General features: G+C 41.9%; 3 protein-coding genes across 6 annotated transcripts; 2 read left to right on the top strand and 1 right to left on the bottom strand.

Annotated features, from left to right (window-relative positions):
• The first annotated feature begins 31,950 nt into the window (after positions 1–31,950).
• On the top strand, positions 31,951–95,030 carry LOC147619524 (GABA transporter 1-like). Of its 4 annotated transcripts, none has more exons than XM_086773197.1 (8): positions 31,960–32,225; positions 32,370–32,462; positions 32,560–32,790; positions 46,917–47,014; positions 92,917–93,103; positions 93,941–94,071; positions 94,218–94,409; positions 94,546–95,030. In XM_086773197.1, the coding sequence occupies exons 1-8, from the start codon at positions 32,063–32,065 to the stop codon at positions 94,930–94,932; spliced, it is 1,482 nt and encodes a 493-aa protein (XP_086629323.1). In that variant the 5' UTR covers positions 31,960–32,062; the 3' UTR covers positions 94,933–95,030. The 4 variants fall into 4 exon arrangements, with proteins under 4 accessions (XP_086629326.1, XP_086629323.1, XP_086629322.1 ...); XM_086773196.1 differs by having other exon boundaries at positions 31,962–32,225; positions 94,218–94,439; XM_086773200.1 differs by lacking the exon at positions 92,917–93,103 and having other exon boundaries at positions 31,951–32,225; positions 46,955–47,014; positions 94,218–94,439.
• Positions 61,104–64,093, top strand: LOC147619525 (uncharacterized). Its single transcript, XM_086773195.1, has 4 exons — positions 61,104–62,704; positions 62,802–63,144; positions 63,236–63,397; positions 63,532–64,093. The coding sequence occupies exons 1-4, from the start codon at positions 61,242–61,244 to the stop codon at positions 63,946–63,948; spliced, it is 2,385 nt and encodes a 794-aa protein (XP_086629321.1). The 5' UTR covers positions 61,104–61,241; the 3' UTR covers positions 63,949–64,093.
• Positions 95,031–113,055: 18,025 nt separating the features above from the next.
• On the bottom strand, positions 113,056–120,085 carry LOC147619523 (GABA transporter 1-like). The gene is made up of 7 exons (XM_086773201.1): positions 119,812–120,085; positions 119,285–119,515; positions 116,021–116,118; positions 115,520–115,706; positions 114,527–114,657; positions 113,931–114,152; positions 113,056–113,817 (listed from the first exon to the last, which is right to left on the bottom strand). The coding sequence occupies exons 1-7, from the start codon at positions 119,876–119,878 to the stop codon at positions 113,431–113,433; spliced, it is 1,323 nt and encodes a 440-aa protein (XP_086629327.1). The 5' UTR covers positions 119,879–120,085; the 3' UTR covers positions 113,056–113,430.
• Positions 120,086–144,179: the final 24,094 nt, after the last annotated feature.

Genomic DNA, 144,179 nt, shown 5'->3' with positions numbered 1-144,179 from the left:
CACCCCCTAAATCAGTTCATGAAGTTCGTGGGTTTTTGGGAATCACGAGATGGTATAGGATTTTTATCAAAGATTATGCCTTGGTAGGCTGCACCTTTGACGGATCTTCTTAGAAGGATTGCAAAATAGTGTGGCTGCCAATCCATCAAAACAGTTTCGATCAGCTCAAGGTCATTATTACTTCTGCTCCAATCCTGAAACTTTCTGATTTTGCCAAGGAATTAGAAGTCGTTTCTACTGATGCTAGTAGCCTAGCACTTGGTGGTGTCTTAGGCCAAGAAGGAAGACCAGTCGCTTATACTTCCCGCAAGCTGAAGCAATATGAAGTAAATTATGCCACCCATGATTTGGAGCTCTTAGCAGTTGTTCATTGCCTCAAATTATGGAGACATTATCTCTTGGGGGGCAAATTCTAGCTTGTAATTGACCACAAAAGTCTAAAGTGGATCTTCACCCAGACATTATCTCTTGGGGGCAAATTTCAGCTTATAACTAACCACAAAAGTCTAAAGTGGATCTTCACCCAGCCTAACCTCAACATGCGGCAAAGGAGATGGATTGAAATTCTACAAGAATATGACTTCGACATCAAATTCTACCCTGGGAAAGATAATGTGGTAGCAGATGCACTTAGCCCGCAAATCTTTCTTGAGTGCAATTTCAATGCCAAATAATCCCATACTAGTCAAAGTGGAAGAAGTCTCATCTCATGATCCAGATTATTAGAGGATGATAAAGTTAGTAGAAGAAGGGGGAAATTCAGAGAAAGAGAAGAATCTAATCAAGGGATACTTCACTCATGAAGGAAGCCTCTACTTCAATCATAGGCTATGTATCCCTAAGGATCCTACTTTAAAGAAACTAATCCTCCATGAAGCTCATGATAGTCCTGCTGCTGCAGGACACCCACGCTATGCAAAAACATTAAATGCCGTAAGAAGGAGATTTCATTGGGCAGGCTTGAAAAATGATGTCCTTCGATACTTGAAGTAATGTCTCTCATGCCAAAGGATCAAAGCTGAAAGGGTCAAGATGCTTGGAAAACTTCAACCCTTGGATATTCCCCAAATGAAGTGGGGAGTGCATTAGTATGGATTTTGTCACAAGTCTCCCCACTGTTCAAGGAGGATATGACTCCATTCTGGTAGTAGTGGACTTACTTACCAAAGTAGCTCACCTTATACCAGCAAAGACGACCTTCAAAGCTTCTGATGTTGCTCGAATATTCATCAAGGAAGTCCTCAAACTTCATGGTCTCCCAAAAAGGATAGTAAGTGATCGGGATTTTGACTTCACTTCAAAGTTCTGGCAGTCCTTATTTCAAGTCATGAGAACTCAACTTTGCTTTAGCACAGCTTATCATCCAGAGACCGATGGCCATACTGAGAGAGTTAATCAAGTAATTGAAGACATTCTCTGAGCATATTGTGGACGGGAACCAAGAAGGTGGATTCAATACCTTCCTCTGGTAGAATTTGCCTACAATACATCTTATCATCAAAGCATAGGAATGTCACCATTCAAAGCACTCTATGGGAGCAAGAATGCTTGTCTCCTCTAAATTTCTCTGATCTGACCATAAGAGTTGAGGCATCCAGGAAAATGCTCGAGGAGATGGAGGAACAAACCAAGGCAATCCAAAAGGATATTAAAGCTGCCCAAGATCGACAAAAGCATTATGCTAACACCAAGAGGTCTGAAAGGATCTTCAAGGAAGAAGACAGAGTTCTTCTACGAGTGCGACCCAAACGAAGTTCTCTATCACTTGGGAAATATAAGAAACTCAGCCCTAGGTATTGTGGTGCCTATATCAAGTGTCTAGGAAAAAGTGCCTATAAACTCCAACTCCCCAGCCCATATCAAAGTCCACAATGTATTTCATGTAAGTTTGTTAAAACCATATGTACCCAGTCTCGATCATATTCTTGATGATGAACAAGTTGTAATCCCTACTCAAGGAGTCCTTGAATTACAGCAGCCAGTAGCATCATAGATTCTAGGGAAAGGCAACTCCGAAATAGAACTCTTGTAGAACATCTAGTTCAGTGGAAAGATTACCTTGAAGAGGATGCAACTTGGGAAGATGAGGCTACACTCTTAAAGGATTATCCCCAATTCATGACGAGATGAGGACATCTCGATTTATTTAAGGGGGGAAGGATGTAACATACCCATCTTCACTAATAAAGAAATGTCCATGTAATAGATAAATTTATGAGTTTTTATGGTATAAAAATCAATGATTTTATTATTTGAGTCATTTATACTTAGAATCTTCAAATTTTGAGTCCAAATTTAGAATTTGCATGCGATTTTACCCTAGTATAGGATTTTACAGTATCCAAAACGGAAACCGGATCAAGCTTATACGCAAATTTCATTCATTTTAGTTAAAAAGCGACGACCTTTAAACCTTAATAAATGCACGATCGGGCGTCTGATTGACGAACGGTCTGAACCCCAACGACCTCCCTACGTGGACACCCATGCTGCCCCAGACCAGATAAGAAACATGCGTACCATTCCTTTCCCTGACAACTGACACCATACCTTTCCCCTCGACCCATGCATGCCACTGATCCATAGCCTTTGCTGGTACACCGTCTCTTCGTCCTTGCTTTGCGTAGCGCCCTTTGCGCAGCGCCCGTACCCATACTCCACAGCTATATAAACCCCCGGCGGGGTGCTCTAGAGGCAACACGCATTTTTGCGCAACGTATGCCCCGTATGCCCCGTCTTTACCGCTGTCCGTCCCTGTGTAGTGTACTTGCTGCAGTACAGCCGCCCCTTGCTCAGAGGGCCCAGTCTTTGAATCATCTTTATTAGTTTGTTGTGAGTCATCAACCAGCACTTCAAAATTGGCTCAGCAATATTGTCAATTTTGGCCAATTTCTAAATTTAGCAGTTTGAGATCATACATGACATAGGCCTAGTACTAGGTCTCTATAACATCAACCAAAAGTCAGAACTCAAAAAGATTCACTCAGATGAGAGAAAATGCCATGCGTGGACAACTTTTGACCAGGCATGGACAACTCTGCCAGACAGGGTCAACTTATATAGCTCATAACTATTGACTTGTAAGTCTAATTGTGGGACATTCAAGTAGTCAAAAGTTATCTACTTGAGATGAGCTTTCTATTCATGCAAACAATTTCTCATCTTGGGTTGTGCATCAAAAGTTATTGCAGTTCAGAGAACTGTAACTTTTTAACAATCTTCCACTTGTCCTAATTCGTACCACTTCATACCTAGTCAAAATCAAACTTCCCAACTATGTTGAAATGCTAAAATATAACAAAATAGGCTACTCAAGCATACAATCAATAGAGTTTAGGACTTACTTGAGGATTTGGCCATAGATTGAGAGGTCGTAATAGAGTCCGCAAGTCCACAGCCAAGGTCTCCAATCTCCTTATAAGCTTCAGTTGATCCACACCATCCTTGATCCATAGACTTGATTACTACATGTTGTAAATCAACCAAATAAGTGAAATTAGTCCCAAAAAGATAGAAGTAGCTTATAAAGTCGTGTAAGTGCTTGTGGACTCCATGAGGACTCACAACAAGAAGCTTAAAGGGTATGTTGTAACATATAGTGCGTGTGAGTTGTGAGGAGTTTAGAGCTTGGAAGTCTTACTAATTACTCGCCAAACACTCACCTTCTTTGTGTTGAAATTGGGAATGCTAGCATGCAACTATACCAATTGGTCTTTGTATCATGATCACCGAAGAAGTCCAAGCCTTCATGATCACCTCCTCTTTCCTCTTGTTTGTAGCCAAACAAACACCTCCAAAGATGTGCTCAATGGGGCCTAATTTCACCTGTAAACACCACTAAGATACCAAATGCATTAACCATATAATGTAGATGAAAAATCCATCTCACTCACCATAAAGGATATACATACATACATGGAGTGGGCAAGGAGAGACAAAGCTCTCTTGGCCAAAGTTACAAACCTTTGGTGAGATAGAGAAGACAAACCTGTACCCAACAATACCTTTACCTTTCGTTGTCAACTCCAGGTCGAATCAATCTTCACACTCCAATGCAAATGTCAAAAGACTTAAACTTCGAAAAGATCTACTATGAAAACATGCAAGCAAATTATGCATGAGATTGAAGCAATAAGCTGAGACTATAACACAATATCCAACCAAAATAGCCTCAACCAAATTGCACACAATTTTTGAAGGTGCATCTAGATCAGCCTAGGATTAGCTAGAGAGATTAATACTAAGGAATGGCTGAAAAGGTATGTATCCAAAGGTCAAAGGTTCAAGTAGTTCAAAGGGTACAATACTCCTAGAGCACATGCCTTTTATAGTCCTAAGGCTCATGTGCCCTAATCCCACATGTAAATGACCCTAAGCCTATGTGCCTAGGCCTAGACTTGTACTTCACTTAGCCTTGAGCAAGAGCCAACGATCGCGGCTAGTGTGATACACATTGAAAAGCTCTGCAGATTGGTTCATTGCCCACCATCTGTGCTATCTGCACCGTGTGATCTTGGAGCGCTATTACATGTTGTAGAAATGAAGCACGAAACATAAAGAGATGTAGCTCTGCTCATTTGCCTAAAAGGCTAGATGAAACTGACGACACTACAATTTCTCTCTACTGGTTGTGTACTGCATGTCCTTAGCTGCAGTGATGGTGGGACTCAATGGTGAAGCTCGGCAAGATCATCAGCCGAGATCATGATGATGATGTCATGCGATTGATGGTGTAGAGTCTCGTAGCTGGAACCACACTAGGATGATAGGAGCCGATGAAGGTGCTTGCATAGCAAGGAAGAATATTTTGCAACACTTGTGCTAGCACTAGTAGTAATGCTGAGTCTAGAGACGAAATATTGTGATGCTGCACCTAAATGATGGCTCCGGTGTTTATGCCAAGTTCTGCCACACCCGCTGCTCTTGCTGCATTTTGTGCTCTACCAATAGTCATCAACTAAGCTTGAGAAGGCGATGACGGTTGCTATTCACAAATGCTGTTAACATGTTCACCAAAAGAACTGAGTTAGGTTAACAACACTAAGTTGCCTTAAGTTGTTGTATAAACACCAATTGCATCTACTTCTATACAAGGGCTATGGTGATGATTGTTGTTGTCGTCTGCTTCTGTTCAACGGTCATGTATAAACACTAATTGCGTCTGTTTCTGTTCAACGGTCATGTATAAAAACCAATTGCATCTGCTTCTGTTCAATGGTCATGTATAAACACCAATTGCGTTTGCTTCTATACAAGTGCTATGGTGCTGATTGTTGTTGTCGTCTGCTTCTGTTCAACGGTCATGTTGCACTTGACCACTCCCCTGCATATTACTATAGTAGTGATGAGATGGTTGAGACTTGCTCTTGATGACGATGAGTAGCCTTAACATGAAGCTGATCTAGATATAATCATGTTGTCGAGCCTTTTGGTAGCATTTCTCAGCCTATCATGTGCAGTGAAGCACAACAAAGCTCACAGCCATCAAATATGGGAAAGATCCTGTCTTTAAGACTTAATAAAAACCTTGACCTCCTTGGATCTCTTGACAATCCTCGACCTTAAGCTCTATCAAAGACTTAACCAACTCTACACACTTCTCGTTGAAAACTGCATCAAAATCTTTGTAAATTGTTCTTTGCACTTCGTAAGTTGGGACTGCACTTTCTTTAGAGTCACTGGTATATCCAGAGCACATGTGCTACCAATTTTTTGCCTGTTATCATCAATATTTTGCAAGCAGCCATACTTGGAAAACCAATGTATGAGGGCTGCTATAGCTCAATGAAGAAACTGAATGGTTTGACTAAAACATTCAGGATAAGGAGCGTAAAGAGGGAAATTTAGTGTTGTTATTTGGGACATGGAGTAATAAACAAACTAATCTTAAACTCTGGGAATCAAGACCCTTCAGGATCACTAAGATCACTCCACAAGGGTTAGTCATAATTGATGGTATTGAGACCAATGGGTACATTAATGAGAGCAAGCTAAAAATTTATTATGGAGCCCTAACTTCAGGATCACTAAGATCACTCCACAAGGGTTAGTCATAATTGATGGTATTGAGACCAATGGGTACATTAATGAGAGCAAGCTAAAAATTTATTATGGAGCCCTAACTCAAGACATGCTTGCTCAAATACATAAGAAGAAAGAGGAAAAGAACGAGCAAGACATAGTGAAAAGATGCCCAAGAAGAGGCTACGACCGAGGCTACGGCCAGAATCAACAAAGCAAAACAACAGATAGGAAAAACATTATCCACACCAACATGGCTATGCTATCATCCATGAAGAATGATGACTTGGATATTGAACCTGCAAAAAGCGTCAATATTCAAGTGTTAGAGTAGCTAGAAACACTAACACAAGCATAACTCTAATTGACACAGGGGAAAATCATAACCTAATGTCATATGAAACATGGGAACCTCTGGGTAAACCAAAATTGGTATAGACTAATGCAAAGGTGCATAGTATCTAGCTAGTGTGGTAAAGGTTGAAGGTTGATTGAATGTGTGCGTTCTTATCAATAATAACCCTATGGTTGAAAAGGTATATATTATGCATGTAAGTGTAATAGAAGAGTAGATATGGTTAGGAAGAGCGTGGATTGTCATATGAAACATTGGAATCTCTAGGTAAACCAAAATGGATCGTCATATTATGAAATGTGGATTGTCATATGAAACATGGGAATCTCTAGGTAAACCAAAATTGGTACAAACTAATGCAAATGTGTGTCGTATCCATGCTAGTGTGGTAAAGGTTGAAGGTTGTCTAAATGTGTAAATTCTAATTTCTTATCTCAATAATAACCCTATGGGACCGAAAAGGTGTATGTTATGCCTATAGGTGTTATGGAAGAGCAAATATTGTTGGGAGGAGCATGGATTGGTGCAATGGATTGTTCCACATAATGGAAAGAATAGACCATCCAAGTGCAAACAAAGAAATTCAGAATAAAAGTACCTCTTTGGTCTCGCTAAGTTCTAAGTTCAAAGGATGATCCAACAAGCCAAGAGATTTGTATTGAAGAAAAACAAGTTAAAGTAACAACTCCAATCATAGCTTATAGGGACCAGCTAACTAGAAAGCAATGGGTAACAATAAACCTCTAAAGGCACAAAATTATTATCAAGGGAATATAAAGATGTTTGGCTACCTAAGTAGCAAAAGAAGCAGTCCTTAGCTCAAGACCAAAGGAATCAATGCCACTGACGAGACCATAGTGGAAAAGTGAATCGATCAAACAGAGCCAAAGCTCCTGGGGTAGTACCAAAAGCAATGTTGATAGCACAAGGATACTACCAAGGTACCACAAAGATTTGGATACCTAAAAGGATACAAAAGCATGGGGAGGATGAAACTAGTTGTTCATGCCATCCTAAGTTTATCAACATGAAGGGGAAAATGATAAAAAGTAAACGTTAACACACCCCTAAGTGTTTCTATTCACACTTTCCTAACTCGAATAAAAAAGTTATCAACATGAATATCTCTAGATATTCACGCCTGTGAAAAACCTAACTGATTTTTCACATGGGTAGCTGGAACACTTAAGAAAACTGTAATTATGCCATCTCTCAGCTTTGCTAACCCTAACACATTTCTCTCAAACATCTTCTTGATGATGTGATTATCTTCTTGAAAATCACATGTGAAAAACCAATCTAAATCTTCACACCCAAATAATAGTTAACATTACCTATGTTATTAAATTCATCTCTTCATAAGCATTACATGTATTCCTAACATGTATCAACTTCATTAAATAGATATCATTTTTCTAGCGTGAATATCTCGAGCTATTCTCACTGCCTATGAAAAACTAGTCTGGTTTTTCACTTCAATAAAATGTTTAGAACTAACCTTTGTTCTACCAATTTCACATTCTTAAGCCTAACTAAATCATTTTAACAAATTTTTATCATCAATCACTAACATTTTTTTAGGCGTGAATATCTCAGATATTCGTGGCCATGAAAAAATAGACTGGTTTTTCATGTCATTGAAAGTTCTCACATAAATGGTTTCACAAGCACTTAATCTGATTTCCCATATTTCATGAAACCATTCTAACTTAATTTTGTTGACATTTGCTAACCTTTTTTGGTATGAATATCTCCAGATATTATGAGAAGCCAATCTAGTTTTTCATGTCTAGCCCAAACCAAACCAAAGCAGCTTATATCATACAGAAAGCTTCAGTAACACCAACTTGTAACATTAACAAACTAACTTTTTAAAAAAATTTGAAAACAAAATAAAATAGGGCATGCAAGGAAAATGAGGAGCACCTTTACTAGCTAGTGAAGGTTGACATAATTGATTTCCAATGTTATAGGATGGCTCTCCTCTTGCAAAGGAATAGGAGGATTCGGATTACGCATCCTCCTGAAACATTTGAACAGATTGGGACCACGTCAACCAAGAAGAAGGGCAAAAACAAACTCTCCCGAGCATAAAAGCTAACACACTTAGGCCCATACTTGGGGAATATGACATGTACCATAATCAATAGGGAGGTGCCAACACCCAAGGGAAAATTCTCATTCCAATACCATTCCTTGGAGTGCTTATAGTTCTTGGAGACGCCAAAGGTCAAGAAAAAGTTAGAAGCCATTGGTTTGGATCAGTACGCACAATAGCTATCGAAGATAATCAATGCCCTACTTTGTGTTACATTTATAAAGACTTGTTTTAAGAGGATCAAGACAAGGGAGGTTATGTTACTTGATGGCAGCACTAAGAGGATAATGATCAAGGAAGATGGCCTCAGGCAGATAATACAACTACCCACACACACCAAATGGAGAAGAAAGAACTACTCTTTGACACACAATGCTCAAGGGGAGAGTCAAAAATAACGGGGTGAAGTACTCCAATGTCAAGGAGAGGGCATATGAGTTGACTAGTAGAGTTGTTTCCATGATTATGCAGATTAAGCCAGTGGATAGATATAACAGAATATTGATCTCCACAAACTGTAAGGTATCCAACAAAAGTAACCCAAGCAGATGTCCTGGAAGACTTGGAGGAAGGAGATGTATTCATTATTATTGATAATACAAAGCCTTAGCAGCAAAGTATGGAGCAAAAGAAAAATAAGGGACCTAGGATGAAGAAAACCTTATGTCAATCCATGCCCTTGAGAAGCCAAAACAAGACAAAAGGATTCAAAAGAAGAAGATGTGCAAGAGAACTTGCCTCCCTCCCCACCTATGATTTTTGGAGTGGATCCTATAATAGAGATCGAATTTGTAACCTTCACCAAGCCTTAAGCCACACCACCTGTCAAACCTCCTCAGAAGCTGGTACAGGAACAAGAACCTCTCTTATCCCATGTAGAATTTGTACAAGCACTAGTGGAAGCTTTAGAGAAGCCTTAGGAGAAGCCAGTTCAGCCTTGTTATTAAGAAAAGTGGTACTAAGTGTAGCACTAGGATATTTCCACAAAATGGATAGACCGAAGGTCCTCCATCACCTTAAGGTTTTGGGGTTTGGATGGCTAGATCAATTTTGTGGAAACCTATGCATTTGTGTGAAAACAACCGGGATGGGTGACCTCTCAGGCCCCCCACCCAATTTTCAACATGGTATCAAATCCATGGGTTGAAGTGTAACCTCTGAGCATGCCATGAGAGAAGCCAAGTTGATTCTCTGAGCCAAGAAAACATGGACAAGTTCAACCTCCTCTGAGTTAAAAAAAAGTGGACAAGTTGGCACCAACGGGACGTGTTGAGAAAAGTGGTGCTAAGCATAGCACTAGGAGATTTCCACAAATTAGATAGACCGGAGGTCCTCCATCACTATAAGGTTTTGGGGTCTAGATGGTGATACAATTTTTTTGGAAACCTTTTTTTTCTTTTAGATAGTGTTTTGAAGCTAGCACAAACATGTACATATGCTACTCTAGTATGTAGCAATAAACTCTTGTCTCAACTAAGGACGTGGACAAAGTATGAAATCGACCCAATCAACCTAAATAAATGGGTCGATAATGTGTGAGGCCACTCTCCTACTTAAAAAAGACAAGCAATGACATTGATATAAGGAGAGATTCAGAAGAACAAGGGTGATGAAAAAATAAAGAGAAGTTAGGGAGCTAGAGGATATTGAAGGGCAAGCCTTTCTTTAGGAAGGAAGGGAGGAAAAAGTCGCGGGGGGGTGGGGAAGAACAAAAAAAATGCAGATAGATGTATCCTGTTGCGCGGACAGGCAAAGGAAGGAGAAAGAAGGGATCAAAACACGAAGAGCTTGTGTTTGAAGAAGAAGACTAGGAGAGTGAGTTAAAGAGAGAAAGAAATGTGTAAAAGTTGGCTGCAGTATCTAGCAGAGAAATTCGATACTGTGGAGATGAAAATGAGGATTTGAAGGGTTGCTACAGATAAGTCCTTGCATAGTATCCCCTAGTTTTTTTAATGTTTTTTTCTCTTGTTTACCCAGGGTGTCAAGATTATTGAGACTGGTTTTGTTTTGCAAGTTTGAAGAAAACAGAGTGCTTGACTCTAAGTATGTTGTGAGTGATGATAGAAATTGTGATATAGTGTTTAGTTGTGATGGATATGTTGTTTTAATTGAAATTGTTGAGAAAACAGAGTGCTTGACTCTAAGTATGTTGTGAGAAAACATAGTGCTTGACTCTAAGTATGTTGAGAAAACAGAGTGCTTGACTCTAAGTATGTTGTGAGTGATGATAGAAATTGTGATATAGTGTTTAGTTGTGATGGATATGTTGTTTTAATTGAAATTGTTGAGAAAAAAAAACAATTGTGAGTGAAGATCTGAACTCTGTTCAGTCACAACTGAATCAATTGGTGTCAGTTGAGAGTCATTAGTGTTTGGATAGGGTCAGCTGAGTATCAAAGGAAGTCAACTGAAAGTAGAAATTGCATTGGACATTTTCTCAAACTTTATAATTTCCATTAAAAATAGATTATTACATTTTTACCACTTTAGGAATTTGTTGTGATGAAAACGCACTCAAATTCATCTTCCCTTTAGTCCTCATTAATTAACTCGTTGATTTACTAATTATTATGACCAAAATATACCATTTTTAGTGCTTAAAAATAGGTTTTTGATTTTTTTTTAAAATAGAAAACAGACTCTAATGAAGTTGAGGTAATTATCATAGGTTTTGACATTGTGATACAACATAAAACTTTATAATATCAAGGTTTAAATTAATTCACTAATTATGAAGGCAATTTCAAGCATTTGTATGAGTAAAAATTAGTAAAATTCTGATTTTTTTTTAAAAAAAATCACGAACGTGTGCACACATTTTTATCTCTTGCTATTCCATCTTCAGCCTCCAAATTGCTCCAATTACACCTTCTCTTTTCAATTTTGCTCAATTTTCCATTCTCACAACCCGGCTAGCCCCTTTCTGCTTCTCCATGATTTCACTCCGTCGTCCTCAAGTCCCATTAAAAATGGCAAAAGAGGATTGCATGCACCAGATTGTCAAAAACAAGAAAAGAACGGCTATGAGATTTTTCATTATTTCAGTATTTTTAATACTTAAACTTACCTAAGGTCACTTCCCATGAGGTCTTACACCTCCTACACTTGCCTAATCCTTGCAAACTTGCAAATCTCTACCAAATACTACCCACACTTGCAAATGCTCTTTCCCAAAACTAATTATTTTTACCTTCTACCTAAAATAATTTATGTTACCTCCTTGAAATAACATTAAAATACTGATTGATCCCAATTGATCCCAATTTTGCCAAAAATTAACCGCTTTTTCACTATAAAATATTGGGTTATTAGAGTAGAAGCTTGAACATCCACCTTGTCTTTGTTCATTTGGTGGGCTTGGGTAACGAGTTAGCACATTTAGTGGTGCTACAATGCATCGTAGTTGTATACTTATCAAGCGAAGGCTTGTTGCACAATTGGTGGAAGTTGTCGCTTATATGGATAGTCCTTGATTAGATGGTCAACTTGACACTTTGTACATGTAAATGCTGGAGTTGTTGTGGAAGCTTGTTTTGTTGAGTAGAAGCAACCATTTTGTATAGGCACCTTGCTACCCGATGAGGTCCGTGGCAATGATAACATTGCAGGAGGGCTCTTTGAATTGTTGAATTCATGTCTCTCCTCTTCCATTGGATGGAGATTTAAAACATGGGCACTAGCGCCACTTCTTGTATAACATAGAAATTGGGCATAGTATCCTGTAGCTCCTCATAATACACATGATTAAGTTCACTCACGGGCTCTTCAAGTTGTTACATTCATGTCTCTCCCCTTCCATTGGATGGAGGTCTGAAACATGGGCACTCACACCACTCCTTACACATAACATAAAAATCGAGCACAATATCTTGTGGCTCCTCATAATAGTCATGATTAACTTCAGACTTACAAGGATATCAACTTTCTTCTAGTGGTTCTTTGACCAAAACTTGACTGATTGGAGTAATCTTTGGTGGAGATGGTTGTAGGGGCATGATAGTTAGTAAGGGCACGTCGTGCAGCCTATACATTCCCTGGGCATATCCTTGTCATGGCCTAAGTGTAGGTCCATTGATTCCATTCTAGGGGTTTGGTGGTGCTAGTAAATCTAGGGTTGGCCTAGCTACTAACATTTGTGCTAGTGGTTGAGTGGCATATCTAGACATGGATGTTTTATGATTTCCTAAGTGCATGTAATGTGCACATAGAGTAGTGGTCTGGGTTGCAAATGAGAACATTCAGTGCTTATATGGTTTTGTCTGCATATTGAACACCAAACTAGATCTCTTGCTAGATATAAGTGTGTATTTTTGGAAGGCTTCCTTACCTCCTTTAGCTTTATCTTTTCAAGACTCATATTTTTTATCCGCCTTTCCCTAGTGTCCGAGTCATTGACGACTTGACACTCTAGATAGTGCAACCAAAGATGGAGTCTTATTTTCCTCTGGTTGGGGTAACTTTAACATGTTATCCTCAAATTCAATGGCTAATTTACAGTACGCATCCGGTTTTCACAAAAGCAGATAGTCATGCATCCTAGGGTCTCATACTCGCTTTTGGAAGCAGATAGTCATGCATCCTAGGGCCCCATACTCACTTCCAAAAGCATGGCAATAACTATCCATCGGTGAGCCTCTCCCAAAGCTTACACTAAGAGTTTAAATGTATAAGATGAGAGACATAAACCCTCATCAAACCATGCTCTTGTTGCTTGATGTTGTAGAGCTATACCAGTAGGATCCACTTGTCATCACTTCTAGCAAAGCTAGGCATAAAGACATTTGTAAGCCGAGTAAAATTGGCCTTATCCCCCACTGAAGTGTCCTATACCATTGATATGCCTTCCCCCATAAAATTAAGAAAAAATAATAGATCTTTGTGAGCTCATCAGTGTGTCCACATGTTTACAAATGGACTCAAAGATTTCCACGTGTTGGATGAGATACCTATCCCCATTGAAGCTTTACACTAATTTTGCTATATGATATAGCTTCATAGGATTTTGTCTTGGGGGCTTGAAGTAGTTCCAACTCCCTTGCCACCCCTTACCTATTATTACAGTTGTAATCCTTATAGTTGGGGTGGTTGTGGTTAAGACTAGAGGTGTCTCATATGCTAGTTCTATGAAGTGTATATGTCCTCTCCCTCTTCCTCTTCCCCTACCTCTCATCGATGATACTCTTCTCTACTCAAGGCCATGGGAAAGGATAGGACTTCAACATTTGGTGCTTCTCCCCCTTGAGGAAATCTCTCATGTCCTTATAATAGCACTATTGTTTGCATGTACACGAGGAAATCATGATTTGTTATCATTTTGTTAATGTCCTCCTTAGTGTACAATTGTTCTTTAGTTTTTCTCCTTTTTTATGAGTTGGGTTCTACTAGCCCATGATGGTAGTCATTTCCCACTTAACCTTTGGTTCCTCTTGGATTGGCTCTAAAGGGGGCATCCCCTTTGCCAATGCTTGTGCTAGGGATTGGTCTTGTGCCAGAGAGGACTGCGGGGGGGATGCATTGGTGACTCTCGTGAGTGAGAATCTAGACTCATGGAAGAGTTGGTGACTCTGTCTAGTGATATGAGTTGGTGACTTTGTTCAGTGAGAGGAGTTGGTGACTCTATTTAGTGAGAGGAGTTGGTGACTCTGATTACTCACTATCTGAACTCATGGAATCATGGAAGAGTTGGTGACTTTGTTTAGTGAGAGGAGTTGGTGACTCTATTTAGTGAGAGGAGTTGGTGACTCTGATTACTCACTATTTGAACTCATGGAATCATGGAAGAGTTGGTGACTTTGTCCAATGGGTATTTCATGGACTGATTAAAGGGTTGTTGATCCTAGTAAGTGACTAAGGGTTGGCGACCCTATTGTTAGTATACACTCAATGCCCGCCTCTCAGCATATATCTTACTTTGATGTATAATGCACATTTGTTAGGCCCCCATTATGAGGAGTAGCCATGGTGCATATGTCTTTAGTGGGAACCCCAGATGGTGGGGTCATTATTGTGACCATTGATGATGGTTAGGAGATGGTCAAGGGTACGAGCATTAGTTGGGGTCCAGGGCATCGCCCCATATAAGGAATATTCCCTCAGATACTAGGTCCATCATTATTGGGTGGCGGTCGGTGGTCGATGGACCGCATTCTTGATATGCGGATGGTGATCGTGTCTATGCAGTGTAACCACCCTCTATATTTGCATTTACCGCGTTCTTGATATGCCTATGGTGATCGTGTCTATGCAGTGTAACCACCCTCTATATATATGTGTTTACCGCATTGCCTATAGTACTATATATGGACATGGTTGCCATGAGCTAAGGCATCCAATGCTTGTGAGTATCCACCCCCTTGTACACTTCATACATACTCCATCTAGAGTCTGTCTAAATTACCATCTAAGCTCTACTTTGAGAGTGCACGCGTGGACAACACCATGACTTATACCTCTTTGGTATAATCATAAATTTTAAATTCTCTCTGTTGTATATCTATTGCATTGTCTATTGTGCTTTCTCTTGCTATCTCTTTTTGTTGTGCCATATTCTTATATCTATGAACTTATGCAAGAGTTGGTGTCTCGAGTGAGTTAGTATCTGGACTCATGGAAGGGTTGGTGACCCTAGTGAGTAAAGTCTCGAGAAAAGAGGAACCTTTGGCGAGCATCTATGGTTTCATGGAAGGATCGTTGCCCTGGTGAACCATATGGACATGTGAAGCATGTTCGGCTTGGGCATGTATATGGATCATAGGAGTGGTGTACTTATGCAGTCCAATGGCATGGCAACATATTTTTGTAAGAAGATATGTATTCTTCTTATTTTGTTTTTGCAAGGACTTAAAGCTGCTTATGGATTTATGGATGTTTTTGACATAGTTAGCTCTTGTTCATATGTCTACTTATTATCAAAGTTGTTGAATCAGGATATGAATCGGGATATGGCTAAAGTTATTGGATTCATCTAGGTATATCTTTATGTTGTATTAGCAGACATGCAAATTTCACATTGTGAAGTTTTCGTCCAAGTTGCAACCAGTTGATATTGTTTTAATTCTTTCTATTTTTAGTGATGCATATGCCCTATTAACTACCTTTTTGTTATAATAATTCTTTCTATTTGTTTATGATCCTTAGTGCTAGGCTTCATTATGTGGCTAAGTCTGCCCTATATCTCTAAAGCTCTGACAGAAACTCAATTCATAGACCTTTGTATGAATGTATGCTTTTATGTGTGTGTGTGTGTGTGTGTGCACGCGCGCGCGTGCATGGGGGGGGTTGTTTGTGGGAGCATATATTGATACCAAGTTCTACACCCACTATTGGGTGCGCTGATGACATTAGTGGGGTTGTTGGAGTATCCACCATACTTATGATGGAGTTGATGGTTTATTGTCTTGTGGATGACTACCATGAGGTTATAAGTTGCACATTCTTATAAGGTGAATTTGGCATGTTCCTAGATTCATCTAGGTATATATTTCTTTCTTGATATGGTTGGCTCTTGTGCCCGTATCTGACTTAGGATCTTGGATCTGGACTTATACTTTTAATGCCTAGATTATGGAATATTATAGATTGGCAGTGGATCTGCTACACTTGATGAACATTTCAGTGGTATTAGGCTTATACAGTTGTGGACAACTACTTTATAAGACGGAGGGGGTGTCACCATTTGGTCCCTTCACCAATTTTTGTCAGTGTTTTGGGGCAAGCCCATACACAGAGAAGAACCAAGGTGAGAATAGGGATTTTCCACAAAAGAAAGTTGAAGCATTTAGCGACAAAGTTTGGCCTAAAAGATGGCTATAGAGCATGAGCAACATGGGATTTTATTCATCAAAGTGACTTATAAGTCATGGTTTTCACACATCATTAATGAAAGCAGAGATTGAGCATGTCAAAATGTAGTTGTATGCTAGGGAAGAAGAGCTCAAGATGACATCACACAATAGTTCGACTCGTGCGCTCCCTGAGCTCCCCCCCCCCCTCGTCGGTTTTACCTAGGGCCCCCCCATCCCTCTCTACACCTCCAATCTATTATTTTCTTATGTGTTTGGCCCTAGAGTTGGCACTGTTTCCCAGTGTCTTTGTTCTACTAGGACATGTTTAAGGGCCTCCTTGAACTTCATCTCTATTTACATCTCCTTATTTATAGGAAAAAAGATCTCTCCAATTCTGGAAATATTCTCCATGTCCTCTGTATCCTAGGAGTGTAAGATAATTTCTCTTAGGAAGGGTAAAGGTTTCCCTTGGCACAAAAGCTTGCATATGCAACTCCTCTTCCCATTGGGATCCTTTGCATATTGCTCGATGCACAACCCTCAATGGTAGAGTGAGCCTATTGTTTCCATATCCAACTATAAGCAATGTTCAACTAGCCACTAGAAATTGTAAAGGAGTTTGAAAGTCTCTCCTCCACTTGCTTATAACCATCTGAGCATCTTCAATGGATTCCTCATTACTAGACTTGCTTTGAATGAAGACCTCTCAAGAAAAACACACTCTCATGAGTGTTGGCCAAAGGACCAAATCCACCAATATTTGAGCTATCAGCTTCTGCAATGAGCTTCAAAGGATGGGTTGGTTGAGGGATTACCGACCATCAAGGCTCCATCTTCTGCATGTTCCTCTTATTTACAGGGGAAGCAACACTGAGCCGCCTTTCCGAAGGAGGCAACATAGAGATCTTCAACATCACTTGCTCTCATTCATGCAGACTTATGTGGTCCTATGAGTACCGTGTCTTTGAGTAAGGCATTGTACATTGCTTGTGATGGTGGATGATTTTACCAGATATACTTGGGTTTTCTTTCTGAAGACCTAGGATGAGACTTTTCAGCACTTTTGTGATTGGAAAGCTGAGGTGGAAAAAGAGACCGGTCACTCGGTCAAGGCTCTTAGGACCGAAGGAGGGGGTGAGTTCACATCCCAAAAGTTTCAGCAATATTGCAAGACACATGGCATTCGGAGATAGCTTACTACATTATATACTCCATCATAGAATGGAGTTACCGAGAGGAAGAATAGGACCATTATGGAGATGGCCCGTGCTATGCTTGAGCATTCTTCATTACCTCGACGTTTCTGGGCTGAGGTGGCTTCCACTACTGTCATGTCTACATTCAAAACAGGTCTCCTACTACTGCTCTTCCCAACAAAACTCCATATGAGGCTTTCCATGGTGAGAAGCCCTCCGTTGTTCATTTTCGGATATTTGGGTGTACGACATATGTTCATGTGCCTAAGGAGCACCGCTCCAAGTTGGACTCAAAGTCTCAGCGCATGACTTTTCTCGGATATAGCACTGTGTCCAAGGCATATCGTCTTTATGATCCTCAAGCCGGTAAAGTTGTTGTTGTGAGCCATGATGTGGTGTTTGAAGAGACTCCTACATCTTCAAAGGGGGGTGGTGAGCTTCTTCTTCCTTCACCTCCGTCTCTGCCTCCTTCTCCTCCTCCTCCTGCTCCCACTGTTTCTATTACACCTCCAGCTAAGGATACTCAGTCAGATGATGATGACCCTGCTCCTCCTCCGACGAGTTTGAGCAGATCTGTACTTGGTTGGTATTATCAGATAGTTCGTGATTCTGGGTTACGTGAGCTTCCTTCTGCTCCTCTGCCTGGTTCTCTTCGACGTTCTTCCAGAGTTACAAGGAAACAAATTCATGAGGGCAACATGTTTGTTAATCATGCTCTTATGTCTACAATCATTAATGGTCCTTCTGATCCCACTTCTGTAGATAAGGCTCTTTCACATGAGCCTTGGCATCGTGCTATGCAGGCAGAGCTGGATGCTATCGAATGAAATGGAACTTGGATTTTGGTGCCTCAGCCTCTGCAACGTAAGGTGATTGGTGTGCGTTGGATTTTCAAATCAAAGTTTCGAGTTGATGTGGCAGCTTGGACAAGCACAAGGCGAGGTTGGTTACTGCCAAGGGTTATGCTCAGCGCCCTGGTGTCGACTTCGATGAGACCTTCGCTCCGACGGCCCGGATGACTGCCATTCGCACCATTCTTACACTTATAGGACATCATACATGGCCTGTTTTCTAGATGGATGTCAAGTCAGCCTTCTTGAATCCAAGATGCTACCAATCGCCTTATCACGAATGGTAATCTCATAACGAGAAAAGATCACCTCCGCACCCTAAGCCGTAAGAGCACTCACTGACAAAAGGTTGAAAGCTAAATCTGGAATATACAGAACGTCAGAGAAGTACCTCTTGTCCTCATCAGAACGGAAGATGGGGATAGTGCCATGTCCATGCACTGGCACAGAAGAAGAATCACCTAGAGTGATCTCGCCTGATCTGGCAGTGAAGTCCTCGAAAACCAATCTCGATGGGGTGTCATATGAGCAGTAGCACTGCTAATCAACAATCCAAGACCATGACTGAGAAGTCACAAGAGCAAGTATATGCCGAGTACCTGCTAAGAGAAGTATGCCATCATCCTTCTTGGGTTGAGACACCGTCGTTGAGGAAGAGTTCTTTGCTGCTTCATCACGCTTCTTCTTGTGACATTGGGGTGACTTGTGACCCTTCTTGCCACAATGATGACATTCAATGTCCTTATTCTTTGAAGATTTGTTGTCTTTATCCTTGTCTTAGAATCCTTGGAGTTCTTGTCAGAACCCCCTTTTCCTTTCTTTTGTTGATTCTTTCCTTTATCTCGTGCTACTGCCAAAGCTCCATCAGGGCCACCAGAGGTGCCAGTCCGCTCTTCTCTGCATGACGGAGGGGAGAACTTCCTCCCGAGTAACTGGAACAAGACGAGGAGAAGAAACAAGAGACTGAAAGTATGCATCAAACCTCTCTGGAAGTTTGGAGAGCAGCCGAATAGCCATATCCTCTGTGGAGATGTCCTTGCCACCACAAATAGCAAGCTCGTCCCGAAGATCTTTCATCTTCGAGAGATGAAAGAAAGTAGATAAAGACGGAAAGGCAGAAACTGATAAGTTCATTAGTTGCTTTTCCAACGCCAAAATCCGACCCGGAGGCTAAATCTCATAGAGATCTGCAAAAGCCTTCCAAACTTCATATGCAGCATCTGCTGTACACACATGAGAGAGAACAGCATCCTGACAGTTCAACATCAGAAAGGAGAAAACGCATCGATCATTCGACTGTAAAATATCAATCTGTGCGTGAGTCGCACCACCGGAAGCAAGAGGGTAGCATTGGCTGGTGTAACAAGCCAATCCCAAAGATCCATCCACGCAAGGCCGATTTCACCTTCACCTTCCATAGGGTGTAATTGGAACCATCCAACTTGGTAGACTCAGCAAACATATGAAGAGAAGTTGGTGTAGCCATCACAAAAGCTTGGGCTCAATCTTAAAAAAAATGCACAAACTCTGAAGAAGAAGTGTCCTCCACAGGTACCAAGAGTGCCACCAAAGCCTGCAACACCACAAACCCCCTTTGCAAAGGGGAAAGGCCACTGGAGAGGAAAACACAGCACAAAAGGCTGCTGTCCTGTAGAAAATAGGCCGCCTATGTCCAATCTCCAAGTGGGAAGAAAAACACTGATCAGAAAACACCTGATGGCTGTGCAGTTGGAGAAGCCAAAACTAGAAGAGAAGTGACGAGAAGTTGCTGCCCAGAAAACGCAGCAGCAAGGGTGTGGATCTGGGAGAAAACACAGAGGAGAAGGTGCTAAAAACAGGGCTGAATCTGGGGTAGCAAAGAGGTTGGTAAACCGGGAGCGATGATACCATGAAAGAGTGCACAGAGCGGAAGCAAAGTGGCACTAGAATGTGTTGAACAGAGAGTGCAAGAGAGAGAGAGATATGGAGAGAACTATGCTGAATATACTGAAGCAAATCAGTCCCAAGCAAGAGACACACAGTCTCATAAGTGAGGGAGCAAAATATGTACAAGACTGAATGAGAAAAGAGAGGCCAGCACCCACTATTTATAGTAAGAGGGAATGCTGGCCGAATGGAGCTGCAAAACAGGCCAACTGGAGCTACTGGACATGGCCGACTCGTAAATGCCAGAAAGACTGGGAAAAATCCCAAAAAAATAGTAGAAAAAGGTGTGGCTAGGCCACAAGCAAGGGCCATGCAAAAGGGACCAAATGGGCACCATAAAAATGCAGAATCTAGGGATGAATATGCTAACACACTTGCTAATAACAATCTTCAAAGAACACCAGCATGAGATACCGTAGACAATAAGTATTTGACCACACTCTTCTGAAGTGGTGTACCTGTGGGAGAATTTCCTATTTTAAGGTCAATAATAACTTCTTTTGGGGTGCTTGCTATAGTGTTGCTTGACTCTCCTATTATTGGAATAACAAGGTATTCTATTGTTATATCTTTATCAAAGATATAACATGGTTCCTCTCCAGCGGGTCTAGTTGACTGGATAGGTATAAGATGTTCTACATCATCATCTTGTGGTTTGATTGCAAAAACTTACAATCAATCCAGAGTGAGGACATAATATTTCATCAAAATCATCAGCTTTAGTAATATAATAATGACCCTGTACAGTTCTAACAATAGGATCTCTCCAAACCTCCCACAAAAATATGAAAAGAAGTGCTCTTCATGGCAAGAAAAGCTCTCCGAAAACCAGCTCAGAAACACATAAGCTCTCAAAAACCCATCTCACAAACATACAACAAAGTAATGACAACGAATTCAAAGTCTAAACACGAGTTCTATACATATTAGAATTTTAAAAAAATTATACTCATTTTATAAAAATGATCGTTATAAATAATATCATAAATACACAAAATCTAAAATTCATTTTCAATAATTATACTATTTAATAAATGCATGCATAACTACCTCTCATTTAATGATTATTCCATAACTAACTTCTATATAATGATTATTCCATAACTAATTCTTAGATAATGATTATTCCATAGCCCACTATCATATAATGATTGCATGACTTTTATATCCTGCCGTGATCCCAATTTAAGTTTTAACCTTTTCATCATCTCTTTTATGATTCCATCCATTTTTATTTCAAATAAAGAGCACATACTTGTATTGCCCAACAATGCATGGGAGAATTTGAAGAGATTAAAAATGCAACATTTGAGCATGTCTATCATCATCATGGTCATTGTCATCATCATAATAATAATAAAGGTCTCTCCTTTAAGTTTAGCCACAATTTTTAAGGTTTTATAGATGCTTTAAATTGATCAAGAGAGTGTAAAAGAGTTCCATCACTTGTTTTTTATCAAGATCCCATGGCTACATGACAATGTGGAACGCGTGTTATTTGGAAGGGAGGGAGAAAGCCCGTTATTTGAGGGGGGGGGAGAGAGAGCACGTTATTTAGGGGGGGGGGAGAGAGAGAGAGAGAGAGAGAGAGAGCGTTATTGGGGGGGTGCTTGCCCACTAAGGGCGATCGCTATCCCTCTATTTATATCACCTCTATTTATATCCATTGTTTTTTTGCTCTATTTTGCTCTTATATCTTTTAGGACTCTTACTTTCTTGTTTATTGTCCTTTTGTGTTACTCCTCATGACGTCTCCCTAATTCCAAGCATGGACACAAGTCTCCTTGATGTTCAGATCGTTTTGCATGTATACTGCACCATGGATACTATCCACGGAATTACTCTGCTGCATGGTCACGTTAGTGTGTCGATAGAAGATGTTGAATTGGGAGAAGTTCCTCTTCCTTTTCCCCTCGAAGATGGTGATATCAAACAAGTTAAATCAAACCAAAGAATACATCATTGTGTGGCCAGCCAGAGATTGTGTAAGTCTTATTTTATCTCTCTCCACTTTTTGAATTATGCTCTTTTTAGTGATTTTTTTTAGAGCAATCTATCTTGTATATGTCGATGTGTTTAGATTGTTACAAACACATCAAAGGAAAGCCCACATCCACCAAAGCATGCAAAATGTGTAAAGAGCACACCTGCTAGGCAACAAAGCCAAGAAGTGATAAGTACCAAGATGAGGAAGAAAGTGCAAGAGGAAGATGATGATTGGAGTCCTCCTTGAAGGAATCCAAGTCTAGCTGCTAAGTCTTCGAAGAAAGGTGGTTCTTCAAAAATCATTAAAGAATCTAAGGAAGCAGGACAGGTGGACAATGGAATTGAAAAAGAAGGCGAGAATGAAGAGAGTTTCATGGTGACTCCTACAACTTGCTTGCAATTAGAACTCCTACAAGACAATCTTAATAGAGTGAAGTTAATTGTTAACCAATTTTTATCAAATCTTACATAAGGTATCTTTTGGATTACCAAGCATAACGTGTGTGTATGCGTGCATTTCAAGTGGTGAAATCCACTCCTTTGCCACCTATTCCCTTGTGCAAACTTGTACCTAACCCCTCTATACGAAGAGTGCAATTTAGGTACAAGAAGCTGGCAAGGGAATTTTATATGAATGACTATGTTGTCGATAGATGCAGGCTCATTTGCTCCATCATCTCATCCCGTAATCTTGTTAGAGAAGTGACTCAGGATGATGTTACTACATGGGATAACATCTGGCAATTGAAAAACGAGGAGTTCGAGAATACGATCAAAGGCACAGAGTGAGAATTCATGAGCAACACAATGTTGTATGTGTGGGACGGCAACCATCGAGTTGTGGCATGGATGGAGGAGATTAATAAATGTGAGTCTACTTAAACTACCTAACTTTTTTTAATGTGGTCTTTTGTTTTATAAAATAGTTTTGGGACTAATTAGATTTGCACTATCTAACTGTAGCATTCAAGAATGTCGCATCAAGACATCCTTCTGTTGATGCTATCCTTATTGAATTCAATGAGAATAGTGAGAGGGAGGTTCTCACAGTGATCACTCGCTTAATCAGAATATATGTTTTAAGACTCTTTGAATTAGGGATATTCGACGTACTATATTCTAATCTTTTATCATAACCTTAAATTTTGTTGTCGTAAGATAAAATAATTATGAACCTTAAATTGTTGTCGTAAGATGAACAATGCATGGATGGACAAGCATACCTCAACACATAAAAAAAAGGGTTTCCCATCTTGGTATAACTGCGAGCTTTCAAAACTTTCCCAAATAGTATTCTAAGTAAACCTTCAATCTTTAGACATTTACAATACATGATAAACATTTGCATATCATCCACTAATGTTGAAATTTATGAATAATAGGGTAAGTACCTCACGAGTCACAGCCACCCGAGATATTGACCCCCTAGTAGATAGTTTGTCTGCACAAGAGTTTGAAGAGAGATGGAGAACAACATTTTATAAAGATGAAAGAAAGTGGGGGCATACTACAAGGCGGCTGGCGGTGATTGGAAACCTTGCATATGGGGAATGTTTATTTGAGTAAGAAATCCTACACTATTTCCTTTGTTTATTTTGTAGGCAACAACATTTTATTTGTTTATTTTATAGGCAACAACATTTTATGGTTTTAATGTTGCAATTTAATTATTGTGTTGTGTTGCAGGCGACTAGTGCAAGTTAATTGGGACAAGAAACCGGATTGTGTTTGACAGAGGATAGGCTATACTGCTTGGCAGCTAGCTTGTTGTGCCAAATGACCACAGAGCACATATTTTGGATATTTTGATTGATGGTGATTTGCAGAGACTGAAGGATTCACAAATCCCTAAAAGTATGTAATAGTAACTTTTCATATCTTCTTGATATTTACAAAGTACTCTATTTTGTTTGAATAACAATTTCAATGGCAATGTAGCAAATACAAGTTTATTCAAGGATTGGCTTCAAAGAGAAGTCATATGGCATGAGATTGGAGCGCAGGGTGTAACCGTCCTCGGAGAAATATCAAAAAAGTACAAGGTAATTTTTCCAAATACATTCTTTGATGACCTCGTCGATCTTAAGAGAATATATTTTAGGAAGCTGTTCGAGGAAATGGTGGGATCCCTAAAGAAACAAGGTATGGTAGCTTTGAACCCTATTGTCGTGTGAAGGCTACCAACAAGCATGATGTGGTTAGGTATGTAACATTCCATAAAGCATACTTACTACTTGGTTGTACTCTTATATTTGTAACTGAAGGGATATAATAATGTGTAGATGGATTTGTAAGTGCCATGCGGAGAGATCTATTGTAGATGTGCCTGCAATCTTAAAATAATAGCGCAATCCAAAACATGAAAGCACTATGTATACACAATAGCAACTTCGAGACCTTTGGGATGCAGAGATATACAAGAGATGTCCATTGTTGACTTTCCAAGTGGCGAATTTCCCAAGAGCGAGAAGGAGATGTATACTCAGGCTTGTAAAGTAAAGCAAGCAATCAACCATGGTATGAAGTACATAATTAGATATTTCACTTTAATTTAAATATTATTTCTTATATCTTTTAAATGGTGAATTCTATTATGAAGCCTAGAAGTCTACGTGGCAAATCCTTTCATAGACAGTTGCAGTGAATTTTACACTTGGTATTGAGACCGGTGTAGTCGTGTGAAGGTCACTGATTTGATGTATCACACGATTGGCAGATTATTTTGGTATTTGATATTGATATGTGTGAAGGTCATCGATTTGAGGTATCACACATGGTTATTTATCTGTGCAAAGGTCACCAAATTGAGGTATCGCATGTAGTTGTTTAAATATGCAACCAGGGAGGAATGTTAGAATTATTCGAATTATTTGGCATTTATGGATTTATTTGATGTATATTTATTTTATGTGCAAGCGAGATTGATCACCTCTAACTTGTCACATATTTTGAGTTTATATTCTGAATGTCAGTGTAGATTAGTGGGTGGCAGGATTAGTGTGCGGGATGTGCATGGATCCACTAGGCTTGCATCAACGGAAATTTATTGATGCATGGCGCGTGGCGATTATTTATGATCGGTAATGGAAGTGATATTTTATGTGCACATTAGTGTGCAACATTTTGATATACATTAGTTCTATTTCATGAGTGAACTTTAGAGTGTTTACACTTTTGTATTTAGGCTTATGCAAGCCCAAAGTGGAGATCCATATTTTTTGCTACATGTATTTTTGGCTCTTGCTTTTTGTACAAGGAAATATATTTAAATACACCATGAAGAGGACGTGAGCCACTCTCATGGTGCAGGGGGAGATTTAACCCATTCTTGTGTTGTGTGCATAAGCTTTCATCTATTTTAAGTATTTTTCTCAACTTTTTTTTTTATGGAGGGCCTACCGTGAGCCCTAACACCCTCTTCACTATGTCTCTTGGTGTGTAGTTTAGGCTCTAGAACAAGGGTTGGGTTGCCATATAGAGCCCTTAGCAAGCCTACATTGGGGTCTCCTTGGTTTCGTGGCTACACATATGTGTCTATAAAATCTTTAATATAACAAGTCGCACAGCCTTTAGCTACCTACATTGGGGTCTCCTTGATTTCGTGGCTGCACATATGTGTCTATAACATCTTTAATATAACAAGTCACACAACCTTTAGCTACCTAGTGTAATTCCAAGTATAGGTGGTTGTGGCCCAAGAACAGGTGGAGAGGCTTCTATTCTCATAATTCCACAATACTAGGTACATGAGGATAGGTACATGAGGAGGAAACCTAGTTCCCATAGGGGGCCCACTTATCGTTTTTCACGAGGGGCAGGCATGGCCAATGGTGGTCGGGTTGTCGACAAGGTAGGGGTTTGTACAATTCTATTGGCAAGATTGTACCGACACACAAGGGTGTGTTGGTACAACATGCCCTTGTGTCATGGCAGTTGGTGTATCTTCTATAGTAACCACACCAAGGCATAGTTCTTCCTTGGGAATATAAGAAATCTTCTATCAAGTGGCCACACCACCATAATATGGACACACCTTCCTAGGTTCCCTAGGAGATACTCTCCACTTTGCCTCCATATGTCCAAACACTTTGTCTATCACCTCTCCCTATGGTACTTGTTGCAATTAGTCCTGAAGGGCAGAGCTACCAGTGTAGACATAGTTGGTATTGGATCCACGGTTTTCTTACCATCCTTCTCAAAATGTTTCTCATATGTCTACTTGATATAATGGACAAAGCGTTAAAGCGTGAATCTTGTCCTCCGAATGCTAGAGTTCCTTTCATGTTGTTGTTAAAGTCAATGGCATCTACACAACACTCATTGAATGTCGCTTTTTTTGTATATACAAGTAATGATTGAGAAATTTCTCCTTCAAGCTATTTAGGAAGAGTGCAATCAACCTTTGCTAGCTTGGCTTCTCCTTCAATGGCATCTACACAACACTCATTGAATGTCGATCTTTTTTGTATATACAAGTAATGATTGAGAATTTTCTCCTTCAAGCTATTTAGGAAGAGCGCAATCAGCCTTTGTTGGCTTGGCTTCTCCTCATCTAAACATTGAAAGTAATAATATCTTATCTTGCAAATGTACTCTCTTAAGGTCTAAGAGAACAAGTGGAGAAAGCTTCATTCGACCTTTGAAAATTCTACTTGAAATAATGCAGTGTGAATAGCCTTATATGTGGACTTGTAGATTGGATTGAGAGTACTGAACATTCTCTAGCTATTTCATCTCAAAAGCAAGGGTTTTAGTTGGGTCGTCAGTGGTTCTTCTCAAACACTTAAGTGATCTAGGGCATCTTGGGTTCCATCATATTTGTTCATGATTCTCTAAACTTGCTGAGCGCTAGATCGAGATTGGTCTCTGACATCCCTCCCAGGTGATGCTGGTTCACCAATCTGCATTCCCCAGCATATTCCATGTTCATGAGAACATAGGAAAATAACAATTTTTTAAGCATGGGTAAAGCTAGCAAACCATGAAATCTAAAGAAATTGGTTGCTTTCTAGCTGTGCAGTGCGGCGCTAAAGAAGTTACTTTCCGCCCAACCTAGGCAAGAATGAGATTGCAATTCTCGTGGGTTTACCAGACTACCTGCATCGAGCTGAGCTCCAAGATGTTGTTTGCATTTTGTCACTTCAATCTCTGATAGATCACTTAGAGTGTCCTTCACCATCATTGCTCATACACACAAGAAAGAGTCTTTGCCTCACTCAATCTCATGTTCTCATAAGCATTTGCAAGCATAAAAGAGGTAGGACACGTAAGAAAGAACTCTCTTAAGTGCGCGCGGACACACACACACTCTCTCTCTCTATCTCATACACGCGTTTACCAAGAGCTCATATGAATTATGTGTAAAAGTTTCCAAAACATAAGTGAAATTTCACTTATATACCTGGCCAATAATATATTCACACTTGAAAGACCAAACGATGACTTGGCTTTGTACTCACAACCTTTACAAAATGACATTACAAATCATTGTAAAGCTAAATGCCCATAGTTTTAGAAACAAATCATTGTTTGACCTTAAGGTATATACAAATCATTATATATAACTTAAGCTAAATGCCCATGGATTATTGTATTGAATTATAAGGGTGATTACAATAAGTGAAGTCCAGAATGGCTTAATAATGTCACCTTTGATTTTAAACTATACAAGTAAATGCCATTTAAAATGGCTTTCTATGTTTTTTAAACTACATATCACTTAAAGTACTTTGAATGGTTTCTTTCTTTTTACTTAAATTACTTAGGCCAACAAATTTTTTTGTTAAATTATTGAGAATGACTTCATGATGTGTAAAAGAAAGGAATGCCGCATTTCCAAAAACAAAGCACCATGACAAACATTGCAAGAGAAGGCAACCTTAATGTCCACATGCATTAGCAATATCCAATGATGGACTTGATTCCCAAGTTTTCCATAAATTAAATAGTATAAAAGCATTAAAAAGCCACTTCTTTGGCCTTAAATTTGACAAGTATAGAAATCACTTTTAGATTTGAGAATGGCTTCATGAGAAGCATCATTTGAATATAGAATAGGTCATAGGAATGACCATTCTTTGGGGGAGAGAGAGATATGCTTAAAAAACATTCTAATTTAAGCATAAATGTAAAATTTATAAGATTTATCACTAGAATTTATTAGCGAGTTCCAATTGCATTAAAGAGCCATTCAATTGAATGCTTCTCAAGCTTGAGAGGGGTTGAGAAGTGAGAAGTGAGAAACATTTAGAGATTAAGAAAAAGAGGGGTTGAGAAGTGAGAAACATTTAGAGATTAAGAAAAAGACCATAAACTCACACTTTACCTCTTGTTTTGCTTGATTCTTTAGTCATTGCAGAGGCCCCCAACCAATCAATTGGTTAGTATGTTGAGGAAGGCTCCAAAGAAAATTGAAGAGAGAGAGAAACTTTCAAAGGACACCCATTCTTGAAAATATTGTGGCAAACAAATAATATATGCATCACTTTTTATATAGTCGTTTTTTATTGCTCAATTATTATATCACTTTTATATGTACTAGTGGGCTGACCCATGCTTCGCATGTCTGCACGTCTTTTCAAACCTCCAAATTCAAATTCTACCCTAACCTGCTCAAACCTTCTTCTCTCTTCTTGAACCTCCAAATTGTTGGCACGTGGTAACTTTGTGAAACTCTTTCTATGAGGATAACTTCATGAAGAATAAAAGAACGAAATAACAAGTGTATACATAATAATTTATTTTGGGACCAATATATATATATTTATATACCAAAAGGTTGCGTTTACATCTTTAAGAGGGCCTAAAGTATTCATAATAAATTTTTATGACAAGTACATGCAAAACAAGACAACTTTTGTCTCCACATGTATTAATTTTTTGGGGATTCAAAGGACATCCATAATTCTTTTTATTTTTTTCCATAAACAAATAAAGATACATTTCTTTTTGTGTAGTTTTTCTATACTTCAAGATAAGCATGGATAGGAGGGAAGTAGCACAAAAGGTTGGGTGAAGAGAGGAGAGGCAGGCTAGGCAAGCTACTTGCAACCATCAGTGGTAGGAAAATGTGACTAATACTAACCATTGATATACCATTGATGCATTTGATGCTTAACCACTTTTACTTTCCTCAAGCTTGCAAATGTAAGAGATTGCACAAACTAATATATGTGTTCAACCTTGTGATGTAGTATGCTTTTCAATGCAAGATATAAGTGGACGGTGTGTTGTTGCATTTTACCATTCTTTAACATTTTGTAAAGTATGGAAATACTTTTCTTAGATAAATGTATACTGCTCCTCCCCTTGCTAAGATAAGTCGGCCGTGAGTCTTGGATAAATGTGCAAAGATGCTAAGTGAAGGCATGAAGCAATATTGGGGGTAAAATCGTCCTTTTGTGTGATTTGAGAAAAAATGGTTGTAAGTTTGACTAGCCTTAATTTTAAAGATTAAAATTTTTAAAATTTAAGGTATAAAACTGATTAATCTTTTATGCATTTTTTCAATAAAAACCGGTTGAGCTTGAAGGTTATCCTTTTTGTGTGAGTGGTTAGAAAAAAAAGTAACTCAGGGTTCTCCCTAATACGTTGTTGGGTGAGGGTGATATGCATATACCCATAAAAGCAAATATATACCTTCCATCCCTTTGATTAACTGAGTCCTCATTGGAAGTAATGTCGTTGTAAGACCAATGACACTAGCTTAAATAACACTTTTCAAGCATGAATAAAGCTAGCAAATGAGGAAGTCAAAAGAAATTAGTTGCCCCTTGGGTGGAGCATGCTAAAGAAGTTACTTCCCACCTAACCTACGCTATCTCTCATAAGAATTTGCAAGCATAGAAGAGGTAGAACACATAAGAAAGAGCTCTCTCAAGCATAGAAGAGGTAGAACACATAAGAAAGAGCTCTCTCAAGCATACACACACACACACACACACACTCTCTCTCTCTCTCTAATACACGAGTTTACCAAGAGGTCATTTATATATTGTGTAAAAGTCTCCAAAACATAAGTGAAAATTCACTTATATACTTGGCCAATATATTCACACTTGAAAGACCAAAAGATGACTTGGCTTTATACTCACAACCTTTACAATGACATTACAAATCATTGTAAAGCTAAATGCCCATATCATTATATGACCTTAAGTTATATACAAAAAACTTAAGCTAAATGCCCATAGCTTATCGTATTAAATTATAAGGGTGATTACAATAAGTGAAGTCCAAAATGGCTTAACAATGTCACCTTCTATTTTAAATTATGTAAGTAAATGTCATTTAAAAATAAGGGTGATTACAATAAGTGAAGTCCAAAATGGCTCAATAATGTCATCTTCGATTTTAACTTGTCATTTAAAATGGTGTTCTATTTTTTTGAACTACATATCACTTAAAGTACTTTAAATGGTTTCATTCTTTTTACTTAAAGCACTTGGCCAACAAATTGTTTTGTTAAATTATTGCATCAATGAATATGAATGCTATGAGGATGACTTCATGATGTGCAAAAGAAAGGAATGCCGCATTTCCAAAAACAAAACACCATGGCAAACATGTGCAAGAGAAGACAACCTTAATGTCCACATGGATTAGCTTTTGAAATTTCAAAAAGGACACCCATTCTTGAAAATATTGTGGCAAACAAATAATATATTATATAGTCCTTTTTTATTGCTCAATTATTATATCACTTTTATGTACTAGTGGGCTGACCCATGCGTCGCACGTCTTTTCAAACCTCCAAATTCAAATTCTACTCTAACCTCCTCAAATCTCCTCCTCTCTTCCTGAACCTCTAAATTGTTGCCATCATGTGGCAGCTTTGTGAAACGCTTCTTTTATATAATATAGAGAAGAGATATAAAAATATAGAGATGAATGCTATGAGGATAACTTCATGAGAATAAAAGAACCAAATGACAAGAGTATACATAATAAATTCCCATAACAAGCACACCAAGACAAGACAACTTTTGTCTCCACATGTATTAATTTTTGGGGATTCAAAGGACATCCATGATTGTTTTTTTGAAATTTATTTATTTTTGCCATAAACAAATAAAGATACATTTCTTTTTGGGTAGTTTTTCTATACTTCAAGATAAGCATGGAGAGGAGGTAAGTAGCGCAAAAGGTTGGGTGAAGAGAGGAGAGGCAGGCTAGGCAAGCTACTTGCAACCATCAATTGTAGGAAAATGTGACCAATACTAACCATTGATATACCATTGATGCTTAACCACTTTTACCTTGCAAATGGAAGATATTACACAAAGTGGTATGCTTTTCTATGCAAGATATAAGTGGACTGTGTGTTGTTGCGTTTTACCATTCTATAACATTTTATAAAGTATGGAAATACTTTTCTTAGGTAAATTTCTACCGCTCCTTCCCTCGCTAAGACAAGTGGGACACGACTTTTGGACAAATGTGCAAAGATAGGCATGAAGCAATGTCGGAAAAAATCGTCCTATTGTGTGATTTTCACTACTCGAATTGAGAAAAAATGGTTGTAAGTTTGGCTAGCCTAAAAGAAGTAAGTTTGACTAGCTTGAATTTAAAAGATTTAAATGGTTGCAAGAAACTAGCCTGAATGGTTCTAAGTTTGACTAGCGTGAATTTAAAAGATTCGAAATTTTGAAATTTTAGTTATAAAACTGATTTACCTTTTATGAAATTTTTCAAAAAAAAAACCGGTTGAGCTTGAAGGTTATCCTTCTTTTTGTGTGAGTGGTTAGAAAAAAAAAAGAGGTATCAGGCATGAACTTTGAAGTGTGATTTGAGAAAATTGAGGATGGTTTTAAGTCCACAGTCCCTAGAGAGTGCCAAATAAAGTAATGTGTACCCCCCTCAAGCACTGCACTGCACTGCCCGGTGCTAACTCAACTACATATCCACTCTCTACGCACACGCACTTCTTTCTCTGTCTCAAAATGACTCCAACCCCTAATGATTCTCCTCAAGAAGACGCTGGCAAGAAATTCGTCCTTGAATCCAAAGGTATGTGTCTGCTCTTCCCATACTTCTTGTAATGACAAGGGATGAAGCACAGTCTTGCTTCATTAACAAGGATTTTGGGCACATCCTTGAGAGTTCTTAATTGCTGTTGAGGTTTTAGATCAACACAACTTGATCTCTGGCCAGGCATGGTAACACACGTAATGTTTTCCTCAAAGTATGGAGAAGGATTTTGTGCCAGGCTTGTGTTGTTGCGGGCCTTGAGGCGTGATAATCCATGTGGTGATATGGGTCTTGTTGCCAGGCATGATACTAGAATGCCGCACAGTAAAAAATATGACATTTCTCTTTTTTTGATGGCTATAATGCCTTGCAGGCACATGGGTTCATGCTGGCTACCATCTTACTTCTGCCACAGCTGGTGCTCCCCTCCTGACATTGCCTTTTGCCATGGCATGCTTGGGCTGGGCCCCTGGTATGCTTGCCCTGACTGTATCGGGCGTGGTTTCCTTTTATGCCTGCTACTTGTTATCTCTTACCATGGAAGAACTGGAAACTCGAGGAATTCGCTGTCTCCGCTTCTGGGATGTTGCAATGCATCTCATGGGTATGCAATCTGCTGCCTAGTTTGTTGAATGTATCGCCCTTATGGCAAAATATAAATGTTGGAAATGCATATTTTTTTGGCAGAAATGGTTTTACAATATCCTGCAAGGACTCCAAAAAGCATCACCAAGAGCCAGTAATCATACATTGACTGAACCCCCATAGATACAAATAAAAAGAGCCCATACACTGACTGAGCCCCTATAAATACATCATAACCAACAAGGTACAGGGACCTTTAGCAACCCTAACACAACTGAACTGCCACTAGAAACTGCTCACTACTCACCAACAACAAAAGAAAAACCTCAGTATTCCCGGGACATCACCAGCCCCATGCTAAGACGACTGAAGCCAGAAACCCACACATATTTGACAGGAACATGTTGTGATTGCTTGGCAGGACTGTCCAGTAATACACCCATTTCTTCTTTGGGGTTAAACCAAAATATGACTTTTCTGCGTTCCAAAGGAGTAGAACTATCCGGTCTAAACACAATAGCGAGCAGCTAGCCTCATGTATATACAACCATATCTATGACTTACACAACAGCGTCTAGTATGCTACAGAATTCCACCCATTGATCTGAATCATAGACAAAATATTCATTTTTCATACTATAATGAGATTAGCCGCTTCCACTCCTTTAACATCAGAATCGGCAAAGCATTCCTGAAACACCAAATCTCCCAAAGGCATGTAAACCTGACCTTTCCAAATAGATTGTTACTCTTTCAGCTGCATCTAGAGACTTTCCCAGTAGCCAATTAGACCAGGAGGCACTATATTGCAGGAACCCTTACACTCATGTGTTCATCTGAGCCCACATCCCTTTCCAGGCTAAAAGCAATGTAGACAATCTTCCAGACTGGGTTTGCATTTGCTGCATTTACCAGAGGCTATATTCCTCCCCAAGAGCTTAGAGCCTAGGGGTGGCCCCCCCGTCAAAAACTTCCACAAAAGGCATCTAGCTTTGCAAGGCAACTGGGAGCTCCATATGTTACTCCATATGTTATAAGACCGGTCCATCTTCCACAACCTGTTAAGATACAACACATTATTCTTAGTACAAGCTAATTTTAGGAGAGCACTGGTTGGTGGTGATCTTGATATTCTCATGGTTCAGGAGCATCATCATCACATCACCAGGGAGGAGTATGCATCTCTCTGAGCAGACTCTTGTCCCCTTGGTGGAAGAGTTTGTTGGAATACGCAGCGGATGTGAGACAGACTGCTGAGAGCACAACGTAGCTAGACACCGACATGAAGATGAGCAAACGCAAGAGAACCACCAACAGGAAAAGTGCTGAACTGTGTGTGGAAGAGAAAATGCAGAAGAGAGAGTGAGGTTGTGTGAACTCTGCACTATATACAAGATCCGGTACAACAATACCCAACTTGAAAGTGGGGGGGGGGCAAGGGGCCATTTTATATGGCCCTAGGTTGCTGGTCGGCCAGTCTAAAACAGGCCGACAGCAGCCACTGCTCACGACCAGCACCATGCACACGACCAGAAAAAGAGCCAGTCGTCCGGGTGCCTGCAGTCGGCCAGGTTACCGGAACAGGTCGGGTAGCCGCACAACAGTCGGCCAGCATCAGAAGACAGCCGACAGCCCTCCACACCTTAGGAAAAATGGGAAAAATACATGGAAGTGAGGAAAAATGGGGAAACACCAAAAAACGGGTGGGCACACCCACAACAGAGGGCCTGGTGTAATATACAGACAAGAGATGATTGCTAACACCCCCTCTCAGTTCTTGGATGTGGAACCAACCCCAGGGAGCTGGAGTGCCTCCAGAGCATAGCCTAAGGTAGAGACTTCGTGAAGAGGTCCACCACATTGTCCTCCGTCGAACAATAAAGAAGCAAGATGTCCTGGATGCACTTGCCGGCCGCACTCTGGTGTTTGCGCTCTGCATCTAGTCCAGCTTTCACGTGACATTACCACCCCTTAAGATTAGTTTTCGTCTGTGAAAACAAACTGGGGAAAAGATTTGGTAAATGTTCTTAGTTGGTTCCATGTTGAGTCTTCCTCCGGCCTATTCTTCCATTTAACAAGTGCCTATCGATACACAATATAATTCGTGTTTCGATCTCTGAACCCAAGAATCGTTCTGGTTCATGTGGAAGTGACTGTGACTCCAAGAACTCAACCAAAACTTAGGACAAACTATATTGTCATGAAAAACTCGATGCACTAGAGAGCTCTCCGGCAACTCAAGTTTGTAGGCTATGCTACCATCTATAGCTCTACGGCTATAGGAGATCTAGATTGGAATCCATATATCAAATAAATGGAGTAAATCTAGTCACATTGAATGTTTCAAATTACTCTAAGAAAATTCCAAATATTGCAAGAACTCCTTCCAATTGGGTTGCGTGTTTGCTAACGTATACACGAAGCATATTCTCTAGCACTTGGTTGACTTTCTCCGCCTGACCATCAAGCTATGGATGGTCGGCCGTACTCATACTTAGAGTAGTTTCCAATTTTTTTAAGATTTCCCTTCAAAACATAGTAACCTGGACCGGCAGAAACGGTCGGTTCGGACCGGGTTGGAAACGGTGTTTCCGAGTTTCTGCGAAGTCGGAAACGGCAAGAAACGGAGTTTCTTTTGAATTTATTTTAGACATGTAAAAAACATGCATAGAGACATCCTATTAAATAAACTTATGTCAAGAGATGCAAAAAACATGCATAGAGACCTCAAACAAGACACATCAAAGACTCAAGTGGACATTAGAATCATAACACTTAACAGAATGTAGACAATGGACATGTATGATGTCGCGGCAAATTCATGTGAACCATAAAAAACTGAAGGCTGAAGGCTGAAGCATACATAGCGAGCTGCAAATTGTGATCATAATACATCATACATATCAGCAATGATCATCAAACTTGGGAGTCAGAGGTGCCCACTGTGGCACTGCCAATTTTCAAAATTAAATGGTTCAAAAACTACAAAATAACCGACATGCCAGCTGCCAAAAAAAAATGTACGAAAACGGCGTTTCCGCTGGTCTGCCGTTTCCGAAAACGGCCGAACCGTTTCCAGAGGGCGGAAACGTTGTTTTTGGTTACTATGCTTCAAAAGGACTATTCGAACTTCCTATCTCTATCAAACACTATATCTGTGGGTAGGCCATATAGTTTTTAGAGACGTTTGGTAAAGAGGCCAACAAGCTCAAATGTTTTTACATCTTTTAGTTGGAATAAACTTGGCCATCTTAGTCAACCTATTCATTCTTCTCTTCAAGAAGAGTTTTTGTCTGCAAAAACGGTCAAGAAATGTAACATGCGTTGCGGAAGCGTGTTCATGATTAACGTTAAGCAAAGAAGATAACGCTAATCCTACGTTTAGCAAAGACACAAAAGAGGAGGAGAGATAGACCTAATCTATTGTATATTGCCAAAACATGCTGTATATACAATGATCTTGCTGATTCACACCTTCATGATGCATACCAAAGATCCTTGCAATCGAACAAGAGAAGCTCCTGCAGATCCACCATTGTGTTCTTGCTGCCTTGCACACTCTGACAAATGGATCCTCTTGATCTTTGAATGATGATTCTAATGAATGCGTAATGGTCCTATTTATAGGAAAAAGAAATGAATTCGTAATCAAGTCGGTTTTGCCTATTTTTCCCACAAAACATTGTCCAAACAGTCATATTTTGTGTCCAAACTATGCCCAAAAGGTGTCCCAACCATTGGGCTATGTCTTGGGCACTTCCGGGAGCTTGTAGGGCTGCAAAATCTGCTCTAAATCTGCCCCTGAATCTGCCCATATATTTGCTAATGAGAATATACATGTCTATGAGCATTGGGATGAACGGATGCACATGACATCCCCTCTTGCTAAGCTTGGAGCATTGGGGTAATCCATACACCTTTGCTCTGATTCCGTTCTAGTCCAATTGAAGATTGCACTTCATATCCATCGGCTCAATCCAAGTTCTCTGGCTTGGTCTTTGGATCTTCTGAAAACTCCTCTGAAACTGTCGAGATGACCTTATCCTCCTCCAATAGGATTTGGAGAGATCCACCTCCTTGGGAACTTTGGGGTTGACCTCATCCTCCTCCAAATAGGATTTGGAAAGATCCACTTGCTCGATTTGTGGTTCTGGTTCTAGTTTGGCTTCTGGCTCTACCTTTGGCTTTGGTTCTGGTTCTGGCATGTGCATCCCGGGTAATGGCACCACCTCGGAAACCCCTCTTTCTGTGATCATGTCTCCCGAGAACTCGTCTTAGAAGCTCTCTTTTCGTTGGGTAAACGCTCTCGGTCATGGGCTACGTCACAACCCTAGGTGATTCCTTCTTGGCCTCTGTTGATGCTGCCATGAATTGTGTCAATGTCTCCTTGAGCTGTGTCCATCTTTGCTCGCATAGAAGTGAGCCTTGACGTGCCTCTTCTTGAAGCTCTTCTATGAGTTGTTGCCTAAACCTGGCCCCAATGATGATTTGCTCATACTGAGCATAGCGTTCTTGTTCCCTTTTGTATCGTTCATCTTCCTGTCCCTGACGACTCCGCAAAGTCTTGAGAAAGTCATCGTCGATTGCCTCTGAACTCATGATATTATTTTGCTGTTTTTTTTGTTGTAATCAGACCAAAAATCCTAAATCTAGAGTTCTACATGCTTTCTAAACTCCCTAGGATCATGCTAGGTTGAAAACTAGACTTTCTAGCACTATACTATGCTGAAAATGAGCAAAAAGCTGATGCAAAAACGCAGATTTAACGCAAAAATGCAAACCCTAATCTTGCTCGTAAACCCTAAAACGCAAACCCTAATTCAGCATCCACTAAACATAAGCTAAGGACTGTCCTAGGATGACCTAAGCTTTGATACCAATGTAACATGCGTTGCGGAAGCGTGTTCATGATTAACGCTAAGCAAAGAAGATAACGCTAATCCTATGTTTAGCAAAGACACAAAAGAGAAGGAGAGATAGACCCAATCTACTGTATATTGCTAAAACATGCTATATATATAATGATCTTGTTGATTCACAGCTTCATGATGCATACCAAAGATCCTTGCAATCGAACAAGAGAAGCCCCTACTGATCCACCATTGTGTCCTTGCTGCCTTGCAGACTCTGACAAATGGATCCTCTTGATCTTTGAATGATGATTCTAATGAATGCCTAATGATCCTATTTATAGGAAAAAGGAATGAATTCGTAATCAAGTCGGTTTTGCCTATTTTTCCCACAAAACATTGTCCAAACAGTCATATTTTGTGTCCAAACTATGCCCAAAAGGTGTCCCAACGATTGGGCTATGTCTTGGGTACTTCTGGGAGCTTGTAGGGCTGCAAAATTTGCTCTAAAACTGTCCCTGAATCTGCCCATATATTTGCTAATGAGAATATACATGTCTATGAGCATTGGGATGAACAGATGCACATGACAAGAAAGCTATAAACAAGTGTTTGTGTGCATCTATGACTAAAACTTTCTTAAGTACTACAACAAAGAAAAGAAGACACACATCATGTATATTCCTTAAGTACTACGACCAAGGAAACATGTAACGCTAGTGTTTCATTTGGAAATACTAAACCATAATTGCCACTTGCAACAACTATGAAAGATGTTAGTGAAACACAAACCATAATTGCCACTTGCAACAACTATGAAAGATGTTAATGAAACACAAACCACTACTAAGGCATCAAATAACATCATACCTTTGTATACTTAAGAAGTTCTTGAATCCTCAAAAACTTCATAATGAATGTTCTTCGACATCAAAGGGATTTATTTGCATGTTTTACGACATCAAAGATATTTCTCTTGTGGTTAGAAATGACATGGAGTTCAATGAAACAAGTTTGTGCAACTATTACAAGTTTTTAGCAAAGTGTTCTATAATGTGGTAAAATTCAATTGAGATTACATATAGTGTAGGGATAGCTACACAACTCCCAAGCCCACTAGTGGATATGTACCTATCTACTTGTCTGCTCTTGCAACCACTCTCGGCACTACAACCATGTGACTCAATAGCCAGCTATGTCTCTATGGACATGTCTTTGGGTTACCATGCTAACATTTAAACGCTAGCAGTACCGTCCAAACACACCTCTACAAGTGTGGGCTCACTGGACATCTCCACTAAGTCAAACATTAGACAAAAAACCAGTGGTAAATCATTCTCAACTATAGACAACAATTCCATAAACCATTTTCAACTAAGTCAAACCAGTGGTAAATCATTCTCAACTATAGACAACAATTCCATAAACCATTTTCAACCACGAACAAGGTATGGGCAGAAAGGCGGTGGGACTACCCAGGTTGCTGTCGGCCAGTGTGCAAGAGGAAGGACATCTGTTAGCTGTGCAGCAAGTCAGGTGTATTGTCCAGGGGACTTGGCTGATAGCAGGTCGGCCAGCCTACCAAGGCATTCAAGGCCTATAAATAGGCAAAGCTTGGTTCACTATCACTCATTCAGTCCAGCCAGGACTAAGTCATAGACTAGGCATAGATTAGGGTATCTACCTTTTCAAGAAGACATCCTATGGCTGGAAAGATTGTACTACCTTTTTGTACATTATAATATATTGAATACTCATGTATCTCTTTCTCTCCTCTCTCTCTTTTGTATGTGTTTTTGCATCAGTATGTTCCAAGATGGTGTTAAGGGTTGAAAGAAGCCTCCCAGAGCTTCCGCATGTGACATTGGTATTAGAACATTAGGCTCAGAAAGGCTAAACACTAATTCAGTCCTAGATGAAGGTGCGCAGCTCCAAGGTACAGGAAAGTGCACAGGTACGAGGCCCAAGGAAAGGAACACAAGGCATGGAAGAATTCCCAGGAGTTTGGTTGGTGGTGTTCCACAAAATTCAAGGGAATGGTAGTCCTGTGAGTCGGGTGCCACTTGGGGTACACCAGGAAAGGCTCTCATGCAATGGTTCTAGGGAGGATGATCCTTAAAGGGGTGGAGTGAGAGTGTCAGACTCAATACTCAGGAAAGGAGACCAGAGACAGTGTTCAGGGATAGGCTAGGAATGGAATGGGGACTAGATGGAACAGATGCAGAGATCTTCATTAGAGTTAGAGTGGATTTGGAGCCCGGGTGGGCTTTTCAGTGAAAAGGTTGCCAAGAAGGGAAGGATGACAGGTTGGGACTTCGTGAGTAGACAATGAGATGATGACAGTCATCCAAGAACACAGATTGGAATCCTGTCATCAAGTTTAGCAAAGGAGGATGTCATGTGCAAGACATGCACTGGCTAATCCCAGGGCTAATCTTGAAGGCAAACAAGATAAAGAACTAGATAGAACCAGTTTTGGAGCTGACTGTGGAGCTATAGCAGCTAAGGTATGGGCAGAAAGGCGGTGGGAATAAAGTTGTCAGCTAGTGTGCAAGAGGAAGGACATTTGTCGGCTGCAGCAAGTCAGGTGTATTGTCTAGGGGACCTGGCCGATAGCAAGTCGGCCAGTCCACCAAGGCATTCAAGGCCTATAAATAGGCAAAGCTTGGCTCACTGTCACTCATTCAGTAGGACTGAGTCATAGACTAGGCAGAGATTAGGGTATCTATCTTTTCGAGAAGACAAGCTATGGTTGTAAATATCTTTCCTTAGTGCTAGGCTTCATTATGGTTGAGTTTGCCCTGCATCTCCGGAGGTTTGACAGAAACTCAGTACGAAGGCCTTTGTGTGAATATATGCTCTTATGTGTGTGTGTGTGGAGTGCGTGTGTGAGAGCATATCTTGATATAGAGTTCTACACCCACTATCGAGCATTGATGACGTTAATGGGGATGTCGTAGTATCTAGTCCATACTATGCATAATGGAGTTGATAGTTATATAGTCTTGTGGGTTGGTATATAACATGCACGTTCCTAAAAGGTGAATTTGGGCATGTTCCTGGATTCATCTAGGTATATAGCTCAGCCGTATTAGCAGACATGCAGATTTCACATTGTGAAGTTTTCGTCCGAGTTGCGGCCAGTTGATATTGTGCTAATTCTTTCTATCTTTAGCGGTGCATTTGCCCTATCAACTACTTATTTGCTGTACTAATTCTTTCTATTTGCTACTTCCCTTAGTGCTAGGCTTCATTATGGTTGAGTCTACCCTACATCTCCGGAGGTTTGATAGAAACTCAGTACGAAGGCCTTTGTGTGAATATATGCTTTTGTGTGCGGAGTGTGTGTGAGAGAGCATATCTTGATACAGAGTTCTACACGCAATGTTGGGCACTGATGACGTTAGTGGGGATATCGTAGTATCTAGTCCATACTATTCATAATGGAGTTGATAGTTATATAGTCTTGTGGGTTGACTACCATGAGTATCTAACATGCACATTCCTAAAAGGTGAATTTGGGCATGTTCCTGGTTTCATCTGGGTATATATATATATTATACTCAGCTCTGTGTGTGTGTGTGTGTGTGTGTCTTCTCTCTCTTTTGTGTGTGTTTTGCATTAGCATGTTCCAAGATGGTGTTTAGGGCTGAAAGAAGACTCCTAGAGCTTCCTCATGTGAAATTGGGTCCTCGTATAAACTTCATAAAATATTTCCAAAACACAAAGTAGTACATGTTGGCTTTTTTTTTGGGGGTGATGTTTGCATGGTAAAGTTGAACTGCGTCCACTTTGTCTAAAAAACTCCAAACCCTTCCCTCCATTTGGTTAAGTAATTCCGTACTCATGGATATACTCTTCTCGAGTTAAAATATCCAAAGGAGCTATCTCTTATATAACCTTCACTGGCTCTCAGAAGCTCTGAGAGCGCGGTTAACAACACCACACAGGGAATTATACTAACTACACTAGGAAGAAGCCTGCAAGCTGTGGCGGTAGATTATATAGTTGTTGATGATTTTGTTGAAGTTGAGAACATATATCCGGTTTTTGTCATTGTCATGTGTGTGAGAGCTCTCTTGTTCTGTTGTGGTTTTCATTCATTTGCTCAATCCCGACTCCTAGAGTCTGTTATGTGTTGCACAGTTTTTTTAGAATACACAGATAATCAAGTTGTGTGAATTAAAGAGTTTTTCTTTGGTTTTGGTTTAATTATGTGTTGCGTGGATGGAGCTCTTTAGAAGACAAGGCGATAACTAAAGAACTGTTTAAGGTTGAGTTTGTGTTGGGCCAGCCAGCCTGAGTAGGGGTTGATTCTGTGTCAGCCAGACATCAGAATAGTTAGCAGGTTGTGTTGGGAACCTGTTCTGATCTATTTGGGTTGATAGGAAGCAATTCTAAGGCATAGCTGACTGTTTTAGGTCTGTCTGAGAACAGCTATCAGAAGGCTTGGTGTTTTACAGGCTTTCTGTGGTAGCAACATAGTTGTCTGGTACGATATCGTACGGTTCGTACAATACCATACTGTCACCAGGAGGTGAAACTTTTTGCAGTTGTTTTCCTTATTTACATTTCTTTATAAATATATATTTTTCTTTTCTTTCTCTTTGGTTGCTGTTGCTTTCCCCCGGGATCTCTTGGAAGGGCTTGGGCCATTGCAATGTCAGAATGGGTCAGCCAGTGGGACTTTGGACCAGTGGTTGGCTAAGCCTGAGAATTGCACTGAAAGATGAATGACAGTGTCCAGGACATGGGCACTGAAAGATGAATGACAGTGTCCAGGACATGGCCACTGAATGAGGGTATAGGCTAGTTTACACTAGTAAGTGGCCGCCACCGAAATGTGAATGTATCTTGAATTCTAAGCAAATTCTGAAGTGACCATAGTGGTCAAAGATGGTCAGGAGACCAGAAGGAATGCAGATGACATCATCCCTAAAATCTAGGGAACTGCTATTTTTGGCAGTGTCGGAATTGAAAAGTGTTCGCGTCAATTTGTGCAGAATGTCAAGGGGACCAAAAGCTGACAAAGGACTGTTGTGAGAATGTGAACCAGTCAGGAGATTTTTAGCCTGGAAGATTGCATGTGGAAAAGGCTTAAAAATGTGCCAAGTGTCAAATTTTGGTGCATTTTCCTCATAGAGAAGAGGGAAGCGTGGGAATTTGGGAAGAGGAGGCTCATTTGCAGCCATCGTGTAGTTTTGTTGCAGGAAAATCAGCTATGGTGGTGCACTCCCTTGCCCTACAACTCATGAATTGAGGGTTGAGCTTGCTCCCCACAGCCTCTCTCTCTCTTTCTCTCTCTTGGAGACTATGGAAATGCTCTCATGAGATAAAATCAGGTACAGTTGTGTGAATTTCATGCTTATATGCAAAGGTTAGTTGCCTCCTTGAACAGGAACAGGTGTAGTTGGTTCCTACACCAAAGCAGGGACGGAAGAGGATAATAACCTCTTCAATACAATGCTGTTTCAGCACTGTTTAGGTGCTGTTTTTGGGCTGTTATGTTGCCCGGTTGATGCCAAAATGCAGTAGGACTTTTCTAAAGTCTTCCAGTACAGTACAAGGGTTATTTTGGGCTGAAAACAAAGCTGAAAACAGGTCTGTGCAGAAAATTACAGCAAGCTGAATTGTGATGTTTTGGACTCCATTGGGTAGCCTGATGCCTATGGAAGTGAAGCCTGTCAGTTGGGACTCATTCTGAGATGTTATGGAAAAGTTTTAGTGCAGTTATGCTGGCAAATTTCTCCCAGAATTTGTAAAACTCAGCTGATGCAAGTAGAGTGCTTTGTTGCACTTGTGCTTTGTAATTTCCAACCTTTTAACAATAAAGAAATACCGCAAGGGGCGCCGGACTTCGGGGCCAATGTGTTGTTGAGCGAGGGAGCGAGGATTCTGTGATTGTGTGTCTGAGTAAGTCCAGGTTATTTGTGAATGAATTACCGCTTTATGTGTCCATAGACCGGTTTTATGGTTCCATTGCCGGGATAGTGTCCTCTTTTCTGCAAGAGCCCGGACAGGATTGGATTGGGTGAACAAGAGACACGCATAGTGAGGTACAACTGATTACAGGTGAGAAAGAGTACGGTCTCTTTCTTTGGATACAGGTTCCCTTAAACTTTCAGTTGACAGTATGACAGACAAAGGGAAAGGCAAGCTCCCTGCCGAAGAGAGTTCCTCTTCTACTCGCAGACAGCGTATAGAGATGACAGGTGCCCAGGTGTCAGCCTCTGCTCGGACGGAGCCAGTAGTACAGCCAGCCTCGTTAGAGGAAGAACAGGAATAGGAGGATTTGTTTCAGGCACAGCTTCTTAGCATGCTTGGAACTTTTCAGCAGCTAGTTAAGAATCCCAGAATGAAGAAATTTTTGCAGTCACGTACAGGGGATTCCCAAGTTGAAGCATCCCAGCATGCAATAGAGAGGGCACAGGAACAAATGCCAAGGATGCCACAGCATGTAGAGCAGACACCAGCAGTGGCAGCTGATCCAGTGCAGCATGTTACACAGGCACAGGTATAGGCATTTAATGGCCAAGGCAGTAATGTGCAAAGGGTCATGCCGACCATTCCTCCATTCATTGCTTCCCAGCCTGGCTATTTTGGTGGTGGGTCTGTTTTCCAGGCCATGGCTAGGCCGCCCACAGTTTTACCAGGACTGATGTCAAGAGGGTCACCAGGAATGATGCCTATGGAAGTTGTGAACCCTCTTTATGCCAATATAGGTGTGCAGTCCGGATTTCAAACTTATTTTAGTCCAGCTTTGGGGCCCGCAGCACCTGTCAGTGTGGCTGAATTTCCTCAACCTAGTGGACAAAGAGCAGTAAGGACTGATGCAGAAAAGGTGCAAAAGGATTACAAAGAAGGAGGTCAAGCAGTAAAGTTTGAGACTTTCAGTGGGATGCAGGACAAATTGAAAGCGCTGACTTTTATTCAGCAGTTTGATGCAGCATACACTGGGGGTAACTTTACAGAGTCTTCTAAGGTGCGGAAGGCTGCTACTTTCTTGAAAGGTAATGCATTGCAATGGTGGACTTCACTCTTGATGCAAGGACAAGCACCAGCTACATGGGTTCAGTTTAAGCAGCAGTTCTCTTTTGCCTGGCTTACAAATACTTTTGAAGTGGATGTTATGACAGCATGGCACAAACTTGATGCAGCCAAGTGTGTAAATTTGGAAGAGTATAATAAGAAGTTTTGGGATGCACTCTTGCCAGTAACTTCCTACAGGACAGTGCCATTGTCAGAGCAAATAGAGAAGTATTGCTGTGGTTTGCCCAAAGAAATCAGGGATTATTGCATTAAGACCAATGTTTCTAATATGACTCAGCTCATTGAGAATGCAAACATGGCTAATGCATTGCTACAGGGAGGTTCACGTGGCTTTAAGAGCACAGTGAAGAAGGAACCTCAAGACAAAGGACAGAAGAGGCCACTATATGGCAAGTCATTTGAAGAGAGAAAGGCATTGATGCAAGCTGGGAAATGTTTCATCTGTGAACAGAAAGGGCATATGGCTGCAAAATGTCCACAATAGCCACCAAAAGATGCGGAGGATAAACAAGGGCCACCCAAGAAGAAGACAATGCCGAGTGCAGGATTGATACCTGACATGGTTGGTGATCAGCCATGTGATGATGCGACAGAATTGTGCAGAGCATGGGGTAAAATCAGAGATGCTACAGTGCTGATTTTCTTTGACCCTGGTGCTCGAGCCAACTTTATTTCACCAGCATTGGCAGCCAAGTTAGGAATTCGTGCTGAAGAGATGGGACCAGTTGGACAGGCTGATTTGGCATGCCCTGGGCATTCAGTTCCTGTCACTCCCATACTTGGCAAACTTCACATGCATATACAGAGTTATGTCGACACAGAGGAGTTTCTTATCATGCCCTTGGAAGGATGTGATGTCCTATTGGGAATTCCATGGTGTCATAGGAAACATGCAGTGTTGGATGCTTTCAACAGGAAAATCACAATTGTACATAGGGATAAGACTCATGTTCTGGATGTGAAGCTGAAAGGAGAGTCTGTCCCAGTTATTTCTGCTTTTTGAAGCTGAATTCTGAATGACCTGTACATTTGTATTATATGTTTGGCAATGTACAGTTTTGACATTTTTTGTCAATGACTTAATCAATGAATGAACTTTCAGTGCTTTGAAGTTGTATCTGTTACGCTTCAAATGAATGATTTACATGTTGTGACACTAATAGTACAAGATATATGCTATCGCCCTGTGTTGCATCCGGAAATATGTATTTGAAAGGCTTGAACCTGCGATGGCACAAATGGTAGTGGGGAATTCCTATCATCGCCCTGTGTCATCCGTTGGCAGGAGATACATGCGATGACACTAATCACCTGGGGAATCTTGTGATCGTCCTGTGTCATCCGTTTGCATGTGGACTTGCAATCGAGGTCGCTTGCTTCTTTCAAGAGGGGGGTATGTCACCAGGAGGTGAAACTTTTTGCAGTTGTTTTCCTTATTTACATTTCTTTATAAATATATATTTTTCTTTTCTTTCTCTTTGGTTGCTGTTGCTTTCCCCCGGGATCTCTTGGAAGGGCTTGGGCCGGTGGCAGCCAAGAGAGTTTATGATTAGACAAAGGTCAGCTGCTTAGTTCTGAGAGGCTTTAGGACAAGGACTTGAGGCTAGTGGACGACGGAGGACACTTTGGGACTCTGAAGAGCAGATTTCTGACAGGATACAAAGAGAGGACTTAGGAGGCAGAGTCTCAGCACTTCTTAATCAGTTGGAGGTGAGTTTAGTCAGCTGGATGTCAGCTCTGGTCAGGAGGGGCTGTTAGGTAGTAGATCAGTGCCATTGGAAATAGGAGCTAACCTTAGAGGACAACCTGAGTCAGCTGTTGGATTGATTAGGGAGGTTGGGAGGGTATCGAAGTATCCCATTGGGGAAGCTGAGGACTAAGGAATAGTGGCTTGGTGTTCTGGTGCCTTCTATTGTTATTTTTACTAGGCTGTGGTGCTTGTGATAGACTCCTCTCACGGTGGTGTGCTTCAGACGGAGCTATAGAGGCAGTATCTCCTGAAGCCATCAACGTCTTCAAAAGATTACTAGGGTTTATGAGGAAAAAAAGGTGTTACAAAGTATCCAAGTGTTACATTATGTCCATGAAATGACTCAATCATGGAAACTCAAATAAAATCCCAAATTAGAGCTGAAAGAAAAAACAGTTATGTAAATTTCAGTGGTACAGTGATCAATGATACAATGAGAGAGAGAGACAAAGAGAGGATTAGAATTAATTGTACTCTTTCATTCTCCTTGTACAGGACCTACTTGGGCTTATTATGTCGTGGCTCCTTTACAGTACATAATCTGCTTCATGGCTGTCACATCAGCGATACTACTTGGTGGTCAGACATTAGAGGTATTTAACTAGTTTTTCAGCGGCTTTTGTTGAACTTTTGTTCATTATTTCTCATGCAATATGACTCAAGTGTAAAGTTTAAAAAAAGTGTAGTGTATAATCATTGCCAATAGCTTTCTAACACTTGAATAATATTTTTTAAATCCTAGTAACATGCGTCTTTCAAGATTGGTTGAGTGCACAAGGGGGGTGAGTATGAGAAATTTTGTCACCGTGCAGGGGGGGCGAGTATGAATTGGTTGAAGGAGGCGAGTATGATAAAGAGCAAGGGGGGCGAGTATGAATTGGTTGAGGGAGGCGAGCATGATAGAAGGCCATGGGATATGACTTTCAGCAGTTTTTGTTGAACTTTTGTTCATTATTTCTCATGCAATATGACAAGTGTAAAGTTTAAGAAAAGTGTAGTGTACAATCATTGCCAATATAGCTTTCTAACACTTGAATTGTATTTTTTAAATCCAAGTAACATGTCTCTTTCAAGATCTGTCATACAATGGGGCTAACCATGAATTTCTAAGTCATGTTACCTCTCCTTTTGCATATTCATGCTGCAAGAGAATCTTCAAATCGAATGATAGTCAGGACAATTGAGTTGTTGCATGCTTGTACCTAGGCCAGATTAAGCAGCAGGACAGGGAAGGCTTGGTTGCCCTGGCAATGTTGTCCCTCATGCTGTGATTGAGCTGGTAGGTGTTAGATATCAACGGTTCACCCTTGTTGGGTATTTTGGAGCTTCATGTGTGTGCACCATCCCGTGTGTGTCCATCCTGTTTGTGTACCCGCTTCTGTCTCTATGTGAACAGCCCCTAAAGGGGTGTGAACACTCACTTATATGTATGTGAGTTAAGGTGTGTGAAACCACTCTTATGAATGGATAGGGTAAGTGTGCCATGTGGCACACTCCTATTTGTGTGTGCGATCATTGTGAGTCAAAAGATAAGGCCTAGGGCCTATAAAAGCATTGTACTTGGTGAAGCATTACAACAAAAAAAGTCAATATCATTGAGTCGTGCAATCTATTCTCTCTCTCTAGAGCTTTGTTCTCTCTCAGATTTGACATTCCAAGTTCACAGCTCTAGTCTTTGTTTTCTTTTGTACCATGATGAGATTTCTCATAGACATATTGGGTCTTTTGAAGACTCATATGTGTACCTAGGGATTACATTTACGACTCTGCCAGGAAGATTTACTATGGCACAGGCAGCTAGGGATAGACTCACACGAGGGTATGCAGCTCTGGCCATGCTAGAGAGACAATGTCACCAGGTACACTTCCAGGAGCCCCGTACGAAGGGGTGGTTGTTTGACACACTAGTCACCCCTGCTTTGATGTATGCTGCAGCAGTATGGGCACCTGGGCTCGCCACCTCCACATGGTCTCAGATAGAGAGATTCTCATGCTCTCACGGATGATCCGCAGCAAACCCTCCATCCCACATGACATTGTCCGGACGGAGTTTGCTGCACCTCCTATACTAGTAGAGGCCCTCTTCCAGATGATCTGCTTCATACAGAGGATCAGAGATATGCCATCAGATCGACTCTCACATAGAGCTTTTGAGGCGTCCAAGCAGCTCGTAGAGAGTGGAGATAGGAGATCATGGTATTCACAGATGATACAGTGGCTCACTCAGCATGGTCTTGACATAGATTACCTGCCACCTTCCCAGTATGATATACATGCACCACACATCCAGCTCTCTCACAGTGAGAGGAACAGAGTCCTTCGGTAGGATTTATGGCAGCGATACACTCAAGAGACTTGGGTTACACCCAGTCAGCCTCTACCGCCGACGATGCTATACTACAGAGATTAGTTTATGCGTATCTCAGCGGATGGATTCATACAGAGACCTGGATACATGGATGTGTACATGCCTCACAATGCCCGAGTGGTGATTGGCCAGCTCAGAGTGTCATCACACCAGCTTGAGATTGAGGCAGGTAGGGCAGCACGGATCCCCAAAGCAGAGAGGATATGCAGACTATGCCAGGAGGAGGTTGAGAGTGAGGAACATTATGTATGCAGATGCAGAGCATATAGTGTCATTAGAGAGAGATACACCACGGACATCCCTCACTCCGCCAGATCATGGAGTCCGCAGACCAGCGTAGATTTGGCCAATTCTTGCTAGAGACACAGTGCCACAGAGAGACACTGCTACGGACTCATACCACAGGGAGAGGTGGGTGACAGCTCCAGCTCACTGATTTCTTCCAGAGATCTATCCCAGTGCCTACCTTGCCATAGGAGGGGGTTACACTTCAGCGCGCGAGCCAGACGGAGATCGAGAGCACGAGGCTACTAGACTCCCAGACTACATCAGAGGGAGATCACAGAGATACGGGCTCGACATCAGCACCATATCCAGGAGCGGCTAGCTCACTTACACTCACACCCGGAGATCATGCTCCGAGGTATTTTTGCCTCACGATCGCCTATGTATCACATATTACACCCCCATTATGGTACTGGTTGGAGCTAGATAGATCTGCATTGCATTCTTGTATACCCTGCGCATATAGGTTGCATACTGAGCCTCTAGCAGTAGTGCTCCATCCATCACACTCCCCCACTAGCTGAGTACTTTCATAGTTTATTTCATGTTCATTTTGTCCTTTTTTTTTCTGGACATCCAGAAGACATTGACAGTTGTACATTGATTTGTCTCATGGGTCGAGTTCGGCCTCTAGTAGACGTTAATACAGCTTTCTTTCTCTCTCTCTCTCTCTCTCTCTCTCTCTCTCTACACACTCATAGCCATGGACATCTTTGAAACACCTTAGCTCAGCTGCATACCTGTGCTAACTCGAGGACTAACAATTGGTATTAGAGCCTGGTTTGTGTATTCGCTTTGTCATTAGGGTTTTTCTGGTTTCTTGCTTCTCTGCATGCCCATGCTCCCTGCTCTGAGCCCTCTGGAGTCTGCTTCTCTCTGCACACCTGCCTTACTGCTGCCTCTGCTCGTTTTCATGCACTTCTGCTTGGGCCGCTGCTGCTGACCCGCGCACCGCCAGCCCATGGGTGCAGCCAGTGGAACAGGCGCCGCTGCTGTCTGTCTTACAGAACCTATATAAAGGCACTTTAACCTCATTCAAAGCATTATCTCTTAAGTGCTTGCAAGAACCCCGGCTGGTGTGCGGCCCGAGGCAATCCTAGACAAAGAACACAAGCAGAAGGAGAGGAGATCATGACCAGAAGAACTTTTTGAAGACAAGCTGTATTTTCAGCAATAACCTTTTGTTTGCATCATAGATAGGTATGCATGATTCGGATCTACAATCCAAGAACCATTGTATATATGGGCATTCAACAATATACACTGGTTACATCTCTTGTCTTCCGTGTGTTTGCAAGTTAAGTAGGATTAGCATTAATCTCTCTTGCTTAGTGTTAATCAAGATTGGGCTTCCATAGGCATGTAACACCTTTGATCCTTAAAGCACCAGCAAAGGGTACGTTTTGCACTCAAAGCACTTTCTTTTTTCAGGCCTATTTTTGAGCATCCTCTTGCTTCTTTCAGAGGCACCAATTAGCGGAGTGATCTGGACTCATACACGTGTAAGAGAGGCCTTCATCCACGGCCTTCTAGATAAAAGAGAGACAGTTTGGTTTTGCCTTTCTTGGGTCTTTCTTGAGAAGCATCTTCATTGTCTTGAAAGTTGTTACATCGCAGCCTCACCATAGCCATGGGAGCGAGGAGGGGAAGAAAACTTGGCTCAGATTCACCACCCAACCATAGATATAATGTGTGTATGTCCACACACACTCACCTAGCTATGTGTAGGCCTGCCCATATACATTGGCCGGCCATCCGACCGCCCAGTCACCCGACCATCCAGCTCTATGCCGGTTATGGTACTCCGAGGCATCTCACCCCTGAATCCCACTAGCTCCCGCCGGCCATGCTCCGAGGCTTGGACTCCGCTAATTTTCGAGCCGTAAGCGTATTACACGCTACGTGACATTACCCCCCCTTTAAGAATAGTTTTCGGAAACAAACAGGGAAAAAGATTTGGTAAACGTTCTTAGTTGGTTTCATGTTGACGCTTCCTTCGGCCCATCCTTCCACGTAGTAAGTGCCTATTGATACATAGTATATCTTGTGTTCCGATCTTTGAACCCAAGAATCATCTTTGGTTCATGTGGAAGTGATTGTGGCACCAAGAACCCAACCAAAACTTAGGACAAACTACGTTGTCCTGGTGGACCACTGTTTTTCGTATTGTCATGAAAAACTGGATACACTAGAGAGCTCTCTGGCAACTCAAGTTTGTAGGCTATGCAACTATCTATAGCTCTAAGGCTGTAGGAGATCTAGATTGGAATTCATATATCAAAATAAATGGAGTAAATCCAGTCACTGAATGTTTCAAATTATTCTAAGCAAATTCCAAATATGCCAGGAACCTCTTCCAATTGGGTTGCCTGTTTGCTAACATATGCACGAAGCATATCCTCTAGCACTTGTTTGTTGACTCTCTCTACCTGACCATTAAGCTACAGATGGTCGGCCATACACATACTCAGAGGAGTTTCCAACTTTTTGAAGATTTCCCTTCAAAAGGACTATCAAACTTCCTCCTATCTCTATTAGACACTATATGGGCGGGCACGCCATATAGTTTGTAGAGATGTTCAATAAAGAGCCTAGCAAGCTCAGATGTTTTCACATCCTTTCAAGTCGGAATAATCTTGGCCAGCTTAGTCAACCTATTCATTTTTCCCTTCAAGAATAGTTTTGGTCTGCAAAAACGGCCAAGAAAGTTATAAACAAGTGTTTGTGTACAGACCGTACGGTCATCTATGCCTTTGACTTCCCTAAGAACTATGAGAAGGGAACCATGAAGCACAACTTGTATTTTCCGTAAGTACTACAACAAATGAAACATATAGCGCTAGTGTTCCATTTGGAAGCACTTAAACCATAATTGCCACTTGCAACTATAAAAGATGTTAATAAAACACAAACCACTACTAAGGCATCGAATAACATCATGCCTTTGTATACCCGAGAAGTTCTCAAATCCTAAAAAGCTTCACAATGAATGTTCTCCGACTTCTTTGCTCGTTAGATATTTCTCTCTTGTGGTTAGAAACCACATGGAGTTCAATGCAACAAGTTTGCGCAACTATTACAAGTCTTTAGCAAAGTGACACCAAAGATATTTCTCTCATGTGGTTAGAAACCACATTATTACAAGTCTTTAGCAAAGTGACACCAAAGATATTTCTCTCATGTGGTTAGAAACCACATGGAGTTCAAACAGATAGTCCAGGGATAGATAGCTGCATTTTCCCCTCTTAAAAAGTTCTTGCGTACTTCCAAAAACAACGTACACATCTTGCAACGAAGATGATGTCTATGTGATCTATAGTGTCTACGTACTACTGAAAAATCAAGAGTAACATGCAAGCAATGAGAGTCGTACAACTCCCAAGCCCATGAGTAAAGATATGCCTATCCACATGTCTACTGTGGCAACCACTCTAATGCTTGGCATTACAACCATGTGACTCAACGGCCAGCTATGTCTCTACGGAAATGTCTATGGGTTACCATGTTGAATCTAAATGTTAGTAGTACTGTCCAGACACACCTTTACAAGCGCGGGCTCACTGGACACCTCTACTAAGTCAAACATTAGACAAATTGGTCGTAAATCATTCTATAAACCATTTTCAACCACGGACAATGATTACTGCAAAGCAAGAATTGAGAATTCCTTTCTTGTTTAACCGGTTTGTATATACATATGCTACGATATGCGGTTTAGGTATGCCTCCAACACACCTTACACAGATAGACAAACAAACTTAATCTCTATACTTCGAGATTGCTATGATATGAACATCACTCATCCGATTTGTGTTTACAACCAATATGAAGATTGCCGTATAATATTTCCTTGTTGCCTCCTCATTATGGTGGCGATGCACTATCTACTCGTACGTGGCAATATACTATCCAACGGTAACCGATGACAAACAAGGAATACTAGATCCTCATATAAACTTCATAAATATTTCCAAAACACAAATTAGTACAAGTTGGCTTTTTTTAAATTAAAATTTAATGGTGATGTTTGCTTGGTAAAGTTGAAGTGCCTTCACTTTAGCTTGTCTATCTAAAACGCCAAATCCTTCTCTTGATTTGGTTGAGTAACTCCCTACTCATGGATAAACTCTTTCCGAGTTGGAATATCTGAAGGAGCCATCTCTAACAAGATGCTCAAGCTACTTACTATGAAATGCTCATTAGATTGACCTTAAACCTTTGGCACTATGGCACAAAGTTTGGGGCATTCCAATACCAAATCATTGTTGATCAAATGATATCCAGTCAACAACTATGTCAATCTCTGAACTCTATGGTTCAGCATCAAAATATGAGTCTTGCTAGGCTGTGATAGTAGCCGTAGACTCAATTTCAGTGTGAATAATGTGAAAACACTTCGACACCTACCCAAGTACACACTGAACACGCCAATGAGGTGATAGCTCAAGTGGTGAAGGTGTTTGCCTAGGACCAAGAGGTCTTGGGCTCAAAACCCCCCTTGGTGCTTCCTTGGTGGCATTGCCTACGGGTGGATAAATAAGCGTCTACGGGCGGCCACCTACGGATGGTGAAAAATTGGTAACTATGGGAGGATCTTGGGCCAAAAGACTAGTTGGAAAAAAAAAGTACACTCTGAACACTCTTGGCAAGTTGCCCACACCAAATTGACAAGTTAGGCCTTTATCTAGAATATCTAAGGTTTGTGACTTTCATAAAATTTGAGCTCATTGGAAGTCAACAACCGATATCGGTTAAAAGAAACTACTACTTTTTCCCTTGATTCTACACAAGGTCAATTGGGCATGAAGGGTCCACCTTTGAGTGCTTTGTCTCGGTACATAATCCAAGAGATTTGTCTGATCGCTCTGGATCAGCAGTCATTCTTCTTCTCGCAAAAACCTCGACTAATCTCTCCGGATAAACACACCTTTCTGGCGAGGGAGGCGATGATTGTTGGAAAGTGCACGCGCATATAACAATACCATGCCTGAGTATAAAAACGATCAAGATAACTGTTGGCACTCTGTACTAGCAGCAACAATTTCAAGATCTACATGTAGTCACTCCAGATCAACACCAATCTGGAGTGGTGTTAATCTACGTGTAGTCACTCCAGATTAACACCAATCTGTTGTGGTTTGTCTCTGATCTTTCTGGATCAGCTCCAAACCTTGAGTTTACTTTTGAACCACGGTGTTCAGCCCTAAACTCGCAAGACATGTTAGGATACTCTGCTGAGCTCTCCGGCTTAGTATTCCTTTCTAACAAACACAGTTATGGTTTATAAAACTACGTTGGATCCAATAAAAGTAAATAACCATGCTCGTCTGGAATGAAGTACTTCTCACTTTAACCATGTAGTAATCCCATCTCATACGGGTAATGCTCCACTCATTTCCTAGTGCCTTACAATTGGTAGGTTCTACAAGAACATGAACTTTGTAAAACTAAATAGCCCAAGCAAAATAAGAATTTACTTTCTTATTCATGAAAGTCATTCCTTCCATAATTTGTACGCTAGCAACCAAACATGCGCTCAAGAATGAACACGAGTGTTAGATATAGACGAGTCTATACTCCTTGAATGTTGTAGGGCGTTCCCCACGTATAACAACCATCCAACAATACTAGTCTCATTGCTCACAAATGGTTCTATGACATTCTCAAACTAGTATATGATCACGGCTATGTTACCCAGAGCTTCTTCGAGCTCTATCGTTGGATTTCTTCCCAACAAAAGGCTATCAAGTGAGTGTCAAAGCTCAATCTTGCCTCAAACACTTACAAGCATACAACCAGCCAAAGGGTCACAACCTCTGTGTATGAGCCTTGGTGTCCCATACCACCAAGACCACAATGACCTTTATGATCACTTGACGTCCCATACTATCAAATGAGCATGAAACTGACTGTGACACAGAAGTACACTCTTTTTCTCTTCTGAGAAATAGTTACAAAATCGCAAGCATCTGGATGAATATGCACCCAAGCCTATGGGTGTTTCCAACTAGATGAACTACGCAACATCGTATATGATGCATAGTTTGTTCCAAAGTTCAACATGGCTATAGTTTTAAGAACTAGATCAAGTTCCACATCCTCAAATATTCAATCTAGAGTATTTGTGAGAACACTCAGATAAGATCTCAATGGCCCACTACATAAGCTGGTAATCAAACCCATCTATGAAGATCTTAAAGACTGTGAGTGAATGATAAACACTCACAATCCCCCATGCGAGTCAGGCTAGAGTTCGGGTCAAAGGGAGAAACGGCATCCTCGCTGCTGAGAGAACCCATCTCACTGGTGACCTTAACTAACGCACCACATATCCAACCAAACAAGCACTTCCAATGGCCAACTTGTAAAAGAACGTAAAAGTTTAAAATTCAAAAAACAAGAAATTGAGACCTACGCGCTATAAGTTGAACATGACTAGTCCACTCTCACGGAACCAACCTTGGTGTGCGCAACCAGGGAGATTTCACTCCCTGTTGGAGTACTACTTCTCCAACCAAAAAAAAAGATAAAAACCTACAACCAGGAACAATCCAACATGGTAGCTCTTGGTTCGCTTTCGGAGTAGACTTGCCCACCGCCAAGCCACAGTAACTCCGCACTGAGCTACTCCGCCCATGTATCCACGCTGCACTCCCAAAAGTTCCGTGGCTCCATGCACATAAGATGTAACTTCAATCCTAGGCACTACTCCACTTGTTACTGAGATGGTATCACCACCTATAGGGTAGCCGCATCTTGCAAACTGGGAAGAGCCCCAAATTCCACAGGAGAGACACCTTTCCAAAACTCATCACTGTCTACTATCAACAGAGCAATGTCACACTCTGTCCCCATTGTGAGTACTGTGGCCAGAAACTTGGTGTCTGAGCCGCACCTTTTGACCTTGACTTGAGTGTGGTGCTCCACAGAATGGGCATTTGTCAACAACCGGTGCCCACTGATGATGAAACCAGTGCTGTTGAAGCTGGATTGACGCTTCATCTGCCATGGCAGCGAGAAGTTGGGCTCAGTGTGGAGGCAGAACACTTTCACAATGGCATCTATGGAAGGGGAGTGCTTGGTGACCTGAGGTTTGGCCATGGGCAGCAGTGAAAGGGCCTGGGAGTGGCCTTTGTGATGAGAAATGGCTCGTCTAGAGGCGATTCTGTCGGCTGGATGCTCTACCTTAAGCTTCATTTCTGTAGCTGCCTTTCCTAATGTCCCTTGGCCATGTGATGCTCCATCGGTCCATTTTTTCCGGCCGCCCTCTTCTCTTGACCCTCTGCTACTGTTAGGAACCTCTACATCATTTGTTGCAGAAGCTTCCGTGACCACAGCTACCTGCACATCAGGCGATGACCCTGCCATGATCCCAAGGCTAGTGTCCTTACGAGGCCTGCCCCTCTTCCTTTTCACTGACGATTCAGGTGAGAGCTCTGACTTGGGGTACTTGTGCAGCCTGCCCTGCTTCCTCTTTACACTCCGCTCTCGTCTTGCATCGTGCTGCCTTTAAATGCGTTAAACTCAGGCAGTATTATTATAGTGTGGGACTGATTTCTAAAGGGTTGCAATAGGCGTATGAAAATGATTCATATGGAGACGCTGAAGCATAGGAAGTGCAAAGGCACTGAGGCTCTGATACCAATGTTATGTGGCAGCCTCACCATAGCCATGGGAGAGAGGAGGGGAAGAAGACTTGGCTCAGATTCACCACCCAACCATAGAGATATTGTGTGTATGTCCACACACACTCACCTAGTTATGTGTAGGCCTGCCCATACACATCGGCCGGCCATCCGACCGCCCAATCACCTGACCATCCCGCTCTATGGCCACTATGGCACTCTGACTGCTAGGCATCTCACCCCTGAAAACCCCACTAGCTCCCGCCGGCCATGCTCCGAGGCCCGGACTCCGCTAGTGGTTGAGCTGTAAGCATATTACACACTATGTGACAGTTGTACTTCCCCTTATTGGACTTTTTCAAAATTTGTCCTACTCTTGTGCAAACTTAGACTTGTCTTTCTTTAAATTATCAATAAAGTTCTGGGCATGCTTTATTGATTTCTGGAGCGTCTCGACTTTTAAGAGGCTCCTTTGGAACATGAAGCTTACAATTAGGTTTTAATCCCTTGACAAAACCCTTTCATCTTTTTGAAGTCGTATGAACTAAGCTTTACAATGACCTCCCTATACTAGGAGATGTATTGGTTCAAGGTTTTACCCTTTATCAAAGGAGGGAATTTGCGTTGTGTTTGTAGGAAAAGTCATGTTAACATGTTCATATTGAGCTAAAAAGATGTCCAACTTTGTGTCCCCTGGTCAAACTAGTGTACACATCCCATCTACGCATGATCGTGCTGGCCGACCAAAAGTTTATTTGGTAACTCGCGCCTGTCAAAAGTGCAGTTAGTAGCTTGCACTGGTCAAAATTGGTAAACCTTGGGTTAGCCAATTGGCACACTCACGAGGTACTCCATCGGCGCTATAAAGTATTTAGAGCGGTGGTCACCTACCACCGACGACATCGTGGACCAATGCAACATGTGTAGCAACTTAGGCTAGTGCACTAGTTGCAGCCTCGTCGGGCCAGTGCACCGCTTGTAGCATCTACATTGACAATGGCATGCCACTCCACTCATGCCAATGCTCTAGTTTAGGTGGTCCCCCCCTTATATGGGTGAAAGGCCAAGACTTGTTGTAGCAAATGCACTTCGGGACTGACCAGAGTTTTATCTTCTTCATCATCTTCATTTGTTTAATTATCCATGTTAACATGATTACTGTTTGGCTGTCTCTTCCATTGTGTGTATTGTGTCTCTAATCATGCAATTTTTAATAGTATTAAATGGTGAAAGTCTAGTGGCGTACACTAGTGTGCTGTGTTGTGATTGTTGTGAGTGTAATGGAGTGGGGCAGAGAAGCCGCACGTCTCTCTAGTAGTGTGACAACTCGCGAGGGTATACTGCCCTAGAGTGAAACCTTGAACCCTTGACACCATAGTGGGGTTTATTGGGATTCGGAGTCGTATGCATGTGTGTCCATCTTCTGTGTTCACCCTATGTGCCACCAATGTTTAAGTGTATAGGTGTGAACACCCCTTTGATATGTAAGTGTGCTTATATGTGTGTGAACCTACTCTTATGAGTAGATAAGATAAGCGTGTGTGTGACATAAGCGGTGATGTCATGGCATATACCAAGTGTCATTGTTTAGTGTGATTGAATGAGTCAAAAGATAAGGCTTCTAGTCTACAAAAGGGCATTGTAATTTGTGAAGAAAATTATCAATCAAATCTCTAATCATTGAGTCGTGCAACACAATCTCTCTCAAGAGCATTGTCTTCTCTCTCTAACTCTCTCTCTCTCTGGCATGACCCTCGCAGGCCCCTCCTCCGTGCTCGCGCTGCGCACTGGTGGTGGTATCTCCTCTCTCTGTGCTCTCTCTCTTTGCGCTACCCATGATGTAGTGCGCCTGCCCACCTCGCACCTGTGCAACGCCCTCTGCCCACCTGTCGCACCCAACTGCGCTTAGGGTGCCTGCCTGCCATCTGTTTTGCTCTGTGCGCACCCACTTGCGTGCGGCGTGCCTACTCGCCATCTGTCCTGCTCTGTGCGTAGGCAGTCCGCCCTCCTTTTCCCACCCACCCTTGCTCAAGCCCCCAAGGCACCAAGTAGGGGGAAACATGTCTCAATCCCTGGAGGGAGAACATGATGGTGAAACCATCTTTCACACCCCCACGAAGGCACCAAATGCCTACCGTAGAAGACTGAGGGAAGGGATCATGTCCCCTGGCTCACGAAGACTTGCGAAGATGGCCCGACGAGATGAGGCCCTTTATGAGGAGATAAAGTTGCACATAAGGACAGAGATGGGCACCATGTGACAAGAGCTTGAAAAGGAATGGACTGAGCAGATGCATGCCCAAAAGAAAGTGATATACAAAACGCCGAAAGAAGAGATATATGCCCAATTGAAGGGAGAAATGCAAGCCCCAGTACGGGTTGAGTTGGAATTAGCCCAAGCTTTGATGTACACGGAAATGAAAAAAGAGATGGAGAAATGGAAGGATGACATGCTCCGGGAGATTGGCACAACGGTTGCATCGTACGAAGGCACCTTGAAGACATGTATGGCTGACCGCAAAAAAGACATCACAGAAATGCAAAACACTTTGGAATCATGTAAGGCAAAAGTGGCTGCGGGTGAGAAGCAAATGCATTCATGGGCTGAAATTGCTAGGGCCACAAAGAAACAAATTGAGGAAGTAAGCCCATGGATTGAAGTATTAAAGAAGCAGAAGGATACACCAGTCAATAAAGTAGAGGTGATGAATGCTACATTGGAAGAGGAAGCCAAGAGATGGGCACGTGCCTTACATGTACGCGTAGGTGGTTGGGAAGATAAGGGGAATCCCCAAGAGGATGCAAAAGCTCTTGTAACAAAAATTGGAGCCACTAATGTACCCATTGCTAGAGCATGGCGAGTAGGTAGAGATGAAACCAGGGCGAAGATATTGATCATCGGGTTTGGTGACTTGGAGAAGAAGGCCTTCCTCTCCAAAACGATGGCCCTTAAGGCGGAAAAGATTTATTTGGATGAGGACCTTACACCGGCAAAGATAGCACACCAGAAGGAACACATGCCGCGTGTGCTTGAGGCAAGGAAAGAGGGGAAATGGGCGGTATACAGAGATGGCCGAGTCATCATTACGGAGAGGAGGCCCGCCTGACGGTGTGCGGCCTATGAGACCTTGCGATTCACGGTGTGGAATTGCAATGGAGCCCTTAGAACAGATGCAGGATACTTTGAGGATACTTTCAGATACAGTGATATAGCTATGTATATGGAGACCCATCAGTGCACAAACAAGAGGCTTCCTGATGTGCGGGGTTATAGATGGGAATCAGTGTTCCACCATCAGCCACGCACAGTGGGAGGTACCAGAGGATTTGGAGGAGTGGCAATACTTTTCAAGGAGGAGCTTCGTGACAAAATACATGTGGTACATAGAGATGCAGATGCGAGGTACATGTGGGTCCGAGTATGCACAGAGGGGCTTCGCAAGCTATATGTGGCGGTATGCTACTTTCCCCCAGCAAACTCCAGGTTTGCACCATCAAGAGAGTCGCCCTATACGCCACTATATGATGATATCATGAGGTTTTGCCAGCATGGGAGACATTACTATTGGAAGACTTTACTGCACGTATAGGCATAGAGCAGATAGAGCTGTATGATACTCATGAGGCTATGTACCGGGAGATCACGGCAGAGGATGTAGGGTTGCAGAGATCAGCACAGGATGAGGGGGAGGTTACAGATTATGGCATGCATTTCTCACACTCGGGAGTGCACAGGTTGGTCATATACAATGGCCTATCGAGATGGCAGGGATCAGATGCTCTCACATGCTGGATCTCTAAAGGGGGAGCGAGCACAGTGGACTACTTGATGGGATCTCCTTCATTGATACCTAATGTGCGAGATTCAGGGTTGGGTCAGGTACGCGTACTCTTGCATTTGAGGCGTTCTAAACGTACGTACGTTTTTGTACGTACGGAACGTTAAGGGCGTTTGCTTTTTTTTTTTTTCCACGCGGCGGTCTCTTTAATGCTGCGCGTCGGTGGTCGTTTATTTGGGGCGGGGCTGGGCTGGCCGCCGCTGGGCTCATTAGCCTTATTATTTATAAGGCATGGCCCAAATAATGGGCCAAACTTAAAGTAGAAAAAAACAAAAAAAAAACGGGTTCGGCGGGCTGCAGAAAACGGGCGCTATTAAAAAACGAAAAAAGTAAACGGGAGAGAGAAAAAAAAAACGGGAAGAAAAATGAAAAAAAAAACATCGCGGCCAGCAGCGCGGCGCACACACACACACTCAGCAAGGCTGCAAGCAATCTCTCTCTCTCTCTCTCTCTCTCTCTCACACACACACACACACACACACACAAACATGTCACACACACACTGTACACACACACGACTGAAGGTTGAATAATCTCTCTCTCTCTCTCTCTCTCTCTCTCTCTCTCTCTCTCTCACACACACACACACACACACACACACACACACACACACACAAACATGTGACACACACACACACACGACTGAAGGTTGAATAATCTCTCTCTCTCTCTCTTTGTCTCTCTCTCTCTCTCTCTCTGTGCCATGGGCAAGAAACGACATGCCTATTGGAAGCTTCACACACTCCAAGATGATGAGAAGAGCAACCAATGGAGATGCCGGTATTGTGGAGGTGACTTCAAAAGTTCAGTTACTCGCCTCATCTCTCATGTATCGGGTCTCGGTGGCAATGGCATTTCAGCTTGCAAATCTGTGCCACGCGACATAGCAAATAAGGTGATAGCCGAGCAAAATTTGAAGGCTTCACAGGGTGCAGCCATGGCAGCTGAAGACGAGGATTTGTTGGATCCTCTTCCTCCTCGAGCTGCATTTGTTAATCGAACGGCTGCTACAGGATCCTCTAGTGCAATGGGGCAGCCTAGTAGAAAGAGGGCAAGAGTAGAGGAGAGCATTATGGAGGAAGGTGCAGGTTCCGACATGCATTGTGATAGTTCTTCTAAACAGCAGACCACTCTCCCATCTCGCATCTTTAGCACCGCATGGGTAAAGGAGCGGCAAAGGGTTGCCGAGATAGAGATTGCACGCACACTTATACAATGCAATATCTCCTTCAATGTGCTTCGCACGGACCAATGGAAGAAGATGGTTCAAGCAATAGCCGCTGTGGGTTCGTGCGAGGATTGGCACGGGGTCGAATACAAACAAATGAGGACACGCATGCTAGATGAGGAGAAAGCCAGGATAGATGTGGCGCTGCAACCAATACGGGACAGCTGGAGAAAGTTTGGATGCACCATCTTGTCTGATGGATGGGCCGACATCCGAAGGCGCCACATGATAAACATTCTTGTATCATCATGTTTTGGCACCTATTTCTTGCGTGCGGTGGATGCTGGTAAGGCAGGTGAGAGTGTTACAGCTGAATTTATATATCAGCACATTAGGCAAGCCATCATAGAGGTGGGTCCAGAAAATGTTGTACAGGTGGTCACTGACAATGCCTCCAACTGTAGGAGGATGGGAGAGTTGGTAGAAGGTGAGTTCCCAAGCATTGTGTGGACTCCATGTGCTGCACATTGCTTGGATTTATTAATGGAGGATGTGGGGAAGCTTACTTGGGTGCAGCCAGTGTTGGCGGATGCCAATCGCATCACCACCTTTTTCAGAAAAAAACACAAAGCATTGGCGCTCTTTCGCAGCAAGAGCCCCGGGCTTGATATGGTACGGCCTTCCAAGACTCGATTCGCTTATGCATACATGGTCTTGGAGCGTTTGCAGAGGCTCCATGATCCTCTACAAGCCACTGTGGTTGATCCAACGTGGAAAGATCCACGACATTGCAATTCAGAGCCTACAAAGTATGTCCAACGTAAGATCTTGGACGAGAATTTTTGGGAGGAGACAGCAAAGATTGTCAAGTTGCTGAAGCCGCTCTTCTTTCTCTTGCGCATGACAGACATGGAGGGATCTACCATGGGTCTCCTCTACCACATGTTTAGGAGGATGCGGCTAGAGATTAGCCGGTCCACAGTGGTGTCTCAAGACAGGTAAGCCATTGTCAAGTGCACGTCACATGTTTATCGCACCAATCATTTTAAATTGCTCTTATTATAACTTTGGTCTTGACTCTTTTTTCCTCTCTAGAATTAGAGAACTGAATCAGATTATAGAGACGCGTTGGGAGTACATGTCTCGCCCAATTCATGGCATGGCTGCACTGCTTCATCCTCTTTATCGAAAGGATGAGACCATAAGCAATCCAGAGCTTCTTACCATGCGCGACATGTACTTGGAGGCAACCTATCCTCAGGAGCAGCAGTCAGAGGTAAACAACTCCATGGTATCCTACATGCATAGTTTGGGTGCCGCTTTTAGCAGAACCTCATGCAACAAGGAAGACGAGGCAAAGGCCCCGATTAACTGGTGGTTGATTTATGGTTATCAATCATTCCAACTCCAACAAGTGGCATTGCGGGTCCTCTCTCAAGTGAGTGACAATAACTCCCTAAATGGAATTTGGAAAACGATGTGTGATAATAAATAGGTTTTGATTACTTTAAGACTTTTATTACTTGTAGGATTGTTCAGCTGGTGCGTGTGAGCGTAATTGGAGTGCCTACTCTCTTATTCATACAAAGATCCGCAATAAACTCAAGACCAGCCAGTTGGAACGCTTGGTTTATTGCCGAGCCAATCTTCGATTGGTTCAAAATCTTAAGAAACTTGAGCATCCTATGCAGGTGACTGATTGTGTCATAGAGTCTAGACATTAGTATATACAAGTAACAATATTATGATGCATGCAGCTGCCAGCATTTTTAGCATGCCATGGTCACAGACAATTCGCATTGAACATGTTTATTGTTGTTGACAGGTTGATCCTCTATCTCTGGAGCACGTTGCTACCGCAGAAGAGGCGCAGACCGCATTGAGAAACGAGCAGGAGGAGATAATTCGCCTGTTGCACAGAGAGCTGGAGAGTATAGACCGCAGGGTGACTCGGGCTTCTTCCAGGGCGTATGACATTGAGCCCAGTGGTGATGCGCATGTTGTGCAGTCGAGCGGGCGAGGTAGACGAGGCGCTCGGCGCGGGACTCGTCGAGGACGAGGACGACGCACATCTACCACATCACATGCGGAGACATCGACAGTAGCTACAGAGGAGATGCTAGATGATCATGAGAGAGTACCCTATGTAGAGCCTGAGTATGATTCTGATGGGAATGTCCTTACCGATGGAGACGTCCCATCTGATTCAGCTTCATCATCAGGTGTTGATGATGATGAGTAGCCTTTGCAGGACCTAGGTTGACCGGGGCACTTTTTACTCTCTTTAGGAGAGGTTTTTTCCCCCGTGTCCTTTGTATCGGTTTCTTTACTTGTAGCGCTTTGCGCATGCTCAGAGTTTCTGTAATCATGATTTTACCTTATGTTCATTTGTATCCTTCTTGAATCTCTACTCTTTCAATGTTCAATGTTTAAAGTTTAAACCATTCAAAGTTTATGTTTCATGAATGACATTCAATGATATGTACTAGTGGATCTAATTTATATATATATTATATTGACGCACTTTACGTACTTTTGCTCGAAGACCGTACTGTACTGCGTACCGTACCCGTACCGTACCGTACGTACCGTACGTATGGACCTACCTTGGCGAGATTTCACGATTTCCAGTTGGCCCATTGGCATAGCAGCCAATCATGCATACCTGAGTTTCACACTAGTAGGTAGATCCCCGAGAGATGGGCCAGCCACTCATCTACGTAGGTACTTGAGATATCAGTTTACACGTGAGATAGCTAGGGTTTACCGAGATGCAGTATCTAATGGCTTGTTTGCTTTAGACCCACATAGCCCTTTGGACGAGATAACAAGAGGATTGGTAGGTGTACTACATGCATCCGCCTCATATGCGTTTCCCTGCACTATGATCCCTTCCAAACCCCCCCCCCCCCCCGCCCCCCCCCCCTCCCCCACAGCTTTGCCCCACATAACAGTTGGTATGATGATGAGTGTCGCGAGACACTGGCACAGCTACAACGTGAGATTGCCATTGGGACTCACACACAGAGACAAGCCAGGATGATCTTTTGGCGCCTTGTGCGAAGGAAGAAACGAGCCTACCTGGCTATGTTAGAGGAGGAGATCTACCAACTCTTCCTGGGGAAGGACAAGAGGGCATGGAAGATGTTTCAAGAGAGACAGCTTGGTACTCTGATTACTGCACCTGAAGCATGGCATGCTTATGCTAGAGAGCTGTATGATGCACCAGGACAGGCCCCCACCCCCCCTCCACTGGGAGCTAGACCGCCTAGCAGCATCTTTTTTACTATGCGGATGGTGCTAGATGCGATAGACAAGTTACAGAATGGAAAGGCACAAGATCATGATGGGCTAGTTGGAGAGCACTTCTCATATGCGCGTGATACTTTGGCTCCGCTGATTGTACATGTGTGTAATCGTGCCATTTGTGAGGGTTTCCGAGCAAGCTGGACAGAGCATACCATTGTACCACTCTTTAAGAGTGGGGACCCCATGGTACCAGGCAACTACAAGACGATCATGATTGGTCATTACTTGGCCAAACTATATGGCTCTATATTGGAGTCGGAGCTGAGCCGTTGGGTAGAGAGGCATGGTCACCGAGCACAGGGACAGGCCGGCTTTAGGAGAGAATTTACTACCTTGGATCACATACTTACACTTCGGGCACTTATCGAAGAGGGCACGGCACAGAAGAGAAGGATATACTGCAGCTTTGTGGACTTACGCAAAGCCTCGATACCGTACCATGTGCCAGGCTTATGCACAAATTGCAAGACATTGAGGTACCTGAGGATATGCAGTGGGGGATATATGCTTTGTATGAGTCTGTGATGACAGGCAGAGTCTGAGCTTCAAGCGGACCATCTGATATGGAGCTAAAAATAGAGAGAGATCTAAAAATAGAGAGTAAAAATATTAAGAAAACAAATTTTAGGGTTTCAAAAGTTTTAGGAATTGAAAAATTTAGGGTTTGAAAGGTGTTGGAGAGATAGAGAGAGAGAGAGATAAGAGATAAGAAAGAATAAAAGAATTGAGAGAGAGAGAGAGAGAGAGAGAGAGAGAGAGAGAGAGAGAGAGAGAGACGGTCTCCAACAATAGAGAGGGGGAGAGAGAAAGACAGAGGAGCAAGGAAAGAGAGAGAAAGTGAGTAGGGGTGAAGTAGGGATGCCCGCTATCACCCACCCTCTTTGGACTGTACATGGATGTGGTCTCTGAATATGTAGATAGATTGGGAGGCCCAGGGGCATTCCTGGCAGGGGTGTTGATACCCATCTTGTTATATGCAGATGATATTGTTCTAATTTGCCCTTCAGCTGCCCCCGTTAGCCCCTCTGCTGCCCCTCGCCTGCCCCTTTTGCTGCCCCCGCCAGCCCCCCTTTTGCTGCCCCGCCTGCCCTTCAGCTGCCCCTGTCAGCCCCTCTGCTGCCCCCCGCGTGCCTTCGCCTGCCCCCTTTTGCTGCCCCCGCCAGCCCCCCTTTTGCAGTCCCACCTCCCCCTTTGCTGCCCACCCCCTGCCTTTTTCAGTCCCCGCCTGCCCCTCTGCTGCCCCCGCCTGCCCCTTTGCCCTTGCTTCCCCAGCTGCTCCCCGCCTTTGCCCCCTTTCCTCTGCTCCCGTTTTCCCAGCAGCTATTTCATCTAGATTCAAGTCGGCCGCCCACTTTTCTTGATTGGTCTTATGGCTTTTTCTGCCGCAGCCAATCTCTCATCACCCCCACTGGCCAGGAGAATCATCAATTTTTCACAAGACGAGCTCACCTCTCTTCAGCAGCACCCCTCTCGTTCACAGGCCCGTGAATGGCTTCTAGCAGCTCTCCCTTCGGAGCTGATTGTGCACTCTCAGGATACTCGTTTACTTGGTCGAGGCTTCTTCTAGGTGGACTTTCATTCTTCAGAAGCTACTTCTCAGGCTTTGGCTAGCAGCCCTTTCCTCTTGGTCCTAGGAAGCTTTTCTTCTTTCAGTACCAGGTGGACTTTGATCCAGTGGTGGAGGATCAGCGCCTTACCCCGGTCTCACTACGGTTCTGCTCTTCCTCGGTCCTATTGGAAGCTTTTAGCTTCCATAGGAGCATCCTTTGGCTAGGTTCTAGAGGTACCAATCCTCCCGAGCTCTCCCGCTTGAGCTGTTGAGATATCGAGCTCATCTAGTGAGGTGGTGGACACTGATCACCCGCCTGGGGGCTAGGCCCCACACTTACACCACTGGCATGGTTGGTGAGATCATGGATGATATGCGGCTAGTGGGATGACAGGCTATGTGACAGCCGTTCTAGAGACTGGCATAGTTATAGCGCCAGCTCATTTAGTTGGGTTCACACTATAGAGAACCCTAGTATGTATTTGGTTGAGTATCTTTTCATATAGTGTGTACTCTTATCTTTGTATATGGTGTGTCGAGTGTTGTGTGAAGAAGAAGAAGATTTTCAGCCTCTCACACCTTGTGTGTTCTCTTTTAGGGTTTTGTGAGTGTGTGTGTGCTTGCAAGAGCTCAAGCTCTCTTCTCCCTTGCATCTTTTCATGGTATCAGAGCCTGGTTCATGCTAAGGGCTGAGCTGCAAGCAAGAGAAGCACAGGAAGCGGTACGAGGGTAAGAGCTTCAACTACTCTTCCCTATTTGTATTGGCGACTACACCCTTGTCGGGAGCTCTACGGGAGGCACCAGCAAATGATCTCTGATTGAGAAGCTTTTTTCGCGGGAGTTAAGCTAAAGGGCAACTATGTTGTCTTATCGGATAAATTTTTTCGGGCCGAAGATGCGTTTCGGGCGCGTTAGGATCTCCGTTTTTCAGAAAGCAGGCGATTTCGAGCATTGCAGGTAAGTCATCGATTCTCTGCAGAACTCTGTTTTAAGAACTGCAAGAAGACAGATTGGTTGCACAGACATTGTGTGTGCTGCAAGGAGGTAAAACAGTTGCCATTGGGTGTATGTATGCACATTGAGGTCATTGGTTGTGACATTTGAGTGTAGTACAGTACCGCTACAGAAAATATAGTAGTTTGTGCATGACAAACCAGAGTGTTGTTTCTGGTAAATTTGTGTGTCTGGCAAGATGTCAAATGATGGCATAAACCAGATTGTTGCTGAGAAGCTTGATAAGAACATGCTTGGAGGTTCAAGTTGATAAATTTCCTGATGGGAAAGGGTTACTGGGACTACATAGAAGGTGAGCAGGAAGAGGCACCGGAGATACCGGAGATCAATCCGACTGCTGCAGACGTGAAAGAGTTCAAGGATTGGAACCAAGGAGCCAGAAAAGTTATGTATTGGCTCTCTATCAGTATACAGGACACCATGATTGGGCACATATAGGATGCCAAGTCCCCCAAGGAGACGTGGGACACCTTGGTAAAACTCTATGAAACGAATACCAAGGCACGAAAGATACAGTTGAAGAATGAACTTCATATTGTGGAGAAAAAGAGTATGTCTGTGAATGACTATGCATTGAAGATCAAGGGTATTGTGGAATCAGAGTGAAGAATCTTGTGCAGAGGTTTACCTATGATGGTTATGTGGCATATCACTATGCATACATGGTAAAAGTTGTACAGGAGCTGAGGCAAGCAAAACCTGATTAGCCACCAAAGCTCTAGAGGCTAAATCTAATCTCCTGGAGCTCCAATGGAGGAGCTTCTTCCGGATACTCATAAGTATTGGAGCAAACTGCTGTGCAGGAGAAATATCAATCCCAACTTGGCATCCCAAATATCTAGCAGTGCATCCTTTGCTGATCCAAGTAAAACCAAGCTCTGCACCCCAATCAACTCTCGGTGAATCACTAACCCAAAAACCAACAGATTTGTGCCAATTAATGAGTGCCGCTGCTACCAAACAGAACTCCTCTAGTGCTACCTGGAAGGAACATAAGCATATATGTGAAGCCTCCAAAAATAGGGCTGTGTCATCAGCTAACTCAGAGTCAACCAACTCCTCATGACTACGAAGAGGCAACCTCAATCTTGAAATACCAGCAGTGGAGCGGAGAAAGATGCTCATGGCTTCTGCAACTATGATATATAATAAAGGGGCTAATGGGCAGCCGTGTCGTACTGAGCGAGAAATCTAAAACCGCTCTCCTCTATCACCGCAAGCAAGAACTCTACTGTGGGCATCACGATTCATGCATGAAACTCCCTTGATCCATCTCTGAGAGAAGCCCATATGACTAAGAGTACCCTCAAGGAAGTCCCAATCCACTCTATCATAAAATCCAAGAGTAGAATGGCTAAGGGCTGATTGCTCGCTTTAGCCCATTCGACGGCCTCCCAAAACGAGAAAATTTATCAAAGATGCTCCTGCCGTGTAAGAATCCATTCTGGGTATCATGAATAACATCCTGCAAAATTGGCTGCAGCCTGATGCTCACTGTCTTAGCAAGAATCTTATAGGCAGTCCCAAGTAAGGTGATAGGTCTCCACTGGCCAATCAATGTCTTATCCCCACTCTTACGAATAAGATAAATAAGCCCCTCAGTGAGAGAAGAAGGCATAGAACCTGTGTCCCATATCTCCTGCAAAGCCGATGTTATCTCAGCCCCAATCTCATCCCAAAAAGTATTGAAAAAAACAAGGGAGAGGCCATCCTCCCCTGGACACTTACCATGAGGTAAGGCATGAAGAGCATGACTGAACTCTTGCATAGAAAAAGGGGCATCCAGAGCGGCACACATCTCCTCGGTGATCAAATGTAGCAATGCATTCCAAACCTTCCTCTGTGCCCTATGTCTCAGATCAGAATGCGGCTTAGCACTAAGAAGTTGGCAATAGAAATCGGTGGCAATCTGTCTAACCATAAGAGGATCTGAGTGAAGAGTGCCATGTGAATCCTGCAATTTCTTGACACTATCTCTGGCATGAGATGGGCCGTGAGAAGCAAAGAAATGTTTGTTACATCTGCCACCCATCAATGTCCAAAAGGATTCCTAGGCATGGAAACGGTACTCCGCGCGCTACTCAAGAGAGTGATGAAGTTCTGCTCTAACAGTACATAAAGAATCTGCAACCCATTGAGCATGAGGATGTTTCTCGTGCTCTTTCTGCAAGGCAGCCAATCTACATCTGATAGCCCTTTCTAAGTCCAAGGCCTCTTGCCTCTTAGACAGGGCACATGTGTGATAAAAGTCACTAATATCACAGAGAGCAGAGGCCAGGCTTTGAGAGGCTTGTAAGAAGTCATGAGATCTCCAAATATCAAGCATACGACGCGACAGTTCTGCATCTGAAAACAAATGATCAGGGATGCGTACATGGGGTGCTGATCCATGGCAATTCGGATCTCTAATACATAAAACCACTGGCAATGATCTGATTTGGAGATGCCTGTAGCAATCAAAGTATGTCCACCTCTGTCAAGCACCCAATCATCCACATAAAATCTGTCTAACCGTGCATAGATCCATCCTACATCTCTTCTCCTGTTAGACCATGAATAAAGAAGACTGGATGGACTCTTCAAAATGTCATCCTCATGCCAACAATCTGTACCATGAATGGAGAGTATAAACCTCTCCCAAGACGCTCTTTCAAGAGGATGCGCCAAGCCCTCATGTCCACCTCTTTTATCTGTTGGCATCTCAACCATGTTAAAATCCCCACCAATAATCCAATGGTTGGCAAGAGGCATCAATGTAGTGAGAGATTTCCAAAAGGCAATCCTCTCACCTCTATGGTTAGGAGCATAGAGGTTGAGAATACCAATGCGTGTAGTACCTTGCATAAGAAGGATCCACTGCGCTCTCGCAGGCAAAATGACACCATGTCCAATGATGCAAGGCAAGATCAAAGCTAAAACAGAGATACAAACACCACCCTTGGTACCAAGGGCCGGTGACCAAAAGGTGTGTCCCGAGAGAAGCTTGCCTGATCTCCCACACTGATGACTAGCATCCAATTTATGCTCTTGCAAGAGCAATATATCCATAGGTCCACCTGGGACTGCACAATGAAGCTGGGTTTTTACAATTTGTTTCTGTCGACGCGGAAAACACCCCCAAGACCCTGAATGTTCCAAGAGACAATCCTCATAAAGACTCAGAGTAGGAACGACCAGATCTCGTGGTCGACGAAGGGCTCCCTTTAGAGGCGGAAGTACGTCTTGCATAGGTAAGGGAGGAAAAATCTGATGATGTAAACCTTACCTCTCTCTCCCACTCCGGGGAAAAGCCAGGGCTAGTCCTCAGAATTGGAGAGGTACCATGACAATGCGAATGTGCAACATCATCCTCAAGGGTGCAATCATCCTGTAACTGTAATGCAGCAGCCTCCTGTGAGGGATCCAGATCATGTGCCTGCAAGGCCTCATCCTCCAAAAAAGGATCAGCATCCTATGAGGCAAGAGCTGCATAGGGGTTAGGGTGCTCCACAAGGGGTGTGGGTGAAGGGGCAGGTACGGGGATCCGAGGGTGCCTGCCATCCCTAACCACAACCCAACGCTGTGTGGTCTGCTGCTGTGGCAAAGGAGCAGTTGGAGTCTCGGCATCTGCAAAAGGCCTCTGATGGGCAGGACCACGCCGCCTCCTTGCATGGCCCCTCCATCTGGGACAATCTCTAGCAATGTGACCCTGTCTCGACGACAAATCCGACATTGGTCAGGTCTGCCTGCAATCTCCATCCTCTGGGGGAAATGAGATCCGTCAGGTCTCTGAAGCATAACATAATCATCAGTAATCGACGGATCAGGAACAAGCACAAGGACCCGGGATACACCATCAAGAGTGGCGGTAACGGCCGCGGAAGCTGATGAAAAGATGTAGGGGAGAAGAGAGCTTGAGCTCTTGCAAGCGCACACACACTCACAAAACCCTAAAAGAGAACACACAAGGTGAGAGGCTGAAAATTTTCTTCTTCTTCACACAACACTCAACACACCATATACAAAGATAAGAGTACACACTATATGAAAAGGCACTCAACCAAATACATATTAGGGTTCTCTATAGTGTGAACCCAACTAAATGAGTTGGCGCTATAACTATGCCAGTCTCTAGAACGGCTGTCACATAGCCTGTCATCCCACTAGCCGCATATCACCCATGATCTCACCAACCATGCCAGTGGTGTAAGTGTGGGGCCTATCTCCCAGGCGGGTCATCAGTGTCAACCGCCTCACTAGATGAGCTTGATATCTCAACACTCCCCCTCGAGCTCAACTCCATCTCATGTACACCAAGCGAAGCCCTGAATCTGCGGAGCTCCTCCGTACCCAATGCTTTGGTGAAGATGTCAGCGACCTGATCTTGTGTGCTGACATAAACAAGGTCAACGTCTCCTGCCAAAACCTTCTCTCTGACAAAATGGTAGTGGACCTCTATATGCTTCGTGCGAGCATGAAAAACTGGGTTCCTGGCCAACTGTATACTGCTAATGTTGTCAGAAAATGACAACTTGTCTATCCACTGATAGACCCAAATCTGCAAGTAGCTTTCTCAACCAAGCCACCTCACATGCTGCCATAGCAGCACCTCTGTACTCGGCCTCTATACTGGATAGAGCAACCGTAGGCTGCTTCTTGCTGCTCCAAGTCACAGCAGCACTCCCCAAAGAAAACATGAAGCCACTAGTAGATCTCCTATCCTGTTCTCTTTCTACATTTCTGCAATGGATATCTTTCATTCTCCTTTGCCAACCCTAACCCTAATGTGAAGCAACACTTGGTATCAGAGCTGGGTGTCACTCGTGATAGCTTCCTTGTCCCTGTCCCGTGGGCAGTGCTCTCCTCTGTCCTATTGGCGACTTTCTGTTTCTTTGTGAGCCCCAACCTTCAAGCCCTGCCTGTGACTCCATCATCGAGTGCTGGCCTTGGCAACAGCGAACGTTCTGCCTTTCTATAGGCTTATCTGTTTTTATAGTCAGTCCGTTGTACTTGCACGACTACCCACCTACTCCGCTTCACACAACGAGCACCTTCGCACTTGTTTCCGCCGCCCAGTACCATGTCATCATGAAGGTTTTAATAACCTTAATGTACATCTGTAGTCGCTGCCTGCAAAACCCATCGCCTGTTTTAATCTTTTAAATTTTTATTTTTTTTAAAGGGTGTTTAGTAGCGGGCCTGCTCTGCTGCCCGTCAACTCCTTTAGTGATTTGCTGCACCACCAGCAATAGCAATAGCAATAGCAGTTGTCCACACCTAGAGTTCCACGTCATCAGTCAACGACCTCTGTAACTATAGCTCCTCACATCAAAAATCAGATTTTGGGATTTTCTTAAGATCAGGTGAAATCAAAAAAATTGAAACCTCTACAAACCCTTAAACAACATTATGGCTCTATCAACCACTACAATCGACGCGTTCTTTGGTGCTGGGTTTCCTACCTGGAAGACCAAGATGCAGCTTCTCTTAATGAGAGGGGGCATCTGGAGCATAATCTGTGGAGATGACGATTACCCAGCAGCCAACGAGCTAGAAAAGCAAAAGCTATGGCGACAACGCATCGACAGAGCTATTGAACTAATCGGTCTCAGTTTGGCAGACACTCTTGTTCATCACATAGACTTCACGTAAACCACCAAGCAAATTTGGGACAACCTGGAGACTCTTTTTGGTAATAAAATCACTAATTCTAAGGTTTTCTTGAAGTTTGAAGTTCTATGATTTGAAAATGCTAGATAATGAAGAATTAAGTGATCACCTTGCCAAGTTCTACTCACTAGTTCAATAGCTCACTAGCCTTAAATGTGAGCCTGATGATGAGGACAAGGTAGCAGTTCTTACCAAAAGTATGCAAGATGTTACCCCGTTTCAACAAACCATCGAAGTCATGCACATAGCTTCAACATCATTTGAAGATATGGTAGCCTTGTTGCTTGAAAAAGACAGAAGAAACAAGGAAAGTCAAGCAAGCAGCAATGTAAACTATGACAAAGCTTTTGTGGGAGAACAGAAGTGGAAGACCAACAAGAAGATTCAATGTAGGTACTACAAGAGAATGGGGCATAAGGAGGCCAACTGCTTCAAAAAGTTGAGGAAGAGTAAGAGAAACACCATGCAAATCTTGTTTTGCTGAAGATGAATAGGAACCTGTTGAAGAAGAGAAGATATTTGCGGCAACGACGCAAGTCTCCCTTGATGAGGTAGACGATGAGTGGGCATTCTAGCTGCCTTTATCTATGTGTGTATCAAATAATGGTTCTCTGCCATGGGTAGTCCCCCTAAAATTGATTGTATCTATGTGTGTTTGCCTTTAGTTTTATAAAAGGCTTCCTTTTTCTCTATATCCCAGTTAGGAACAAGGGGGGTGACTAAGTGCTTGTCTCGCTACCTCGGTCTTACCCTGGCTACCATGGCACAGGAGGTGCAGATGGTGAGGTAGGGTGGATGGGGTAGGTAGTAGCAACTTCTTTTGCTTTCGGGTCTCACCACCTTCGTTCCGAAGGGGGGATTGTTGGGATATATCGGTGCCTTAGTGTGTGTGAACAGCCCCTCAAAAGGCTTAGATGTGTGTAAGTGTGTCATAGTGTGTGAACCCACCCTTATATGGATAAGGGTGCATTAAATAAGGGTCAAAGGGTTTGGCATATTGAAAGGGCTATATATGCAAAGGCCTTGTACTTCATTTGATATTATCAATCAATCAACTAATCATAAGTATCATTGTACGTGCAATCATCTCTCTCCAAGTTCATTGTTTATCACTCTAGTTTTTTCTCTTGTTCTCTTTCTACATTTCTGCAATGGAAATCTTTCATTCTCCTTAGGTTGCAGGCTGCTAACCCTAATCCTAATGTGAAGCAACACTCGCTTAATTTGAAGCACCAATTTCTCCGTAACAAGAGCGGATGCTATGAGCTGTTGAAGGGTGTGTTTCAGGTGCAATTCGATGCCCGAGTAGGTTGGTTGCAACCCGGAGTGAAACTTCCTTTTCTTTTCATCTTCGGAGAGTTGCATAAAAGGAGTAACCTCAAGCAAAACTTTCCAAAATTTGTTGACATATTGTTGCACACTCTCATTATCTTTTTGCTCAAGTCTATCCCACTTCTGTGTGAGTGTTTGCTCCGCATTTGGAGGCGAAAATTGGGCATAAAATCTGTCCTTGCACTCTTTCCAAGTACAAATGGGATCTTTGGTGGTCTTTTTTAGTGATCCACCAATGGGCAGCTGTCCCCTTCAAAAACATACTTGCACGACGAATTTTAGACTTCTCAGTGAAGTCCTCATCACTAAAAGCAATGTCAAACTGAGCCACGAAAGCAAGCACCTTGGAGGCATCATACTCTCCGTGAAAGGCATCAAACTTCACGGACTTGTCCCCTGCCTTAAACTCTTTGAGCTTTTTGGGATGTGATTCATGTTCTTCGTTCTTTCTGGGATGTGATTCATGTTCTTCGTTCTTTCTCTTTCCCCTATCCAACGGGACAACCCTCTCTGCATGGGCTTCATGGGCAATCAAAGATGTTTCACGAGGCACGGTGGCATGTGCATTATGAATCTGTGGCCTAGATGCATGTGACCTTCCCAAATGATGCAATGTCTCACCACGAGACAACTCAATGGGCAAAGTCTTTTGGCTTGCATGCCGACCACTCTCTCTATGACAAACATGCTTTGAATCCACAAGGCCATCATGTCGCCCACTAGCTCCAACATGCACATATTTGTTTCCTCCTATCCCATGAGGAGTAGATGCATGGCGAGAAGTGACTGATATCTCTTCCTTGTGTATAGAAGACCTCAACTGTTGAGATGCTGGGTCTCCATGCTTCAAACGAGGTGGATTCTTAAATACTAACTTCTCATCCTCTCCTTTGAGATCACCCTTTCGGATGAGATAGAAGAGTGCCAACTCCCTTGGCTTCTTGCTGACTTCACGAGCCATAGACTCAAAGGTCATATCCACCATAGCATCAGCTTTCCTTCCTTCAATGACACTTTGTACATGGGGATCTTCATGCAAAAATTGTAGCTCTTGCTCCTTTGCTTGCAAAAGCTTCTTCATGTGCTCCAATTCAGCGCTTAATGCATTGGGCTCATCCTCATGCATAGGCTCTTTTCCACGGGATGGCTGTCCCATCAAAGCATTGTTATAAACTCTCTCAAGAGGCTTGTGCCTTCCATGCAATGCATCGGAATCGCGAGAGGAGGCACTTCATTGACCTCTCAAATTCGGCACTTCCAAAGTGTTGCCTTGGCTGTCCATTGAGTCAAGTGTCTGTTTTTGCTGCTTCTGATCTCAAAACACCATGTCTCCTCTTGAGAAAGAGGGACGACCGGGCTCTGATACCAATGTAACCGCTCCCTACAGGAGGCCTGACAAATCAGAAGATAAAATACACATTTTTAGATCACGTAACTAATACAAACAATGGACAAAACTTCCAACATTATAACTGAAAATGACAAACAACACTTGACACCATCATTGGGGCCAGAAAGAGCCGGCTCCCCCTCAATACAGTTGTATTTCTTGGAGTATTTATATGTACAAGTGTTCATAACTTCATGGGTCCAAGGCCAGATTTCTCCATAACATGTAGTGAGTACAACTGAAAAACAATAAGATTTTGTCGATGTAGATTCAGTTGTCGGAGTAGACGAAATCATTGGTAGTCTCCTACCTTCATTGGGTGAACACCTGTCCTCATTGGTCTTCCGGGACCGTGCACCCACAAGCACGCCCGTACTAACGCCTAGAAAGGTGAAGCACTGCAGAGGGAGTGATACCTGGTACTCCACAATAAGCTTTGCTCCCAGTTTTCCTTATACCCCAGTGACCTTCACTGGCTCCTCTTAATGTGAGGGCGCGATCAGGATAATCATGGGAAAAATCACCATCCTGGTGGCCTTGATGAAGGGAACTGGGGGTGATGCTTGCCTGACAAGACTTGTAAAGACAACATTTAATTTTAATAATTTTTGAATTTAAAAATACATAAATAAGTACCTGACAAGGATTTAAATTCAGATCTTAGGAGAGAAGTTTATCCCTTTTTAATGTTCTCCAATACTGTAGGTGGGTAGAAGAGCTGCAGAAGCAGCACACAGGTACTGTAGGCAGATTCAGGGCAGGAACAATAGTTGGGTACTCCAGCAGCAGCAGGTATCGGGCAGCAGGTGGGTACAGCACTGTAGGCGGGTACAACAACAGGTACAGTCGGGTACACTAGCAGCAATAAGCGGGTTGGAAGAAGATGGATTCAAGGCAACCAATCGTATTCTGAGCTGTAGCAAAACAGAGGCGGGTTCCAAGAGGCGCCTGCCTTCCATCAACTATCCCACACCACCCACATGTGGAGGGGATGATGTTTCACATGCAATACTTAATCTTAATTGGGATTAGGCCTTAATCAAAAGTTAACTCTTAGACATCCACAATAAATCAAGTGTCCAGCCAATGTTTAAAATGTGTGTGAACACCCAACCTTATAAACATTAAGGTTTACATTACTTTATGGATTTTACATTTGAAAAGGCCAAAAAGGGCAATACTTGCTACCTGTTCACACGCCACACCAACTCGTTAGCAAACAGCGCACCCACAGTACACCGGGGGCGTTCCTGTCTAGTGTACTGGCACATCATAGCAGGCAAACACACGAAAATAAGTCATGCGAAAACAAGTTTATGCATGCAAACATAAATGCACAGCACATGTAATGGACGAAATCTCCCTTTCATGAAACTTGTAGAAGAATTTCTTGTCGGGCATAAAATTGGCGCGACAGAAATGTGAAGTCTTGGTTTTCCTATGGAGTGATAGTCCCATAGGCAAAACACAAGTCCTGGCACGGGCCTTCCTATGGAATGATAATCCCATAGACAAGGTCGGCACAAATATCAATCCTACCATGGAGTGACAGTCCCATGGATAAGACGCAATCTTGGTCATACACGAGTGGCAGTAAACAGGCTCTTGTCCATATGGCACAATGCTGGTCACACACAGGTGGCACAAAATTGGTTCTCGTCCATGTGACACCAGATGACTGACCCTTTCACATGGGGCACTGGCCTGGCCACATGTGAACGTGGTACAAATCTAGCTGCTCTATGACAATCCCATAGAAGTGGCTCCATAAATGGAGATGGACCAAATGGTGACAGAGCCCATCCGTTGCTAGTTGCTGGGAGGACTGTAGGGCGAGCCTCGGGAGTCTCCATGGGGCCATGGCATTGATACTGTGAATGTATGTGACTGTCTGGAAGAGTGCCTCTACTACCATGGGTTCTGCAGCAAACTCCGCCAGAATAATATCATGTGGGACCGATGGTTTGTTGCGTATCATACTGGAGAGCATCATGACCCGGGGCCTCTCTATCTTTGGCCATTTAGCGGCTGTAAGATCAGGTGCCCAAAAGGGTGCTCCATACATCAATGTCGGAGTGACCAAGGTGTCAAATAGCCACATCTTTGGTCCTTAGCTCTTGGAAATGGGCCTGGAAGCACTGTCTCTCCCATGAGAGCGAGAGAAGCATACCCTCGCATTAGTCTAGCCTCTGCAGCATGGCTCATCGAGAAGACGGGTCCAATAAAAGTACTCCCAAGTGCACATATGAGTGTGCAATCTCCACTGGGCTGCCCATGTAGGTGAAACTCAATCGAGATATGAAATGTTGAAGACCATAACCTTGGTTTTCCCAAGGTTTACTGTGAGATCCCGTTGTGCACAAAAGTCATGTAATGTGTCAAGATGCCTCTGGAGGATCTACAATAAGCACAATGTCATATGCATGTAGAATTAGCTTGATAAATTTTAGGCTACTTATAACTTCAACCACTTGGATGGTAAATTTTATGGAGTTACAAGACGAAAGCAAGGAAAATCACAACTGATATTTTCCAAAATGACATACCATGTCGTATACCCTCCCCGTTTATCGATAGATGGAACCTAACTGTCCACATGAAATAGAGTACTTACATACTCAAACGTAAACATGGTGAACAACCAACAATGAATGTCCTTGATACTTGGGTTTTACATGCTCGAAATCTATTGATTTCTAGCTTGGGATTAACACCAAGCATGGGATTACTCCAAATCCATGAGCCTAAGATTACTGTGGACCTTTGAAGCTCAGCATAAAGTAGTATAGAAACAAGAATGCTTGCTAGTGATACGGCTGCTCCCCCTCCTCTATCAATGAAGGCCGAAATCTTGTCGATGTAGAGGCCAAAGAGAGTGGGAGACAATGGGCATCCTTGCTTCACTCCAATGGTACCGGAGATGTCCTTTGATAATCCTCTTGGGGATCTCACCCGACTCATATAATGCCATGATCCCCGAGATCATGTCTGATGGTACCCCCAAATCTTAGAGTCTCTGCAGTAGTCTGGCTCGAGGTACTGTATCAAATGCTTTGCGGAAATCCACAAAGCAGTAGTAAACCCGTCAGTGTTGTGCTTTGGCCTCTTCTATGATGGCCGAGAGGGTGAAGATGTGATCCAAAGTGGAGAATGACCTACGGAAGCCTGCCTGCCCTAATGTTATGTGCCCTTTCTCTCTGCTAGTGTGCTAAGCTCCGTCTCAAGTACTGACCCATAAATTTTGGCTAGTGTGTGGCCAATCATAATAATCCTATAATTGTTGGGGTCCATGGGATCTCCGGTTTTATGGATGGGTGTGATGATATGGGTTATCCAGGTGGGTGGGAAGCCTTCCGAAAGAGCCCAGTTGAACTTATGGAGTAGGAGAGGTGCCAGAGTCTCCCCCGAATGGGAGATGTGCTATGCCAAGCGGCCCATCGCGGTCCTGTGATCTACTGTTTTGGAGTCTCCAGATGGCTCGGGCTACCATGGCGGGTGTGAAGGTGTATGTGATGGTGGTGGGATGGGGGCTGATCTGGTACTTCGTATAGGGATCGTGCATATGTGTACAATGTGCCATATGGATGGAGATATGTGTTAAAATATTGCATCTTCCTTTTATGCTGTCGTGGAGCTGTCGGCCTGTTTTCCTACAGTCGACTGCTTCATGCACAAGTATATAAGAGGTGCTTCCTTTATTCATTCTATCATATCATTCCTTGCCCTATTTGCTGGCTCTTGTACTCTGTAACCTCAAGCTAATAAAGCTCAGTTCTTGCTTGCAATCTTTCTCTCTCATGTTCATTGCTTCCGCTTGTGCACATTCTTTCATGGTATCATTCGCCTAGGCTCTGGCTACTGCACAATCTGTTTCTCTCCGTTTTCTGCTTCCCTAGATTCTCCAGGCTGTAGATCCTTCAAACAGTGGCTGCGTTTCTCCTTTCTTAGCTGCGTTTTCTGCTCTACAACCTCTCCAACTGCTGTCAGCCAGCCCCCAGGCTGCGTTTTCTTCTACAGAGACAAGTGGAGGCGGTCTAGCTGCAGATTCAGTGAGTGCATCAGACAAGTGGCACATCAGCTCTTCTCCCTCCAAGATCCCCTCCCTCTTTTGGTAGGAGGTTCCTGGTGGTGTGTTTTTTGGGTTTCTTTTGCTGCTGTCCAGCCTGCATCTTCAGAGGGGGCTATTAGTCCCTAGTTGGATCCTGTGGAAAGGTGCTTGAGAGAGCACGTGGATTGCTTAGCTACAGAGGTTGTTTGAGACATAGCTTCTTTGAGGCAGACATGGGTCCCCCCCTGCACGAACAAGGAAGACAAGCTCAGTGGTACAAACTATGATCGCTGGAAGCTACAAATTAAGGTCTGGTTCACACACAAGGGTCTCTGGGAGGTTGTTCAGGGTCACGAACGAAAGCCCGAACGCCCTACCAGCTCTAGGAAGTGGACTCAAGACCAGGAGGATGCCTTTCTCGCCAAACTTTCAGCTTGGGAGAATCAAGACTCAAAAGTTCACTCTGCACTTGTACGAGCCATCTCACCAGAGGTCTCCCCCGCCGTGCAAACATTGGATTGTGCTGCTTCTGTTTGGAGAAAGTTGACAGACCTATATGCACGGGACTCTACAATGCGGTCTGTCAACCTATTGGGTCAGCTCTTTTCTCTGGAGTTTACAGCAGGGACTTCCGTGCAGTCATTTGTGATGAAGGTTAAGGTAATTCATGACCAATTAGTGGCAATGGGTACTGCCTTGACCTCTTCTCAGTTAGCTGCTCTCCTCCTCTATCAATGAAGGCCGAAATCTTGTCGATGTAGAGGCCAAAGAGAGTGGGAGACAATGGGCATCCTTGCTTCACTCCAATGGTACCGGAGATGTCCTTTGATAATCCTCTTGGGGATCTCACCCGCCCTATGACTGACTCATATAATGCCATGATCCCCGAGATCATGTCTGATGGTACCCCCAAATCTTAGAGTCTCTGCAGTAGTCTGGCTCGAGGTACTGTATCAAATGCTTTGCGGAAATCCACAAAGCAGTAGTAAACCCGTCAGTGTTGTGCTTTGGCCTCTTCTATGATGGCCGAGAGGGTGAAGATGTGATCCAAAGTGGAGAATGACCTATGGAAGCCTGCCTGCCCTAATGTTATGTGCCCTTTCTCTCTGCTAGTGTGCTAAGCTCCGTCTCAAGTACTGACCCATAAATTTTGGCTAGTGTGTGGCCAATCATAATAATCCTATAATTGTTGGGGTCCATGGGATCTCCGGTTTTATGGATGGGTGTGATGATATGGGTTATCCAGGTGGGTGGGAAGCCTTCCGAAAGAGCCCAGTTGAACTTATGGAGTAGGAGAGGTGCCAGAGTCTCCCCCGAATGGGAGATGTGCTATGCCAAGCGGCCCATCGCGGTCCTGTGATCTACTGTTTTGGAGTCTCCAGATGGCTCGGGCTACCATGGCGGGTGTGAAGGTGTATGTGATGGTGGTGGGATGGGGGCTGATCTGGTACTTTGTATAGGGATCGTGCATTATGTGTACAATGTGCCATATGGATGGAGATATGTGTTAAAATATTGCATCTTCCTTTTATGCTGTCGTGGAGCTGTTGGCCTGTTTTCCTACAGTCGACTGCTTCATGCACAAGTATATAAGAGGTGCTTCCTTTATTCATTCTATCATATCATTCCTTGCCCTATTTGCTGGCTCTTGTACTCTGTAACCTCAAGCTAATAAAGCTCAGTTCTTGCTTGCAATCTTTCTCTCTCATGTTCATTGCTTCCGCTTGTGCACATTCTTTCATGGTATCATTCGCCTAGGCTCTGGCTACTGCACAATCTGTTTCTCTCCGTTTTCTGCTTCCCTAGATTCTCCAGGCTGTAGATCCTTCAAACAGTGGCTGCGTTTCTCCTTTCTTAGCTGCGTTTTCTGCTCTACAACCTCTCCAACTGCTGTCAGCCAGCCCCCAGGCTGCGTTTTCTTCTACAGAGACAAGTGGAGGCGGTCTAGCTGCAGATTCAGTGAGTGCATCAGACAAGTGGCACATCAGCTCTTCTCCCTCCAAGATCCCCTCCCTCTTTTGGTAGGAGGTTCCTGGTGGTGTGTTTTTTGGGTTTCTTTTGCTGCTGTCCAGCCTGCATCTTCAGAGGGGGCTATTAGTCCCTAGTTGGATCCTGTGGAAAGGTGCTTGAGAGAGCACGTGGATTGCTTAGCTACAGAGGTTGTTTGAGACATAGCTTCTTTGAGGCAGACATGGGTCCCCCCCTGCACGAACAAGGAAGACAAGCTCAGTGGTACAAACTATGATCGCTGGAAGCTACAAATTAAGGTCTGGTTCACACACAAGGGTCTCTGGGAGATTGTTCAGGGTCACGAACGAAAGCCCGAACGCCCTACCAGCTCTAGGAAGTGGACTCAGGACCAGGAGGATGCCTTTCTCGCCAAACTTTCAGCTTGGGAGAATCAAGACTCAAAAGTTCACTCTGCACTTGTACGAGCCATCTCACCAGAGGTCTCCCCCGCCGTGCAAACATTGGATTGTGCTGCTTCTGTTTGGAGAAAGTTGACAGACCTATATGCACGGGACTCTACAATGCGGTCTGTCAACCTATTGGGTCAGCTCTTTTCTCTGGAGTTTACAGCAGGGACTTCCGTGCAGTCATTTGTGATGAAGGTTAAGGTAATTCATGACCAATTAGTGGCAATGGGTACTGCCTTGACCTCTTCTCAGTTAGCTGCTCTCCTCCTCTATCAATGAAGGCCGAAATCTTGTCGATGTAGAGGCCAAAGAGAGTGGGAGACAATGGGCATCCTTGCTTCACTCCAATGGTACCGGAGATGTCCTTTGATAATCCTCTTGGGGATCTCACCCGCCCTATGACTGACTCATATAATGCCATGATCCCTGAGATCATGTCTGATGGTACCCCCAAATCTTAGAGTCTCTGCAGTAGTCTGGCTCGAGGTACTGTATCAAATGCTTTGCGGAAATCCACAAAGCAGTAGTAAACCCGTCAGTGTTGTGCTTTGGCCTCTTCTATGATGGCCGAGAGGGTGAAGATGTGATCCAAAGTGGAGAATGACCTATGGAAGCCTGCCTGCCCTAATGTTATGTGCCCTTTCTCTCTGCTAGTGTGCTAAGCTCCGTCTCAAGTACTGACCCATAAATTTTGGCTAGTGTGTGGCCAATCATAATAATCCTATAATTGTTGGGGTCCATGGGATCTCCGGTTTTATGGATGGGTGTGATGATATGGGTTATCCAGGTGGGTGGGAAGCCTTCCGAAAGAGCCCAGTTGAACTTATGGAGTAGGAGAGGTGCCAGAGTCTCCCCCGAATGGGAGATGTGCTATGCCAAGCGGCCCATCGCGGTCCTGTGATCTACTGTTTTGGAGTCTCCAGATGGCTCGGGCTACCATGGCGGGTGTGAAGGTGTATGTGATGGTGGTGGGATGGGGGCTGATCTGGTACTTTGTATAGGGATCGTGCATTATGTGTACAATGTGCCATATGGATGGAGATATGTGTTAAAATATTGCATCTTCCTTTTATGCTGTCGTGGAGCTGTTGGCCTGTTTTCCTACAGTCGACTGCTTCATGCACAAGTATATAAGAGGTGCTTCCTTTATTCATTCTATCATATCATTCCTTGCCCTATTTGCTGGCTCTTGTACTCTGTAACCTCAAGCTAATAAAGCTCAGTTCTTGCTTGCAATCTTTCTCTCTCATGTTCATTGCTTCCGCTTGTGCACATTCTTTCATGGTATCATTCGCCTAGGCTCTGGCTACTGCACAATCTGTTTCTCTCCGTTTTCTGCTTCCCTAGATTCTCCAGGCTGTAGATCCTTCAAACAGTGGCTGCGTTTCTCCTTTCTTAGCTGCGTTTTCTGCTCTACAACCTCTCCAACTGCTGTCAGCCAGCCCCCAGGCTGCGTTTTCTTCTACAGAGACAAGTGGAGGCGGTCTAGCTGCAGATTCAGTGAGTGCATCAGACAAGTGGCACATCAGCTCTTCTCCCTCCAAGATCCCCTCCCTCTTTTGGTAGGAGGTTCCTGGTGGTGTGTTTTTTGGGTTTCTTTTGCTGCTGTCCAGCCTGCATCTTCAGAGGGGGCTATTAGTCCCTAGTTGGATCCTGTGGAAAGGTGCTTGAGAGAGCACGTGGATTGCTTAGCTACAGAGGTTGTTTGAGACATAGCTTCTTTGAGGCAGACATGGGTCCCCCCCTGCACGAACAAGGAAGACAAGCTCAGTGGTACAAACTATGATCGCTGGAAGCTACAAATTAAGGTCTGGTTCACACACAAGGGTCTCTGGGAGATTGTTCAGGTCACGAACGAAAGCCCGAACGCCCTACCAGCTCTAGGAAGTGGACTCAGGACCAGGAGGATGCCTTTCTCGCCAAACTTTCAGCTTGGGAGAATCAAGACTCAAAAGTTCACTCTGCACTTGTACGAGCCATCTCACCAGAGGTCTCCCCCGCCGTGCAAACATTGGATTGTGCTGCTTCTGTTTGGAGAAAGTTGACAGACCTATATGCACGGGACTCTACAATGCGGTCTGTCAACCTATTGGGTCAGCTCTTTTCTCTGGAGTTTACAGCAGGGACTTCCGTGCAGTCATTTGTGATGAAGGTTAAGGTAATTCATGACCAATTAGTGGCAATGGGTACTGCCTTGACCTCTTCTCAGTTAGCTGCTCTCCTCCTCATCAGGCTTCCTGCAGATTATGACATGGTTTCCCAAGCTTTGCAGTTCAGATCACAACACATTCCCTCGAGTTTGATGATCTATGTACTCTCCCCTTGGAAGAGGAATCCATCCTAGTTTCTCAGGGGAAATTGAAAGTTTCATTGTCTATTGGACCTGATCAGGCACTCTCGACAGTGGAGAAGAAAGTTCGGAGTCGGTGTTACAAGTGTGGGAAGAAAGGCCACCTGTCAAAGGATTGTCAGTCAAAGGACAATGGCAAAGCCAAGGACAAGGGCAAGTCTTCCAAGAAGGGCAAAGACAGGTCACATGACACTGACACAGACTCGTCTAGTGACAACCCCAGCTCTCCCAAGGCCTTACAGTCTGGAGAGAACATGACTGGTGTCTTGCTCTAATCCTAAGGGCATCCCCTGCGTGCTGTCTTCCAGAAACTGCTTGTGGGCAGGTGAGGGAGCTTTCACAGCTCTCTTATATTAAATCTGGAGCATGGGACCCGTGTGTCGGAGTTCCAAGTATGAAGACATGCAAGTTCACTTGATGGTCCGGATGAGTTCCAGGATCAACCAAGTTTCCTTCATGGTTCGGATGAGTTTCAGAACTATTGGTTAGTAGAGACTATGGACAGGATGTGTTCCATGTTCAATTGTTCGAGGTTATTGGATGTGATGTGTTCACAGTTCTACTTTGAGTTTGGAGCCAAGCAGATTTTCTTTTGCTCTTTATAGTGGCATTATGTTCTCTGAAAAGACAACAAGCTGATGTGACATGTGAGAGATTGACCATCGTAAACACAACCTTAGGCTGACTAAACTTCACTTAATGATGCTTAAGAAATAGACAGATAGTGTCAATGCAATGCAATGCAGCTATATTAAATGAATGGGTTTACAATGAGATCTAAATAGATCTATGATGCTGTCCTAGATGAAGATCCTTCTCGGGATGAGATTGATGAGCTGAATGCTAAAGATGAGGAGTGTTCCTTGCTCCAATGCTGAGGTCTACCCTTCGATGCCAGCTTCCCTCTATGTAGGAGGTAGGAATGATGACTTAAATGCTGAATATGCTGCCTATGGTGCTGAATATGCTGATTTGATGACTATCTGCTGGATGAGCTGCTGTCCCACTGACTTTCCCTTGTCTCCTGGGAAGGAAACGCTGAAGGGAATGCTTGGAACTAATGCGATGCTGTCTGTATGCTGAAACGCTGATGTACTGATGCTGAACTGATGAACAGATGACGAACTGATGCTCTCCTTGTTGCCTAAGAAGGAAACGCTGAGGAGAGGATGATCAATGCGTTGCTGATCTGAGATCTATGAACTGAACTGAGATGAAAGACTGAATGGATGCGCTTCTTATATATATGTGGGAATAATGCTGGTCGGCCAGCCTTGCTGCTGTCGGCCAGCTCCTGGATGCTCACGACTTGCCATAAATGCATATCTGCTCTGTCGGCTGGTCACAACATGCTGTCGACTGGTCATAAAGTGCTGTCAGCTGGTGCTAACAACCCCGACTTGATGCAACTAAATGCCTTATATGCTTATGAAGGCTAAGGTACTGATGTTGCTTATGCTGATATATGCCTGAATAATACTTAAATGTCCTGCTTAATGCTTGATGATGCCATGCCACTTGTACACCTGATGGGTGTGCACGTGACAGCTGACATGTGCATTTTCCGAGGTGTACTCAGTACTGGCCATGCTGAGGTGTCCATGGTTGCACCTTCGTCATCAGTTTTCTTCTAATTTTTTTGCACACTTCAAGATGAAGAGGGGGTGTTAAAATATTGCATCTTCCTTTTATGCTGTCGTGGAGTTGTCGGCCTGTTTTCCTACAGCCGACTGCTTCATGCACAAGTATATAAGAGGTGCTCCCTTTATTCATGCTATCATATCATTCCTTGCCCTATTTGTTGGCTCTTGTACTCTGTAACCTCAAGCTAATAAAGCCTCTCATGTTCATTGCTTCCGCTTGTGCACATTCTTTCAATATGATGGGTGTGGGTGGGCGTTTCTCTTGGATTTCCTTCCAGCCCTCGTTATAGTTCACACCTTTGAGAGATTGGTATAAGTCCTTGTATTGGCCCTTAACATGTGCTTGTTTCTTACGTCTGCTTGTGTATTATTGGTTAATCCTTTGAGCATCTCGTTCTCCGATTTGGCCAGTTGCAACCTCGCATAGGAGACACTCATGTGTTGTGCGGCATTCCTGATCATACCAATTGTTTTGGGGCATGGTGCCGGTTGGGAGTCTGGCAGTGGTGGATGGAAATGCGGCTATGGTAGAGGTGTGTAAGATTGTGGTGAGCTGAGAGGTGAGGTTGGCTAGTGGGAGATTGGGGTCTACATATGTTAGATGTCGGTAGAGATGGTCAGAGTAAGTTGAGTCCCCATCATGGTGGAAGTGAATCTGGGTGTTGTGTGAGATGGGTGGTGGTGGTGGTGGTGGTGACGGTTGGGAAAGCTGAGGCTAAAGGAGAGATAGGCATGGGTGTCTCAAAGGGGGCGGGTGGGAATGGTGAAGGCATGTATGGATGTGGCTAAACCTGGGGATCACATAAGGTAATCCATTGTACTTGAGCCTCCGCCATGTGGGAAGCATGTGAGAGCTCCGGAAGAAGGCCAACGGGACATCCCGTTGAGGATGGCTAAGCCATGTGTGGTCCCCAGCACGAGGAACTCCCTGCCTGATGTTGATGTCGTGAAGCATTTCAACATAGTACTCATAGTATGTTGACATGTACGTGACATCACATAGTCGAGCACCAATGGGCCCTTATCACCATAGATCAGACTCCTCCCATGTAGGTTGTATAGTCAAGCACTAGTGGGCCCTAGTCACGATTAGCTTAGACTTCTCCCATGATGATGAGTGTAGAGGCATCCTACCATAGGGCATGTTACAAGTTGACTTCCATCTAGGATATATGAGATCATCTATCAAGATTAAGGAGGGATAAGGACTTGCAGTAACCGGGTCTTATTACTGAGACAACCGGTGATTTTCTACTACCACAAAATTTGGTGGAGGCTTCTTGTGACAGTAGCGCAACAGGTGGCAAGCCAGCACAGGATATTTCGTTTCATTGGGAGGAGTTTAGTCCTTGGGGATATCTCTTTATTAGGGTGAGATGCTTGGGAGGACTATTTGAGGAGGTCTCTAGCACCATCGGAGTGAAACAAGGATGCCCGTTATCTCCGACCCTCTTTGGATTTTACATAGATGAGATCTTAGACTTCATTGATAGAACCGAAGGTGGAGAATCTTTTCTAGGAGGTATTCTTGTTTCCATCCTTTTATATGTTGATGATAGTGTACTCATTGCAGATTCTGAGGGGGGGGGCTACATAAGCACACGGATACGTTACAGGATTTTTGCGCACAGAGGGGGCTCTCAGTCAACCTTGGGAAAACCAAGGTTATGGTATTCCACACCTCCTACCCAATTGTTGTAGGCCATATAGAGATCACTTACAGCAGGGTTGAGGTGGTGCACTCATATGTCTATGTTGGAGCTACCTTCACTATTCCACGCTTCTCTCTATAAGACAGGCAACAAAGGATAGACTCACTAGAGGATATGCAGCTCTAGCCTTACTGGAGAGGCAGTGTTTCCAAGTGCATTTTTAGGAGTCGAGGACAAAGGGTTGGCTTTTTGACTCCCTAGTCACCCCGGTACTTATGTATCTAGCTCCTTTCTGGGTACGAGGTTTAGCCCTGGCAGATTGGCAGTGCATAGAGCGTCCTCAGATCATGATGCTATCACGGATGATATGCAACAAGCTGGTCTATGACCACCCGACTGAAAACTTTGGGTGTTCTGGTCAATGCCCACCCGTAAATAGAAATGAGCATTCTAGCTTAATTAGCTACTCAAAAGATATACAAATCACAATTCATGCTCTATGAGCCATCTGGTAATTCCTAACTCACATATGGAACAGTTTTGATCAAGAGAATGATCAATTTCAAGAACAAAGCAAGAGAATGGTTACACATACATTAGTCTTACACATGATACTACATGTGTGGAAGCCTTCCTGTATTGATTCATAGCCCTAAGCTTGATTAAGAACAAGATGTTGATTTAAATATGATTAAGACAGAGGAGAGAGAAGAAGAGAGAGATTGGTGTCAGGGTTTTTCTTGTATTTTTATATGGTACAAAAAAGGTGGTTGAATGAGTGTACATGGTATAAGCCTTTGGTCAGCCCCACGGGGGGTGACCTCTGGCCCTACATGACTTCTACTGATGAAACGATGAATGAGAATGCTCAATTATGAGTGATGCTTATATATATATATATATATATATGTATATATATATGTGTATATATATATGTGTATATATATGTGTGTGTATATATGTGTGTATATATATGTGTGTATATATGTGTGTATATATCTGTGTATATATATATGTGTATATATATGTGTGTATATATATGTGTATATATATGTGTGTATATATATGTGTATATATATATGCTGAGAGGAGTCAGATGAATCAGGCGGAGATTGTGGGAGGCCATTTGCCATGAGTAGAGCATGATAGAGAAATGATTAGGAAAAGGGGAGAAAAGGTTAGAGTAGGGCATGAGGCGGTGGTAAAGTATTTTAAAAAGTTGCCTAAAGGGGGAAAAGTGACGAGTAGGAAGGCGGCAGAATAAGGAGCAGATTGTTGGTTTTTTTTTGGCGAGTTTTTTTTTTTTTGGGGGGGGGGGGTGGTATTGGAACAATATAGAGACGCAAACTGCAAAGGAGGCGGTGGCGGGAGTTGAGTAGAAGAAGAGGCGCAAGATGTGGCTAAAAAAATAGTGTGTGTGATGGCCGCCATGGGGGCACTTGGGGGGCGAGCAAGGAGAAGTTATCCCTTGGATATTTTGTGACAAAATGAAGTAGGAGTGCATAAGTATAGATCATCGAAATTCCATCAAGTGGGGAGGCGAGGAGGAGAAAGGAACCAGGTAGGAGAGGGAGGCGCAAGGGAAGGTGAGGAGGAGAGGAGGCTTGCTCCAAAAAAAAAAAGGTATGGTGGCGACCAAGGGAGAAGGCAAGCATAGTTGTTTCCTACGATACGATGCCGTATGGGAAAATACAGTATGATATAATTTTTTTTCTTATCGTATAGTTATATACGGTCTTTTAAAAAAAATACTTACAAACTTATGTATTTTCAATTTCAAAGAGAAAACAAGTTGTCACAAACCCAAAATTCCATTAAAACCAAGTTGAAAACATACATACGCTAAGTCATACAATGCGAGGCACTCTAGGTGTAGGTAGTACAAGAAGAAGTGTAAAAAAAAGAGAGGCTATAGGGTTGGGGCTAGAATTTAGATGGAGGAGGCTAGATGGAGAAGTGATCACTATCAAAATCAAAGCTCTCGCTAGGATCATCTCCATTGGAAGAGTGCCCAATCAAAGCGTTCGCCAAAGTCACCTTTGCTAAGGATGTTGCCGTCGTCATCAAACTCGGACTCTCTAATGTCCTGTGACAAGGCAATTGGAGGGTCCTCATTTGTAGGAGTGGAGAAAGAACTACCAGAACCTCGTCGTCTGTAGGTTTGCACTATGCTACTCGGGCCGGGATGAAAGGTGCATCTGCAATGGCCTACTTGCACTCCTTTGCTACTAGGCCAAGTTGTTGTGCGCCCTCGACAAGTACGAGAAACTCATCTGCATAGAGTTCCGCATACAATCTCTCCTCCTCCTCATCTACCTCCTTGTGGACACTCTTGGGAGTTGATTACAGGGTGGGGGAGGGTAGTCAGAGAGTTGATGGGGACCGTTGCCATAGTGATTGGTGCAGGGGGGTTGGGAATGAGTGGTGGAAGGTAGGTCACTTGAGAAGTAGGTTGGCAATGCAGTGTGGAAGGTAGGTGGCAGGATGGTAAGAGAAGTAGCAACATAATGCGTGGAGTTCGGGTTTGTTGAGGCGTGGTGTGGGGCTTGTTGCTGATGAAGCTTACAGAATTCCTTCAAATAGTAACAGTCTTTATCTTCATGTCCCCCCCTTTCACGAAAGGAATAGTATCTCCTCTTTTGGCATTCCTGGACGGTGTGTTCCAGAGACTCACATACGGCACACCACAACCCCTTCTTGGCTTCTTGTTGGGTCTTCAGTTCCTCAATCTCGTTGGAGCAGAGTGTTTTCATTTTTGGCTCACTTTGAGTTCCTCCAGTTCCCGCTTCAGCTAAGCCACTGGATCATCCAATGGTGTTGTCATTGGATGTATAGAGTCCACATCATGCTCAAACATGAGACATGCATTTTCTAGTTGGGAGGCTAGCTCTTTTAATTCCAACGACGTGGTTGGTGGTAGTTAGCCGACTCTCCCGAATCTCTGCTGGGTCGTCTTGGGCAAGGCTTGCATCACCCATTGACGCACCATGAAGTCGCCAAGGTAAGTCGGTAGGCGTGCCACCAACACTGTAGTTCGTGTCATGAGTTCTGACACCATAGTCACAGGAAACGGCCGTTTCAGTCCCTAGAAATGCGTTTCTCCATTTCAGGACCCCATCCGTTTCCATGGCCGTTTCTCATTTCCCAAGTGATATTGTCAGAGGAAACGGCCGTTTCCACCCCTAAAAACCCGTTTCCCCGTTTCCATTCCTCAAACGTTTCCGTTTCTGGTGACTATGTCTGACACACTCTCCCTTGGTAGCAGTTAGAGTTACCCTAGCTCTTGGAGAAGGTGGTCCTTATAGTTACCGGAACGAAAGGTGTGGAGGAAGGTGTTCTTTAGGGTGGCCTAGTCCGCAAAGTGGTCAATTGGCAACTGACTGAATTATTTGTATGCAGAGCGTTCTATAGTGGACGGGAAAAGTACCAAGAAGACATCCACCCGCTCCACACCTCAGCTCTTGCACATAGAAATGAACCGCCGGATGTGGTCATCTAAATTTCAGCGGTGGATCCTTTGAAAGTGGGAAGCTATTTGCTTGGCCCAACAGTGTGGAAAGGGGTTCCACTGCAGGAGGGTTGGCTGGACCACGAGGATTGGTTGGGCCTCCACCATTGTTACCAAAGGTGAGATTACCAAGGTTGGCTGCCATAGGGAAGGGTGGAAGGGGGTCCCTAGGTGGTATGTAATTGAACCTCTTCTGACTATAGCAGCGTATTGAGAGGGGTTGGGCCGACTGGACTACAACGAGAGCATGTATTGGGCATACAGAGGACATAGAGACAAGAGGTGAGCTAATAGGAAGGACTCTTAAGTTTCAGTGGTCCCACCAGCGTGTCAAATTTTTAGTGTACCTCTAGCAGGGTTGGTTGCCCAGCACACCAAAGTGGTGGTTCTCCTCTGGACAGTATGTCCGGAGTCCTCAATACTCACGGCACAATGCACACATAAAAAGACTAAGACAAATTAGAATATGAGCATAGCACAATGACAAGATTACTGTAAACAACACTTGCATTACTCCCAAGACGCAATGACACACAGATGGAATAACAAGTGACTACAGCACTCAATGAATAAGACTCACTGAACAGGACTAGATGGAAAAGGATGTCCCCAAGGATGGATAAAAGATGTCCTCAAGGATGAGCTGAGGGCCATTTAAATGATTCTTGCAAGGCATGGTGGAGTCCGTGGAGTCGGTGGCATCTCCTATCTCTGGTAGATGCCCATCGGAGTGACCGTGTGGTGCCTTCGATACAGTGGCTGTGCCAGCCAATTGTCCAGGCCGGTGGGCTCTAAGGACTGCCAGCCTGTCCATGTGTGAAATCAGGCAGTGTCCAGTCGAGAGAAGTTCTGGTCAGGTAGATGTAGCAAGCTGCAACAGGCTGACTCCGTGAAATGGCTAACCAGCACACATTAAGGGTATAAATATTCTCTGCACTCGAGGCTTCTGAGAGCAGAAAAAAAAAACTAGTGTTTGGAGAGTGAGGAATAATCTGGCTGCCAGCTTTGCTTCAGAATTTGGGAACAGCAGCAACTTGGTCTTGGATCAACAGGAAATTGATCATCATTGTACTTTGAGCATTCAATTGTACTTCATTTATTGTACATAATACAGGATTAGCATTAGGATTACTGGTGTGTGTATCGTGTTTGCTTGTCTCTGCCGCACTTTCCTCTCTGTTAAATAGTTTCACAACATTTTAGTCTTGCAACACACATAGGTGCGAACGTGCATGCACACACACACACACACACACACACACACTCACACACAATAGGTTCACTTCAAGAAGGGGCAGTATGTATTAATGACTCTGATTATCTTCTCCGTTTCAACATGCCTTTTGTAGGGGATCTTTAGGAGTGCTATATCTCATGAACACTTGAGACTGTATGAATATACCATCATATTTGGAGCTTCTACACTTCTGCTGTCACAAATACCATCTTTCCATTCTCTCCGATACTTCAACCTTTTGTCGATGTTGTTGTACCTTGGTTTCAGTATTTGTGTCATTACTGGATCCATCATTTCAGGTAAAACAGGTGGCAAACATTTACCTCTTCATTTTCAATTCACCATGTGCAAAAAAAATCTTGCGCACATCCCGGTCCTTTCTGTCAGCAGGCTTTTGCCCTGGTGGCTGTCGCAAGACCCTACCCAGAATGGGACATACATACGTATGTACATACATACGTATGTACATACATACATATATACATACACACATTTTTTTTGGGGGGGTAAAAGGCCATGTTCTATTGCTTCACTGTACAAAGAAATAAGTCCTCAAAAAAGAGGCGAACTTCTTAAAGAGCAGTAACAGAAGTTAAAAGCACTGAAAAAGCACACGTGTGTGTATGTGTACATACATACATACATACACATATGTATGGATGTATGTATGTTTATGCATGTATGTGTGTGTTAAGTGTTGGGGCTTGAACTCACGCCCCCTTTTGGGACACACACACACACACGTGGTAAGTGTTGGAGTTTCAACTCCCCTTTAGGATGCACACGCGTGCACACATGTGCTCGCACAAGTGTAGACACACGCGCACACACATACACACAAAAACACAAACACGTATCTATCCATGCATGCAGGGATAGATATGTGTGTGTGTAACTCTTTAGTAAAAAAAGATAGACAGATGTGTGTGACAATGCATGCATGGATGCATAGATGTGTGTGTGTGTGTGTGTGTGTGTAACTTTTTAGTAAAAAGAAATGCATGTGTCTTTAGTAAAAAAAAGATGCATTTGTGTGTGTCTTTAGTAATAAAAGAAGCTGTTTTAACCTGAAGTATTGGTTCTTTACACACGAAGTCGAGGTTTAAATTCTAAACAGTGTTTTTTCTCACTCCCAGGGATGGCAGCTCGAGCACCGCCTAAGGATTATTCTGTTCAAGGCTCACATATTCATATATTGTTTGGGGCGTTCAACTCCATATCTATCATGATAACCACCTATGCAAATCCAATAATTGTGGAGATACAGGTATGGTGTGCTGATCCCAAGCTACATGTGGTAAAGATTGCAGGAAGAAAGCATGAGTGTCCAATGATGTGAGCAATGACTGGGGAGGGTGTCTGGTGGACACATATTTATCCTCCCTTATTTTGATTTGTGTGTTTTTTGTATAGGCAACACTGGCACCTCCGGTGACAGGAAAGATGCTGAAGGGATTACTTGTTTGTTACTCAGTTGCACTGTCCACCTTTTTCTCAGTTGCCATTTTGGGTTATTGGGCCTTCGGAAATGCTTCAGGAGGGATTGTCTTCACCAACATGGAACCGCTAGTGCCCAAGTGGCTCTACATTCTTGGCAATGCCTTTGTATGCCTACAACTCATTATAGGCACAGTGGTAACACTCTTTTATTATAGGTTTTTGATGGGCTATCCATAGATTGTTGGTATTGCATAGATGCCTTGTTTGCAAATACTGATGAGGATATTTGCCTTCTGAGCAGGTCTACTTACAACCCTTATTTGCAAAATATGAAGGACTGGCGGTAGACGTGAAGGCAGGAAGGTTCTCCTTCCGCAATGTTCTTCTGAGAATCTCGGGTCGCTTTCTTATTGTAGCTGTTGCGATCCTCTTTGCTTCCATGTTACCCTTTTTTGCAGATATTAGTGCTCTGATGGGTGCATTTGGATTTGTCCCATTGTGCATAATCTTGCCATTGGTATTCTATTTATTGGTTTTTGGAGATAAAACCATGTGGCTTAATATGCTGTATTTGATGAACAGTGTCATCATAGGGCTTGCTTCCATAGTGACAGTTATAGGCACCATTGCTGCAATTCGTCAGATTGCATTGGATGTAAATACATACAGGATTTTCCCCTCCATATAGTTGGTCCAATCATAGGTTCAAAAAGAAGGTTTTAGAGATCTGGTTATATCACTGAGCATGATTATAATCAATTCAAGAAGTAATAATTTACGTGTGCATATGCTAGTGGAAAAACCAACACATTTGGGGAGTTAACAAGGTAAGGCCATTGAAGCTTGTAGAGAGTAAAAGCTATTGAACCTTGCAGAAAGTGTGCCTGCCCTTTTCATACAAATGGGTATTTCCATGTATTGACTTCGTGATATAATAGACGTCCAAGCATGCTCCCATGGCAACATTGCATAATCAAATGCTGCCTTTGAATGGAAGGGGCTGCATGGCCTTAAGATATGCCACCTTTGAATGATTTTGGGCTTGAATAGAGGACAATTTCAACGATCAGGGCTTGGGTTGTTTAAGAGTTGAAATTGTTGCAGTTAACATGCAATTGTTGGATTTTTAAGCAGGCTTAACAGTGCATGTAGCCAAAAGACTTTGGTTGCACTGCTCTCTTGAGGAGTTCAAATGTTTTTGTGATGAGAGCCCATGTGATCGCCTTCTTCCCCCTTGTCATGCCAAGTGGACCCTGTTGTACTAAGTACCCCTCTGGCCCTCACCCAGAGTTATGGATTGGTGGGTGATTTTTGCCTTACGAATCATCCCGTCGTCTCCACCATCTCCTCTTCCATGTTGTGGGTCCTTCCCTCTTTTTGCAAGTTTCTTTCTTGATGTAGAAGCAAAACACATTTCCCAAGCTTTGAATTCTTTATTGGGGGATGTTTGATTGAATGCTTGTAGCTCGTGTAGATTTTGGCATTGAATCTTCATTCTTGACGATCTTTCCTAATTTGCATACTCATGAATGCTTGTGTGAGCGTGTGTGTGTAGAGAGTGGTAAGTGAGTGTAAGCTAAGGTCCCACCATTTCGCTTCATTCTGCGCAAAACTGTGCAGAAGGTTTTGGGAGAAGGATTAAAGGGTGTTTTTGTTGTTTTTTGTTTTGATTTGGATGTGGGTTTGCTTTCCAGTCCTCTATACAGTAGCAGACAAGACAAAACTTGGGTCATTAAGTTGTGTTTAAGGCATTCTAACTAGTTTAAGGGGCCACTACAATGTGTAAAAGCATGCTAACTAGTTTTTTTTTTTCTCTACACAGTAATTGAGATGAAAAAACTAGGATCATTAAGGTGTGTTTTTTTCTCTCTCTTCTCTGTACAGTAGCAAGGATTTGTGGGTTTTGAGTTTTCTATGTTTTTGTGATTAAATTGCAAAAAAGTATTTAGAAATAGCATTCCCCATTATATTAATTAGTAGATTAAGTAAGCATTTTGGTATTAATTAGGAATTGATCAGCGTTTTCGTAATTCTCTGCATAAACTTGTAAAAGAGCATAATTAAGTAGATAAATTATATTAATGAGCTTAATTAATGTGTTGGATTTGCCTCAGGTTATTGTTAGGTGTAGGTAGCAGCAATTTACAGTGAAAATTTTGATTGAATCTAAATTTTAGTAATTTTTATGCTTTTCTACTATCTTGTAGAAGAATACCACTGTGACCGAGGCGTCAAGATTGAGCAAATTATAGCTTCACATCATCGATTTATTGCTCGTAGGAATTTGCAAATTTTTTTATTTTTATTTTCTTGGAGTTTGCTCTAATTGATTTTCTACAAATTTGCCTTGATTTTTAGGGAGGTAGGTGAGTGGATTGGAGAACGTGGGGAGGAACACTTTTGATTAAGAGTTCTAATTACAGTGCTAATTCATAATTAAAAGCCTCAGTTATGTTTTAATCATGTTAAAATATCAATTGCTAATTATCTTGCCTTTTAATTGTGAATTGATTTCTAGCTTAAGAAATATTTCCAGGCTCAAGCAATTTTTATCCAATTGTAACTAGAATTAGCAAACTAGTGACAGGGCTAGACCCTCATAGCTTCATAGGGCTCAAAAATCTAATATTTCTAGCACTTTGTGAAGGTAGGGAACTTAGTTTTTGAGCCAATGTTGGAAGAAAGTTATTGGTCTTCCACAGTCACAATGGGTTTTTATGCTAGAAAAACCTAGTCACAATGGGTTTTTATGCTAGAAAAACCTAACAAGCTCCTGTTTTGGACTATTCTTGATCATGCAATACTTGCTGACCACCTACTCTGTCTGAAGTCGTCTCAAAACTATTATTTTTAGCAAATTTTGACTAAGTGATCGTATTCTGTTGACCCAAGGCCCATCAAAGTTTGGAATCAATTGAGCATTTCTTTCACCTACAAAGTGGTAGAGTCTTGGATAAATCTCATTTTGAAGGGTTGAATAAAGCTTCTTACGCTCCTTTGTGGCTGGCAAAGTTAAGCCTAATGAAGTCGAGCTGATATCCCAGTTGTGCAAGGAGTCTAGTAGTGAATCTAGTCTCCTATCTATTGTAAGTGGGGATTCTCTCCACCAGCTTGTTGCCCATCATAGAAACCAGAGTGCCAAGAGGGAACAATTAGTTTTCCTATTTCTTCCTCTATGGGAAAATTTGCAATACATATGATTAGTGAACTAAACCTGTAATTCTTACAAATCATGTTTAATACAGTTCTCTCTCTCTCTCTCTCTCTCTCTCTCTCTCTCTCATGGAATAATTAAACCATACTAGAAAAATAATAAAAGAAACCGGTACTCTCTATAGACGTTTGCTTGTCTTAGCCTCAACCTGTCCTGGCTCCTTGTTTGTAGGTACATGCCTACAACTTGCAGTGGATGTAACTCTCTGGTCTTTCGCTAGAATATAGTCAAGGTCATACTTAAAATTACGGGAATAGTGTTGATCAATTTTAAGAAGACTTTACTTCCGCAAGCTGTTTTGATAAATTCGATTGTATGTAAAAATAGACTACTTTGGAGAGGTCAATTTTAAGAAAACTTTACTTTTTCTATCAATTAGCTTTTTAGTATACATATATTATTATTATATGATATAAAAGTATATATATTTTAACTTTTGATATTTATATTATTTGAATTTGAATAAAGATAATAATAATAATTATTATTAAACTTAAATTATTTATAACAATCATTTTGGGCATGCATATCTATCAACATCCAATGTTGAGTCTCATAAAATATATTCCTAACCACCACCAGCTCGCTTCCATTATCCCATCCAATGATATGCACTTATATTAGTCAATTAATTGACTAAAAATATAAATAACCATATAAAACTTCATATCATCAAGACGATGCAACCAATACTTCCATGCATGTATAGATTCACCCATGTACACGTAAAGTAAGCTACAATCGTCCGGATTTAGAAAGGCATCCCAATCTAAACCTGTCTAGGAGAATTCACAACATAAAAACTTGGAAATAGAAATATTCCATGAATTCTTTTAAGAATCCATAAATACATGTAATTATATAAAATATTCCATGAATTCATCCTCATAACACTTGGAGATTTCCTTAAGACACTTTCTTACATCCTTCCACAAAGCAAGAGTTTCTTGTAAAATTTTGCCCAACGATATAGTCAATGGTGTTAATAAAATTGTTTGCAAAACAAATTCTTGTCTCGAGGTTTTCTCACTTTTCAAGGAAAAGATATAGTCACTTTTGCCCAAAGATATAGTCACTTTTGCCCAAAGATATAGTCACTGGTGTTGACAAAATTGTTTATAACAAATTGATGTCTTGAGCTTTCCTCGCTTTTCTAGGAGAAGGAGATAGCATTGGGAATCAAATGGATCTTGTTTTTGTGAATGGTCAAATGTTGACCTTATATAAGAGAGTCAAGGTTAATTCCTCCCTTCTCATTGATTGTTTGGATGATGTAGCAGCACATCAATGAATGATGGGACTTTAGGCCTTGGAGATATGGGAGTCAAATGTTGCCACATTTTGCTAGAGGTTAGATCTACAAAGGATTTTCTTCTAGGGTTCCTTCAATAACTGTTGGACGAGTGTACTAAGGATTTGCTTCTAGTAGCTATTAAGCGCAAGGTTTTGTACGCTAGGTAATGATCTTTCTTTTTTCCTTTCCTTCACCAACAACGACTACTCTCCTCTTTTTCTTTCTTACTTGTCAGCGTTTGGAACTCTTTGAAGTAGAAGCACCAAGACCATGAGAACCTTTGTCCCCTGTTCAATGAGCATCTTTAGCATGGGATCTCATTATTATTGTATTGAGGCACGGGTGTAAGAATGAGATTCTTGTTTTTCTAGTTATGCAAAACACCCAACATGTTTAAATCCACACCACACTCCAAACACCACAAATCTTGAACACCACACTTCAAACACCATCTTTCTACGGGAATAGGATTGACCACAGTAGGGGAGACCTTGTAAGCTTTGTTCAAGAACTCTACCTTTATGTGAGGTCCTCCACATGTATAACACTCTCCTAGTCAATGAGTTTATGTAGCTCAGATCGTGTTGTTAAAGTGTATTCCTCTAATGCAACCATTGTGTAGCTAGGCAGTGTGCCAAAATACTCAAGAGTATTGAGGAGTATCTGAACTTTAGATATGCGACTAATAAGTATATTCCAACACAAAGGCCTTAGAATTACCCCCCCTCTTTTTCTCCTACTTGATGGATAGGAGTGACTCTTGGTGGGGCATGTTAGGATGACAATACAAGTAGAGGCATTTCAATTGACCTTGTTCCTTCTCTTGGCATAGCTGGATCTGAAGTCATAGCTTCTATGGGTGCTGATAAAGCAAGTGGCCTATGAGGAGAAAGCAAAGCTGATGCTCCTACTGCCTGATTTACTTTTAGACTTGAGTTGAGCCTAAAGCCATGGCTAGTGTCTTCATTCAACCCATTTGAGAAAAATAACCACACCATAGATTTGGCCTTAGTTTTGGGTGCAAACACTCAGTTGTTGTATGATTAGCTTTACAGTATGTGCACCAAACCATGTCTCTCCTTGGATAGAGAGGGAATGATCGCGAACTCATCTTTCAATTAAAAATCATTTTTTTTTCTTCAGCTCCCTGCCCCCCTAATCATTCATTGCCACAAGCCATTTTGAAAGATACCTCAAAGCCATGAATTTTCTTGAGGGGTCCCATGAAATTGTCATCATAATCAATGGCATTTAAAGCACATTTTAATGCATATTCATTGAAGGTCATGTGCCTTCGAGCGTAAAGCATGCCATGCAATCTTTCACCCCCATAAAGCTTATAAGAAAAGACAGGTTAAACGGGTTTAGCTAGGTCTCTCCTCAAGTTCACACTTGCTATAGAGATACTTGGCCTAGTTTATGTACTTACGTATCGTCTCTCCTTCTTTTTTCTTAAGTGTATAAAGGTGGTTTATTGAACTCCACTTGGAACCAGTTCTGATGTAAGGTGGTTTATTAAACTCCACTTGCAACCAGTTTTGACTTAGAACCAATTCTGATGTAAGAAATATAAAAAAGATTGTTCCAAATCTTCATATGCCGCTTTTTCCTCAGGTTCCAATGTTCAAAATCATTTAGTAGCTTCCTACTCTAGGGTGAATCCAAAATCTTTGATCCTTGTGGGATCATCATTCACTTCCAAGCCTTCAGAAAATTTTTGGAAGGCTTCTGGATGGCCATAGGCATCTCCCAAACTGAAACTTGTTCATGGCCTAGAATTTCTTTTGGCATGTTCTCTTTCCATGAGAGCTAGAGGGGTAGTTTACTGTTGGAGAGAGCATCACATCCTCTAGTGTCAAGAGCTCTTGCAATAGCTTTAGCCATTCTTGTATGGCATTGTCAGCAATAGCATGCACCCTGGGAGGTGTAGGTGGGTGCTAAGTGATGCAATCTTGTTGTTAGTAGTATAGGTAGGACCTTCGGCCATGTGCATTGGTCCCATAGGAGAAGAAACCTTTGTTAATATCATCAGTATACTCACTACCAAAGGATATGTATACGTGAGTACATGTGGAAACATGGTATTAATAGTGTGATATGGCTCATGGCTTGAGTACTCTTCATCATATGTCCCATCATGAAGGTTAGCTAGTGTAATCCATGAGAAAGAGGAAGTGCTAGTCTCAAAGGGAGCACTGTCAAATGTGAATTTCAAGAACCCACTAGTGGCTCCAATGCCCAAAGTCCCATTGGAGATAGCTTCATCCACATTCACTCTTGCACTGTAAGGGAGCACTGTGAAATGTGAATTTCGAGAACCCAATAGTGGCTCCAAAGTCCAAAGTCCCCTTGGAGATAGGTTCATCCTCATTCACTCCTCCATTCACACCCACCGAGGTAGAACCAAATCCTGAAAAATCAAATCTTGACAAATGTGGAAGCGATGAAGCCCTACTAGTCTCTAAGGGAGCACCGTGAAATGTGAGATTCAAGAATCCACTAGAGTCTCCAACGTCCCAAGTCCCCTTGGAGATAGCTTCATCTTCATTCACTCTCATTCACACACACTGAGGTAGCTCTATTTTCATGGTCCACATAAACATACTTTGTACAAGAAATAAAATGTGGAAACATTTGTAACCATTCTCACCCATCTCTATGAAGCTCTTATTTCTTTCTATATTCTTTTTTTCTCCTCCGATGAGATGATGTCTCCTCTCTATCAAAGAGATCGATTGTACCAAATTACTTCATATCTTGATAAATCATTGAAACACTCATGTGTGAGACCGGGTCTCACACATGGGGGGCAAATTGGACCCAATATGGTGTTTATGTCTCTATGCTTTATTTTCTTACAAATTATTATTTGAAGTGAACGTTTGATTATTTTGATTTCAATTTGTTCCACTGCGCAACACCAAGCTAGGTATTCTAACTCTAAAAAAGAGGAAGATGGAAGGAGGAGTTTGACATTGATAATGAAATTTGCCTGGAAAGAAAAAGTATTTCTGAGGTTCCATTGTTAACAAGCTTAGTCATTTTTATGCTTTTCTACTATCTTGTAGAAAAATACCATTGTGACCGAGGCGTCAAGATTGAGCAAATTATAGCTTCACATCATCGATTTATTGCTCGTAGGAATTTGCAAATTTTTTTATTTTTATTTTTTTGGAGTTTTCTCTAATTGATTTTCTACAAATTTGCCTTGATTTTTAAGGTGAGTGGATTGGAGAACGCGGGGAGGAACACTTTGATTAAGAGTTCTAATTACAATGCTAATTCATAATTAAAAGCCTCAATTATATTCTAATCATGTTTAAATATCAATTGCTAATTATCTTGCCTTTTAATTGTGAATTGATTTCTAACTTAAGAAATATTTCCAGGCTCAAGCAATTTTTATCCAATTGTAACTAGAATTAGCAAACTAGTGACAGGGCTAGACCCTCATAGCTTCATAGGGCTCAAAAATCTAATATTTCTAGCACTTTGTGAAGGTAGGGAACTTGTTTTTGAGCCAATGTTGGAAAAAAGTTATTGGTCTTCCACAGTCACAATTGTTTTTTATGCTAGAAAACCTAACAAGCTCCTGTTTTGGACTGTTCCTGATCATGCAATACTTGCTGACCACCTACTCTGTCTGAAGTCGTCTCAAAACTGTTATTTTTAGCAAATTTTGACTAAGTGATCGTATTCTATTGACCAAAGGCCCATCAAAGTTTGGAATCAATTGAGCATTTCTATGCACCTACAAAGTGGTAGAGTCTTGGATAAATCTCATTTTGAAGGGTTGAATAAAGCTTCTTACGCTCCTTTGTGGCCGGCAAAGTTAAGCCTAATGAAGTCCGGCTGATATCCCGGTTGTGCAAGGAGTCTAGTAGTGAATCTGGTCTCCTATCTATTGTAAGTGGGGATTCTCTCCACCAGCTTGTTGCCCATCATAGAAACCAGAGTGCCAAGAGGGAACAATTAGTTTTCCTATTTCTTCCTCTATGGGAAAATTTGCAATACATATGATTAGTGAACTAAACCTGCAATTCTTACAAACCATGTTTAATACAGCTCTCTCTCTCTCTCTCTCTCTCTCTCTCTCTCTCTCTCTCTCTCTCTCTCTCTCTCTCATGGAATAATCAAACCATACTAGAAAAATAATAAAAGAAACCGGTACTCTCTATAGACGTTTGCCTGTCTTAGCCTCAACCTGTCCTGGCTCCTTGTCTGTAGGTACATGCCTGCAACTTGCAGTGGATGTAACTCTCTGGTCTTTCGCTAGAATATACTCAAGGTCATACTTAAAATTACGAGAATAGTGTTGATCAATTTTAAGAAAACTTTACTTCCGCAAGCTGTTTTGATAAATTCGATTGTATGTAAAAATAGACTACTTTGGAGAGGTCAATTTTAAGAAAACATTACTTTTTCTATCAATTAGCTTTTTAGTATACATATATTATTATTATATGATATAAAAGTATATATATTTTAACTTTTGATATTTATATTATTTGAATTTGAATAAAGATAATTATAATAATAATTAAGCTTAAATTATTTATAAAAGTATATATATTTTAACTTTTGATATTTATATTATTTGAATTTGAATAAAGATAATTATAATAATAATTAAACTTAAATTATTTATAACAATCATTTTGGGCACGCATATCTATCAACATCCAATGTTGAGTCTCATAAAATATATTCCTAACCACCAACTCGCTTCCATTATCTCATCCAATGATATGCACTTATATCAACTACGCCAGTCCATTAATTGACTAAAAATATAAATAACTATATGAAACTTCATATCATCAAGACGATGCAACCAATACTTCCATGCATGTACAGATTCACCCATGTACAGGTAAAGTAAGCTACGATCGTCCGGATTTAGAAAGGCATCCCAATCTAAACCTGTCTAGGAGAATTCACAACATAAAAACTTGGAAATAGAAATATTCCATGAATTCTTTAAAGAATCCATAAATACACATGTGAATATATAAAATATTCCATGAATTCATACTCATAACACTTGGAGATTTCCTTAAGACACTTTCTTACATCCTTCCACAAAGCAAGAGTTTCTTGTAAAATTTTGCCCAACGATATAGTCAATGGTGTTAATAAAATTGTTTGTAAAACAAATCCTTGTCTCGAGGTTTTCTCACTTTTCAAGAAAAAGATATAGTCACTTTTGCCCAAAGATATAGTCACTGGTGTTGACAAAATTGTTTATAACAAATTGATGTCTTGAGCTTTCCTCGCTTTTCTAGGAGAAGGAGATAGCATTGGGAATCAAATGGATCTTGTTTTTGTGAATGGTCAAATGTTGACCTTATAAGAGAGTCAAGGTTAATTCCTCCCTTCTCATTGATTGTTGGGATGATGTAGCAGCACATCAATGAATGATGGGACTTTAGGCCTTGGAGATATGGGAGTCAAATGTTGCCACATTTTGCTAGAGGTTAGATCTACAAAGGATTTGCTTCTAGGGTTCCTTCAATAACTGTTGGACGAGTGTACTAAGGATTTACTTCTAGTAGCTATTAAGCGCAAGGTTGTGTACGCTAGGTAATGATCTTTCTTTTTTCCTTTCCTTCACCAACAACGACTACTCTCCTCTTTTTCTTTCTTACTTGTGTCAGCGTTTGGAACTCTTTAAAGTAGAAGCACCAAGACCATGAGAACCTTTGTCCCCTGTTCAATGAGCATATTTAGCATGGGATCTCATTATTATTGTATTGACGGGTGTAAGAATGAGATTCTTGTTTTTCTAGTTATGCAAAACACCCAACATGTTTTAATTCACACCACAAATCTTGAACACCACACTTCAAACACCATCTTTCTACGGGAATAGGATTGACCACAGTAGGGGAGACCTTGTAAGCTTTGTTCAAGAACTCTACCTTTATGTGAGGTCCTCCACATGTATAACACTCTCCTAGTCAATGAGTTTACGTAACTCAGGTTGTGTTGTTGATGCAATATTTATCAAAGAAGTGTATTCCTCTGATGCAACCATTGTGTAGCTAGGCAGTGTGCCAAAATACTCAAGAGTATTGAGGAGTATCTGAACTTTAGATAGGCGACATCTGAACTTTAGATATGCGACTAATAAGTATATTCCAACACAAAGGCCTTAGAATTACCCCCCCCCCCTCTTTTTCTCCTACTTGATGGATAGGAGTGACTCTTGGTGGGGCATGTTAGGATGACAATACAAGTAGAGGCATTTCAATTGACCTTGTTCCTTCTCTTGGCATAGCTGGATCTGAAGTCATAGCTTCTATGGGTGCTGATAAAGCAAGTGGCCTATGAGGAGAAAGCAAAGCTGATGCTCCTACTGCCTGATTTACTTTTAGACTTGAGTTGAGCCTGAAGCCATGGCTAGTGTCTTCATTCAACCCATTTGAGAAAAATAACCACACCATAGATTTGGCCTTAGTTTTGGGTGCAAACACTCAGTTGTTGTATGATTAGCTTTACAGAATGTGCACCAAACCATGTCTATCCTTGGATAGAGAGGGAATGATCGTGAACTCATCTTTCAATTAAGGATCATTTTTTTTTCTTCAGCTCCCTGCCCCCCTAATCATTCATTGCCACAAGCCATTTTGAAAGATACCTCAAAGCCATGAATTTTCTTGAGGGGTCCCATGAAATTGTCATCATAATCAATGGCATTTAAAGCACATTTTAATGCATATTCATTGAAGGTCATGTGCCTTCGAGCATAAAGCATGCCATGCAATCTTTCACCCCCATAAACCTTATAAAAAAAGAGGTTAAATGGGTTTAGCTAGGTCTCTCCTTAGGTTCACACCTGCTATAGAGATACTTGGCCTAGTTAATGTACTTACGTATCGTCTCTCCCTCTTTTTTCTTAAGTGTATAAAGGTGGTTTATTGAACTCCACTTGGAACCAGTTCTGATGTAAGGTGGTTTATTAAACTCCACTTGCAACCAGTTCTGACTTAGAACCAATTCTGATGTTAGAAATATAAAAAAGATTGTTCCAAATCTTCATATGCCGCTTTTTCCTCAGGCTCCAATGTTCAAAATCATTTAGTAGCTTCATACTCTAGGGTGAATCCAAGAGCTTTGATCCTTGTGGGATCATCATTCACTTCCAAGCCTTCAGAAATTTTTTTGAAGGTTTCTGGATGGCCATAGGCATCTCCCAAACTGATAAACTTGTTCATGGCCTAGAATTTCTTTTGGCATGTTCTCTTTCCATGAGAGCTAGAGGGGTAGTTTACTGTTGGAGAGAGCATCACATCCTCTAGTGTCAAGAGCTCTTGCAATAGCTTTAGCCATTCTTGTATAGCATTGTCAGGTGCAATAGCATGCACCCTGGGAGGTGTAGGTGGGTGCTAAGTGATGCAATCTTGTTGTTGGTAGTATAGGACCTTCGGCCATGTGCATTGGTCCCATAGGAGAAGAAACCTTTGTTAATATCATCGGTATACTCACTACCAAAGGATATGTATACGTGAGTACATGTGGAAACATGGTATTAATAGTGTGATATGGCTCATGGCTTGAGTACTCTTCATCATATATCCCATCATGAATGTTAGCTAGTGTAATCCATGAGAAAGAGGAAGTGCTAGTCTTAAAGGGAGCACTGCCAAATGTGAATTTCAAGAACCCACTAGTGGCTCCAATGTCCAAAGTCCCCTTGGAGATAACTTCATCCACATTCACTCTTGCACTCTAAGGGAGCACTGTGAAATGTGAATTTTGAGAACCCACTAGTGGCTCCAATGCCCAAAGTCCCCTTGGAGATAGCTTCATCCTCATTCACTCCATTCACACCCACCAAGGTAGAACCAAATCCTGAAAAATCAAATCTTGACAAATGTGGAGCCCTACTAGTCTCTAAGGGAGCACCGTGAAATGTGAGATTCAGGAATCCACTAGAGTCTCCAATGTCCCAAGTCCCCTTAGTGGAGATAGCTTCATCTTCATTCACACACACTGAGGTAGCTCTATTTTCATGGTCCATATAAACATACTTTGTACAAGAAATAAAATGTGGAAACATTTGTAACCATTCTCGCCCATCTCTATGAAGCTCTTATTTCTTTCTATATTCTCTTTTTCTCCCCCGATGAGATGATGTCTCCTCTCTATCAAAGAGATCGATTGTACCAAATTACTTCATATCTTGATAAATCATTGAAATACTCATGTGTGAGACCGGGTTGTGGACCCAATATGGTGTTTATGTCTGTATGCTTTATTTTCTTACAAATTATTATTTGAAGTGAACGTTTGATTATTTTGATTTCAATTTGGTCCACTGCGCAACACCAAGCTAGGTATTCTAACTCTAAAAAAGAGGAAGATGGAAGGAGGAGTTTGACATTGATAATGAAATTTGCCTGGAAAGAAAAAGTATTCCTGAGGTTCCATTGTTAACAAGCTTAGTCAATACCAGATTTATGAGGGCAAAGATATGAATGCAACTATTCCAACTTCCTATAAAGGAAATAAAATCTTTGCCATCCTAGATGATTGGGCTAGAGTGAGCATCACTATAAGAGCTTGTTAAGAAAAGTGGGGAAAGCTTGAGCTAGAGTCTTGAAAAAAATGGTTGACATATCACTTGAAAGACTTATAGGGAAGGTCAACCAAATGCATATCATACCTTCAGAATGACCTATAGGGAAGGTCAACCAAATGCAATTGATACCTTCAGAATGACCTATAGAGAAGGTTAGCCGGATGTATATGATACCATTAGAATGACCTTTAAACATAATTTTATCATTATGGACTTCAAATGACCCACTAACTATGATGTTATCCTACACATGTCGTTCATGAGACAATTGTAAAGTTTTTATAACTAGGCTAATCACATCTATCTATGAAAGATGATGAAAACTTGCCAAATCATAGGGTTCATCATGTGAGCTCGGACCTTGAGTCAAATACCACTTTGCATTGATGTTGGTCATTAGAAACAAATGTTTGATGTGCCAATGCAAGATCTCAAATATGGAGAACCATGTTTTTAAGGAAAAAGGAAAGTTTATCATTGAGGCATGGGCACTGAAATTAGAAATATGGAGGCAAAAATAGATTAACATAATAAGAAAATTGCTTCGATTCTTGATCCCACTTATTATGAAAGCTGGGCTCATTTCTTTGATCATTCAACATAGTTTGAACACCTTTGGATAAAGGGTCCATAGTTTTCAACAACTTATAATTTGGGCAACCTAAAGTGGTCGGATGCCTATTGAAATTCGTAGGGATCTTCAACTCACCAAGGATTATAGCTATTGCAAATTTCACCCTATTTTGACTAGTGGGAAGTGCCAAAAATTACTTAGATGATTACTGGCTAAAAATGGTGCATCCCCACTTATATCGGTTGGGGACAAGATTTTGGAGTTGCCCTCACGAGATTAGCCTTAACACTCATAACAATTCTCATAGTATTTTGATGAGCCGGGCATCCCCAAAATTAAAATACCAAAAGTTTATGAGCTCTTGACACTTATAAAATCAGCCTAATAAAACTAACTAGGGGCATAATAATTAAGCATTTGTTGCATTTGGCATGGGCTTACTTGCTTTCCTCACTTTCTATAAACTTTTCAACATTATGTGAGATTTTTAATAATCTTTTACTATTTTTTGAAGTCACTTTTTGAGTTTTATTAAACAAAAATACAAACAAGGAGCTCAAAACAAGGCACGTAATTAATTTTGTACACAATTTTGCAACACAATTCTCATTGTGTTGCTCACTTAGGCTCAATTTTCTATTCTTTACTCATTACAGTATATGCTCTTTGAACTTGTCTGTGTTCTTCTCCTACCTTCTGTGCACATTTTATGTAATCTTATTTTCGTGCGCTCTAGTTTCTCTCTCTCTCTCTTTCTATATATGTTCACACTTGAAGCTCTTGGACAGTGAGAAACCGAGCTTTCAATATTGTGCCCAATCTGGGGACAAGCACTTGTCCATATCTCGAAAACCCAATAGTATTTAGAGTAGATAGGTTCTACTTTTTATAGAGATGCTTGGGAAAACTAATACATTATATGCAAAAAGAACCCAAAGATGAATAGCTTGTGAAAAAGGCACAGGAGGGACATGGTTTAGTATAATTCCCACCTCTATCCAACGGGGGACATGGTTTGGTGCATGTACTTTAAAATTAAACCATAGTACTACATAATTTCCACACTTGGAACCAAGGCTAAATATGTGTTGTGGTCATTATGCGCGAATGGGCAACCATGACACTAACCGTTCTATAGATTTGATCCAGGTCTGATTGTAAATCAAGAAACGAATTTAGCTATGGGAGTGCTAGCCTTGCCTACTCCTCATAGGCCGCTTACTTTACAACAATGACATCCAACACTAACTACTACAAGAGGAGGAGATAGAACCACTAAGTTTCCTCCATATGTTTTACCCCCCCAACCTACCCCACCAAGAGTCACTCCTATTCATCAAAATTGGGAGTAGGGAAGATCATCTGAGATCTTTACTCCTAAATATACTTATGAGTTTCTTGTCAAAGGTTCAAACAATCATGAGTGTTTTGTCTTTTCACCTGGCTACACAATGGGGTTGCATCAAAAGAATACACTTCTCTGATGAATATTGTTGCATCAACTCAAGGTACGGACATAAATGCATTGATTAGAAGAAGCTCTACTATCTTGCTATGCATGTGGAGGACTAATATTTAATTGGAGTTTCCTAACAGAGGTTAGAAGGATGCCCTAACCCTACTCTCTTAAAAAGATGGTGTTTGGGGTGTGGCATGAATGAGAATTTACTCAAAGAATTCCCCTATAGACCACCACAACCTATAAGTGGAGGACCATTTAGATTGATTGTAGCTCTAAACATGTTAGACTTTTCAAAACCAAAAAGCTAGCCGACATGTTCTTACTCCCATCAATGCGTTACGACAAGATCTCATGCTAAAGATACCAAGTTTAAGGTTCTTGAGAATTTGTCTGCATCTAAAACATGCTAAGCAGAAGTGTTCTTTTTTTGGCAAAAGTGATTTTATATTGTATAACAGTCAAGAAATATGACTGTGGATTGCACTTTATACATAGAGGAGATAAGAGATTCACCTAATCAATTTAATGTATTAATTGGTTATGATTAATTATTTTGCCTTGGCTCCTTGGCTAGGCACGATGAGCTAGTAGTCCAATCATCAGCTTTAATTCTCCCCTTGATCACATCATAAGCTATTTTCACCAAGCCATGATGTTCCAAATGTCATTGGCTTTACTTGCACTCTATGAAAAAAAATGCTTACTATCACTTACCCACTGGATAACATCCTAAATACACAACCCTTTCATCATTGTTCTTACCAAATGATTTTTGTTCAACGGGTGGTAACCTTTAGTGATTATTTTCTTCTCTCAACTTTACTCAATTTTTTTATACATAGTTTTAAGTCTTACTTTTTATCTCCATTCAATTGATAGTGAGGTGCTATCCTTGGATGATTACTCAAATTTTGTAAACTTAGTTATGAGTTCTTGAATCATCCTCATTCAATTGATATTTTTAATAAAGCATAGTGTAAAATACAATGTATGAATGACTTATTTAAGCTCCTATTTCATAATACTCTTCCTCTTGTTGATTAAGACGATGGAATATATTGCACTCTATTGTCTTTAAACACACTTGCACATGCGCACATAATTATCTGAAGCTCCTTTTTCTACTACTAATTCTCACCTTCCTTGTCCCTTCCATGTCCACTCGTCCATCTCCTCCTCGTACAATGTGGGTTTATTTACGTGAACAATTAGCCAAAACCAACCTCTACCATTTAAGCCATTATCGCTTCAAAAAGTATCATTTCTACAACTACTCATTGATGCAAAAATAGGAAAGATAGATATAGATGAAGTTTCATTGTTACCCAAAGACACCTCAACCACCAATGGTAGATACACACCATCTCCAAGAGACACACTTCAAGAGCAAAGCCAAAGGCTGCATTCAGTTATCCTAAAACAAAGCATTCACACAACGATGACCATAACCACATCGATTACCTACATTATGAGACTTGAAAAAAGAAGAAAGGGTCCACAACATGGAAGAGGAGATGTTGGAGACCATAGAGGATTATTTGTAAGGCAAATAACTCCACCCAACTCATATAGGGTCCATTGTTGTGAACACACTCATGGGTGTGCTAATGCTGGGAAACATGACAACCAAGTTGGTATGACAAGGGACAATATAACAATCAAGTGGCATAACAAAGAGCAACACATGGGCTTGTCAACAAGTACAAGCAAGCCCTTAAAAATGCCTAGTTTCTACTCTAACCCATTGAAAACCATATTAGGGAGTTTGGGGAAATCCTATTACTTTGGGAATTTTCTTTTCAATCTACTTTTTGGTGTATTTTTGAGCATACCAATTCCAAAGTTGTTGGAGAATGTGGATTTAGAACCTACTCTTAAGGTTGAAGCAATGTGAGAAGGCTTCTTTGGATCAAAGCAAAGGAAGGGCTAGAGACTAGAGTCAACATGAGGGGTCCAGATTAGGTCTACCTAAACTATAGCTTCTTTCTGTCATCTGGGTGCTAAATCCTGTGAAGTTTGAAGTCGTGGGTCTATTTGTGAAGGACCCTGAAAGTTTCTATGATTTCTTCTATTTTCTTGGAGCCCCAAGTCTCAAGAATGTTGAGACTGTTTGGTTTTGTTTCTATGAAGAAAAGAATGTGTGAAGCATGAGTTCTGTGTGAATTGATGAGATTTTGTGTCGTGGAGTTATAATTGTGTTGTCTTGATTGAGATTATGGAGGAACACCTGTGAATGCAAGTCTATAGTATGCTGTGTCAAAACTGAGTCAATCGGTGTCAATTGAGTGGTTATAAGATCAGACTGAGATAGTTACGCATTCGATCTTGTCAGCTGTGTGTGTAGAGGGTGAGAACTTGTCTATCTGGTTGAGTGGAACCTATTTGGAGTTTGGTCTAACAGTCAAAACTGTCAACAGTCACAACAATCAAAAGGGGTAAGGGACTGAAAGTGTTTTTGTGGCAACTCTGAGTTAGCTGTTGTTAGCTAAGAGTTTCTTATGATGGTGGGTTTGAATTTTTGAGAGTATAGAGGTGTCAGAGGACACTGGGGTGAAGAATTCTGAGTGAACTATTACCTAGATCATATCTAAGTCAAAGAGGTGTCAATAGGGCTAGTTCAAAGAGGTTTTGAGGGCCAAAGCTTGAGGTTGGTTGATGTTCGAGAAAGGTTCCAGGCCTCGAGGACATTTACCTGACTGGGACCAAGGGGAGGATTTTTGTGTCAAATTTTAAACAACTATGGGTATCCGTTTTGATGAAATAGATTGGGTGAATGAAGTGCTAAAGTCGAATGTGTATCCATAGCCATGCAAATACAGAGAGAAAAGGTCAAAAGGTCCACAAAAGGAAGAGTTGAAAAGGTAAGTGAAGCTCTGAAGCAAGGTTGTGAAGTTTGCTCATGGTGGACATCCTGTGAGTCAGGTGGACGGGTTTCTGTGTAGGGTGCGCAATCAGCTTCCGAATCAATTTTACAGTCAAAATTTGACCAGTTCTATATCAACTAGGAGAGGATTTTGATCAGGTGTGATCAGCTGAGGCTTATAGGAGAATGATCAGTGCTTTTGGACGTCAATGCTGACCTTGGAGAACAGTTGAAGGTGTCTAACTGGATGAGGGTGTTGAAGTGTCCAATTGAGTTAGCTGGAGGTCTGAGGGGACGAGCTAGGGTGATTGGTGCCCTTAGAGCTGGGATTTCAGTGTCCCCCAGTTTTGATCCCATTGTGTATTCTTCTTGTATGTCTATTGGTGGTGTAGAAGAAGCCATCACCTAGCAATCACACACCATCATTAATGAAGCGCAAGGGTGCCAGACAAAAGGCAAACCTAGTTCTAGCTTGTCAAGAAAGCTCTACAATGAAAGATGGTCCGATGTCAACAGAAACAAATAGACAAAAAGTGATGTGCTTCATTTTAGGATGTTTTGATGCAACTGCAAGCGTGCTTAAGTATCAAACAAATCCTGCACTCTGTTTGAAATTGAATGTTAACAGCAACAAATTCAACTCTTAATCAACCCAAACCCTCATCTTTGAGACCATCTTCATGGACACCGTGAATTGCACTTGAGTATTAAGTGCCCTAAATAACTCAGGCCTGTGCTTTATCAACCCAGTTCATTTAAATCCTGATTGCCCTCAATTATTTGAAAAGCTCTCAACAACTAAGGCATAAATAAATCAACCAATTGCAAATGTCACAAGCCTTGAATTTAGCGCATTCTCCTCAAATATTCAAGCCCAAAATCATTCAAAGGCAGCATTTATTAAGGCCATGCAACCCTACCCATGATGGGGGCATGCTTGGACGTCTATCTTACAAGAAAGGTGATACATGGAAATACTTCTTTGTATAACAAGGGCACACACTCTGCAAGGTTCAATACCTTTTATTCTCGGCAAGCTTACAGGCCAGATCTGCAAGCTTCAGACGCCCCAAAAGTGTTTGTTTTTCCAATAGCGACATTAACCTATTACTTCTTGACTTGATTATAATAGTGCTTAGAGTAACTACTTACCAGATCTGTAAGCACTCCTTTTTTGAACCAATACTTCGACCAACTATATGGAAGGGAAAAGCCTGTATGTATTTACATCCAATGCTATCTGACGGATTGCAGCGACGGTGCCTATAACTGTGACAATCAAAGCGAGCCCTATGATGACACTGTTCACCAAATTCAGTGTATTGAATGGTATGGTTTTCCCTCTGAAAACCTTTGTATAGAATACCAATGGTAAGATAATGCACAATGGGACAAATCCAAATGCACCCATCAGAGCACTAAAATCTGCAAAAAATGGTAGCATTGAAGCAAAGAGGATCGCAATGGCCACAAAAAAGGAGCGACCGGAGAGCCGCAGAAGAACATTGCGGAAGGAGTACCTTCCTGCATTCACATCTACCACCAGCCCTTCATATTTCGCAAACATGGGTTGTAAGTAGACCTGCTCAAAATGAAAATATCCTCATCAGGAGAAAAATCTGCAAACAAGGCACCATATGCAATACCAACAATCTATGGATGCCCCATCAAAAACCTATAATAAAAGAGTGTTACCACTGTGGCTATAATGAGTTGTAGGCATGCAAAGGCATTGCCAAGAATGTAGAGCCACTTGGGCACTAAGGGTTCCATGTTGCTGAAGACGATCCCTTCTGCAGCATTTCCGAAGGCCCAGTAGCCTGAAATGGCAACCGAGAAAAAGGTGGACAGTGCAACTGAGTAGCAAACAAGTAATCCCTTCAACATCTTGCCTGTCACAGGGGGTGCCAGTGTTGCCTACACAAAAAACACACAAATCAAAATAAAGGGGGATTCACATGTGTCCATCTGCTGCCCTTGCATAAGAAGCTGTCCGTTGCTTTTCAATTTCACAAGGTGCCTGGACAGGCAAAGCACAGGCCCATGCCCCACGGACGCAAAAGGGTCTTAGAAAAAAGTTACATACACATGTGTCTCTCCTCCCCTTGTCAAAAGCCTGCCCCTATCCTGTGCATGGGTGCTTCATGTGCCCGCAATCAGTTGTGAAGCCCTCATTCAATCAGAATTTATTGAAACTCCAGAGCTTGCTTACATATTTCCATGTTGCATATTTCATGCTTTCTTCTTACAATCTCTAGCACATGCTTTATCTTGAGATCAGCACACCATACCTGTATCTCCACAATTAATGGATTTGCGTAGGCGGTCATTATGATGGATATAGAGTTGAACGCCCCAAACAATATATCAATATGTGATCCCTGAATAGAATAATCCTTAGATCGCGCTCGAGCTGCCAACCCTGGGAGTAGAAAAAATCACTATTTAGGAATGAACCAATACTTCAGCCTCTTGCTAAAGACTCGGGCTCCTTTAAGTTTTTCTAGCAAGTCATCTATTGGAGGTATTGGATATCGAAATGCCAACAAAATCTAGTAAGAGGCCACACTCCCCAGAGATATTCATGCCAAGCAAACAAAGAAGATTGGATGAAGACGAGCCACTGCCGCATCTTGGTTCATTCAAGGAGATGGATACTCAACAATTCCTCTAGGATACCTTCGAAGGTCTCCACACACTCCTCAATGGTCCCCATACAAAAATAAGTGAGGCCACTAGTACGAATTGGGAACAGGAACAGAAGGTATGGTGTTGCCATTTGTTGACAACACACATGCTGCACGACGACGACAGGAATGCCAGCCTATCGAATCAGCTACAAGAGGCCAATGCCCAAACACAAAGTGTGAAAGATACCTTGGCGACAGCAGATGAAACTTATAAGTGTGTGATATGTGTGTGTGTGTGTGTGTGTGTGTGTGTATATATATATATATGTGTGTGTGTGTGTGTGTGTGTGTGTGTGTGTACACACACACACACACACATATATATACATATATATGTATATATATATATAGAATCAAACCCTGATACATACATGAATATATACATACATACATGTGTGTGCCTGATGCACACGCATGTGTGTGTGTATGTATAAAATAAAGTGTCTGGGTTTCAACTCACACCCTCGTCTGGGTAGCGTCATGCAATAGCCACTCAGCCAAAAGCTTGATGACCCAGACAAGAATATGAACAAGCATTTTTTTGCACACTGTATCTTCAAAATAAAGAGGTAAGCAGTTTGCCATCTCTTTCACCTGAAATGATGGATCCAATAATGGCGCAAATACTGAAACCAAGGCACAACAACATCGACAAAAGATTGAAGTACCGGAGAGAATGAAAAGATGGTATTTGTGACAGAAGAAGTGCAGAAGCTCCAAATATGATGGTATATTCATATAGTCTTAAGTGTCCATGAGATACAGCACCCCTAAAAATCCCCTGTAATCAAAACAGAAGGCATGTTGAAAGGAGAAGATAACCAGTCATTACTACATATCACCCCTTCTTGAAGTGAACCTGTATTGTGTGTGTGTGTGTGTGTGTGTGTGTGCGTGCGTGTGTTCTTTCTATGGACTAGATATTGGGCTCTATGGACAATATGGAAGATGAGAAACAATGCTATGTTTGGGCAGATGCCTCTAGAGGCATATGCTTACTTTAAGATGAATTTGTGACAATCCCTCCATGATTGCTTACAGAGCAAAAGCTCAACAAAAGCACCTCTCTTGGGCCTGAAGAACCTAGTTACACACCTCTAATGTCTCACCACCAAGTAGTATCGATGCTATGACAACGATGAAGCAGATTAGGTACTGTAAGGGAGCCACAGCATAATAAGCCCACCTAGGTCCTGTATAACAAGTATGAAAGAGCTTACAATTAGCTCAAATCCTCTCTCTCTCTCTCTCTCTCTCTCTCTCTCTCTCTCTCTCGGATGGGTGTCGAGGGCAATCCATTCATTGATGTATGGCATGTAGGAAAAGACACCACCAGGGAGAGGCCTCTCCTCAAATTATGACCAAAAATGTGCTTCACATGGCCACATGGAACTGTAATGGGACCTTATGGTCCAACCCGGCCGGCTTTGCCAAGACTTACACACGAAGGGACATAGTCTTTCACACAGACTCAACAGCGGCTTGAGAGGGGGCTACCCGAGGTGTCAAGTTATGTCTAGGAGTGCTTATAGGGGCCAAACTCATACCTCTAAAAGGTATCTGGCTCAAGAGGTGTGGCACGCTTATTTAAGCCCCAATTGCATAAAGTACTCACAATGGTCAGACAGGATGAGTGCACCCAGTTCATGTGGATGTGTTTAGCCATCCTTGGCTTCAAGATGTTGTACCTTGCAGTATGCTACTTCCCACCTTAGACATCAGCCCATGCACAAGATTTGATGCAGGATGGACAATCCCCATATGCCCCTTTGTTTGCAAACATCCAATGTTACATGCACTAAGGTTGACCGACGTAACACACAACAAGGCCTTCTTTAAACCTTTATTTAGTGAGATCTTTAGCATCCAATCACTAAGTAGAAAGAGAGAAGAGAATGTAGACGACACAGTATTGGGTCCCAAAAAACTAAAGGGCCCCCTCTTGCAAGTAGGAGTATTTGCTTGCATTACGTCTTTGGAGAACTTCTGTACAATGCTTGAGAACAAGAGCTATGACTACCACGCAAGGACGAGGAAGACCGTATGTCGGTTGAGAATCCACCAATCCAAGGGCTCTTCTCAGCCACCACTGATGCAGGTCTAGGATAGCTGTAGGACTGCACATATGCTGACTGATATGCTGGCTGGATGCTAAAGATCTCACCAAAGTAAAGGTTTAAAGAAGGCCTGTTGCGTCTTAACACGTATGTTACATGCATTGAGGTTGGCCGTAGTAACACGCACCAAGAACTTCTCCACTTCCAAGTCTTGCTGAAGAACTGAGCATCTGTTCCACTACTCTCCCCAGGCATGTTCCACTACTCTCCCGATGCCTGCTGTCCCTTTCCCTTAACACAGTGGCGGGTCTGAACTGATCATGCTTGTTGCTAGGCCTTTGAAACTGATCTAAGAGCTAATGATATACTCGTTCTGAGTACATACTCCTAGAGAATGCTTTCCTCCAGCTTTGCCTGTTTTGCAGACCACTCCATATGCTACCCTAGCTGCATTCTTCTGATGGATCTGTGCACCTCCTTGGGACTATGCTGAGTGGCTAAGCCTGAATGCTCTGATACCAATGTTGCATGCGCGGAAGCCTTGCTGTATTGATCCACAACCTTAAGCCTCATTAAGAACAAGATGCTGAATGAACATGATTAAGACAAAGGAGAGGAGAGAGAGAGAGAGAGAGAGAGAGAGAGAGAGTTGGTGTCAGGGTTTTATTGTATTATGGTACAAAAAGGTGACAACTGTACATCTTCAAGGCCCTTGGTCTACCCTGTAGTGGTGACCTTTGGCCGTCTACATGCTAATGCTAACTGCTAGACTTCTTCAAAAGGTGAATGATAATGCAAATTGCTAACTTCTACTTATATATGCTAGAGGATGCTGGTTGGTCTATTGTTGCTGCCGTCGGCTAGATTTGGACAAAATATATTCATAAAATGCTATCTAAAATGCTGTGATTACTTCCATGCTTGCCCCATCTGCTGGCCGACTCACTGCCTGGGGTGCCCATGTGGCTGCCGATCGCTGTTGAGAGCCTTCTTATGGCTGCTGACTAGGTTCCCATTCCCTCCATGATGCTTAGCATGCCGATGATGATGATATGCTCGTGCTCGTGCTCGTGATGATGATGATGTTGTCCTAAATGCTGTCTTAAACAGGGATTATGCTGTTCACTATCAATGGAGGATGTATCTAGAAAGTGCAACTTGGCACATGGGTCACCTTGATGTGACATCACCCAGGATGTATTGAGGCCACTTGTGTTTTCCTATTAAAGAAGGGTGAAGAAAAATGTGGTGCTACAAAGCACAAATCTATGTTCTTGTGTGTGTCAAATCTGCATGTGTTGTTTTTATGTGTATGCTTGGGCTTATTAAAGTCCAAGAAATATGTTGTGTTCTGTTCTGTTATGTGTTGTTTGTGTTTGGAACATTTGTTTGCATGATACCCTAGATCAAGTACTTGTTCTAGTTGTAATCACCTCTAGTCACCTATGATGTAGGCCATGTGAAATGTGTATGGTTGTTTGGTCCTTCTTCCTGTTTGGTTGTCCCTACTCATGTGGAACCCCTCATCAGCATGAGAAAAACTCATGACATAGGTGAGGAGAGATATCTTTTGAGAGGGGGTTCCCCTGACTAGCTTGAGAAACTAGACCATGAGTCTAAGATTTATAATTGACACAGCAGCAGCAGGAGAGCTAGCCCTGGAGGGGGGTGTGTTTGAAGCAAGGCCATATCTCTGGTTGTATGAGTGTACTTGATCTAGTAGATGTGTGTGTCTGTGAATTTTTCCCTTGGCACCTTGATTTTGACATTTGTAAAAATCTAACCTAAGTCCGCATAAGCCAAAAGATGCCATGTTTGCACTATGGGAGGGTGTTGGAATGATAGTCCTTCACATGTATCTTTTGGTCCTCTAGCATGGGAAGGCTCACTATCAATGGAGAATGTATCTAGAAGGTGCAACTTGGCACATGGGTCACTTTGATGTGACATCACTCATGATGTATTGAGGCCACTTGTATTTTCCTATTAAAGAGGCACATTAGTGAATGGAAAATACACACATTACCTTGCTAGTCTTACCTTTTGCTTATTGTCTCTTTCTCATACACGCTTTCTGTCACTCTCGAGTTCAACACCATAGCCATGTTTCTCTTCCAGTCACCATAGCCGTAGCTAACCCAAGCATTGTTTCCTACAATAATATATTTTCATTTCATTCAATTCATCCCCCCCCCCCCCCCCCCACCCCCTCCTCTCCCCAACAACAAGCAAGTGCATTTCCCACATTAATACTTTGCCCAAACCATGGTACGCTCAACAAAGCAAGTGGCAGATTGCGTACCCATAACATGCAATGCAACATCCCAAAAGCGGAGACAGCGAATTCCTCGAGCTCCCAGTTCTTCCATGGTAAGAGATAACAAGTAGCAGGTGTAAAAAGAAACTGCAGCTGCTATAATCAGGGCAAGAATACCAGGGGCCCATCCCAAGCATGCCATGGCAAAAGGCAATGCCAGGAGGGGCGGACCAGCTGTGGCAGAAGTAAGATGATAGCCGGCATGAACCCATGTGCCTGCAAAGCATTATAACCATCAATCAAGTATCATGCCTGGCAACAAGACCCATATCACCATATGGGTTAATCAGGTTATCATGGCTCAAGACCTTTATCAACATAAGCCTGGAAAAAAATCCTTCTCCACGTACATCATTATTGACTGTAGTGTGTGTATGGCATGACTGGCCAGAAGGTTTGCTTCGTTAAGCTTAGCAAAGAACAGAATGATGTGCCCAAAACGCTCGTTAATAAAGAAAGGCCGTGCGTCATCCCTTATGATTACAAGAAGTATGGGAAGTGCACACACATACCTTTGGATTCAAGGACGAATTTCTTGCCAGCGTCTTCTTGGGGAGAATCACCTGGAGTTGCAGGCATGATGAGAGAGAGAAGCACGTGCGGGTAATGGGTCGTGACAGTCGGCTAGTGTGCGTCTTCTTGGGGAGAATTACTTGGAGTTGCAGACATGATGAGAGAGAGGCACGTGCGGGTAATGAGTCGTGACCGATTTGCAGTCAGCGAGCTTGCATCAGCTCATCAGAGGACCGACTCCGTTGAGTGGTGTAGCTTCTACTATTAGGCTTTCGGAATTATTATTATTATTATTATTTTTAAAGTGTCGCATTTTGACTTCTCCTTTTCACACTTCTTGGTGGCAGTGGACCAAACCAGTGGACCAAATCCCATGGCCGGACTTATGGTCTTTACACATAACGGGAAAATATCAATAACCATCGCCCATTCCCCATGGCTCAAGTAATGTTAACCCAATATTAAAATCCTAAAAATTGACAACTTTATTTTTTACCAAAAATTTCACTTGGAAATTACTTTATTCATGTGCACCCAAACTCGAGTTCTTATTACACTAATAAATTACTTTATTCGTGTGAACCCAAACTCATGTTCTTATTACATTGATACCTTAAGGCCTTACACAACCGATAGCAATTGCTATCGATGAGGCCTTAATTGACAGTAATGGGATCCAACTAATATCAAATGCTACCAATTAAGACCAATTCTTGAGGCAAAGGGGATCTAATGCCACAATGTAAAGGGAGGCATCCATCAAGGCAAATTCCCACATACATGCAACGTGGTACACAAGGAGGGGTGACAACATACAATCAACAATGCAAAGACACACCCATGAGTCGTGTGGGGAGAAGAAGGAGAGACCACACATGTTCTCTCTCCCTCTCACTTGTTCAAAGAAGGGAAATATCTCTTTTGGCCTATAAAGATCCAAAAGTTTGATAAGATATGTGGGATATATTCCACTTGTATTCTTTTCTCCCCCGCCATGTATCACCTTGTGGAATTTGAGGTTGCATGGGATTTCTTCAGGGAAAATTTTAGAGCATATAACTTGGGCTCTATTAAATATTTTTGCATTATGTCAATTGGGTTGGGTGAAGGGAGAATATGGAATATTTTAAGAGCTTAAGGAGTCCATAATTTGCAAAAAACCTCTGATGAAAATCGATGGATTTGTGGGGAAGAATTCGGGGGTTATTATGCATAACTTGGGGAAAAGGATATAGTTTCCATTTCTAGTTCCTCCGTGCTCCAAGGGATGTTATGCATAATTTGGGGAATAGGGCGTAGTTTCCATTTCTGGTTCCTCCATGCTCCAAAAGGACATGATTTCCATTTCTAGTTCCTCCATGCTCCAAGGGGGAAAAAAAGGATTATTTTTGGTTGTGATTAAAGGACCATCTAAGTCTTCAAAGCTCAGAGAATAACCATCAAGAATATTTTTAGAATTTTGGAAAAGAGTTCAAGTTTTAGGTTTTCAAAGTTTACACTTTTAGACATAGTTGACAAACAAACCCTTTGGGGATTAATAGGAAAGTTTTATGAATACAATTTATTCATTGCTAAGGGTATTAAGGGAAGACCAACATGTGGATTTTGGTGTGTGAGTGTGAGTGCATAATGATGCATTGAGAAAAGGCATTAATAAATCCATACTAGGTTACCTACATGATAGATAGATTCATGCTTCCAAATTGAGTAAGTACAAGGTATCATTATAGAATAAAGCACCCATAGCCCCCTTTTGCCTAGGACCTCTCTCAAGGCTCATAGAGGATTCTCTAGAATTTGGAAGAAAGAAAGAAGTGAAAGCAAAGGGAGGACATCCAAAGGAAGGCACTATGCAGTACACAATTGGGAAGAGCTATGGTTGGTCCGATGAGCTCATAAGCCTTCTTGACAAAATGATATAGGAAGGAGATATAGAGTTCTTAAAGAATTTGCATTACTCTAAGTTTAAAGGATTGGTAGGATGTTGTTGTAATCAAATGATAATGATTCTTTGTATTGCCTTTTATTTTGGGGTTATACATAACATCTTTAGAGTTGAGATGGGACACCACCACAGACAGTTTACATAGATGTCCACTTTTTCCAAAAACTTACCACCACAGACATTCTGTGTAGATGTCCACTTTCTTCAAAAACTTATCACTCTTTAGATTAAGATGGGACCCCACTATTGTGTCATTTCTTCCACTGCATTGCCAATGGAGGTTAGTCTTCTACAGAAGGCCCACCTGCATCTCTCTGTGGAGAAGGTGTAGTTTAGATTCATCAAAAATCTTGAGACAGGTTACCATTATGGTGGAAGACCGTGGGGCCTATTAGAGGTTGGGGTGGTTGGGTGGTTGGGTGGTTGGGTGGTTATGAGCTCCTGCTGCTTGTAGGAGATATGCTCCTAATGATGTTTTACATTTTTGGGAGTATTTGTCTTATGCATATATAAAGTTTTATGTTATTTTGAACTTGTGAAGTAATTGTTGAAATAGCAAGTGATGTGAAGTAAATGTTTGGAGCAAGGAGGAGTGATATATGATCCTCAAACATTTGTAAGAGTTGCATAACTCATAGACTATGGCTCAAAGGTTGAAGAAAATGTCAAATGGCTAGCTCATATATGGAGGCCAAAAGTAGGCGCCTAGAAGAAGTGGGAAAAGATGCCAAATGGTTGCTCACTTTAGGGGATGCTTAACCAAGCTTATGGGCCATGTTTAATGGCTAATAGAGATGTAAGGCACTCTACCTAATGCATAAAATATATGAGCTTTATTGAGGTAATGGTAAGGTGTGTTGTATTGGTTTTGTATGATTTCCTTGACCCTTTCCATTATGAGTAGCCTTAAACCCAGGGGAGGCCATGCATAAAGAAGTAATCAATGATATGCACACAATCCAGAAATGTACAATTTTAAAATGCATGAGATTTGATTATGTATGATTTGACATCTAGTGTGAAAGGTAGACTGTGTCAAATAAGGCAATTAGATCATGTGCTAGCATGCATACTTATCTAATTTGGTTATGACGTGGAGTCGTTGACATCTAGTGTGAAAGGTAGTGACAAATAAGGCAATTAGATCATGTGCTAGCATGCATACTTATCTAATTTGGTTATGACATGGAGTCGTTTGTTGTTGCTACTATGGGGCTGGTGGATTCATGCACAAGATTTTTGCAAAGTTTACAAACTTTGGCAGCTTCATACCATCCAATGTTGTCAGTTTGAAAGTTCCAATGCCAAATTTCTTTGAAATGACATAAGGACCGCCCGATTTTGGCTTCCCATGGTTGTGGACCCCATCTTTGAAATTGAAAAAGAGGACCGGATCTCCCTCTTCAGAAATTTTAAATAGTATTTTTTTGTCCACCCATTATTTTTGTCTCTTTTACACTATGTTATGCACTGACTCTTGGCCTTTGTTCATCTAGTGCAAGTAATTGTTACATCCAGTGATTGATGGACTCATCAAGGCTAAGTTCTTTTGCTACAACAATTATGAGGCTTGGCACCACCACTTCTAACCCATACACTAGTGAGAAAGATGTCATTCTCATGGCCACTTTGTCTGTTGTTTAGAAATCCCATAAGGCAAAAACTTATGATCCCGCCTGAGGATAATACATTGTAAATTTTTTATGAATTATCATCAACTCACGGATTACATAATTGATGAAATGACCACCTTGATCATTGACTAATTCCATTGGGCATCCAACTCTTGTGATGATTCCTTCATACATAAATTTGACCATCGATGTGTAGCATAATTGTTGACCATAAATTTTTTATGAATTATCATCAACTCACAGATTACATAATTGATGAAATGACCACCTTGATCATTGACTAATTCCATTGGGCATCCAACTCTTGTGATGATTCCTTCATACATAAATTTGACCATCGATGTGTAGCATAATTGTTGCTTTGACCTACTTTGTGCAATAATCAATGGCCTAAAAAATGTCCATTGATTACCCATCCACTTAGTTGAATGCTTAAATGGGTTAAATAGTTTCTTTCTGCTTTGGACAACATTTTGCTAGCATAGTAGATAGATTGGAAGTATCCCCCTTATACTTCTTAAATTTGCAAAGTTCCAATTACCACATCAGATGTATCCAGCACAACTTTTCAATTTATTCATTTACTTGGCATAGTTCGGATTCATCTACACCACAGATACCTTTATTGTCGAATCAGAACTATGTCTTCCCTAAAGTCAGCAATTGTGATCTCACCACCTCTATACCCAAGAAATACCATATCTCACCTAAAACCTTCATCTCCAACTTCTGCTTCAAAAGTGACATCATGTATAATAGGATCACTATCACTAGTGATAATTTAGTCATCCACATAAATGACTAATAGCATAATCCCTCTATCTATCTTTTTCACATAAAGTGAAAAATCTACATTGGATATCTGAAATCCAATGGTAATAGGATACTCCCTGATCTTGTTTAACCATGCTCTGGGTGCCTACTTCGGGCTAAACAAGGCTTTGCATAACCTGTACACAAAATCTCAGTGTAAACCACTTCATAACGCATCATGTATTTACAAATCACCACAAGCATTCTTTACATCCATCTGATGTAAATACCAACCCTTCTCTACCATAGCAATAATGATAACTCTCACGGTTAACATTCTCATAACTGAGCTGAATGTCTCCTTAGTAAATGCCATAGGTCTATGCATAACCCTTGGCAAACTAATCTTGCCTTATACCTGCTCATCAACTGATCCATCCGAGTTATGGTTGACCTTATAAACCCACTTACATCCAATTGTCTTCTTTTCTTTAGGCAAAGGCATTAACTCCCATGTTGCATTTGCATCCAGTGCTGCCACATCATCATCCATGGCATCTTTCCATTTTTTCTTTCTAAGTGCTTGCTCTAAACAAGTGGGCTCCAACTTCTGTATTACTTTAACCATGTAAGTATAATGATGGGTTGTATATCCACCATATCAACTCCTGTACCTGCATATAAAGTGTCTCTTGATTCCTTGATTCCCTAATTTTTCAAGAAAGCATTGAACTCATCGAAAAAAATACTCTCCTCCACCATCTGATCTTGGGCATTTGATTTGCATATATTTTTGGCGTGGATACTAAACTAGCATGCTTTTCACACACTGTATGCAACCATCAACCTTAAACTTTGGCAAACTTATAATAATATTTTGGGCTTGCATAGACTTTAGCCATTATATATTCACATGACCAATGCGCTTGTGACATATTTCAAATATCTGTAATGACACATGTCCCATGTGCAAACATGGTTTCCCTCACCTCATGCATGTTAACATCCAAAGTACACATCCTATCATTTTTGGTACCCTTTGCAAGTGACACTGATTTTTGAAGTCTTCCAAAAACATCCTTGGGGATTAAACCTCTTGTAAACCTTGCTCAACCATCTATCGAAAGACAAGTTCTTTATAATATTTGAAACATGAAGTACATCTACAAGTACTTCATTTTGACATCCTCTATAGACAATGAAACTTTACCTACATGCACAATGGGATGTGTACTATCATTACCTGTTTCCACATATCCTGTTTTTTTCATTTTTTGCATATCTCTAAATCACTCACCATGATTGATCATGTGGTTAGAGATGCGAGAATCCACATACCAAATATCTCCCGATCGTGACACATCTTCTATTGTGGAACTGAGCATGTGTTACATTATAAATAGCTGCTCACTTTTAACATCACCCTATTTACTTGACGATGCATAGTTGCCTTGTTGCAACTTTTCACTATTGATATCATTCTTCTTTTATAGCAGTCCTTTATCATGTGCCCTAGTTTACCATAGTAATAGCACTTTGTGTTGTTTGCATTTGATTTCTTTGCTAACCACCTCAGCCTCTCTGGTTTCCTTACCTTTAGAGTGGCCTTTTCCACTTGTTTGCACACTAGATTCTTATTATTGTTGTTGCCCATGATTTTTGTTGCCCATGATTTTTTGTTGTTGCCCATTATTGTTGTTGCCCATGATTTTTGTTTCCAAAACGGCTCTACCTCGGCCTTTAGATGGTGATCTACCTCTATCTCTACTTGTATCTGAGTAGAAGACCTACTCATGTGAATTTTTAGAGGATGAATCTCCCCCCATTTATCTCCTCACATCTGATGAGAGCAATGAGTTCCCAGAAATTAAGAGAGAGCTCTCCAACTCCAATGAAGGCCTAAAACTGACTGTATTCCTTGCCAAGACCATTAAAGTCACCATCATCATCATACTAGTGATCTAAAAGAAGCAAGGGTATCTAGCAAGCCCTGTAACCTTCATTTATACTCAAGTTCCCTCTAGTCACATTATGTAGCTCCTGTTTTAGTTACATCTTTCGAGCTTGGGTTTTTGTGTTGTACATCTTCACCAAGGTGTCACAAGCCTCCTTAGGTGTTTGTGCATCCTCTATAAACACAATCATAGAGTTTGTCACACTGATAGGTAACTAGTACAACACCTTTCTGGCTCTTTCATGCCATGCTTTATATGCATGCACTTGCTGAGGGTTGCCATTTTCTTCACCAATATCTGTTTTTATCACTTGTGATAAAAAGGAGTTCATCACTTGCCAGATGAACTCCCAATATTCTTTTCCTATAAGAAAATTGGACATCCTAAACTTCATGTCTAGCTTCTCGCTCACAATCTGGGATAGACTATCAAACATGATTACCTACAAGAAACTTACTAAATGGTGCTTTCAAAAAACTTCTACACTTGTAGTAAACCTATAATCTCCAATATAGCCTATTATATTACAATTGTATGTGAAATAGTCACATAAACATACATCCACCAACATCTGTAGCACTTAGATTCTCTACACAAACTGTCTTGCAACTAAATTTTTGTTGTAACTTTGCATCAAAAAACTTTGCAACCAAATTTTTGTCACAACTTTTGCTGCAACTTTACATTGAACCATAAATTGGGCATAGACAGTCAGAATCGACACTTTTACAAAGTGCTTGTAGAAATCTTATAGAGCTAAAATAGAGCCCAAATTGTGCCAAAATACATTAAAACCTAGTTAACAAAGTTAACTAAACATAATATGGTCTTTTTCTTTCACCCAAGAGGATGTCTCAATCTGATACAGTGACTTCTTTGTCTATGTGAAGCTATCATAGCTACCAAAGGTGTTGCTCCTCCAAAATCAAAGAGGTCAAGAGATGGAAATACCCTTACCCGTGTACCACTTCCTTGCTTGCCTTGTTCTTGCCTCTTACTTACCTCCTTAGCTCTAACATGAATTGGAGCTTTGATACCATAAAGAAAATACAAAGGAGAGGGAGAGCTTAAGTTCCTTGCAAGCAAAGACACACACACACATAAGAGAGAGCAAGACATAAGAGAGATTATTGCTGCTAGTCAGTCCACCTTACTTTGCTACTTGGCTAATGCATTGAGGGTTGGCTTTCTTTTTGTAATGTGCCAATTGCCTTGTCCTTCTTAGTGAGGAGGGAGTGGTTGGCAAGGAGCTGGGATCAAAGTCTGACCATTTTGGTCACATGTTGTAATGGCACTTCTAATTGGGCCCTTTCCATGTCCAGATTATTACAGATAAGGCATCTCGCAACCCTCAAGCTCATATTTTTGAGCCTCCAGTGCTTGATTTGTTCTTGTAAGATTGGCACTTTGTTAGGCATTCTTTGCAACCTTTTGAGCTTGTATTACATGCATTTGCAACAAGAGTTATGCATGTTAGCCTTCAACCTCTAGGAAGTTCAGGTGTGAACAAAGTTGATCATATGCACTTTTTACCCTATGCTGGCAGGGGTTTTTTCCCCGTGAGAACACACCCTTGGATCTTTATCCCAGGATTCTATTGGGTTCTCTAGACTATAAGGAACCCAGAATCAGTTGGATCTTAAGAAAAAGAATTCTCCTCTAGTTTTGCGAGATGAGGACATCTCGCGTTTTTTAAGTGGGGTAGAATGTAAGATTCCTCCAAGATGTCCAATATCTTCCCCTGTAATCAAATCCTTCTTCAAAAATATAAAAGATCTTGTTTCTACATGTTCTGGCTTAGCGTCAGCCCTACTAGGGCTACTAGTACATACTTAGCGTCAGCCCTACTAGGGCTACTAGTACATACTTCATTATCTATTGAGTACATTCCAACTACTATGTACTAGTAGCCCTGCCAAGGCTACTAGTACATTCTAGCTACTATGTACTAGTAGCCCTGCCAAGGCTACTATTACATAGTACTCCACTCGATCATTATCTATTGAGTACATTCCAGCTATTGCTATCGTCTCTGTTTCTCTTTGAGCTCGTGTGCATGAGTCTGTGCAGCGCATCTCCTTTCACATCCAACATTGGTTTTAGAGCATTGTTGTCTTAAAGACAATACCTAGGGTTTAGAGTTTGGTTTTATAGCCAATAGCTCTTCTCCACCAAGCACTGTCATGGCTCATTAGGCTACACCACTATACATCTCGGGTAAGGAGTTGTCTTTTATTGAGTTCTAGGTTTTTGTCCCTTTTCTGTACGTTTTAGTGTATCTAATTTGCACCGTTATTTGTCGAGTTTGTGCTCTCTCTCCGTTCTCAGATCTAGAGTTTTTTTCCTTCTTTTGTACATTGGCTTCATTTTTTAAAATATTACCCTACATTCAAGGCCCACTCCCACACTAGCTCTTCACTCAGCTTTCATCATAGTTTTTTAGCTAGTACTACTCTTGCTGCTGCTACTATTCAGTCATTTAGCTTTCTTTTTACATTAGACTTTTGCGTCTGTCAGCTTCTCAGCATTGCTCTTGAGCATTTGACTTCTGCATCAATTGATTTCACTTGGTTAGCTCATTTAGCTACATTAGTCAGTTTTGTCTTATCTGTCGCTCAGCCCTTCGCTCTTTGCCTTTAGCGTGTGGCTCTTGACTTTTAGCATTTAGCACTTTGCTCTATCTTCAGAAGTCCATTTTTTTGTTGTTGCCACACGTCAGCATCAGACTTACTGCTTGGATCTATTGTTGTCATGTTACCATCGGATCTGCTGTCTCCATGTCATCAGACCTGCTGCTTTAGATTTGTTGTCTCTATGTCAGTATTAGACTTGCTGTCTCCACGTCAGCATTAGACATAATGATTCCACATTTGCTTTTGTCTTACTAATTCCACGTTAACTTTTGGTCAGTCGATTCTGACCTATTGCTTCCCATTCAATTCTACACCTGCCAATTCCACTACCTACAAATTATTGATCTAGTAAGTTTGCACATCCCACTAACTGACATTTGAAGTACTTTGACTCCCTTGTAGGAACTCCCTTGTGTCAGATACACTTCAATCTGTATATTCCTTTGATGTGTAACATGTCTAGAAACACCAATGAGTTGTTTGGCATGTTGTCCATTGAGGATAAGTTGACTATCCGATGTGGGTACATATGATGCGGCATGTTTTGGTGGGGGCAAAGAACCTGTGGGTATATGTATCTAGTGCTGATCCGGCCTTTTGAGCTCGCATCTGCTATCAACACGTGTAGTGGGTCCACTATTGGAACCAGTGAATCTTGTTCTAGTGGCAATGTACAGCCTGTAACTATTCCTCTTACACTGGAAAACAACTTAGATGGGATGCCAAAGATGCATAGGCACATGCACTTATTGCTCTCTCCTATAAATGGTAAGTTATATTTCTCACATCTGATCATGTACATCCACTAAGAGTGCATGGGATGTCCTTGCCTCCTCTTTATATCAGATCTACAATGAAGCCCGAGTTACCTATCTCCAAAAAAAGCTTGACTTGGAGCAACTGACAGAGGGTGAATATGGATGCATTTCTAATCCGTTTCAAGGATATGAGGGAACAATTGATCAATATTGATGAGGTTATTCTAGACAGTTCTCTTGTTTCTACTGTTCTCAATGGCTTGCATGAATCATATCAGGGATTTTCTACCACACTATGCTAATAAAGAGCAATTTAGAATTATATACCTTTGATGAGTTGGTGGCTCTCCTGCTCTAGGAAGAGCAATCTCGTTCCAATAGGAACCATATGCTTGCTTTCGATCATGCATTTGCTGCCTCCCATTGAGGCAAAGGAAAATCTAGGGTTCCATCTCATGCTAAGCCTAAGGGTAAAGGACCAGCCTGTCAGATAATCCTAAGCCCAAAGAGGACAACTGAAAAGAAGAAGAGATGCAATTACTGTCGGAAACCTGGTCATATTTTAAAGGACTATCAGAAGCAGAAGGAGAGTGAGAAGAACAAGAAGCAGTAAGGACCTACAAGTGACAATGTAGAGGAAGAAAATTTTGCACATGATGGCTATGCACTGACCATAACATGCAGTGCTTTGCCTGCCTTTTATCTGTCCTTATCAGATGATGCTGACTAGTACTTTGATTCGGGTGCCACTAAGCACATTACTTCATGCAAGAAAATGTTTACTACCTTGAGAGATGCTCCGTCAAGTGGAACAGTTTTGTGTGTTAACAATGCATCCTATGCCATCAAAGGCATTGGCACTGTGGAATTGACTTCATGTTTTGGGAATCCTTATACTCTTGTTGACACCTTATATGTACCCAGAATCTGCAAGAATCTCATTTCTGTCTCAATGTTTGCCAAAGCTGGCTTGAAGATCCAATTTTTTGATCTTTGTTGTTCTATTCATTGACAAAACTGATTCTGATGCGCTTCACTTGTTCGGTACATTACGTAATGGCCTGTGTAGGCTTGACATGTATGATAGGAGTACTAATCATCATGTAGATGCCTTGATTGTTTCCATGCCACAAATTCATCGCATGACAGAGAGGTTTGGCAAACTCGGTTTGGTCACTTGAATTTTCCATCTCTTCTACGGTTACAGCACCAAGCTATGGTTTATGAGTTGTTGCCTATGCAACTTCCCCACAAGCATGTATGCGAGGGATCTATACTGGAGAGACGGAAGACTCTTTACACTTGTAGCAAGAGTAGCATGATCCGTGTGTAGCTCAATGCAATGGGATTTGCATCCCTTTCGGAGCTAGGGATTCAACCTGTACCGGTGCACGGAAGCTTATCCACGAATGGAGAAAAGCTTATACTTACCGACCACTAGACCACACTCTACTCAACCACACACAGACATTCAAGCAATGGATTCTCAACACTCGCCTCATTCATACATCCAATACAAGAAGAAAGCTAAGCTAATGCACACACAAGCTCACTCATAAGCACACAAGCTCAAAGCACACTTCATTCTCAAGCACTTACTTCCCTAGCATGCACACAAACCTTGAAGCTTAATGGAACTTGAAATAAACATGCATTCTCATTCACTACTCAAGCAATGCCTTGGCCATGGATAAGCTACAAGCTATGGAGAAGCCTAAGCTTGAATCCACTACCACACAAAGCCTAATAGAGAATCCACAAGCATCAACAAAGAAGCATGCACACTAGAGAATAGAGATGAGAAGAGAGAAAAACATCATCTCATTGCATTGAATTAGAAGAGCATTGCTCATACAATAGTGTAGATGGGGAGAGAGGAGCTTGCACCTCTATGAACAAGAGGGAGAGCTAGTCTCAAGAGAGCTTAAGCATGAGTTCAACCCAAAGTGTGTGTGAGCTCTCAAATGAGCCACTATTTATACTAAAACTCCTAAAACTCCCAAAACTTTCCATGTGGGATTATTCTCAAGTCTCTTGTTTTCCTGCTTCCATCTTTGTGTTGCATCCTTGCCTTGATCACCACTCGTCACGTAACATTCCCCCCTTCCTATTTTGCGCACGTCCTCGAGCGCGTAGATGCCAAGGAAGAGTAGAATCTCCAGTGTGTACCTGCAAGCAAAATGATGGGTGGTTTGTGTGTTCTTTTTTTTTTTTGGAAAGCAAAAGTACTGACAGACAATAACAAAACAAGCAATTTTACTGAATAAGACATGGCAACAAACATCCAATTAGCTAGAGGAAGGAAACATTAAAGCAGTGTAGAGATTGAATAGGTTAGTTCAAGCCTTAATAATTACTACCTGTAGCTAACTAAAATAAAGAATATTTTATGCCAAATGTCTTGTTCTTTTCCTAGAAGGCAAAAGACAACAGTTAATCGAGCGACTATAAGTAGTATACTGAGCCTATGCTAAGTCAAAGATGTCGGTTTAACATTAATAAATCTAACATAATTATGTAGTGGCAGACTCTTGATATTGCTTAGTGTTTGGTTTAATATTTTAAGCACAACGGCGACCATCCTGGATTAGACAAGCATTTCTCGTGGTGCCTTTCTGTCCTTTTTTTTTGGACAGGGCTCTCTTCAAGAGTATGTTTGCGCACCCGCGGTATGGCTATTCCTTACACACAAGGCATTGGTCTGGGAAAGGTATAGACCTCCCTCGCCTGCCATGAATAACAAGGCAATAGGCCACAAACATATACACTTTTCTTTTATTTTTGTCATGCCAATTTTTGTTATGGAAGGTTTATTAGATTGTCCCTAAGCAATGTCCTAGTAAGGGCAAGATATCCCCACTGACGGTCCTATGATTAATTTAGTCTCTTTGTCCTAGGTTTGGAACTCTATCTTTAGCACAAAACACTAATTACTTTGTATTGCTTAAACGGGTAAAAACAATTACGGTCAAACTTACACTATCAAGTCTAAAGCCACTAAAATGCTATCCCTACTCTAGACCAAAGGAGATGCATATTGCCATGCTTAGTAAGGTAAAATTTATAAACAATCAAGCAACAAGAAAAATACAGAAAATATTAGAGATTGGCATGAGTTCACCTGTTTCTGTTAAAGCGCTAGTTGGTGAAGAATTGTTTGCACTTGATTGTATGACTGTCAGTTGCGGTATTGAAGCGGAAGATGTAGTTTGGTGCTTGTATCTGTTTTATTCCGACAAAACAAACTAAAGAGAAAGAAAATTAAAAAGACAAAAAAATAAGAAACATTGGTGCTAAACACCGGATTTGGCCGAGGGGAAAAACCCAATGGGAAAAAAATGCCCTGGCTTCTAGTTCTTATTAAGAGAGTACAAGTGCTAGTCTTGCACTGGGGGTGGATGTATGTCTGCATTCTCAGGTGGGTGGACATCAATAGCTTCAGGATGTAAAGATAACCCAGAACATAATCCTACCCATGGAGAAGATGGCAAGGGAAGAAGTGCATCTTCACTAACATATGGTATGGGCACAGTAGGAAGGCTAAAGAGGCACCTATGGTTTTGAAACCGTTTTAAAGACACTCACATTGAGCCAAAACTGACATGTAGATTCATGGGGAAGAAGAACCTGCAAAATGGAGGGGTTAGCAAATGAAGGGTGTCCTCGCGCCATGTTTGAGCTCTTTCCTCTTCCGGGAGTCTTTGTTGGTTGGGTCCACGTTGCGACATCATAATTGCCTAGAGATTATGTCGTTGAGGTGTGACCCCCATGATCTGCTACATCATACTAGTGCCACAGTGACGGAAGTATGTGCGACACTGCCAACATATATGGGAAGCATTCCCCAATACCATACGAGCACAGTCGCGGCGGCAGCATGATGTTGCTGGTAGTATAACTCCACAAATTGTCTTCCACAGCAATCCTCACCCACTGGGGCATAAAAATATCGGGAGTGTGTCTGAAAAGGTGCAATGCTGTAGCCCCCTTGATGGTCAGGGTGAGTGCTATCTAGGTCCAAAGATGGACTGCATGTGTCCAGCCAAGTCTTCATTTGGTTATTCTACACAACACATAAGGAAGTGTTCAGATTTTTTTTTAAATTTAATGCAAGTTGAACGAAGAATGCTAGTATGTACAGGCATGATGGAAATAGAGCTAATAGATTCGAAAGATGAATTGCCAAAAAGTAGCTTTTGTAGCATGATAGCTCTTTCAAAAATGAGTTTGATTTTGGATGTAACATTATGCAAATTGTTTTTGGGGTGTTGACGTATGGCATAGGTTCCTTTTTGTTGGACTCTTTTGGGTACCCATTTCAGAGTACGTGCAAGAGATTGAAGTTTAGTCAGAGGTGAGATTTTAGCGATAGGCATAGGAAATGCATTGGGACTAATAGGAGGAGGTGTGAATGGAGATGTTTGAACACTTTTGAGCTTTGGCAACCATATGGCAGCTGTGTTCTTGCCATCCCATTGGGCTTTCAAAAATTTCTTGGGTCTTCAGAGTGCCCAACTCTAACACCTATGCCTGTAGACTTATGGCTGGTAATGTAATTTGATTAGGGAAAGAGTAGAATACCGACGACATTCCAAATAGTTGGAGTTGTAGGAAGAACACTCTTTCCTTGATAGTCAAGGAGTCTACTTATGTAGGAGCCTGATTGAAAGTTGTCGGCTTTATAAGATAAATTTTGACATTGCTTGTGTTTTGAGGAATAGACTCTGAACTTGATTCGGTTGCAATATCCTCCTTCTGATGTGTTGCCTCTGAGATAGAAGTGAGTAAATAGTTGGAGTTGTAGAAAGAACGCTCTTTCCTTGATAGTCAGGGAGTCTACTTATGTAGGAGCCTGATTGAAAGTTGTTGGCTTTGTAAGACAAACTTTGACATTGCTTGTGTTTTGAGGAATAGACTCTGAACTTGATTCGGTTGCAATATCCTCCTCCTGATGTGTTGCCTCTGAGATAGAAGTGAGTAAAGGTACCCACTTGCCTTTTTCTTCCCATGTCAGTTTGGAGTATCCCTTCTTGTTCGAGACCTTCTGATGATGTCCGATTGACGCGTCAGCTTGTGTTTCCACCTAGACTCTTTCAGGCTTGGTAAGGCGTGGTTTCCAGTATTGATTTGGTTTATGTAAGTGAGGTGGTATTGACTGCTTTTGTTCTTGAGTAGATTCAGGAACATAATTATGTTTTGCTTGCAGTAGTCCCTGCATTCTTCTTTGGTAGCCACAAGGTAGTAGCACCCTCGTAGTAGCCTTGTGCTTGCAGAACCTTCTGTGGGATCCACCGCCGTTGTTGAGTGGTCTTGTTGGAGGTGAAACTGTTGGTTTTGGTGAACCTCCTCTTTAGCTTTGTATTCCTTGGATGTTCCTTGGCAGCATTGGGTCTTGCCTTGCGAGCTGCTTTAGGTAACTAGATTTGAATTCTAAGTGCTTCCCCTCTTCCGTAGCCTTGTGCATAGAAGAGAGATGTTGGCACATGCCATCCTTGAGTATTGTCATTGTCATTATTCACCCAAATCATTGGATCTTTTGAGGATGTCTCTATCACAGTAGGGATGGTTTCCACCTTTTAAAAAGATGGGAGTGCCGAAGCACTTGATCCTGTAAGGTGAGTAGAATTTACCAACAAGGTGTATTGTCGTGAGTTCCAGTCCATACCACATCTAGTGGTTCTAATCCATGATCTGCCTAAAACAACATCCACCACTGCTTGGCTCTTGTTAGCAACATAAAAAGTCACGTGCATAGATTGATCCTGAATGGACATATTAATATAGCACTTGCCTAGGGCTGGGGTTTCATCACCAGAGAAACTCTGGAAGTTCAATGATGCATTGGTGAGCAAAGGTTGGCCTAATGATGTCCATGATTCATAAGACAAAACATTACAGTCGGCTCCCAAATCTATAAGTGCAGACGCTGCAAAGATTGCTCTTTGGGTAGGGATCCTTACATCAATATGAAAGGGATCTACAAAGTCTTTATCATCATTCAAGTGGATGGCCATGATAGCTGCCTTACGGCGCTCTCGTGCTAGTGCTACTCTAGCCTTAGCTTCTTCTTTTGCTTGACTTTGTAACAAAGCTTGAGCTTTTTTACGTGTCTGACTAGCATGTATGCGTATCAACATATCATCTATTAGAGGTTCTTCATAGCCCTTCAAGCGGCTACCATTGATGAAGTTATCATTGGCTCTCCATCTAGGGTTTCCAACCTTACTGCACCACTCGCACTAAGCTCGTTGATCACAAATGGACCAAGTCCTCGCATTTTCAGCTTGCGTTTCTGTTTCTTCAATGTGTAAAGCAACACTAGATCACCTCTCCTGAAGTGATCTTTCTTCACATGCATATCATGCCAACGCTTTTGGCGTCGTTTTTCACATGCCAATGACTGCTAATAGCATGTCTTCATCTAGCCTCTCCAATTCATCGATCCGTGTAGAGAATTCATGATCCATCCACTCAAGTTGTTTTGCAACTCGAAGTGTAGGTACAATAAATTCTATCGGAAGGATAGCGTCCAATCCAAAAACTAGATTGAAAGGTGTCGTGCCTATGGACGTTTTGTAAGCAATTCGGTAAGCCCATAGAACTGAGTGAAGTTTCTGTTCCCAATCTGTTCTATGTCCCTCAACAATCTTTGTAAGCGCAGTGCAAAGAGTCTTGTTTGTGCTCTCAGCTTGACCATTTTCTTGTGGGTGATAAGGCACTGACCTCGTATGGATGACCATAAAATCTTCCAAAAGAAAAGTAATGACTTCATTGATAAAATGCACACCTTGGTCACTCACAATCTCAATAGGTAAACCGTAGCGTGTAAACACATGTTCGTATAAAAACTTTGCAGTGGTCCTAGCATCGTTTTTTGCTGTGGCTTTTGCTTCTACCCACTTCGTAAGATAATCTGTGGCTACAATGATATAGTCGGCATGTGTATGGCGTGCTGGTGGTTTAATCGGTCCCATAAAATCAATTCCCCATTTTGCAAAAGCTCTAACCCCCATAATTGGTCTCAATGGCATGTCCTCATACTTGGTAGGAGGTTTGGCTCTTTGACATTGATCACATCGTTTGACATACTCTGTTGCATCATGAAAAAGCGTAGGCCACCATAGTCCTGACCATAGTATAAGTTTGGCAGTTGTTTCTCCACAGAAATGTCCACCCCCAACTCCTGAATGTGCATGAGTCAATACGCTAAGGTAGTCACTCTCACAAACACAAGTCCGTAGGTTTCCATCTTTGCCCCTTTTGTACAGCTGGCCTTCAATAATCTGAAAACTCACTGCTTCTACCTCTATGGCTCTCTTTCTATGCCTAGGCATCTTATTGTCCGTAGGTTTCCATCTTTGCCCCTTTTGTACAGCTGGCCTTCAATAATCTGAAAACTCACTGCTTCTACCTCTATGGCTCTCTTTCTATGCCTAGGCATCTTATTGTCCGTATGATCCTACGTCAAATACTTCACAATGTATGAACTCCAATTGGGTGTTGTTGAAATATAAAATAGAGTCACATGAGGAATGGGTTTCCTTTGTTGACAAATTTTACAATTCCGTACGTACTCTTCTGTATCAGCATGAAGTGTTGGCCACCAATATCCTTCCCACAAAACTCTTTTAACCGTATCCTTTTCCAGAGACATGTCTGCCTCCTAAGCTCACGTGGACATATGAGATAATCTCATCATACTGATCAGGGTCAGGGCATAGACGAAGTATTCCATCTTTTCCTAATTTATACAATCGTCCAGAAAGAAGCTTATAAGGAGCACAATGCTCTATGGTCATTATCTTTTCATTGGTGGGACTAATGGAGTTAACAAATCCTATTGTTAAAACTTGAATGATGGGTTTTTCCCATCTTGGTGCTGTCTCAACCAAGAATAGAGTAGCATCAAGAATATCATCATCTATACCAATGGTGCTTCTCTTGAAGTTATCCTGGAAAGATGATCAGCCCGCTGATGCATTTTTCCCTTCTTTACCGCGCTACTTCAAATTCAAATTCAAGTAGAATAACAAACCAGCGTACAATCCTTTCGGTTGCACATGGCTTGTTCACAAGGTAAAGCAAAGCTTGATGATCTACGAAGAATGTAAATTTGTTGGCCAAAAGGTAATGCCGAAACTTCTTCACAGCATAGATCATAGCTAAGCCTTCTCTTTCCGTGGTGGTGTAATTCTTTTCAGCACTATTCAACTGGCGGCTAGCATATGAGACTGGAAAGTCCATTTTGTTCTCGCCTGGTTGAGCTAAAATACAGCCAATTGCAAAAGCCGAAGCATCTATATGTACGTGGAATAAATTATCCCAATCTGGCGACCTGAGAATAGGTGCCGTCACTAATGCTTTCTTCAGCTTTTCAAAGGCTTCTTCACAATCCTCTGTCCATTCAAATACAACAAGGAGTGCGTACAATGGCCGTGCTATTTCAGCGTACATGTAGATAAATCTACGATAGTAGCCGCAATGACCCATGAAAACTTGTACCCCTTTTGCATTGTAAGGTCTGGGTAGCTCAACAATAACAGCTATCTTTTCTGCATCCGTGGATATACCATTCCTAGACACAATGTGGCCTAGAATCTTCCCTTGCCTAACCATAAACTTGCATTTATCGAGGTTAAGGCATATGTAATACACTGCATTTCTCAAAGATTTTTTTGAGATGCTCTATGTGTTCTTCTCTGTCGATGGAATGCACACACAAGTCATCCATGAATATTTCAAGAAATAATCGCAGGTATTCTTTGAACGCATGGCTCATCAACCTCTGAAAGGTGGCTAGAGTGTTAGTCAAACCAAAAGGCATGACTCTATATGCAAACACTCCCCATTCTGTAGCAAATGCGGTTTTGTGTTGATCCTTGGGATCAATAGATACCTGGTTGTAGCCCGAAAATCCATCAAGAAAACTGTATGCCTTGTTACCAGCTACCCTCTCCAATACATGATCAGTGAGTGGAAGTGGATAGTGGTCCTGGACAGTAGCAACATTTACTTTCTTTAGATTGACACATACTCGTAGTTTTCCATTCTTCTTAGGTACTACCACAATCGGTGAAACCCATTCTGTATGTTCAATCTCATAAATAAATTTAGCCGCTAACAGCTTGTCAATCTCATAAATAAATTTAGCCGCTAACAGCTTGTCAATCTCTTCTTTGATCTTTTTGGCAACATTATAGTTATATGTGTAAGGACGCTGCTTGGACGGCTTGGCATCCTCTCGCATGGGAATTGTATGTTGGCAGATCTTTGGATCTACCCCCTTAAGGCCTTTGTAACTCCAAGCAAATATATCTCGATACTCTCTCAGAGTAGAGATTAGCAATTCTTCCTCCACTTGGGTTAAGTCTATGGCAATCCACACATTACGTGGCTCTTTGCTTGGTTCTGCCAGGTCTATTTTCTTAGCGTCCTCAGGGCCATCATAGGAAACTCCTGGTTCCTCAGGTTTCTATCCAAATAGGTTGTTGTAAGACTATTTTCTGATCTTATATGGTGAATTTCTTGAAGTTTGAGGGGATATTTGTGGTATCCTCTTCTTCCTTTGAGTCATCACTCATGGAAGACCATGCTGCTTTTAGCATTCTCTTCCGTTCTTGCACTAGAGCTTTACGCTCCACTCTCGTCATGGTGCTTTGTTCATTCTTGACTGAATGCTCTGAAGCCTTAGATTTTAGCTTCGGTTTCCATTTCCTCTTCTTCTTTGGGTTGTCACTCTCCTTCTCATTTAGCTTTTGCACTAATTGAAAGCCGTATCTCCATTTCATCTCGTCTTTGATACAATCATCAGCCGTATCTCCATTTCCTCTCCTTCTTTGGGTTGTCACTCTCCTTCTCGTTTAGCTTTTGCACTAATTGAAAGCCGTATCTCCATTTCATCTCGTCTTTGATACAATCATCAGCTCCCAAGTAGTACAAGTACTCGTTCTTCCCTACAAAGGTTGGAGGTGGAATAAAGTCTTCTTTATCCACATCTTCTCTTTCTTTTTGTTGTTGTTGTCTCTTTTCCTTGACTTTCTATTTGCGAAACTTCCGGTGACTCTTGCAAAACTTACGTTTCGGTTTGTCACTAGGATTACTCAGCAAGACCTCTCTGCCCTTTAACAACAATCTTATCTTCTCTAACTCTGATTTAGGGACTATGGCATCGTCTCATCAGAATCCTTCCCATCAGAGGATTCTAAGCATCTATCCTCATCTCCTTCGTCAGCTGAGCTATACTCAAGAGGGGATACTTCCTCTACAGATACCATATCTCCTAGCAATAATGATTTGTTTGCTTCATACCTAGGGGCTTCTTGAGGTTCCTCTGCATAGATCGGTCTTAGCATTCTTATGGGAATAATGTCATACCCATCTGGATCACAGAACTGTGTTTGCCTTGGCAATGCACAAGTGTCTATGGTGGCTAAAACATGGTTCCATTCTAAGGAATTTATCAAGTTCTCAGGAAAAGGTATAAGGATATACGCCTCATCCGTCACACTTCTGTCTATGGTAACATTTCCAGGTTGCAAGTCTCGACAAGATGCTCCACAGATCCATAGATCAGCTCTTCCTTCAGACATAGTTGCTCCCGATGCTTTTGAAGAAGCGAAATTAGACTCATCAACAGGAGAGTGCATCACATCTCGATAAGCATGGTTTTTCAGATTCACCCTCGTGGTTACATTCTCATGTCTGAGTACAAGTAATTGTAACCCCACTCTTGAATCATTTTGAATTGGCGCATGAATGGCCTTCCTAGGATCACTTCGTAATTTGTGTTCTTGCCAAAGTCTACGATAGCAAAGGTATGTCCATACTCAATGCCACATGACTTGACTATAACGTTCTCAAGCAATCCTATGGGACTCTCTAGATTTCCGTCTGCCAATTACAAACTCATCCTTGTACTTCTAATTGCAAGTTTTTCCCACATTTCCCATACAGTTTTTGTTGCTATACTCACCCCTGATCCGCTATCTAGAATAGCTATAGAGTCAATCTTGTTGATCTCCATAGGAAGCGTAGTATTTCCTTCATCGTCTTCACAATGTACTTGCTGTCTAGGTGCAGAGTTGGCTGCTTGTTCCCTTTGTATCCTTGCAATGTGATTGCAGTCCGAAGTCACATGTGTGTAGTTCCATTTACAAAGCTGGCACCACTTCTTTGTTGGTTGATTGCCAACCAATGGTGAGAAGGTTGGGCACTGCTCGGTTTTATGGCTACCTCCACATCCTCCACAGACATAGGGGCCTGTAGGTACAGTATGCATGTATGATGGTAGTGGTCGGTAGGAAGGTCTGTAGTATTGCCCCATCTTTTTCAATACTATCTCGGCAATCTGATCTAGATTAACTAATGGCACACTAGAGTCAGAGCCCTTCCCAGAGCTACGTTTATCGTCCGGATGACTATCTTGGTTTCCCACGCCAGTCATGTCAAAGTTGTCATCGTAATCCATGGCATCCATGCAACACTCATTGAAGATGACATGCTTCTTTGCGTACAAGTGAGTGTGAAGCGTCTTGTTTCGTAAGCCTTCCAGGAAGATAGAAATTAATCTTCCTTGGCTTGGCTTCTCATCGTCAGGGCATCGATTGATGTACTGCTTTAGCCTATTTACGCAATCTCACACAGATTCTTGATCTTTTTGCTTAAAAGCGTAAATTTGAGCTACTGCATTGTGCTTAATTCCCATTTTTGAGAACGCAGCTATAAAGCTCTTTTCCAGCCCATCGAAAGATTGCTTTGCCTCAAGCTCTAAAGTCTAAAACCATGATAAAGACTTACTCTCTAGCGTCAAGCCAAATCCTTCGATTTGTGTATGCGTATCTGTGACTTGCTCTGCATGTATAGCTTGCTTAGAAGCTGCTATATGGTCATATGGGTCACCGGATCCGTCATACTTCTTGACAAGCTTTTGCAGCGCATGTATAGCTTGCTTAGAAGCTGCTATATGGTCATATGGGTATCTGTGACTTGCTCCGCATGTATAGCTTGCTTAGAAGCTACTATATGGTCATATGGGTCACCGGATCCGTCATACTTCTTGACAAGCTTTTGCAGCGCAGATGGTCTCACTTTTCTAGAATATTCATCGTCATGTCTCCTATATGAGTCTCGGCCTCTAACTCTAGGCTCTTCAAATGTTAGTTCACTTGGTCTATGGGGTTCTCTTGGAGGTACATATCCACTTGCTCGTGGTCTTTCTTCTCCCCTAGATTCTCTAATAGCCCCGGGTCTCCTCGTAGGATCAATCATTGGAAAGACTGGTCCTTTAGCAGTTGTTTGCATGGAAGGTATTGGTCGAGCCACACTTGGGGTTGTAGCCCATGGTGGTGCTAGTGTTCCTCCTCGAAAGGCAGATTCATCTGGACGTGCCGTGTCTAAGGTAGTGAAAAGGGGCCTTCCTTTCCATGTCATTTCCCTAACCTCTGGCCATTCAAGGGTTCTAAAGTCGTTCCCCCATCTATCATGAACACACTTAGTGAAACCTTCTAGATGCTCTACAATTATTGTATGCGTGATTGGAAGCTCTAAGCTCGGGTGCTTAGTGGTTGCATAGTAGGTTTCTACCACATCCCTATACACCTCTTTAATTGGGTCGTCCTGATAGATTTTAACTACTGGAATTTCTTTTACTATGTCCCATGGGTTTTTCTTGGTCTCTTTTTCTTTTCCCATTCTTTCTCTATCCTCCCAATTCCGGTCAGAAAACAATTCTTCAAGTAAAGAAATGGGCGTACCAGGTCTGCGCAATGTTCCTGGCACATTTGGGTCCGATGGAAGCTCCTTCTTCTGCTTTGCTTGTGCACTAGGTTGAAGTACACCCAAAGCATCCACTTGTTCAGGATTTTTGGTGACCTCGTAGCGTACTCCATTTCTACCCATGTACATATCGTCTTGGTAGTTTACCCATGGTGTTGGTTCAAACGCAGAATGAATGTCTGCAATTTTAACAACAAACCGGCTCATTGGATCTTTGTAGATCTCACCGCCATACGCGTTTGTATACAAGAAATGGAGTCTCATGTTGTCAATCAACTCCCCATCTGGGATTTCAAATGGATTAGCAGAATCTGCCATACCAATGGGTGTGGATGGTTTATTCATGCCAAATGACTTGTTTATGTCCATTGAAATATCACTCTCGGTTCTTGAGAGGCTCTCTGTTTGAGACTCCGAAGATGTCTCGAGAATGCTCTCCAAGTTGCCAACAACCGATTGAGTGCCGCTCCCTTGAGTGGTTACCCTAGATGGTGCACTAGTGTTACGTCCCCCTAGTATTGTTCCCGAGCGTAGATGCATACGCTATTTTTAGCACATTGCAGTGTCCAGTTTTTGATATATATATATATATATATATATATATATATATATATATATATATATATATAAACCCTACCTAACCACTAAATGCAGCTAACATGTAAATACATATTTTATTTTATTTTATTTTTAATTTTTTTAAATAATTACATAAAAATACGAAATATGCTAAAATATTAATTATGTAGATTACACTAATTATGCAAAAATTATAAAATTTTAAAAAAAATTTATAGAATATGCAGAAAATGTGGACTCAAAAGAAAACACATAATTTATAAAATTTTTTAATTTTTTTTATTTTTTATTTTTTTTAAAAATGCAGAAAACATAAAAATTGGTATGCAAAAATTATAGATTTTTAAAAAGTAAAGATTACAAAAAAATAAAATAAAAAAATAAAAAATAAAAAATAAAAATACTAACCTTATCGCCTGGGAATCTGCTTGCAGCCGGCACCTTCGCTCTTTCTGCTGCTGCTGCAGCCTTATCGCCTCCGTTCTTTCTGCTGCGGCCTTATCCGACGCTTCTCCTCCTTCGCTGACACCTCACCTTCGCCTTCCTCACCTTCTTCGCTCTACAGCCGCCTTCTCCTCTCTGCTGCTGCGGCCTCCTTGAAGCAGCTCCTGGCCCTTCGCCTCCTCACCTTCGCTGACCCCACCGCTTTCGCTCTCTCTGCTCTGTCTTCAGTGGCCAGCAGCCCTGGCGACACAGCCCACCTGTGCTCTCTCCTCTGTGTTTGCGGCCCCTCACCTTCTGCCCGCAGCCGCCTTCGCCACCTCTGCTGCAGCCGCCTTCGCCTCCTTTGCTTCGCCTTCGCCTCCTTACCCTCTGCTGCTGGCCGCCCTTGCCTCCTTTGCTAAGAACTAAGCTACTCTCAAATTAATCTAAGCTACTATATGTTCTAAACAATGAGCTACTTACCTGCACTAAACACTAATCTATTCTCTCTACTAACTAATTAATCTATCTTTAACTTAACTACACTAATTAATCACTAATTAACAAAAAGCGCAAAAATTCAAAACTAACTAAAATCTTCTTAAACTAATGTCTATTCTTTCACTAATCTATGCTATACTAATTAATCTATCTTTAACTTAACTACACTAATTAATCACTAATTAACAAAAAGCGTAAAAATTCAAAACTAACTAAAATCTATCTTTAACTAATGTCTATTCTTTACACTAATCCTATGCTTCTCTTAATACAAAACAGCAAATAAAAAGCACTTTAAAACTAATTTTTCTAACTCTAATCTATGAACAAAACATGAACACAACAATGAAAGCAACCATGGAAAGCATAAACATGAATGAAAGCATTGCAATAAACAAAAAACATTAGCGGG

Source organism: Cibotium barometz, chromosome 33 (genome assembly GCF_041138505.1).
Source record: "Cibotium barometz isolate CiBa-2024 chromosome 33, ASM4113850v1, whole genome shotgun sequence".
Taxonomy (NCBI): Eukaryota; Viridiplantae; Streptophyta; class Polypodiopsida; order Cyatheales; family Cibotiaceae; genus Cibotium; species Cibotium barometz.
The sequence above is the reverse complement of the archived record's forward strand: the minus strand, read 5'-3'. Positions and strand labels throughout refer to the sequence as shown.

Bases quoted from the DNA above. Each gene is read 5' to 3' on its own strand.
- LOC147619524 (XM_086773196.1), top strand. From the start codon at position 32,063: ATGTGTACCCCCCTCAAGCACTGCACTGCACTGCCCGGTGCTAACTCA. The intron at 32,226-32,369 runs GTATGTGTCTGC...ATCTCTGGCCAG, and splicing joins ATTCGTCCTTGAATCCAAAG to GCATGGTAACACACGTAATG. The intron at 93,104-93,940 runs GTAAAACAGGTG...TCTCACTCCCAG, and splicing joins TACTGGATCCATCATTTCAG to GGATGGCAGCTCGAGCACCG.
- LOC147619525 (XM_086773195.1), top strand. From the start codon at position 61,242: ATGGGCAAGAAACGACATGCCTATTGGAAGCTTCACACACTCCAAGAT. The intron at 62,705-62,801 runs GTAAGCCATTGT...TTTCCTCTCTAG, and splicing joins ACAGTGGTGTCTCAAGACAG to AATTAGAGAACTGAATCAGA. The intron at 63,145-63,235 runs GTGAGTGACAAT...TATTACTTGTAG, and splicing joins CATTGCGGGTCCTCTCTCAA to GATTGTTCAGCTGGTGCGTG.
- LOC147619523 (XM_086773201.1), bottom strand. From the start codon at position 119,878: ATGCCTGCAACTCCAGGTGATTCTCCCCAAGAAGACGCTGGCAAGAAA. The intron at 115,707-116,020 runs GTGTGTAACTAG...TTTTGATTACAG, and splicing joins TTGGTGGTGAGACATTAGAG to GGGATTTTTAGGGGTGCTGT. The intron at 114,153-114,526 runs GTATGGTGTGCT...TTTTTTGTGTAG, and splicing joins CATTAATTGTGGAGATACAG to GCAACACTGGCACCCCCTGT.